The sequence below is a fragment of the Cololabis saira genome, chromosome 15, assembly GCF_033807715.1.
Source record: "Cololabis saira isolate AMF1-May2022 chromosome 15, fColSai1.1, whole genome shotgun sequence".
Taxonomy (NCBI): domain Eukaryota; kingdom Metazoa; phylum Chordata; class Actinopteri; order Beloniformes; family Belonidae; genus Cololabis; species Cololabis saira.
Window position 1 is genome coordinate 27,143,672 of NC_084601.1, and position 143,826 is coordinate 27,287,497.

Genomic DNA, 143,826 nt, shown 5'->3' on the forward strand with positions numbered 1-143,826 from the left:
ATCTATGACGACATAGCTGGGAGGATATGGTTCAAGAAACACAAGATATTTTCACACATGAATATAGAATATTTAAGATCTTGTCAAAAAAGACGACAAACTGTTGGATATAAATGACATATAAAATGAGGTTATTGGAAAAAATACCACAGGATAAAAACTAAACTTCTCCCAACAAAAGATTGAAAAGTGTGACTGTTTTTTGAATTTTGAAAGAAAGAAGCAAGAGACAAACTTTCTTCCAAATCCCACATGTAATGTCAAATCTGCTTCCTTCCAGATCAATCACTCCTCAGACTCAGATCTGATAGATCCTTCAGAGTCCTCTTTTCTGTAGAGAAACAAAGGAATCCTGCTGGAGAAACTGGGATCCAGTATCTCCATGTACAAATAAACACTTCTGAAGTTAACAGGAAAAACACAGATCTCCAGGAAAGAATGTGTGATACGCGTGCAATTTTCACCGATAAAGGTCAAGGACTCAAAACCATGTCTGATGACACCACCCACGAGTCTTTATGTCAAACCATTCAAAAGTTATCTAGTTACCAAAATTGCGCCAAAATTAGAATCAGAATCAGAATCATCTTTATTAGCCAGGTTCGAACATTGTCCAACAAGGAATTTGACTCCGGTAATTTCGCTCTTTAGGCAGTAAATAAACAAATGTGGTATTTCTTGACATATATACAGATAAACAAATAAGGTGCAGCAGTTTGAGGTAGAGAAAAAAAAGACAGCTTTGAATAAAATAAAATAAAATAAAATAACCTATTTACAATTATACAAAACAAATTATACAAAAAATACAAAAAGTGAGAGGTGCAGCAGAGTGAGGCAGACATGATTATTACCGAAGGTGCTAAATGATTATTATTGCATGTGATTGGTTACTCTGAGACTGTTAGTCGTGGGAGTTCATCAGAGCAACAGCTTGGGGGAAGAAACTGTCCTTGTGTCTGGAAGTTTTAGCGTACAGTGCTCTGTAGCGCCGTCCAGAGGGGAGGAGTTGGAACAGACTGTGTCCTGGGTGTGAGGGGTCTGCAGAGATGTTACCTGCCCGTTTCCTGGTCCTGGACCGGTACAGGTCCTGGATAGATGGGAGGTTAGTCCCAATTATCCTCTCTGCAGACCTGATTGTCCGTTGCAGTCTGTGCGTGTCCAGTTTGGTGGCTGATCCAAACCAGACAGTGATGGAAGTGCAGAGGACGGACTGGATGATGGCAGTGTAGAATGTGACCAGCAGTTCCTGTGGCAGGTTAAACTTCCAGGATTACACTATTAATTGAAAATGGCCAACTTCGTGTTCGGTTTCGGCCATGGCGCCAAGAGACTTTTCTTTAAGTTGCGACATGATACAGGTGTGTACCGATTTTCGTCCATGTACGTCAAACCGTATTGTGGGGCTTGAGGCACAACGTTTTCTAGGGGGCGCTGTTGAGCCATTAGGCCACACCCATTAATGCAAACCATTAAATATCAAATTTTTCGCCAGGCCTGGCTTGCGTGCGAAATTTGGTGACTTTTGGGGCACGTTTAGGGGGGCAAAAAGGCCCTCATTTCGTCTGAAGAAAAACGAGGAAAATAATAAAAATTCCTACAGATACCTGAGAGGGCCTTCGCACTCTCAGTGCTCAGGCCCTAATAATTAAAAGACAATGTATGAAGGCTCTTACATCACAGATAAATATGTTTGGCATTATGGAAGAATAATTGTATTTAACAAAGACTGTATTCCAGCATTAGGACAGCAGAACAACGGTGGGGCTACGAAATGTCTTACAGTGGAACACAAGCTCCTTTTACACACAGAGAATATGAGCATATATTTTATTAGAATACTCTGAAAGGTGCCTGACGCCATGACCTGCTAAGGGGCAGGACAGACCCTTAAACCTTTAATATGTAATCAGTGTAGTGTAATCAGTGTAATCTGGTGTAAAAGTTGGCTTTATTACAATATCCTCTAGCAATATCCTCTGTGCACCTCAACCAAACCTATGGGAGACAGAAGAGTGAGAAAAAGTAATCTAGCTTCCGAGCATTCACTAAATTCACTATCTTAACGTCTATATATTCATCAATGGCAACAAAATAAAAGTGTCAATTAAATATACACACCACTACAAAGTATTCATCTACACTGTGTGCACAATTTATTAGGCAAGTTGTATTTTTGAGGTTTAATTTTATTATTTAACAACTGCAGTGCTCTCAGTCAATCCGAAATGTAATAATCAAGGTGAGGTTTGACACGCTTTTTTTTTTTTACATTTATTATTGTATGTAGAACAGTGGTATGATGATGAGTAGTTGTGTTAGTGGAGCAGGAAAATAAATTATATTTCTATTTAAGATCAAGGATGAGGGGGAGCAGGATCCTCGTCTTTCCAAGGAGTATCTGCGGAAACTGACATTTAAATAATCCGTTGATTTTTTTTTTGTCTGTTCAAATAAATTGAATTGAATTGAAATGACTAGAAATCTTGGGCCGGAGAACCTGGGACCTGTGAGGGAGAAATACACATTCAAATACATCCACTGTACTCTGATAAAAGAAAAGCAGGACAAGCAGATGATGACATAAGCTTTTAAATCAAAAAGTGACTCAGAAAAGGGTGGTCACATAGCTTTAGGAACAGCAAACCCTGCAAGAAGAAAACATGACTCACATACACAACTAAAAAAAAAGAACAGCCACAAAATAATTTTGCTACCCCACCTGTGGAGTCTATTGACAGCAGAAACTTCACAAGGCTCTCTCAGGATTACCTTTAAAATAATTAAACTCAACATCCCATATAAACATGTATTTTTTTTTTTAAATCAGAGGTTATTTTATGGAACTATAGAGGGCTCCATAACCAGGAAGTGCGGTCCACCATGATTTACAACGGAGTCCTATGGAAGTGTCGCCACTCTGTTTTATCCACTGCTCTGCGGGGGATGTGAGCATGAGAGCAGCTGCAGACACGTACTGGGCCAAACTCAGGGTCAATCAATCTGGATTAGAGTCACTTCCACAGCAACCAGCAGTTCGGGATTGTAACATCATCTCAGGACAGAGTAGTAGCTGACGATTTCTTTTAAGAAGTCCTTCTGGAGAGAATAATATTTTGGTAAGCTGTGCTCGAGCGGTTAGTTTACAAACATTGTTAAGTTACAGAGAAAAAGTGTTCAACTTCCGGTCATAACGAGTCAAATTTAATTTATTTAGAGAAACAAACGTTGCAATGCAACCGTGAAAGTAGGGAATGGGAGATAACTTTACTTTTACAAACTGTCTTGTATCATTAAAGATAATTTCTGTTATAGCTGATCACCATCTATGAACCAGATTCTTATATTTAATGTCATAATGAAAGTCGTCTTTTCTTTTATTTGAAAGGGTTTTGTTTTTAGTAACACGATAACTAACTTGCTGAAAAAATGTACCATTAGCAACCCTTTGTATTCAAAAACAATATCACAAACCTTTGGACCATGTATGATGTGTCAGTTTCCCAGTCCAAAGGCTTGTTTTATGGTTCAAATATATTGTAATGAGTCACAGACCAGGCAGAGAAGGCTCGTAGTTTCTACTGGCCAGTTTATTGCCGGGCAGGAAACGAGCAGGTTCTCGGAAAAACACAACGCAGACTCCCACTCCAACGTCTCGGGCAGAACTTCACCACCAACACCAAAAAACCTGAAGAAGAAACCCGGGGTTCAGCCCCCCCCCCCCCCCCACAACTTAACACCTCCAGTTAACACTGATAACTTCACTGTGCCCCCAGCGAGACTGGGGCGCATTCTTTCCCTCTTCTGGAACATATGGTCTCACTACAACCCCCCTTCAAAATTAACAAAGTCCATGAAGCGGCTTGGCGGCCTCCTCTGCCGTTGCGGAAGCGCCGCTTGGGTGTCTGACAACCCAGGGAACGGGACCAGGGACGCAGCCTCGGGTCGGTGGGCCGGGGAGGGAGGGACAGGTGAATCAGTCACTGATGGGCAGCTGACACCCGGTGAATCTGGGGTCCCGGGCGGGGGGTCTGGAAGAACGGGGTGGAGTGCTGTGGACACTGACTCTGGAGCCCACCGTGCTCCCGCCGGGGAACTCTCCCGTGGGTGAGACAGAGGTGAGAGGGAATGGGGGTGCTGGGCTGCCAGTGCTCTCGGCCCCGGAGGTGATGCATCCCCTCGGTACGGGGCCAGTGTGTCTCGGTGGAGCGCCACCTTCCTCCTGGTGTGTGGCAGCTGCACTCGGTAAACCACTTCTCCCAGCCTTTCCAGTATTCTGCCAGGGCCCGCCCACTGGCTGTCTAGTTTAGGGCAACGGCCCTTTTTCCTCTGAGGGAGGTAGACCCACACCAGCTCCCCGGCCCGAAAGTGCCTCCTATATGCCCTCACATCATAATTCCGTTTTTGATGCACCCCTGCTCTCTGCTGTTGCAATGTATGTCATGAGCCACTGAAGGGCTGAGTGGTCAGTTCTCACAGTGCAAAGAGGGCCACACAGATAGTACTTGAAGTGTCTGATCGACAACACCACTGCCAAAAGCTCCCGGCGGGTGACGCAGTAGCGCCGTTCTGCCTTGTTGAATGCCTGGTTGAAGTACTTCACCACTCTCTCCCCTTCGGGACCCACCTGAGACAGTACACCCCCCACCCCACGCTGCTAGCGTCTGTGTCAAGGGTGAAGGGCAAGGTGGGGTCAGCTGGGGCGACCACTGGGGCCTGGCTCAGGGCTTGTTGAAGGCAGGTGAATGCCTCCTGACACTGCTTCGTCCACACATATTCCCTGTCCTTCTGAAGCAGCTGAAACAGGGGGGCCGCGATGCAGGAAAAACCCCTCACAAACCTCCGGTAGTAGGAGCCCAGCCCCAGGAAGCTCTTCAGCTGCTTCTGGTTGGTGGGAGCTGGCCAGCCTGTGACTGCCTGCACCTTCTCCTCCAAAGTGCTGATGCCCTCCCCCCCACTTGGTGTCCCAAAAAGGTTACCTCTCTCCGTGTAAAGTGGCACTTGTCGGGGTGTAGTTTCAGGCCCGCTGCTCGGATCCATTCCAATACCAGCCGCAGGGCTGACCGGGTGGCCTCGAAGGAGTTGCCATGCGCCAGTATGTCATCCAGGTAAACCAGGCACTGTTGACGGGGGACCCCAGCCAGCACCTTGTCCATCAGCCTCACAAAGGTAGCAGGGGCATTACAAAGTCCGAAGCTGAGGACCTTGAACTGCCACAACCCCCGCCCTGTGCAGAAGGCTGTCTTGGGTCTGGCCTCGGGAGCTAGTGGGACCTGGTAGTAGCCACTGCGGAGGTCAAGGGAGGAGAACCAGGAGGACCCTGAGACCAGGTCTAGCAACTCCTCTATGCGAAGTAGGGGGTATGAATCTTTTGTGGTTACTCCATTCACCGGCCTGTAGTCTGGGCAGAGCCGCCAGCCGCCCATCTTCTTAGGCACCATGACGATGGCTGCTGCCCAGGGACTGTCAGATGGCTCAATGATACCCCCCTGCAGCAGGCTCTGCACAGTTTCATCACAAGCCTTTTGTCTAGCCAGGGGGAGGCGGCGTGGTCGACACTTAATAGGACGATGGTCCCCCGTATCAATATCATGTTGCATAAGCTGAGTCCACCCCACCTCCTCCTCGCTCCATGCAAAACTGTCCTGGAATTCCAGCGGCAGCTGCCATAGCTGATCCTGCTGCTGGGGGTCGAGGCCACCACTGTTCTTTCTCCACACCTCTCTTACCGCAGGCAGTACCCCCTGCTCTCCCGACAAGGGCCCCAGGGGCAGGGCTAAGGATGAGTGCCATCTGTGACTGGCCGGGTCAGCTGGGGAATCACTCCAGATAGGACTAGTGGGGAGGGCGAAAGAGGATGGGAGGCAGCTCCCTCCCATCTCTACTGCACCATCAGCTGGCAGGAACAGCCTAACTAGAGGCCTAGTGGTGGGGTCATAGGGAGTCAGAGTGATAGCTGGCCCCCCTTGGAAGCGTATGATGCCCCTCCCCAGGTCCATGTGACAGCGCGTGGCCTTCAGGAAGTCCAAACCTAGGATGCACTGGTTCTGCACTGCATCTATCCACATCGGGTGACGCACTGCCCTTTTTCCAACTTCCGCAGTCAATCGGCATTTGCCTAATAGCTGGGCCATCTCACCCGTGACCGTGCACAGCCGTACTATGGTGGACTCCAACTGAGTCCCCGCTGGCATGAAGTCCGGCCTCACCAGGGTTACTGTCGATCCCGTGTCAACTAGGGCCGAGCAGGGCACCCCCTACACTGAGGCCAGGACATAGCATGAGTCCCCCACACCGGTGTGACCCACGGCTACGACAGGCTCCAAGGATGTGACGTCCTCTGTTTCCATGGGGGGTGGAGACCGGCTCTGGCTGCTGTCAGACGGTGCTCCTCCCCCCACCGAGGGAGAGGTAGGAACAGCTGAGGGTGGGGTGGGGGCCAGGGTCCGTATATCCCTCTCTATGCGTGCTACGAGCCGTTTCCCTGCCTTGTGTGTGACTGGGGGAACTCCCTCACTAAGTGCCCTGGCTGGCCACAGCCCCAGCAGACCCTAGGGCCCGGGCGTGGTCTGTGTGGCGTCTTCAGTGAGACCGCACGTATCAGTTCCGTTATTTCAGCCACCCAGGCCAGTCTCTCCTCCGTTGGGGAGCTCCCTACTGCAGCTCGGGCCGAAGGTGAAGTCATCCTCTGCTCGCTCCCAGCGGCTCCGCCCCACACCTGCTCTCTCTCTATGGCCAGCCGCAAGGCCGACTGCAAGGTCTGAGGATGCTGCAGCTGGACCTGCACACGCAAGTCCCACTCTGACCTATCGGAGTATTTGGGTGTTTTCACAGCGGAGGCTGAAGCAGGGCGATGGGCGCCGCCAAATTTGTTTACCTCTCGAGCCTCACTACCGGTGGGACGTGGAACGGTGCAAAATGAGGGGGAAGGCGTCATGCCAGTGTCACTAGCCATCCTCACCGCCGACTCTCTCAGGCGGTCCTTTGCCTCCTGTGAAGCTCTCTCCATCTCTGAAAAATCTGCCGACCAACCGCCTGCACCTTCCTCCTCTCCGTCCCTCCTCTCCCCCTTCTTTGGTCTCGACCCGTAATCCATACTCCGAATTTTCACTTCTGACACCAATGTAATGAGTCACAGACCAGGCGGAGACGGCTCGTAGTTTCTACTGGCCAGTTTATTGCCGGGCAGGAAACGAGCAGGTTCTCGGAAAAACACAACGCAGACTCCCACTCCAACGTCTCGGGCAGAACTTCACCAACACCACCAAAAAAACCTGAAGAAGAAACCCGGGGTTCAGCCGTCAAGATCTACTTTTTGATTTTCTCACATGGTTTTTTGACGCATCTTCTGTTTTCCTTCAGGTCAGCAAGTGAAAATTGGTCAGATCAAAGATAACTGTGATCACTGTCTTTGGAGGTGATATAGATGTTTCTGCCGCCATTCAGCGAAGACGTGAGTTTTAAACTCTTACTTGTTTACTTGATTCAGCTGTGTTTTTCTGTGTATGTTTGGTATTTTAACTGAAACTAATGCTGAAAGCAAATGTCTCGAGTAAATCACAGAATTCACAAAATCCTGAATATAAAACTGTACTATCTGATGAAAATGATTTACTCATTTTGAATTTGATGACAGCAACAAAAGTGTTACTAAAAACAAACACTTAGAGGAACAACTAACCGATGTCACTGTTTATTAAAAGAGAACATGACGTAGTCAGAAGTAAAAATGGTCAGAGGGTAAACAGTTATTTAAACATGATGTTATTAGCCTGTCCCAGCTCTCTTTGGGGTATGTCCTGGACACGTCGCCAGTCCATTGAAAACTTGTATCATCTAAAGAAAAAGCTGTATGTGCACATGGAACAGAAAGGCCTTCGTTTTCTCTGAGCCAAAGCTCTTCTGAAATGGACAGAAAAAAAGTGGAATTCTGTCCCAAGATCAGACAAATAAAAACATGTCAGTTTAATTCAACTTTATGAATAGAGTCGGAGTAGACGCGAGGTGCATCATGGGAGATCTCCCAGCGGTCTAGGCCTATAGCATCATAAGCATAGACATCTGTAGATGCTGCGTACAACGCTGCTGGCTGCTAGAGCAACATGGCGATTGGGCAGGCATCATGGTATTGTGCTGCTCCTTATTCCACTCCGTGTGAGGGACAAGGTCCTGGACTCTTAAAGTCACACATCAATGGCCACGGTTACACGATGTTTTTTGATTCGGAATTAATTATTTCCGAATCAAATAATTCAGAATTAAACAATTTTCCTTGGAGTTTACATGGAAATAGTAATTCCGAATTGAGGTTTACATGGAAAAAACGTTTGAAAAAACGTTTAAAAACGTTTTTAATTCTGCATTAAAGAGGAATTAAACTTCCCATGTAAACGCACTGATTCAATTAACTTATTCTTTGAAGCCCCCCTCTGTTAAGGGCTGTCCGGTCTCTGTATGATCGGAGCAGGAGTTTGGTTCGCATTGCCGGCAGTAGGTCAGACTTGTTTCTGTTGGACTCCGGCAGGGCTGCCCTTTGTCACCGGTCCTGTTCATAATTTTTATGGGCAGGATTTCTAGGCGCAGCCAGGGGCCGGAGGGGATCCGGTTCGGGAACCTCAGTATTTCATCTCTGCTTTTTGCGGATGATGTTGTCCTGTTGGCTTCATTGGACCGGAACCTCCAGCATGTGCTGGGGCGGTTTGAGGCCGAGTGCAACGCGGCAGGGATGAGAATCAGCACCTCCAAAACCGAGGCCATGGTTCTCCACCGGGAAAGGGTGGCGTGCCTTCTCCGGGTGGGTGGAGAAGTCCTGCCTCAGGTGGAGGAGTTCAAGTATCTCGGAGTCTTGTTTATGAGTGAGGGAACGATGGAGCGTGAGATTGACAGACGGATCGGTGCAGCGTCCGCAGTTATGCGGTCGGTGTACCGGACCGTCGTGGTGAAGAAGGAGCTGAGTCGAAAGGCGAAGCTCTTGATTTACCGGTCAATCTACGCACCTACCCTCACCTATGGTCATGAACTTTGGGTATTGACCGAAAGGGCAAGATCGCGTATACAAGAGGCCGAGATGAGTTTCCTACGCAGGGTGGCTGGACGCTCCCTTAGAGATAGGGTGAGGAGGTCAGTCACTCGGGAGGAGCTCGGTGTCGAGCTGCTCTTCACATTGAGAGGAGTCAGCTGAGGTGGCTTGGGCATCTGTATCGGATTCCTCCTGGACGCCTCCCTAGGGAGGTGTTCCAGGCATGTCCCTCCGGGAGGAGACCCCGGGGAAGACCCAGGACACACTGGAGAGACTATGTCTCTCGGCTGGCCTGGGAAAGTCTCGGACTCCCCTCGGAAGAGCTGGAGGAAGTGTCTGGAGGAAGTCTGGGCATCTCTGCTGAGACTGCTGCCCCCGCGACCCGGTTCCGGATAAGTGGCGGAAAATGGATGGATGGATGGATGGATTTATAAATTGAAGGGTAAATGCAGTATTTTAAAATACTATATACGTTTATTGTTATTTATGAAAATATAAAATATCTTTAATTTCATAAACTTCTGCAATTATTAAGTGGGACATAATGACATTTCCATGGCGACCTGTCCAGGGTGTCCCCTGCCTCCAGTCTGCTAATAGCTGGGATAGGCTTCATCCCCCCGCCACCCTCAATTTCACTGAGCAGTATAGAACATGAATGAAATGCCAAGCTGGCGTAAATGACAATATTGACATAACACAAGACATGAAACATGAAACCTTAAATAGAAAAGATGTTTAACATACCGACTGTTTACTTGACCACAGCAAATGGACACTATGGCCCGGTTTCACAGACAAGGCTTAAGCCTAGTCTCAGACTAAAATGCTGTTTGAGCTGGCTTAACTTTAAGTCACTTCCACAGACATATCTTAAAATAGTCATAGATTTAGTCTGTTCTGGATTTAACAAAGCCAATTGCAAGAGGGTGGATTAGAGCTACTCTAGGACTAAATTTAAGTTTATATTAATCCTGCAAAGAGGCAGGTTTAACTTCGGCTTAGTACTGTTTGTGAAAGGGAGCACATATGGTTTGGGAGCATGGAGTATTTGGAATATCTAAATGAAGACCAATATTCGCTACAGAGGCCAGCCAGACAAATACTTGTGGATAGGAGTAATCCATTGAATCAGTTTGATGAAATAACTTTACGAGACCGCTTTCGTATGTACAAAGAAGATGTACTGGAGATAATTACTTTGCTTGAGCCTAGACTTTCCTCCATGTCTCAAAGAGGAAGGCCTGTACCCAGTTCTCTCCAAGTTCTGATCACTTTGAGATTCTTGGCATCTGGAACCTTTCATCGTGAAACTGGTGATTTGTGTGGTGTCAGCAAAGCAACAGTGTGTAGAATAGTTCACAATGTCTGCAGTGCCATTTGTGAACTGAGAAATCTGTACATTAAGTTCCCTGATGCTGCTGAGCAAGACAACTATAAATCACGATTCTACGAATATGGGAACTTCCCAGGAGTGATTGGCTGTATAGATTGATGTCATGTTGAAATCAAGTGTCCATCAACTCCTGATGCTGAGGAGTACAGGAACCATAAGAACTGGTTTTCCATCAATGTTCAGGCTGTTTGCACTCCAGATTTAGAGTTTTCAAACATTGTTGCCCGTTGGAAAGGAGCAATACATGATTCAAGGATTTTTCACAACTCTTCATTGTGTGCTCAGTTTGAGAGAGGGCAACATAGTGGAATACTACTTGGTGACAGTGGATATGCTCCTATTTATTCACGCCTTGCCCACATCCTACAACAACTGAGCAGCAAAGATACAACAGAGCTCATATTCGCACTAGAGGGATGGTCGAGCGTATGTTTGGAGTGTGGAAAAATCGATTCCAGTGTTTACGCAATACACTTCATTTTGAGCCAAGAAGATGCTGCAAGGTGATCATTGCTACAACTGTTCTGCACAACTACCTGAAGCAGCATAATTGTCCTGACCCTCCAATGGAAGACCAGATGGATCCAGATGTGCCCATGCCGGTGGCAGAAAATAACCAACGAGGACTTGCACTCAGAGCTGCTTTCACATTGCAGCACTTCAGTTAGAAAAAAGATACATTTAACCATGGAATGTATTGATTATGGCTTGTTTTTGCCTTAATAGTGTTTGTTGTGTACAACATATATAAATAGTGTGCTGAAAAATTAAATGAGAAACTCAACCAAGGCTGTTCTAAAATGTAGGTTGTGGTGACTACAATACTCACACTCTTGTAAAATGAGAAAACATTTATTTTCATAACATATTTCATTACATTACATAGCTATCTCTTGCATCTTTCTTTGAACAGCTCTCTCTTCTAATTTCATTAGATTTTCATTTTCATTTGAGTGGAATTCACTGCAAATGGCAGCCCAAGCATTGTTCTTCTTATGTTCAACAGCAGCACTATGACCTTTACTTTCAATAACAGCATGATTTCCCACAATTTGTTTAAGTAGAGTTTTTTCATACTCAGTATAGTTCTTTGAGCGTGTTCTTTGAGCTTCAACCATGTTTGGTGTCAAAATTCCCTCCAGCAAAACTGTCCTCAACTCCATTCCAGGTTTTTGTGAGCACCATTAGGCTACCAGACTGTGCTCCCACTTAAGCTAATGAGGTGTTCTCATTTAAGCTTACTCCAGGACTCCACAGTCTGGGACTAACTAAGACAAATGTAAGCCACGCTCAGGCAAGCCACTTAAATGACCTAGCTTTACTAGTCTGACTTAGGCCTACTCCTGGCTTGATATAAGCCTTGTCTGTGAAACCGGGCCTATATCTACTTGTCACACAATGCACACGCCAGAATGTAAAAGGGTTGGTAACCCTTTCTTTTACAGTACAGTAAAAACCAGGTAATACCATGGTAATTACACTGTAATTACCTAGTAGTACCTTGTATTTACAAGGTAATTACATGGTAACTACCGGGTAATTTACCCAGTAAGTACTAGGCAATTATTACATATTTTCTTGTACCATGTAATTATGTGTATTTACCATGTAATAACATGGTAAATACCTGGTTGTTTAAACTAAACATTACTAGGTAATTACAAAGACATTAGATGGGAACTATGAGGGAAATTACAGGTAGGCTATTTACTAGGTTAATATTGGTAAGTAAGTACCAGGTAATTACTAAGTATTTTTCTGTAAACTACCAAGAAATTATAACCTATATTTGAGGTAGTTACCAGCTAATTACACTTCAATGACCATGTAAAAAACAAAGAAATTTACATTTTACGGGATCAATAAAGTTCTTATTTTTGCCGTCTGAGAAAATTAAATATATTATATTTGGTGCCCAACTGTTTCCCAAGTATATTAGTGTGTGTGTGAATGAATAAATGAGACGTAAAACGTAAATTTCTTTGTAGAAAGGTGCTTTATGAAAATAAGTTAATTTACTTGTATTAGTTTGCAGCCCAGTCTTGCCACATCCAATATGGCGACGTCAGTAGGCGATGCAATGTGCTGATTGGCTCTCCAGAAACGCTTTGAAACCCGTGCCAAAGATCGCTGATTGACTCTTAGTTTTGGCAGGTCAAAACAGTGCCATAACTCGTAGTTGTAAAAAAAAGTTTGTAGCTTTTGAAAAAAAGTTTGTAGCTTTTGTAAAAAAAGTTTGTAGCTTTGTAAAAAAAAGTTTGTAGCTTTGTAAAAAGTTTGTAGCTTTTTATCTAGAAGTACAAATATGTTTTGCAAGTACAAATATTTTTTGCAAATACAAATATTTTTTGAACACGCACAAAATATTTCTACAAGTACAAATATTTTTTGCAAGTACAAATATTTTTTGCACATGCACAAAATATTTCTACAAGTACAAAGTTTATTTACAGATACAAAATACTTATGGCATTAATTTGAGCCCATAAAAGTAAGGTGTTTTTTTTTTACTTTCTACTGAATTACAAATGACTTAACTTTGACATAGTAACACACATCTTGATTCTGACAGTTCTTTAGTTATTGCAGTAACCATTCTGCTTCATTAATCAAATCAAATCAAACGTTTATAATATATAAATGAATAATGTTTCATTATTTGTAGGAAAAGTGCTATATAAATAAAGTTTGATTTGATATAACAGCTTTTAAATGTGATTAGTGTTTTCTGTTCTACTGTTTGATTATGATGTACGATCTTTTTTCAGATAAATGACTAGTAGAATGATGAAATACGTCTTGGTGACGGGTGGAGTCATCTCTGGCATCGGCAAAGGCATCATCGCCAGCAGTGTGGCCACAATCCTCAAGTCATGTGGTTTGCATGTAACAGCAATCAAGATCGACCCGTACATCAACATAGACGCAGGCACCTTTTCACCTTATGAGCACGGTATGTCAGAGCACTTGGTCAACATGGGATACAGCTTTTGAGTAAAGCCTGTTCAGGTAGGGCTGTGATTCGTCTGTCCGACAGGGGAAGTGTTTGTGCTCGATGACGGGGGTGAGGTGGACTTGGATTTGGGGAACTACGAACGCTTCCTTGACATCCGACTGACGAAGGATAATAACATGACCACCGGGAAGATCTACCAATCAGTCATCACCAAGGAGCGGAGAGGAGATTACCTGGGCAAGACTGTTCAGGGTAAACGCTCTCTGGTGCTGTGAATGTCGGAGTAATGATTAAGATGTGCTGTTGACTACAAAGGATTTTGTTCTTTATTGTTTTTCAGTGGTGCCACACATTACAGATGAAATCCAGGAGTGGGTTGTGAAACAGGCCAAAGTGCCAGTAGATGATGATCAAGTAGAACCTCAAGTGTGTGTTATAGAGGTAAGTTGGGCCAACGCCCCTCGCTGACAGTTTAGACGCGAGCCAAAATACAATCTATTACACATGCACTCAGCTGAATGATAAAAAAGCAGGGTTACAGGAGTTTATATAGCCGACTAAACAGCTTTGAATATCTGTTCTGCCTCCAGCGACAGTGGTTGGTTACATTGTTGTGACGTAAGGTATGGGATTGAGATTTTTGAATTATGCAATGTTGAAAAAATTGGCAAAATAAATGAAAAACTGCAAAGAACCATTGTTTTGTATGTTGTTCGGTATTCGGCGTGTAAGTAAGTGTTTATTGTTATTTTCGGTTTCGGCCACAAATTTTCATTTGTTTAGAGTTTAGAGTTTTTCTGTACAGACTCCATAAAGAAGAGAGAAAAACTTTAAAGACAAACAGACAAACCTACGTTTCTGAAGAGTAGCATTTGAACCCTTTATTTAGACCTTTTGGGGGTCTGCCATCTTTGTCTCCACCCAGCTCCAATTAATCCTAAAATGAGCAAATAGATGGAATGAAGAAGCTTGCCACTCAGATGGGACACGGCCCCCTTAACTCAGTCAGCACAAGCCAGCTACGAAGCTTATCTTAGCTAATTTTAACTAACTAATATTACCTTACACTCATTCTGATTAAATGTGTCAGGATGAGGACTGCTGGCTCCGCAAGAATAACCACAGCCACGTATAGATTTAAATCAGAATTGTCCAGGACATTTCTCTTGCGGGACGGGAGAAGACACTACATTAATGCATCTCTATTATTGTGCGGGCATGAATTCTGTTTTGCGGGAGCAGGTGGGAGTGGATATAAACACTGGGGGAGCGGGCAGGAATGTAACACACATGTTGTGGACGGTAATGGTCAGAAATTCAGCGGGAGCAGAATGAAGAAAACAGTCCCACGCAGGGCTCTAACCGCATCGGTAGTACGGGCCCTTTTCTCTGCTCTCTCCTCGATCTCCTGCGCTGTGCGTCCCGTGACCGTCAGGTCAATAGGCAGTTCTTGTGCGTGACTTCCTGCCAGCTCACACTGTTGTTTTTTACAAACCATGGCATTAACACGTAGCCCATGCGTGGCTGAAAGCTGACACTGTATAAGTGACACAAGAATGGCATAGAGAACCCAATTGATTTTCAAAATAAAACGTGAAGAGCAGACTCCAACTGGTGCATCAACATTATGTCGTAAACAAGTCTACCTTTCCTTTTTTGAAGTCCTGCGTCAGTACTAAATTTTGACACCCCAAAACTCAACTGGATGATGCCAAAACTTTACAGACTTCACTTATTTCCCCAAATGCTTCAACTATATACAAATATTACTGCTATTAAGGCAAAGCATAACTCCAATTTCACAGTGGTAATGTTTTACACGTTTCCAGCTTGAAGGAACAGTTGGAGACATCGAGAGTATGCCTTTCATCGAGGCCTTCAGGCAGTTCCAGTTTAAAGTGAAGAAAGAAAACTTCTGCAACATCCATGTCAGTCTGATCCCACAGGTTAGTCTGTGCTACTTTACATCTCAGCAGCTTCAACACAAACACTTCTGCTTTTTCACCACATTCAGAACTGAAGCTGTGTCTGTGTGTTTACAGCCCAGTGCGACGGGAGAACAGAAGACCAAACCCACTCAGAACAGTGTGAGGGAGCTCCGAGGGCTGGGCCTTTCTCCTGACCTGGTGAGTCCGATGCTCCTGCAGCCCACGGATCCACTAGGAGTCCCACACGTCAACTTTCCTGTTCGACTTTTTGGCCACGTCGAGGGATGCCTCGATATCGGGGCCGATACTGATCTCATATACTCGTACTCGTAAAAATTCTCCAATACCACGCACCGATACCACTTCATTGTTGTTACTGATTAGTGACTCTAGGGGGAGATGTTGAGCTGCAGTATCAGATAGTGATACCCATGAGTGAGACTGGCAGCGCCGTTTCAGGCAAGATAGCGACAATTAATGCAGCGGGATGTCAGCAGTGTGGACATATTTCAAAATAAGGGACGACGACCGAAGCAAGACAGACTGCAAGCTACGTCCTGCTAAGGTGTCAAGAGGAGGAAAGGAGAATACATTGTTTAATACAGGCAACTTGATAAAACATCTCAAGACGCATCATAAAGCTGAGAATACGGAGTTTGCTAATGCTACTGCAAGACCACAACATCCAACATTAGCTCAGGTTCTGCAAAAGCGAGAGACAGCAAGAGACGACCCACGGGCCGTTAAAATAACGGAGGCTCTAACCCTTTATATAGCGCTGGATGAGCAGCCACTGTCAGTTGGAGAAGACGAAGGATTTCGCCGTCTTCTCGACGCACTCGAGCTGCAATATGATGTTTCATTGATATGTTATATGTTTGATATTTTCTTAAATGTGAAGACAGTGCCAGTGTGGAGACTTTTTATTTACACAGAAAGATTTTTTTTTTAAATAGTTATTCTACTTATTTTATTTATTTTTATTGAATTTATCCGTTGCAAATAAAACCTGTCTTCCAATTCATTGCATTTTTTAGCCTAGTTATTTTTGTGTTAGTGTAATGTCTGTAGAACTATGAAATAATAGTAGTCAGACTCAGTGGGTTCTTTTTGCATCCCGTAGAAGAACATGGTTTGCCCCTGTATATCATCAGAGCTAGGAGGGGGTCCTCCTGCTTCAGTATCCCTTTTGCCACCTGGACCGCTCTCTACGCGTGACCATTACTCTGGGGAAAGTGTGGGCTAGATGTGACGTGGACAAAATCATAATCCTCACTAAACTTCCTCATCTCAGCAGAGACTAGGTTTGCTGCGTTATCAGTCACCATAATTTCGGGAACGCCGTGCCAGGAAAATATAGCCTTCAGTTTAGCAACAAAGTGACTGCTAGTAGTAGTAGTCATATTCAGAATCTCTAAATATCTTGAGTAGTAATCAGACACTACTCGGTAGTTCTGCTTTTTAAACTCACATAGGTCTATGGCAATTTTCTCCCAAGGCCTGGATGGGAATTCACTTGGCATCAAAGGGCTCCTTCCTCTGTGTTTTTCTATTTTCCCTACAGAACCCACACTGCTGTACTTTTGTCATTATGTCACCAGACATCTTGGGCCAACAAACAGATTGGTAAGCTCTGTCCCTGCACTTAACCAGGCCTTGGTGTCCGTCATGGAACCTCTCTAAGATGAGCTTTCTCATCTCTGTGGGGATAACGATTCGCCTCCCCCTAATGACCAAGCCATCCAGCTCCGATAATTCCCCCCTCACCTGGTAAAAGGCCCTGGCTGACAATGGCACGCTCCCTATGTACTCAGGCCACCCTTTTCTGATGAAGCCTAACACAATCTGGAGCTGCTGGTCATTTTCTGTGTGCTGCTTGATTTCCTTTACCCTCTGGGGGGTAGCTGGCACCTGACTCACTACAGCATCAATGTGTGCAGCCACATCCTCATGTGAAGCCCCGTCCCCGTAACACTGCTCCGAACCTCTGGATAGTACATCAGCCATGGCCAGAGTCTTGCCTGGCGCATACTCAGCTATAGCATTGAAACGCATGAGTCTCATCAGTAACCTCTGGCACCTCAGGGGCACATTGTCCAAGTCCTTACTGTTCATGAGAGGCACCAGGGGTTTGTGATCAGTGATCAGCCTAAAGCTGCCTAGCCCAAACAGGTATTTGTCGAACCGTTCACAGGCCCACATGCTGGCTAGACACTCTTTTTCAATGTGGGCGTACCTTTTTTCTGCGTCAGTGAGTCGTCTGGAACAGTAGGCCACGGGCTTCCAGGCCTCTCCGTGCTGCTGGAGCAGGACGGCTCCCAATCCGTAGCTGCTGGCGTCAGCTGACACGACCGTAGGCTTGTTGGCGTCGTAGAAGGTGAGCACCGGAGCAGTTGCCAGTGCAGTTTTTAGCTTGTTGAACGCTGTGACTTGCGCAGGTCTCCACAGCCACTCTGACTTTGTCTTTAGCAGCTCGTAAAGCGGCTGGCCCACCGTGGATAGCTCCGGCACGAACTTTGCGAGATAGTTGACCATTCCTAAATATCTTTTTAGTTCGGTCACATTTTGTGGCTGGGGAAAATTCTCTGTCCCGGTGACTTTGCTTGGGTCGGGTATGACACCTGTCTCGTCGATGATGTGTCCCAGGAAGCGGACCTGTCGCTGTTTGAACTTGCACTTTGCTCTGTTCAGTTTGAGGCCCGCCCCTTCAATGACCTTTAATGCTTCGGCCAGGCGCTGGTCATGTATTTCCTCCGTCTCTCCGTGAATCAAAAGGTCATCCATGTAGATTTCCACCCCTTCAAGTCCCGTCAAAGTCTCTGTCATTTTCCTTTGGAAAATTTCTGGGGCGCTTGATATCCCAAATGGGAGGCGGCAGAAGGCGTACCTCCAAAATGGAGTGATGAACGTGGTGAGCTTTATACTGTCTTCATGTAGTGGAATTTGGTAGAACCCGCTTGCGGTGTCCAGTGATGTGAACAACTTGGACCCGGCGAGTCGTGGCATAATTTCTTCCACAGTTGGCAGTACATACTTTTCCTGTTTCACTGCACGGTTCAGCCTCCTGAGGTGTGCACAGCAGCGGACCTCACTCACTCTTGTTGGGTTTGAGCACCGGCACCATAGCAGCACACCACTCTGTTGGCTGTGTGACCTTTTCAATTATGCCTTCCTGTTCCATGCGTTGCAATTCTCTCTTAAACAGTGGAACCAGCGGCAGTGGTATCTGCCTGGCCACATGCACTGCGTATGGCTGGGGATCCTCTTGTAGGATTATTTTCACAGGTTCTGTTTTCACCAATCCACTTGATCCAAAGAGGCTGCTGACCTCATCCACGCGCCTCACCAGGCCCATTCCTACAGCCTCGGAGCGGCCTAACAAACAGTTGCATGTCACCGGAAAGGTGTACTGTCTCTCCTTGTAACTGGTGGTGGCCTCGAAACAGCCCATGCAGCTCAGGCTGCCTCCTGGACTTACGAAGTGTGTGTCTGAAGGTCCAAGCTTTATTTTTGGTCTCATCAGCTTGAATGTGTCCTGATCAATGACTGTAGCATCAGCCCCGGTGTCTATTTTGAAGGTTACTGGCATGTTATTTATAACCAGACTAACAGTCCAATCATCCTGCTTAGATCCAATGCCTACTTCTCCTAGAAAGTAAAGCTGCTACTCTTCAACCTCTCTCACTCCCTTTGAAAGGCATGCCCGTTCCCAATGTCCCCGTTTGTGACATTTATTGCACTTACTCTTTAATGCAGGGCAGTGTCTCTCATCAGAGTGTTGGGGCTTTCCACATCTCCCACATTGCTCCCTTCTGTGGGCTGTATGGCTGCTGGTTTCACGTCGTTGCCATTCATTACGTCTCTGTTGTCCCTCCTGTCGTCCTACTGCATCGACGTTAGCCAGCGGTGCCTCCGGCCGGTTAGCCTGGAGATTAACCTGTCTCGTTACCTCCTCCACCTGGCGCGCCTCCACAATGACCGTCGCCAGGGTTAAGTCCGCTGTGAGTTGAAACCGGCGGGAAAGCTCTTTGTCCCACAAACCCACGACAAGGCGATCTCTGATATGCTCTTCCCGCTTGTCGCCAAAATCACAGTGTCCAGCCAACTCGTACAACCGTCTGATATACATCTCCGCTGTTTCACCTTGTTGCTGGTCCCGTTGGTAAAAACAGGCTCTCTTGTGAATAAGGTTGCGCCGGGAACAAAGTAGTCATCAAACTTTCGCCGTACTGCATCATACTTCGTCTCGTCCCCTTCCTCGGCAAACACAAATTAACTGAATATCCTTTCAGCCTCGCTGCCCATCGCATAGATGAGAGAACTCACTTGAACGTCGCCGTCATCCTTATTCAGTTTTGTAGCCAACCTGAAGCGAGAAAATCTCTGTTCCACTCCGGCCATTCACCTGGGCTGTCAAACTTGAATTCACTCGGTGGATTAAACTTTTTTTTTCTTTCTCTGCGCCGACACCCACGTTTTTGACCCCATGTAAAGTCTGTAGAACTATGAAATAATAGTAGTCAGTGGGTTCTTTTTGCATCAAATCAACTCGTAGTCTTTATTCTGAATTTCTCCAAGCGCGCTCAACCACAACTGACGTGAGGACGTGGATGCATGCCCCCGTCACCCCGGGCACACACAACTCTTAAAGGGAACCCCGGCTATTAAGACATGTAGGTCTACTGCTAGGGTGAGGCAAAAATCTTATAGGGAGCGATCAGACCTTGCCCGCCAAATTAAAGAGGTCGATGAAGAATATTCTCGGACTAAATCCCCAGATCTTTACAAAAAGCGGCTAGAACTTAAAACTAAATTTGACCTGCTTACCACTCACCCAATTGAACAGTCACTTCTGAAAAGTAAAACCAGGTTTTATGTTTATGGAGACAAATCTGACAAATTATTAGCCAACCAACTTAAAGGCTCTAAGGCTAAACAAAATATTTCTAAGATTCGATTACCAAATGGCCATGTAACTACAGACCACTTACTCATAAATGAAGCATTCAGGGACTTTTATACCCAGCTATACACCTCGGAATCTCAGACTGATCGAGATGAGATTGCGGACTTTTTAAATAGTCTTAGTATTCCCAGTCTTTCACCAGATCTAAGGAAGACATTAGAAGAACCGATATCCCTGATGGAAATTACTCGAGCCATTTCTTCACTGCAGTCGGGTAAATGTCCTGGCCCTGATGGCTTCCCGGCGGAATTTCTAAAGAAATTTTCTACTTTGCTTTCCCCATTGCTATCTTCAGTTCTTTCAGAATCCTTCAGCCACGGTTCCCTCCCTCCTTCTTTTTCGGAGGCCTGCATCACCCTCATAGCTAAAAAAGGGAAGGATCCTACTGAATGCGCCTCCTACAGGCCCATCTCCCTCTTAAACACAGATGCTAAAATCCTAGCTAAAGTCCTAGCCCATAGGCTGGAGAATGCCCTCCCCACAATTATATCTGAAGACCAAACTGGCTTCATTAAAGGTAGGCAGTCTTACTTCAACACAAGGCGACTGTTCAATATTATCTACTCTGCCTCTGAGGCTATCCCTGAATGCGTTGTCTCTCTGGATGCGGAGAAAGCATTTGATCGCGTCCAATGGGATTATCTCTTTGCTGTGCTGGACAGGTTTGGTTTTGGTCCGAACTTTGCTCTGTGGATTAAACTTCTCTATTTACACCCAACAGCCTCAATTCGTACTAACTCTCAACGGTCAAAACCATTTAATCTGCATCGTGGAACCCGTCAGGGGTGCCCCCTTAGTCCCATGCTTTTTGACATGGCTATCGAACCGCTTGCCACAGCGCTCCGATCTTGTGAGGACGTGTCCGGTATCTGGAGAGGTGGCAGGGAACATAAGGTCTCGCTTTATGCCGATGACCTCTTGCTTTTCATCTCTCACCCTCTGGCCTCATTACCCCCTGCGCTGTCACTTCTCAGTCAGTTTGGGAAACTCTCAGGCTATAAACTGAATCTCAGCAAAAGTGAGCTTTTCCCTACCAATCTCGAATCGCATGCTTTAGACCTTTCCAATTTTCCCTTTAAAATCGCAAATGACAAATTCTCCTATTTAGGCATATCTGTGACAAGGAAACACAAAGACCTGCTCCAAGAGAATCTTATCTCATTGTTAAATGAGACCAAACAAACCCTTACACAATGGTCACCCCTGTCAATGTCTCTTGTGGGTCGCATCAATTCAGTCAAAATGACCATTTTACCTAAATTTTTGTACCTTTTCCAGACCTTACCACTCTTTATTCCTGGTTCTTTTTTTCAGTCCCTTGACTCAGTTATATCTTCATACCTATGGCGAGGTAAACGGCCACGTTTGAACAAAACTCACCTTCAAAAAATTAAGTCTGCAGGTGGTCTGGCCCTCCCAAACTTTCGTTATTATTATTGGGCTGCTAACCTGCGCTGCCTTGCATTCTGGTCCTTCTACTGCGACGGCGCTGACCGCCCTGACTGGGTGGCGATGGAGTTACATCCAACTGATGACCTGTCAATTCCTGCCCTACTCGGCTCCTCACTTCCACTTCCTTCACTTAAATCAATCAAAAACCCAGTGGTTAAACATTCTCTTAGAATTTGGGCCCAATTTAGGAAGTTTTTTGGTTTTCACAGCTTCTCTCTTCTTAGCCCCATTGCATCAAATCACTCTTTCAAACCATCCCTTGAGGACCCCACCTTCCAGGAATGGCACAGGAGGGGTATGATTCGTTTTAGAGATATGTTCATAGACGGCACCGTGGCATCTTTTGAGCAGTTAAGTAGTAAATTCAGCCTTCCAAAATCACATTTCTTTAGGTATCTTCAGGCTAGACATTTTGTTCTTTCCCAGACACCCAGCCCTGGTGCATCGATAGGCTTGACCACAGTTGACAAAGTTCTTGCCACAGACCCATTCAAAAAGGGGCTCATTTCGTCTTTCTATGGCATGTTGCTGGATCTTAGGAGTGCCCCTACAGATAAACTCAAAGCAGCATGGGAGCAGGACTTGGGGCTTCCCTTATCAGAGGATACCTGGGAGTCTATACTCAAACTGGTTAATACAACCTCCCTGTGCGCACGTCACTGCTTAATTCAGTTTAAAGTGGTACACAGGGCTCATATTTCCAAAGCAAAGTTATCCTCCATGTACCCAGATATTAGTCCATACTGTGTAAGATGTAAAGTAGCAGAAGCCTCTCTCATCCATATGTACTGGTCCTGCCCATGTCTAAATAAGTACTGGATGGAAGTATTTCATACTCTCTCTCTGGTGCTTAAAATCAGATTAGAACCAAACCCACTGACTGCCCTGTTTGGGGTCATGGAGGGAGGAAGGAAGTTAACCACTGCACAGGGGCACACTTTGTCTTTTGCCTCCCTTTTGGCTCGTCGGGCAATTCTGTTCAGGTGGAAGGATCCCTTCCCTCCTACTCGTGCACAATGGCTGGAAGACATCATGTCCTGCTTAAAACTGGAGAAAATTAGATACTCGCTTCAGAAATCAAATAAGTTCCAGAAAGTGTGGGGACCTTTTCTAGAAGCATTCCAGACCCTGTGAACTATACTTCATATTTCTTTTGTATTCCTAGTGCAGGCTTTTGATGATAGAGTGACCTCATATTGTGATTAGTAATCTGGCAGTGACATGGGAGGGATTAGTTTGGTCTGTAGTTTGTTTTTGTTACTATTTTATATTTTTTCATACTGTTTTAATTGTTTTTTATATTTTGTACACTGGTGTATGCTATGATTAACATGCCCATGCCTACTCAAAATATTTGTAATCGACATGCAGCATTTCACCTTTTTTACTTTGTGAAAATTCCAATAAAAAGATCTTGAATTAAAGACATGTAGGTCTTAAAAGATAAATGTTGGTATCAATTATAACAATGTGATATAAAAAACCTTTTTGATATCTTCGTTTTTATAAAATTTGAAAATATAATTTAACTCGTAGGTCGCCATTGTTGTTTACACCGCAATGCACTCTGGGCAGTGACGTCACACGGTGGCACCTGCTGGCCCCCGAACACTGTTGTGACTGTTCAACCAGATAATCCAGACGCTAAACATGTCATCTGTTCAGCCGTTATAATTTGAACCCGAGCGCAGGGTCGAGGAGGAGGACAACATTGAAAACCCATCTCAAAACGAGCCAAATGAAGACCAAGAAAGACGGGATGAGGCGAGAGTGGGACAAAATCAATGGTGTCTGTGCAGCAAATGCGTCTCGATGCCAACAGAAAAAGAGAGCGTTTGCTGTCAAGAGCTCGTGTTTTTGTCAGCACCTGTTCACGGTAAACTATTGTGTGATAAAACGTATTCCAATATCAATAATTTTGGAGATTATTAGCATCCACCGCTGTCCCTTTATAAATCATTAGGACAGTGGCGCCGCCAGGATTCAATTTCGTAATAGGCACAGAAACAGTCCGTCCACTGCTCTATACGGCTAATTTCGGAGGCTCTAACCCTTTATATAGCGCTGGATGACCAACCACTGTCAGTTGGAGAAGACGAAGGATTTCACCGTCTTCTCGACGCACTCGAGCCGCGATATGATGTTTCATTGATATGTTATATGTCTGATATTTTCTTAAATGTGAAGACAGTGCCAGTGTGGAGACTAGATTATTTTTTGTTTAAAAGTTATTCTACTCATTTTATTTATTTTTATTGAATTTATCTGTTGCAAATAAAACCTTTTTATTACTTACTTTACTTTACTTTCAATTCATTGCATTTATCATTGCATTTTTAGCCTAGTTATTTTTGTGGTAGAAGTATCGTATCTGTACTCGGTATCGGCAAGTACACAAATTAAAATACTCATACTCGTTGGTAAAAAAATGGTATCGGGGCATCCCTAATAACAATGATCACCATCTGAATTTGTCAGTGTTTAACAAGTTCAGCTGTGAAACTGTTAGAAAAGGGTCATTGTCATGTGTAATACTGACCGCATGGACGAGGCTGAACACAGTCAGGCAGTGACATGAAGTTTTATTTGGATTAGAGGGATCTCAGATGGAAAATGGTCCAAAATTGCTGATAATTGACAATCCAGTTGCTAGTACATGCAGTACGTCTCAAATGATCAGTGTTTTGGTTATGAATGCTTCCAGTCTTGTAATTAGTCCTCTGTTCTGTTTCACTTGTCTGTCTCATTTTGAAGAGCCATTCTCCCACGAGAGCTCATTAAAGTGTAATTTGCTCGTCTTTGTCTACAGATTATGTGCCGCTGCTTTTCTGCTCTGGAGAATTCTGTCAAAGAAAAGATCTCCATGTACTGCCATGTAGAACCTGAACAGGTGAGGTAAAGTACGTGAGCTCTGATGAAGCAGAACCCTGGCCAACCCTAAACCCACTGACCTGTCTCTCGCTCCAGGTCATCTGTGTGCACGACGTCTCGTCCATCTACAGAGTTCCTCTGCTGCTGGAGGACCAGGGCGTGGTGAGCTACCTGAGCAGGAGACTCAACATGCCCATCGATGCCAAACCCGGGAAAATGCTGACAAAGTGGAAGGAAATGTCAGACAGGTGAGTCATCACGAGGGGTCAAAGATACATTTACAAAATCTGGCTGGAGCCAAAACGCCCCTGTGGGTTTTTTTTCTTGTCATGCTGTGTTTTTGCACCCTGGAGAAGGTCAGATGTTGATTGCCGTGTTGTCCTCAAAGGTCAGACCGGCTGCTGGAGCCCTGCTCTATAGCTCTGGTGGGGAAGTACACCAAGTTCTCCTACGCCTCGGTTATAAAGGCTTTGGAGCACTCTGCGCTGGCCATCAATCACAAGCTGGAGGTTAAGGTATGTACGCTGAGGCTGCTTTCAAAGCTGTATAATGCACTTATATTATTTTTCTTTATTTTTCCGAGTCATGTATGTGGATGTGTGTTTGTGTGCGGCTGCTGCAGCTGCTGGTGTGTGTGTGTGTGTGTGTGTGTGTGTGTGTGTGTGTGTGTGTGTGTGTGTGTGTGTGTGTGTGTGTGTGTGTGTGTGTGTGTGTGTGTGTGTGTGTGTGTGTGTGTGTGTGTGTGTGTGAGTCTCGCGTGATTCAAAATGGCAGACGAGATTAGAGATAAGAGTGCGTGTGTGTGGGGGGGTTAGTAGGAGAGAATGAGAGGAGAAAAGTAAAACCCAAGACACTAGAATAACTTCTCACCTCCAGAAAACCAAGTTATTCTGATGTTCCCCACACAGGGACGCACCAATGTGAAACTAACTTTACATGTGAAGGTCATTCAACTGAGAAATGAGGAAGGGCTTTGTTTTCTCTTGTGGAAAAACATGTCATCAAGATCCAGCAAAATGGATGCAGCAGTAGACAAACAATGAAAAAAACATACATACTTAAACTAATAACACAGTTGTGACGGGATCAGCGGTCCGGCAAAACTAAGCTAGTTAAACGTGTTAACTCTAACTCAGGGCCGCTACCACCAGCCCCGCGGTTGGCTGTGCTACCGCCCTGCGGCTGCTACCGCCGGCCCTGCGGCTGCTTCCGAGGGCACTTTTTCTTTAATTTAATTGTTTAATTGATTTTTTTTTTTTTTATCCTTGAGCGCTTGCAACATTAATCCCAATAAACAATACACCCAAAAAAATAAAATCTGCAGTGAAACCACACCACTTGGACTAAAGAGAGAGGCATACTCCATCACCTCTGCATTACCGTCGGTTACTGTTCATGTTGAATTATATATTTAGTAACACAATACTAAACATGCCCTGCGATGAACTGCCGAGCTGTCCGAGTGTTGCCCTGTCGATCATCAGTCTATGGCCTGGAATAGCTGGGACAGACTCCAGCAGACCCCCGGGAGATCGAACAGGGGGAAGCAGGTAGAGAAGAAACACCAATTCTCTCACTATTCCAACAGTCTCCGTTTTATTTATGTGTTTGCATTTTGTGACGAACACAAATACCATCTATACTAGGGATGGGCAAAGCAAGAAAAGCTGATACACATATTTCTTAAACACACAGACCCAGACGAAACAGAACTTCTATGTGAGACCACAAAGAGACACTTTCCTCATGTATTCATTTCTCAAGAGGAGCAAAAGGCTCAGTGAATTTTTCAAGTCAAGTACGTCATGTGTGCCATCATTTTGCCATAACCCTTTATCTCAGTACATAGATTCAACGCATCTGGAGGAGCTGGAGGAGCCGGTGAAATACCACGAGGCGTGGCAGAAACTCTGCAGCTCCCAGTGAGTTCTGCACACAAGGAGGATGTTTTAGTGAGCAGTCCTATGTGGGCGTTAACAGAGCCACTTTCATCACCTTCTGTCCACAGCGGCGTCCTGGTTCCAGGAGGTTTTGGTGTGAGAGGAACTGAGGGAAAGATTCTTGCCATCAACTGGGCCAGAAAACAGAAGAAGCCTTTCTTAGGTAGAGGAGCTCTTCCTGGCCCGTTGTTGGTTTTAATGCTGCTGTACACCAGCCGTAGCTGAGGTTAACATGACGGGCTTGTGTTTCCACAGGGGTCGGTCTGGGGATGCAACTGGCGGTGTGTGAGTTTGCCAGGAACGAGCTTGGCTGGACAGGTAACACTTATGCTCCTGAGCTGAGCTACGTTCACTAATAGCGCTTTTATACTAGTACCTACTCAGCCCGAGTCGACTCGCCTTGGTTTGGTTATTTTCCACTAGTGGTCTAATGTGCCGATTAGATACTTTTTCTGTAACTACTCTGCCGAGGTTCTAAGCGGCTGAGTCGGGCTACATCTGACGTCATGACACTACAGGCCACCGATTGGTCGGGGGGTTGGAGTCAGACGTGTGAGTCAGGAGGCGGAAATCAGCAAAAGAGACACTCGCGGCTTCTTGTTCATTTTATTCAACAGGCAATGGCAGCAAAAGTCTGTTTGGTGATCCAACTCTGAGGTGCAGATGTTCATAAACCTAGTGGCTGAGGAGAGAATTAAAAAGGGATCTAGACGGGCGATAAGGAACGACCAGATCTACCAGGAGCTCTGTCACTTCATAGCTGCTCCCAGCTGATTTTTCAGCAGCGCAGAGACAAACGAACAAAAAGAAAAAGCGATGCCGCTTGAAGCTTCTTTCACTCTAATTTTTTAACTTGATATTGAACACAAGTCAGAGACCCAGGTCCTCCAGGTTCTACATCTTGTTGTTGACTTCTTCGTTTAGATCACACAATCAAATACGTCACAGCAGCTTCACTCCAACCTCCTACTTCTGATCTGGGTGTTGAAAAGAAACGAGGGCGAGTCGAGTCGGGCTGAGTAGGTACTAGTGGAAAAGTGCCATAAGATCACCGTATTTTCGCGACCATTCGGCGCACCGTGTGAAAAGGCGCACCCTCATTTTTGTGTGTCATTTTTGGATTTAAAACACACATACGGCGCACCGACCCAAAAGGCACAGTCTACAGACACGGAGCTGCACACACACGTGCCGCAAAACACACACACCCCCTGCAGAACACACACACAAGCACACAAGAGTGCTTATTTAAAAATAGAGCGGAGCAAAACTTAGTTTGATTGTATTTTATTTCAGTTTTTACATTAATCAAACCCTTCAAAGTCCCGTCTCTCCCCGGCGCGGATCCCGTCTTTCCCCGGAGCGGACCCTGTCTTTCCCCGGAGCGGACTCCGTCTTTCCCCGGAGCGCATCCTGTCTTTCCCCGGAGCGCATCCTGTCTTTTCCCGGAGCGGAACCCGTCTTTCCCCGGAGCGGACCCCGTCTTTCCCCGGAGCGCATCCTGTCTTTCCCCGGAACGGACCCTGTCTTTCCCCGGAGCGCATCCTGTCTTTCCCCGGAGCGGAACCCGTCTTTCCCCGGAGCGCATCCTGTCTTTCCCCGGAGCGGACCCCGTCTTTCCCCGGAGCGCATCCTGTCTTTCCCCGGAGCGGACCCCGTCTTTCCCCGGAGCGCATCCTGTCTTTCCCCGGAGCGGACTCCGTCTTTCCCCGGAGCGCATCCTGTCTTTCCCCGGAGCGCATCCTGTCTTTTCCCGGAGCGGAACCCGTCTTTCCCCGGAGCGGACCCCGTCTTTCCCCGGAGCGCATCCTGTCTTTCCCCGGAACGGACCCTGTCTTTCCCCGGAGCGCATCCTGTCTTTCCCCGGAGCGGAACCCGTCTTTCCCCGGAGCGCATCCTGTCTTTCCCCGGAGCGGACCCCGTCTTTCCCCGGAGCGCATCCTGTCTTTCCCCGGAGCGGACCCCGTCTTTCCCCGGAGCGCATCCTGTCTTTCCCCGGAGCGGACCCCGCCTTTCCCCGGAGCGGACCCTGTCTTTCCCCGGAGCGGACCCTGTCTTTCCCCGGAGCGGACCCTGTCTTTCCCCGGCGCGGATCCCGTCTTTCCCCGGAGCGGAACCCGTCTCTCCCCGGAGCGCATCCTGTCTTTCCCCGGCGCAGTCCGAATTTCCAGACCTGTCTCAGCCACTTGATCATCATCCTTTCATCCAGCCACCCCTTTTCATTCGCCGTTATAATGACTCCGACTGGAAACGTCTTATGCAAAGTTTTTCTTTTAAAAATCAGTCTCTGTCCATCAGCGAGGCAGGCAAGCGCAATATAAATGAGCCGCGAAACACACACACGCGCATGTCGGGGATCCGGTACCGGGGAAAGTAGCAGTAGCATTTCAGCCGGATCTGCCCCCAGGGATGCGGCGATCGGACCCCGCAAACCCACGGCAGGTTCATCCTCGGTTCCCGACATGCAAAACACACACGCGCTGCAGAAAACACACACACAAGTGTGCTTATTTAAATAGAGTGGGAGCAAAACTTAGTTTGATTGTATTTTATTTCACTTTACACATCAAGCAAATCCTTAAAAGTCTTCATCATCTGTTCCCGCATTAAAAAGCTCAGTGGATGGTCTCATTCACGTCCGCAACTCACGGGGGCTTCACCCGACCCCTTCTCTTTTTACCGTTCTCATGGTGGCCAGCCTTACATTACCGTAATTCAGGTAATAGACACGGCGCACCGTTTCATAAGGCGCCCGGCACATTTAAAAAAAAATAAAAAAAATGTATGTGCGCCTTATGGTCGCGAAAATACGGTACGAGTAAACCTGCACCCTGAGAGCGGAGAGCTCTGCCAGGAACATAAGGCACTATCAGGTCTTGTAAATACTGCGGAGCTAAGCCGTTTTGGGCTTTATATGCAAGTAATACAATTTTAAATTGGATTCTGAATTTTAGTTTATAGTTTTTGTTTGGATCCCCATTAGCTTCAGAAAAACTGCAGCTGTTCTTCCTGGGGTCAGACACATAATATACAGTACATTACAACAGAAATTAAAGAGGTAGCATATAAAAAAAGAAAGGAAAAACAGAAAATTAAGTCATTCCGTTTAACATTTAGATATAAATAAAATCAATACATATTCATACATTTTACAACATCAAAAAATTCAAACCATGTATAGTTCATCATAGTTTGCACCAATAACCATTTTAATAAATATTCATTTATTTATATTATATATCTGTGTGTGTGTGTATGTATGTATGTGTAAGTATGTATGTATGTATGTATGTATGTGTGTGTGTGTGTGTGTGTGTGTGTGTGTGTGTGTGTGTGTGTGTGTGTGTGTGTGTGTGTGTGTGTGTATGTATATATATATATATATATATATATATATATATATATATATATATATATATACATACACATGTATAACAATATCATTTGATTTCTTTTATGTTAATAGTTTGCTTAAAGTGTTTGGGAAGTGGGTTCCATGCAAACGTAGCTCTGTACATCACCGTTCTTTTCCCATAGTTTGTTTTTATTTTTGGCAGTGAAAAGTTACCTCTGAGAGCATGTCTTGTGCTGTAGGGTGTCCGTTGTAGGTAAATGGTCTGACGTCGTTATCATTGTTTTTGTATAGTTTAAATGTCATGAATGAGCCGTGATCAATCCTGGGGTGACTTGTGTGCGTTTCCCTCCTAGATGCCAACTCCACTGAGTTCAACCCAGAGACGAAGCATCCTGTGGTACGTTTCCAAACATGATGCTATTATTCCTGCATATCGTGCATAGCCTGCACAATTGTTGATTCATACTTTCTGATTTCACGATCCCAGGTGATTGAAATGCCAGAACACAACCCCGGTCAGATGGGTGGCACCATGAGGCTGGGGAAGAGACGGACCCTGTTTAAAAGCAGCAGCAGCGTCCTGCGTAAGACCGTGATTCAGGTTACCGTATTTTGACGACCATACGGCGCGCCATGTGGAAAGGCGCACACTCAGTTTTTTGTGTAATTTCTGTATTTGAAACACACACGGAGCACCGACCGAAAAGGCGCCGTCTACACACACATGGAGCGCCGCCTTACAACAACACACACATGCGCGCCGCACAACACACACACACACAAGCATACAAGTGTGCGTATTTAAAAATAGAGCGGGAGCAAAACTTAGTTTGATTGTACTTTATTTAAAGGGATTGTGACATGAAAAACACATTTTTCTTGATTTTTTGTGTTTTGTTGGGTGTCTTGACATCAATTACACCCAAAAAACAACGAACTTTTAACATTCAGTGTATTGTGTGCTTTCTGGGATTTTCCGCATAACTATGCAAAAACGGCGCATGTGGTTTGGTGGCGGGCCGTGACATAAAGGGCCGCTAAATCACCGCCCCCTCCACCCAGCTCCCTGCCTCCTCTCCTCTTCAGCGCACCATAAAGGCTGATTTATGGTTCCGCGTTACACCGACGCAGAGCCTACGGCGTAGGGTTACGCGGCGACGCGCACCATACGCTGAACCCTACGGCGTAGGCTCTGCGTCGATTTAACGCAGAACCATAAATCAGGCTTAACACGGAGCTGTTTAGAGCCTCTTCTGTTGTCATCACCGGAGGACAACTGCTAAGAAGACCCGCGGCCACTGACTGGACTTAAGATAAGGGGACACTGCTGCTTGCATGCCTTTATTTTTATGATTGTTTGCGGTGGACTACTTCGCCCTGCTGCTTTTCCGTGCATGCTTCGCCTGTCGCTCCCGGCTTAACTCTCCGACGCCGCTGTTAGAAGTCCGGTTCGGTGTGCGCATGGACTTCATCCCCGGGCTGTAGTCGCCCTGTCTGGGCTGTGTGTGTGGGTGTTTGTGGTTCGGTGTGCGCGCGTGTGTGTGGAGACGCCGGCAGAAGTGTGTAGCAGTTGGGTTGGAGGAGGTTTGGAGGAGGAGCGGGACAATGATTGACAGGAAAGGGGGAAGAGGAAGCGTTTTTCACGGCGCAAAAAAACACCGTCATAAAAAGCCAGGAATGGAAGTTTTTCTTGTTAAAACCTTTTAGACACATTTGAGGGATGTTGGCCAAGACTTTTAATAGTGTTAAAAGCATTTTAAAAATGATGTCACAATACCTTTAAGTTATTACATTAATCAAACCCATTGAAATCTTCATCCTCCGTTTCTGCAGGTGCGCTAAATCAAATATGCAACAGTTGTCAGAACTCAGCATGTTGGGCTTCATCCGAGCTTGATCGCGCTGAGACCGGGAGAACTGCTCAGCGCTGCGACGGGCACGAGCCAGGCGCGCAGCTCTGGCCATGCTGAGCAGCCGAGTCACTTTCCGTGCCGTGCGGCACCTCGGAAATGATGCCGGCTTTTGCGAAAGCTCGAACAACCGTCCAGCCCAGCAGACACGTCAGCCCACGCAATCAATCAACAGTAAACGACGGTGCCCGCCGCTCGAGCAGCAGCCGACCTCCCAGCCCGCGTGGACGCGCCGGCTGACCCTCGGTCGGGCAGTTCCTCCGGCCCCGCCTCTGCGGCGCAGCTCCCCCGGGAGCCGCGTCTCCTTCTCGGTAGCGAGCCCGAGTCGCCCCATCCGCCCCAGGTGTCCCGCCACGGAGTCGCCGCCGGGCAATCACAGGCAATTCACGCGCCCCCCTTCCCCCTTTAGCGTTCTCATGGTGTCCTCAATTACGTCCGCCTTACAATAATACAATGGCCGCATTGCTTCATTGGGCACGCGGTACATTAAAAAAAAAAAAAAGAAAAGGCTTTTATATGTGTTTATATGTGCCTAATGGTTGCAAAAATACGGTAGCTGGGAGCAGCAGTGGATGTGGGTGTCCTGCTCTCACAGATGTTCTGTGTTCCAGGGAAACTTTACAGAGATGCAGAGTATGTGGAAGAGAGGCACAGACATCGCTTTGAGGTAATGTTGACTTCTCAGGCCGTCATTGAGCTTTCTTTATTCGGATTTTTCTAAATAATTCTGCATATCTTTACAAAGGTCAATGCCGAGCTGAAAAGCCCCTTTGAAGACAAAGGCTTTCACTTCGTAGGTCAGGATGTGGAAGGAGAGAGGATGGAGGTGATAGAGCTGGATGGTAAAGAAACCTACACCTGAACTACATTTACTGTTTGAACCTCCAGAGACCCAGTGCCATTTTTTTCTTTTGTTGTTTTGGATCCCAGTTAAGTAATTAAATATTCTGAAAAAGACAACACGACGTGTGACGTCCACGTACGTGTATGCCGGATCTTGGGAGGTTAAATATCATCAGGTCCTTTACACTCTCCATAAATCTTGTTTTCAGATCACCCGTACTTTGTGGGAGTGCAGTACCACCCTGAGTTCACCTCTCGTCCCATCAAGCCTTCGCCTCCTTATCTCGGTTTGCTCCTGGCTGCTGCAGGGAAGCTGCAGAGCTACTTACTGAAGGGATGCCGCTTGTCTACACGGTAACTGGATGGCCTTTTCTCAGGCCTCATTAGTCCATTTACTTTTTGAAAGGTAAAACCTTCTCCCAGCGATGCCTGGCCTCCACAGTACCTGGCCAGTCTGACCCTGGAGACTGAAGATTTCTGATGTGCTGCACACTCCAGTTTCTAAATGCAGCTGTTGTAGGTCAATGTAAATAAACAAAAAGTATTTGGAAACCGAAACGTAGTTCCAGATTCGCTTCATGAGTTGTAGGTCTCTATGTAGCTGTTCTGAATTTAGAAAGCCAGAGACATACTGGCCGGTTGCATGTTTTTAAATTCTGAATTAATTATTTTGAATTAAATAATTCAGAATGAAACTATTTTCCTTGGAGTTTACATGGAAATAGTAATTCCGAATTGAGGTTTACATGGAAAACACGTCTGATCGGCTTTATCCAATTCCGCTTAAAGGTATTGTGACATCATTTTTAACATGCTTTTAACACTATTAAAAGTCTTGGCCAACATCCCTCAAATGTGTCTAAAAGAGTGTAACAAGAAAAACTTCACTCTTAGTACTCTTTTCCTGGCTTTTTATTACAGTGTTTTTTTGCGCCGTGAAAAATGCTTCCTTTCCCCCCTTTCCTGTCAATCATTGCTCCGCTCCTCCTCCAAACCTCCTCCAGCCCAACCATACGCTCACAGCGGCGTCGGAGCGACAGGCGAAGCATGCACGGAAGAGCAGCAGGGAGAACCACAGCAAACAATCATAAAAATAAAGGCATGCAAGCAGCACTGTCCCCTTATCTTAAGTCCAGTCAGTGGCCGCGGGTCTTCTTAGCAGTTTTCCTCCGGTGATTAGAACAAAAGACGCTCTAAACAGCTCCGTGTTAAGCCTCATTTATGGTTCCGCGTTAAATCGACGCAGAGCCTACGCCGTAGGGTTCAGCGTATGGTGCGCGTCGCAGCGTAACCCTACGCCGTAGGTTCTGCGTCGGTGTAACGCGGAACCATAAATCAGCCTTTATGGTGCGCTGGAGAGGAGGCAGGGAGCTGGGTGGAGGGGGCGGTGATTTAGCGGGCCGTTACGTAACGGCCCGCCACCAAACCACATGCGCCGTTTTTGCACAGTTATGCGGAAAATCCCAGAAAGCACACAATACACTGAATGTTAAAAGTTCGTTGTTTTTTGGGTGTAATTGATGTCAAGACACCCAACAAAACACAAAAAATCAAGAAAAATTTGTTTTTCATGTCACAATCCCTTTAAGGTCTGGGGGTTGGGAAGGGTTCTGATTGGATAGTGGGGCCGACCGGAAGTTACGCCTACCAGAAGAAAAACAAACTTAGCCGCTACAACTTTGAAAAGCTCACAATTTTTATATTTCCTGCCATCTGTTCTTTTAATTATTTCCAGGTATTCCAAGCTATTTATTAAATAAATCGTCTCTGCTCTTGACCAGCGTTTACTGCGTGCTGCCATCTTGAAACTTTGTTTGGAGAACAAGCCCGGTGCGGAATATAAGCGTCATGGTGACAGACGGGCGAGGGAACGAGCAGCGCAGAAAGACCGGAATTAATTTAAAGCAGAATGAGTGTATACATGATCGTGGAATTATTCTATTCGGATTTAAAATCGGAATAAACCACCCACTTACTTCGGAACTAAGTTTAATTCGGAATGGCCATTTACATTCGGAATTATGTGTTTACATGGTAATTTTTAATCATTTAAAATCAGATTTCATTTTAATTAGGGCCCGAGCACTTGCAGTGCGAAGGCCCTATTGTAATTGCAGGAATTCTTCTTCTTCTTCTTCTTCTTCTTCTTCTTCTTCTTCTTCTTCTTATTGTTCTGACAAAAGGAAGGCCTTTTTGCCCCCCTAAACGTGCCCAAAAAGTCACCAAATTTTGCATGCAAGCCAGGTCTGGCGAAAAATTTGATATTTAATGGTGTACATTAATGGGCGTGGCAAAATGGCTCAACAGCGCCCCCTTGAAAACTTTGTGCCTCAAGCCCCACAATGTGGTTTGTCGTACATGCACGAAAATCGGTACACACCTGTATCATGGCACAACTTAAAGAAAAGTCTCTGGGCGTCATGTCGAGAAACCGAACAGGAAGTCGGCCATTTTGAATTAATCGTGTCATTTTGGCGAAATTTATGCCTTCCTTCGGCAGTTAATACGGCCCGAACCGTAACGTGCCCCCAAGTGTGTTATACATCAAAATGTGCGTCTCCATCCTCCGACACCACGCATTACTTTTCTCTTTCAAAAGCGTTACCGTCGCAACGCTAGACGCCAAAAAGTGTGCCCACCCTTCATCTGATTGGTTCAGACAGAAAAAACTTTTGCGCCTCAAGCCCCATAATACGGTTTGACGTACATGAACGAAAATCGGTACACACCTGTATCATGTCGCAACTTAAAGAAAAGTCTCTTGGCGCCGTGGCCGAAACCGAACAGGAAGTCGGCCATTTTGAACATTCTGAATTAATCGCGTAATTTTGGAGCAATATATGCCATTCCTTCGAGAATTAATACGGCCCGAACCGTATCGTGAACCCAGATGTGTTATACATCAAAATGTGCGTCTCCATCCTGCGACTACACGCATTACTTTTCTCTTTCAAAAGTGTTACCGTGGCAACGCTAGACGCCAACAAGCGCACCCCCCCTTCATCTGATTGGTCCATATTTGATAGTTCCCCAAAAGGCACCAAATTTGGCACGCAAGCCAGGCCTGGCGATAAATTTAATATTTCATGGTTTGCATTAATGGGCGTGGCAAAATGGCTCAACAGCGCCCCCCGGAAAACTTTGTGCCTCAAGCCCCACAATACGGTTTGATGTACATGCACGAAAATCGCTACACACCTGTATCATTTCACCACTTAAAGAAAAGTCTCTTGGAGCCATGGCCGAAACCGAACAGGAAGTCGGCCATTTTGAAATCTGATTGGTCCATATTTGATAGTTCACCAAAAGTCACCAAATTTGGCATGCAAGACAGACTTGGCGATAAATTTGATATTTCATGGTTTGCATTAATGGGCGTGGCCTAACGGCTCAACAGCGCCCCCTAGAATACTTTTCTCTGCCATAACTTTTGAATGGTTTGACATAGGAAGTTGTGGGTGGTGTCATGGGACTCTGTAATGAGTTCTTAAGCTTCGTTGGCCTTAATTAGCCCCGCCCCTTCTTCTGATTGGTTGTCCCGATTTTCTGCTATAACTTTTGAATGGTTTGACATAGAGAGTCGTGGGTGGTATCATCAGATTCGTTATGGAGTCCTTGAGCTTCGTTGGCCTTAATTAGCCCCGCCCCTTCTTCTGATTGGTTGTCCCGATTTTCTGCTATAACTTTTGAATGGTTTGACATAGAGAGTCGTGGGTGGTATCATCAGATTCGTTATGGAGTCCTTGAGCTTCGTTGGCCTTAATTAGCCCCGCTCCTTGTTCTGATTGGTTGTCCCTTTTTTCTGCTATAACTTTGGAATGGTTTGACATAGGAAGTCGTGGGTGGTGTCATGGGACTCTGTAATGAGTTCTTAAGCTTCGTTGGCCTTAATTAGCCCCGCCCCTTCTTCTGATTGGTTGTCCCGATTTTCTGCTATAACTTTGGAATGGTTTGACATAGAGAGTCGTGGGTGGTGTCATCAGATTCTGTATGGAGTCCTTGACCTTCATTGGCCTGAATTAGCCCCGCCCCTTCTTCTGATTGGTTGTCCCTTTTTTCTGCTATAACTTTTGAATGGTTTGCCATAGGAAGTCGTGGGTGGTGTCATTTCTGATATGCTTATGGGGGGCGGTGGCCGTGAGTGCGAGGGCCCGTTCATCGCTGCTTGCAGCTTTAATTCTGAATTAAACTTCCCATGTAAACGCACTGATAGAAACAGCATGGAGGAGCAGCAGGAATGTGTGTGTAAATATAGTTATTCATGCTGTGTTTTTTCTATCACAAAAAAATGAGTATACGTTGTTTTTTTTTCCCAATTTAAAAAAAAATAAAATCCCCATCCCTGCACTTACTGCACATCCACCTACAATAGACCTGCTGCAAAAGCCCTTCTCTACAATCCAAGTTTTCAGAACTGATTTTTTTAATGTTTTATTAAAATGATCATACCAACTCATAGTAATAAATAAATGGTACTAGTAACAATAGAGGACGAGCCGTGCCGAGTCGGGGCGCGCTGAGTAGGTACTAGTGGATAAGCGCCATAAGCTGAACGCATTGTTTTTCCACTCCAATTTGGAAATACAAGTTTACCAGTTATGTTTTCTTTGATGGAGTTCTGGGAGAAGTAACATTTAAGGGTTTAAATGGCCCCTTTAATGGAAACCCCCCCCCCCCAGCAATGTCACATCTGAACTGTGATCTAAAGGTTTTGAAGACCATGCTGGTCACAGGAGGACATTCTGCTGCTCTTAGCCAGGTGAAGTGAAGCTCTGTGCTGCTTTTATCCAGTTCAAAATTAGACCTCAAATGGCTTCTTGCTTTTGTCATAGTTGCATTCATGCAATTTCAACATCCAATGTGGTCTAGCCAGTAAAAGTCTGCAAACCTTCAAGTGTTCTCATGCAGTAAGAGGATGGTACTATCCGCACACTAAAACATGTTTTCTACAGGGACATGTACATCGGCAGCAGCACCTCGGACTCCGAGTCATCCAACTAGACCATTGCAAGCGACCTGGAAGTCCCTTCTGCAGTCTCCTGAGGACATCTTTAGCGTTGCAAATCGAGACTATTGCCTTGCTAAAGTCGTGTTATCTTTTTATGTAAACAATATGTAAAATGTAAACATGACGCTCTGCACCCAACTCAACCCTCCCCCTCTCTCACAAACACCTGCGGATCTCCCTCCCAGAACTGTACCGCTGCTCGATAACATCAAGGATGTTTGGCTGCACTCTGGGCGAAGGTTCTCGGACTTATCACGCCACAGACTCTCACACACACACTGACACACCCCCTCTCCCCATATTCAACGCCTTCCTGGCACCCCCCTCTTATCAGCAGCCCCTCCTGACACAGCCCCCGGGTTGGAGCGCCAGCTGGCAATGGCCGCGGCCCTCACTTGGAGGACCTGTGCCTCCAAGTGCCCCCCCCCCCCGACCTGCCCATATCGTATACCCATAAGCTTATGATGTTGTATTGTTTGTTGCTTTTCTGTGCTGAGGTGTTTTTTTGCACCTTGAGACTAGGTATTAATACACAGTGTGAAGATGCCTTTTTTTTCCCTCCCCCCCCCCATCCCAGTGTCATCCTTCCTCTAAAAATGGTGTCCATATTAATGGTGCCTGTGAGATTAATCTGAGTTTTTGAACAAGTTTGTCCTTATGAAAATATGAAACTATCAGAATATGCTTAACTAGGTCAGCTCAGAGAAGCTGACTGCTGCGTTTTTCACATCCTTACCATTGTTAACAGAAGTCACAGGACAGGCCACTCCCTGAGGGTATTTAGGGGGGTTGTCTGCTCTGTTAACAGTTGACCAGTGTCTTTAGACACATCTGTGCAAAACCTCAGAGTTCTTTTGTCCAGAAGGGGCCCATTTATTGACCCTTTGTGTTTCTTAAAGACTTTACCCTGACTGCTGGTTATCACATGTTAACAGATGACAGGGCAGCCCTTCCTGAGTTTAGGCTGTCCAACAACTATCCCATTGTTAGTTGACCATCTGCTGACAACAAAAACCCCTTGACCATTTAAGGTTTCTTAAAAGGATGTCTGTTGCTCTGCACACCACAAGATAAGTTGCTTATTAACTGAAAAGTCATGGGTGTGACTTTTCAACCATCATCTGATACAATGTCTGTTTTCTCCATCTGATTCTTCTAATTGTTCATTGTCCACCAAATATGGTCATTTTCACATTTCAGGGAAAACCGAAGCACTAATCAGCAGCATTCACAAGAGAGCCTCCGTTGCTCTGAAGGCTCTGGCTTTGCTTCCCCTCTTGCAAGAGCGGATTTAAAAACTCATTTCCAAGTCTTTGGTGTTTTTCTTTGTTAAAAGCTGGGTTTGATGGGGGCACGGTGGCGTAGCTGGTAGTGCAGCCGTCTCACAGCAAGAAGGTCCTGGGTTCGATTCCCGCCGGGGGACGCTGTGGGTGCTGAAGTGTGTGTTAGTTCCCCCATGACTTCAGCGCCCACACCATGGGTGGGGTTGGCGAAAGGGCCTTTCTGTGTGGAGTTTGCATGTTCTCCCCGTGTTCCCTTGGGTAGCTAATGGGAGCTACCCTCACAAAAAACATGCACACAGTCCTGGGCTATACATGCCCCCTCTGGCCAACCGGGGCAGCAGATGGGGTGGGGAGGATCTGGCCGGAATAACGTGATCCTTCCACGCGCTACGTCCGGCCGGAGAAACCCCATCCTGTCTGGTGAAAAGATGCGGCCTGCTCACTCCTCAGGTTAAGGAGGAGACCTGAGCTCAGGGGTTGGTAGAGGATGGCAATGCCCAGGACTGTCACTTAGGTAGGAGCACGGGGTGGTAAAAATGGGAAAAAACCGGGATAAAAATATATTTAAAAAAAAAGCTGGGTTTGATGTTGATTAAAACCTAACAGTGCCATCGGTGTAAACCGAGTCAAGTTCTCTCGTCTGATTTATGTCAATAAAGCTTTTTCTGATTCTGATTACAGATGTCAGCATGTTTAAAGTATTGTAAATGAATAAAGTGAGAAAGTTGAGTGTTTATTACATTCAGAACAGAGCTCTGCCCAGTTAAAGGAGACCTATTATGAAAAACACTTTTCTTGCTTTAACATATATACACAGGACTGTCTCAGAAAATTAGAATATTGTGATTTTCTGTAATGCAATTACAAAAACGTTATACATTCTGGATTCATTACAAATCAACTGAAATATTGCAAGCCTTTTATTATTTTAATATTGCTGATCATGGCTTACCGCTTAAGAAAACTCAAATATCCCATCTCAAAAAATTTGAATATTCTGGGAATCTTAATCTTAAACTGTAAACCATAAATCAGCAATATTAAAATAAAAGGCTTGCAATATTTCAGTTGATTTGTAATGAATCCAGAATGTATGACATTGTTTTTTGTGTTTGCATTACAGAAAAGAACTTTATCACAATATTAAAATTTTCTGAGACAGTCCTGTAAAGTGGTCTCCCCTCAGCCTGACATTGTTTTTTGTGTTTGCATTACAGAAAAGAACTTTATCACAATATTAAAATTTTCTGAGACAGTCCTGTAAAGTGGTCTCCCCTCAGCCTGCCAACTCAGAGGAGGAGGAAAGCAACCAAATTCTATGAGGTGCCGTGAGGGACATAATTCTGAATTAGTGTTCATAAACATATGAAATCCAAAACCTTTTATACACACACACACACAGGTGAAATGCTCTTACACATACAACTGGAAATGTTCATAAACACATATGAAATCCAACTCTTTTACACACTATACTGAAAACCTCTCACACTCACTTGTGAAATCTCTCATACACACAGGTGAAATGCTCTTATACATACAACTGAAAATCTTCTCACAGACACAACTGAAAATTTCAGTAGAAACGGACGTCATTTCAGTAGAAACGGAAGTGGGTTGTTTAGCGCGATTTTTTTTTTTTTCTGGCAGTTATTTTGACTGATTGATATAGCAATATCTTCTCAGCAGCAAACAACTCTGACTGAAGCAACAGCTTTACTGAATAATATATTAGTTTCAGCAGAGACTATAAGGACCCTGTCAGGTGTTCCCCCGCCCCGGTGACTGCGAGTGCGGATCGGTGCAGGTGTGCTGGATGAGCCGCACATCACTTTTCCCATCACGGCAGCCGCGTCATAGCATCCCGCAACGGCAACAACTACAGTTTTGAGAGGATGCACACCACGTTATCAAACCCAAAAGTGCTTTCGCACATGGAATACTGGCAGAAAGCTGCCGCTGCCGCTGTTCGATTTTTGCTACCATATCAAAAAATGCTACCTAATGGTTTTCTACCTTTGTAGAGCTACAATTTTACTGTTTTACTCCCTAGCCCACGTCCTTTTTCCCCAAGTGGTCCTTGTCTCTTGCCAGGCCGTCATTGTAAATAAAAATGTGTTCTTAATGACCTGCCTGGTTAAATAAAGGCCAATAACGGAATGAATAGCAAATAAAGCGATAACATAGTTTTTTATTTTTCCATTTATCATATAATGTTCACAAAGTGTAATGCAATTCATGTCATGGGTAGTGTATTTTGAAGGATCAAATACTCAACATCCCATATCATCCATGTTAAATCTATTTAATGGTAGCACAATTTGATAGTCCAGTAACATCCTATCAAATAATGCTCCCGTCACTTAATGCATTCAGGTAAGATACTAATCACCTCACTGCCACTGCAGGATGAATTTCCAATTTATTTCACAAAAACAATCAAAAGCTTGTTTTTAACACATTCAAGGCCTGTTTAAAATAGGTATAGATGCCATAATAGGTCCCCTTTAAGGGAAATTTATAAAAAAAAACGAACTACAACTCAGTCTTATATACCAGAACTTAGCAGTCTGATATGGCTTCACTGGACACTGGTCTAGTGCCAGTTGTTAGTATATTATGGGATGCTGTGCTGCCAGATTTGAGGCTTGCCCACTGAAGTTATGCCAAGAACTCCTGAAGATGGCCTGGACCATCAAAGTCCTTCACAGGTTGGAGTGGAGGACGCTTCTTTCACCGTCGTGCTGGACCTGATGGGAAAAATAGAAAAAAAGTTAGCCACAAGCAGCAGATACTCTGAGAAAATGCCTAAGACAGCCTGATCTCAGTCCCATATCCGCAAGCTTCATCCAACAGTCCTCTCGGTTTAAGAGTCATCACAGATCAGATCATCTGCAGGAGTTCTGCATGTGAACCTACCTCCCAAGAGCCTGTAGCAGTAGCATCCACACGCTCAGTCACTGCCGAGGTCAGGTGAGGGTTGATCCCTAGAACAAACAGACCATTAAACATGGTGTTTTAGATGTGTACAACTTTCCATCTAACAGATCACTTGTTGGACAGTTGAGTGGCTGCTGGTGGTAAATACAGACCACAGCAGTCAAAGACCACCCCATGTTCTTGCATGCACTTGGAGAACCGTGAGCTACACAGAAGCCCGGGTCCTTAGGATAGCATGCTGTAAAGGTACTCCAGATCTGGCCAAGAGGAAAGTTACCTTCAGAGCAGGATTCATCCAGCGGCCATCAGCTCAGCTTTATCACCTAAACAGAGAGGCTTTGTTAACATTTGTAAACAAGTTATAAAATCCAAAAAGTACTAGTTAACATGGCTCAGGTGTACAAAATGTATCAATCAAGCCTAAACTCAGTGAGGGCAAGTTTTGTCATCACAGCCGTAACTGGAAAGTCTGCACATATTGTTAAAATATTTACCTGTTTGTGTTACTTTTATAATCCACTTCAGCATGTGTCACATTACGGAAAACCTACAGGAAGACAAAACATGCAAATGTCACACACTGCAATAAAGAATAGATGATTATAGATAGAAGTGTCCTTCCCCTAAATGTTGCTGTAGCAGTTATTTGGAACTGAACAGCGACCGTCGGTGAAAGTTTTAATCTCGGCTTCCTGTTGACCACCCAGAGCTACACGAGAGCATGGGTGGCTTCGATGGGAGCCTGCTCGTCACAGCAAGGGTTCACACGTACCTGCATCCTGTGCAGATGTTGGCTGCTGAGGCTGGATCTGGTCGTCCTCTCCAGCCGACCCTGTAGATGATCAGTAAACACCAGTGTAGCTGAGGAGAAAAGACTCTGGCTGAAGATAAAGCTAAAAAGATTGAGGAGCAGAACGCTGTCATAGCTGTTGAGAAAAAAAAAGCTGCGAGTTCCCTGGCTGAAGCTTTGCCAGCATTAGAAACTGCCTGCAATGCCTGTGTTGTAATGGTGATACGCAGAGCGTAGGAACCAAGGGTGGTTGTGTAGAGATGGACCCTTTAGACCGTAACGCCAGCGCGCGATATAGCAGTCCGTCATCCGAGTGTTAAATTGTTATGAAGTGTTAATAAAGTGGACCAAAGATAAGTAAAGAGTGACTCGCAATCCTTTATATAACACCACATGGTGTCAGAAGTTGTCGGGCGATGGCTAAGTTCCCACCTCCCGAATGGCGCCAGGTTTCATCGGTACAGGATAGCTACGAAGCTAAACAAAGAAGATGGAGGCACAGGTCTGTACACTGCTCTACTCGCTGGGGAAAGAAGTGGAACAAGTTTTTAAAACTGTCACATTTTCGGAAGAGGAAGATCCGGATGATTATGAGACTGTTATGGCGAAATTGGACAATTACTTCGTGCGAAAGGTGAATACAATTCACAAAAGAGCCCGCTTCCATCAACGCTCCCAGAAGCCAGGGGAGACCGTGGAGGAATACATCAGGAGCTTGCATGATCTCACCGACACCTGTGCATTTGCTGATTCTAAGAATGAAAATATCTGTGACAGGTTAGTCATTGGGATATTGGATTGAAAGAACTGTCAGAAGTTACTGTTAATGCCTGACTTGAAAACAAAGCGGTAGAGCTTGTGAGGCAGTCAGAGCAAGTGAAACAGCATGTTAGGGAGCAAGGCGCTTACAATACTGTATGTGCACAAGTCAGTGAAGTTGCACCCAAACAGGCACCAAACAGGGGCAAGCAGAGAAACACAAATGGACACGGGCACAACAAATGGGGCAGAGAGAGACAAGGAAATAAATGTTCCCGATGTGGACGGGCGCATAAGAAGACACGTGTCCAACACGGAACGCTGAATGCCGCAAGTGCAAGAAACTGGGATATTTTGTGGTTGTGTGTCGCTCCCGTGTGGTCAACGAGATTACTGCACCCTATAAGGACGGAGAAAGGAGTCAAGCACATTTCCTAGGACAAATAACAGACGTAGGAGATTCAAATGATGCATGGACTGTGAAACTGCCTATACAAGGTATTGTAATAAACTTTAAGATTGACTCTGGAGCAGATACAAGTGTCATATCTGAAAAGACTTTTAATAAGCTAAGGCACAAACCACAACTTAGCAAACAAGCAAAAAAAACTAGAGAGCCCAGTGGGTACACTGGACTGTATGGGCCACTTTATAGCCACCACAGTTTGGAAAGAGAAAAGGTTCAGCTTTAAAGTGAATGTGTTAAAAGGCTCACATAGCAGCCACCTCCTGAGCCGTAATGTAGCTGCTGCCATGGGCTTGATAAAGCGGAGATCAAAAGTGCAGAACCGCTGAAAGACCCCTATCCAGCAGAGGTTGGAAAACTGAACATAAAGCCAATCAAAATCATTCTAAAAGAAGATGCCATACCTTATAGTGTGACCACTGCCCGGCGTGTCAGTACCCATGCTCACAAAAGCAAAAGTGGAGTGATACAGCCAATCAAAGAGCCGACGGAGTGGTGTGCTCCGATGGTTGCTGTACCAAAGAAGAACAAAGAACAGCCAAGAATATGTGTTGATTTAAAAATGTTAAATAAGGCTGTTAAGAGAAAAATATGTTTTACCCACCATAGACGATATTCTACCCAAACTCACAGGTGCCAAGGTGTTTTCTCCTTTGGATGCAGCCAGTGGTTTCTGGCAGATGCCACTAGACACTGAAAGCGCCAAACTGACAACATTCATAACCCCCTTTGGGAGATATTACTTTAACAGACTGCCTTTTGGGATCACAAGTGCGCCTGAAATCTTTCAGCGCAAAATGACTGAACTCCTGAAAGATCACAAAGGTGTTGCCATTTACATGGATGATATTCTCATATATTCAAACACACCAGAGGAACATGAAGAGAGGCTACAGAAAGCCCTGGACACACTCAAGAATACAGGTTTAAAGTTGAACAATGACAAACAACTCAACTATCTTGGACATTGCATTAATGAGCATGGCATTAGGCCAGATGAGGCCAAGGTCAGAGCTATTACTGGCCTTGAGCCACCAAGCAACGTCTCTGGTCTAAGACGAGTCCTGGGCATGATTCACTACTTAGGCAGGTATTTGCCAAACCTGTCTGAGGTCACCAAGCCCTTCAATGACCTTCTCAAAAATGATGCTGCATGGTCCTGGAGTTCGGCACAGGAGGAAGCCTTCAGGAAAGTGAAAGAGCTCATCACACAATCACCTGTCCTAGCATTCTATGATGTGAATAAGCCTACCATTGTTAGTGCTGATGCTAGCAGTTATGGCTTAGGAGGAGTCCTGTAATGGACTTGACTCAAGGAGGACTCAAATGCACGACTCCAGGAACAAAAAGAGCTCTCAGGAAGGATCAATCTTTCACAAACTTCAGGTACAAACTAACTCTGGCGACTTGATCACACTTGACATGAGGCAACAAACTGGCAACAAGACAAGGGAAGACACAGACTATTTATACATGAGGTAGGGGAACACAGGTGGAGCCAATCAGGGGCGGGGTTGACAATCACAGTGGAGGGAAAATCACACAAAGGGGGGAAGTCAGGATCTGAAACGAGAGGGAGAAGGTGAGTATCAAAATAAAACAGGAAGTGCATGAAATGAACACAGACATGACATGAAACACTAAACTTGAACATGACTGACATTAACACCTTTGACGAGACACAACAAGTCCTATTACAAAAAAACGATGGACAGTTGAAACCTGTCAGTTTTTGTTCCAGAACACTCACTGAGGCTGAACAGCGCTACACGCAAATCGAAAAAGATTGTCTCGCTGCAGTCTGGGCTTGTGAGAAGTTTTCCAGATATCTGTATAGTTTAGACATCTTTATCCTGCAGAGTGATCACAAACCTCTCATCCCATTAATAAACTGTAAAGATCTCGACTCTGTGCCTATGAGATGTCAAAGACTTGTTACAAATGATGCGCTATAACCCTACAGCTGAATATGTTCCAGGGAAAGAACTGGTTATAGCTGATACCCTTTCCAGACATCCTCAGGCAGCCGAAACAGAAGAAGTTGCAGAGCTGACAAGCGAAATCCTGGCCTACGAGGAAGCGGTACAGAAAGCGTGGCCCATCTCACCAACCAAGCTTGACCTGATCAAGCAGCAGACCCTGCAAGATATCAATAAGGAATTGCAGTAGTTCCAATTTTGAAGTAATAAATGCATGGACATTTTCATGCAACTGTTAGGATTTTATGAAATTGTTTAAGAGTTTGAAGGGTTTTTGTATAAGATTCTACACTGGTAGTTTTTCTCTAATGAAAATAAACAAATGTTTTAACGCTGATGGGTCTTATCCGTTATCTGGGTTGACATCTTAAGTAGGAGCAATAAACAGGGACATACGGCTGAAGGTCATGACGGGCTGCAGGTGGTTTAAGGCTGATTTATGGTTCCGCATTGTCATTACCCAATGTGAGTCGTTACCCGATTTGAGTCACACATGCGCAGTCGCGTCCAACATCATCGGCCATCTTGGAAAGCAACATACGGCAACACCACTTGAACAAACTGTCATTACCCCATGTGAGCCGCTACCGCGCATGCGCCACTTTTCGCTGTGCATTTCAGCAGGAAATCAGTCAGTCAGTGGAGAAGTAGAGAGTGTTGTCATTACCCGATTATTGATTAAAATGAGCGACTTAAATTTTTTCCATCAGCTCCATGCCTACATGGAATCCGGAAAGTTTCATCCCAGTTTGGGAAAAGTAATATCAAAGGGAACTTTTACTTATTTCATTAAAATTCAGACCAAATAGGAAAAGCAATCATGTAAATAATAATATCCCTAACTTATTGTGAGTAGTATATATCAAAACAAGTGTGTGTTTAGATCTTGTCTATCAAGTCTGGCGACTTAACTGTAGTTTGTCCAAGTTGTGTTGCCGTATGTTGCTTTCCAAGATGGCCGAAAATGTTGGATGCGACTGCGCATGTGTGACTCAAATCGGGTAGCGACTCACATCGGGTAATGACACGCGTTACACCAACGCAGAGCCCATGCCGTAGGGTACGCGGTACGCACACAGTACAGCGCGCGTCGCCGCGTAACCTACGCCGTAGGCTCTGCGTCGATTTAACGTGGAACCATAAATCAGGCTTGACAGCGTGACTCCACTGTCCGCCGGCGCCCGGCTCGCGCAGCTCCTCGCCCAGCCGACTCCGCGCTCATATATTTAATACATTTATAAAGCCCATAAATGTATAAAGCCCCGCCTGACCGAGCCCTAAAACTGAGGCCATGGTAGATACAGTAAACCTACTGTACACTGTTGACTTTTTTTCCCTGCTGGTAACGTGACCAGATCACATGACTGGTCAAATCGCAGCCTTTGCGGTTAGAAAATCTCGTTTTATCACATCGCGATATTATCGCAAATGCAATTAATCATTCAGCCCTATGAGTCGCATTGCTTATTTTTGGAGTAAGAATATTGGTTTCGTGATTGTCTTAAATGTGTGTCCCCATACTTCTATACAATATGTTATATATGGTTTTATAAAGATTGATACAGGAGTTTTAGTGAGTTTAATGTTAGAATATTTTGACATTTAGGCCTATATAAAATTGCAATGGTTTTTGATATTTAGTTTTTTAAGAAGTTGACGTGAGGCTTCCAGCACAGCTTATGGTCAATAACCACTCCAAGAAACTTGTTAACAAAAACTCTTTCTACTTCCACATTATCAATAGTGTTAATAGTATCAAACGTGGTTTTCCAGGCCGCCGTGAAGGCAGCACGGTGCCATGTGGGGCCATGAAGGCAGCACGGTGCCATGGGGGATGTGAGCGTGAGTGCAGCTCATGGATGTATTATATAACTGGATACCGGATCGAAAATGGCCGCCCATTCATTTCAATGGAGTTTGCTCACCCAGCGCATCCGCCGAAAAAATTTCTGACTTCCTGGTTTACTTCCTGGTACACGGGCCCATAGAGCATGCGCAGTTGAGTCACCTCCCATGATGCTCTGGGGCCTCCCATCATGCCCCGGGGCAATGTGAACGAGCGCTGCGCGCTCTGGACAAGCGCTGCGCGCTCATGAGTCCTTCAGACCGGTAATGATAGATGTACACAATGAAATTAGGGATTTATAGGGCAAATCAACCGATGCTGTTCTCAAAGTCATGGTTATAGACTATACATGGTTCATTTGTGTGTTTTTTTTAATTAAAGATAAAACGAGTCATTTTTATTTAAGATGAGACACCCCAGGTTAATAGGCTAAAATAGGGTAAAAATGTAAATAGCAGGTATCACCATGAAACTTCCCAAGTTTATTACTTACATTAAGACAAATATTTTTTGTATTACAAGTTTTGTCAAGTATTATGTTTAAATATGTCAAATATTATGTTTAAATGTGGTTAATTTACTGCGTTACACAGAGGCTACGCCGTAGGCTCCGCGGCTCCGCGCACCCTACGGCGTAGGAGCCGCGGAGCCGCGGACTGCCCACTGCCCACTGCCCTGCGGGCACTGCCCGGCTTCGCAGTGCCCGCGGAGCTGCGGAGGTGCAGCTTCCCCGGGAGCACTGTCATAAAATAAGCTGAGGATTAAGGGTTAAGATGATGTTAAACACATGACATCTAAAACTCCACGGCACCGTCGCAACAACTACGACACATCTCTCTCCCTGCACGTTTGCTCAAACCTGATGGAGGTCAGTTTTATTGTGAGGTGGGGATCTCACGCCACAAGCTCATTTTGTTAATATTGACCCTCATTTAGTCCCGTGCAGGGCGCTGCCTCCAAATGAAAGAGCAACAGAAGAATACATATTTGAAGTGCGTTAGGTGTGTGTGTGCAGGAGGATCTCAGTGGAAACACCCACACCTGCGCCTCCGCGGAGCCGCAGATGATCTACAGGATCATTAGAATGCTTATGAATGTGGTCGAAAACGCAGATCTTCGGTTATGTGTGGATGCAAATGTTTTTATAAACGGAGGGGGGGAAATATTCGTTTTTAAAAATACCCGGCTACGTGTGGACAGGGTCTTAGACTTGTGTTATTCCTGCCTGATATCTTATTTTCACAAACCATACACCGTTGGCTACAACGGAAATGTTTAAGTACAAGAATGACAAACCATTATTATTCTTGCTATTAAACATTTCTGTTTGGTGCAAATTGGCAATGCAATGTGTTTCTGAGTGATTATTCCGCCGAACGGCTTAGTTTCAGCCATCCTCGTTCCCGAGACACACACGACCGCGCTTTGCGAGTGCACGGCACAGCCGTGACGTCACGCCCAGAAAGAGACTTTTCTTTGACTTTTCTGGCCGTTATAAAACATTTTTGACGGATATAAAGTCCATGACTTAAAAATATAGAATACAAAGATTAGTAATTGGTGGTGATTACAGCTGGAGGTTTCCTGTGAACAGTTTTAGAGGCTTCTCTTTTACTATTGCGGTCTATGGGAAAAAAGCTTTCTGGGCCCCATGGGATTTTTTGTTGCAGTACCGCGGCTGGCCACTGGAAAAAATCGGCGTGCCTGCTGAGCGCGAGACTGGGGGCCTGGTGCAGCTGCAGACACGTGCTGGGACAAACTCAGGGTCGATCAATCTCTATGAGAGTCACTTCCACAGCAACCAGCAGTCTGGGATTGTAACATCTTCTCTGTGGACAGAGTAGTAGCTGACTATTTCTTTTAAGAAGTCCTTCTGGAGTGAATAATATTTTGGTAAGGTGTTCGAGCGGTTAGCTTACAAACATTGTTAAGTTACAGAGGTTACATGTTCAACTTCCGGTCATGACGAGTCAAATTAAAGTAATTTAGAGAAACAAACGTTGCAATGCATTCGTGAAAGTATGGAATGGGAGATAACTTCACTTCTACAAACTGTCTTGTATCATTAAAGCTAATTTATGTTATAGCTGATCACCATCTATGAACCAGATTCTTATTTTTTAATGTCATAATTAAAGTCATCTTTTATTTTGAAAATTTTTTAGTAACACGTTCACTAACTTGCTGAAAAGATGTACCATTAGCAGCCCTTTGTATTCAAAAAAAAAAAATATCACGAACATTTTGACCATGTATTATGTGTCGGTTTCCCACTCCAGGTTCAAATATATCTTTTGTACCGATATTAACTCTCAGACAAGAGGAAAGTGTGGGTGCTACTTTGTGGTTATGCGCATGCGCGCAGTGGACTTTCAAAGTTTCATTGGCACGTCCATAATTTCTTGCACGATGTAAAATTGATAATATGGGATGTTGAGTATTTGATCCTTCAAAATACTATACCCATGACATGAATTGCATTACACTTTGTGAACATTAACAGTTAGGTTGGCAAAGTGGTTATGTTGGTTATGTCTACTGCAGTGTTTCTCAATCCTGGTCCTCGTGGGCCCCTGTACTGCATGTTTTAGATGTTTCCCTGCTTCAACACACCGTGATAAAAGTACCTGTGTCATCAACAGAGCTGTGCAGACCTTGGTGAGAAGCTAATGAGGACCTTTAATTAGAATCAGGTGTGTTGGTACAGGGAAACATCTAAAACATGCAGGACAGGGGCCCACGAGGACCAGGATTGAGAAACACTGGTCTACTGTCATAAAGGTGTTGACGGGGACGGGCGGTGCTCTGCCGCCTTGCTCCAGGAACGTTCACTGTCCCCGCCCGCTTGGGCTAGACGGTCAACATAAACAAACGTCATATATGCCGACTGTGTCCAGACCTATCCTCAAACCTTTTTAATTTAATTCAATTTTTATCCTGTCTTTGTTTTCATTTAAATTGTTCGAATGCAAGACATTTTTCCCTTACACAGGTCTCCCTAAATCTTACCTCAGTGGGTTTGAGACTCCGCATTGGTTGTTTAGCTTTCTCAAAACAGCTTAAACCAGGGATCACTTTACACTGACACATTTAAAATCTACAATAATGTATAACCTAGTACGGTTATGCAGGAAAATAAAGAAATTGTGTGGATTAAACACTCAAGATTTAGTTTTTAATTTTCTCACATGGTTTTTTGACGCGTCTTCTGTTTTCCTTCAGGTCAACCAGTGAAGTTTGGTCAGATCACAGATAATCACTTTCTTTGGAGGTGATATAGATGTTTCTGCCGCCACTCAGCGAGGACGTGAGTTTTAGGTCAAACTCTGACTTGTTTACTCGAATTCACCTGTGTTTTTCTGTGTATGTTTGGTATTTTAACTGAGGCTAATGCCCGAAAGGAAATGTCTCAAGTTGGAACACCAACAATAAACTCTCTCATAAACCCATATTTTATTCGGAGTAAATCACAGAATTCACCAAATCCTGAATGTGAAACTGTACTATCTGATGAAAATGATTTACTCATTTTGAATTTGATGACGGCAACAAAAGTGTTACTAAAAACAAACACTTAGAGGAACAACTAACCCATGTGACTGTTTATAAAAAGAGAACGTGACGTAGTCAGAAGCAAACATGGTCAGAGGGTTAACAGTTATTTAAACATGATATTATTAGCCTATCCCAGCTCTCTTTGGGGTACGTCCTGGACAGGTCGCCAGCCTGTTGAAAACTTGTATCATCTAAAGACAAAGCTGTATGTGCACATGGAACAGAAAGGCCTTCGTTTTCTCTGAGCTAAAGCTCTTCTGAAATGGACAGAAAAAAAGTGGAATGCTGTCCCAAGATCAGACAAATGAAAAAATGTCAGTTCAATTCAACTTTATTGATATAGCTCCAAATAATGACAAATGTCATCTCAAGGCACCTTTACAGTACAGTTCAACTCGTTCCAGAGTCGCTGAATTAATACAAAGCCAATAAAATATCAAGAATAATTATTGCTTTGCTAAGAAAACCAACAGATTGCATCAAAAGTTTTCTTGGATACAATCCCCCGTCCTGATCAAGCACATGCGAAAAAAAGTCCCCTTTAAAACAGGGCTGGGGATTGATTCAAATGCCAAGAATCAATTCAATTCCGATTCTTAAGATTCAGAATCGATTATCATGATTTGATTTGATCCGATTTGATTCCGATATCGATTTGGGTTAGTGTTATTAAAACTGTTTTTTGAGCTGTTGCATGAATTATATGACTGTAGTTCTGCAACATATTAATACTAGTATTACATTGAGATTCAACAGCAAGTATTGGCAGCTAATGATGCTGTAAGGACCAATCACCTCCCAGAATGCTGATAGAACTGCTTTCAGAAACATCGTGTGGGTCAGAATTACCAAACAGATCCAGGGCAGCAAACAGAGGACGTATGAAATCGCTTTTATTTTTTTCCCACATTTTGTTTTTATTTTTTTAATTTTCGGTCTTTTTCAGTTTTAAATTTTTGTTTTTTAGCATTTTATGCAAATGTGCCCCAAGACAGTATATAAAATAATGAAATATAGACAATTTATGCAATTATAAGTGAAAACTAATGTTTTCATACCTTTAAACATATTTAAAGGCAAAAACATGGCACAAGTTATTTTCGTGTCCAACAAAACATCCTTTTTTGGGCATAAACAAAAAAATACCAAAAGTTGTAATTCAATGATGAAAAAATATCAATCTTTAGACATACAAATCAATTTTTAGGAATTAATATGAGAATCGATTTAGAATCGGAAAATTTTTTTTTTTTTCAACACAGGCCTACTTTAAAAGGAAGAAACCTCTAGCAGAACGAGACTCAGGAAGGGCAGCCATCTGCCTCTGCAGGTTGGGGGTTGAGAGGACAAGAAAGAGGAGAGAGCAACAACAGATCAGGGACATCTGCTGGGAAGAAGGAACACAGGTTAATAACAACAACAATGATGTCATTATAGAGTCGAAGTAGACGCCAGGTGCATCATGGGAGATCTCCTGGCGGTCTAGGCCTATAGCATCATAAGCATAGACATCCGTAGATGCTGCATACAATGCTCCTGGCTGCTAAAGCCACATGCCCATTGGGCAGCCATCATGGTATTGTGCTGCTCCTCCATTTATTCCACTCCGTGTGTGAGGGACAAGGTCCTGGACTCTTAAAGTTATCACACATCATTCAATTGTTAACTTATTCTTTAAAGATTTATGAATTGAAAGGTAAATGTAGTATTTTAAAATACTATATATACGTTTAATGACTACGTTTCCATGCAGTCAATAACCCTTTTATGACCGGAATATTAGCAATAACCCCGTTGCGCACGGCCATATAAACACCAATAACCCTTTTGAATAACTGGAATTTGCTCATATTCCGGTTTTTAAAAACCCGAATGTGACCCCTGGGTTACTCCTTTCATAACCCGAATATTTGGTCATGTATTCGCCGGGAACGGGATATCCCCATCTAAAGGAACAGGAATTTGTTTTCTGCACATGTTCTTTTCGCAAGGAATCTTGGTCTTTTGAGTCCAGGAAGTTCTTATAAACATGGCAAAACGCAAGACCAGGAGGAGACTAATCACTTCATAAATGTAATGAAAGATATGAACATTCTGCCATTTGTAGATGGTAGAAAGTACCGGGATAGCGAGATTTACAAAAAGGTGAGCGAAAAGTTGCGTCAAGCAGGATTTGTACGAACGCCAGACCAGATCAATCACCGCTGGAAGACGGTGAAAAAGGCGAACAACAGGGACAAGAAACAAAATGATACCAGCGTGTCCGATTATCCGCCGTGCTGCTGTTATTGTTGTTGTTTTGAATTTGGCTACAGGAAGAAAAAGCGAAAATGACGGGAATTGCGTCATGACGTTCTCCGTGCGTCGCTGGTTTGATCCAGATATCCCAAATGATTAATTACCATGTATACAGGGATAACCCTGTTTGCTCATGCATGGAAACAGATTATTCCTAATGTTTCAGTAACCGGAATATTGACCTTAACCCGAATTTTGACTGCATGTAAACGTAGTCACTGTTATTTATGAAAGGTATAGAAGGTAGGTATAGAATATGAATGAAATGCAAAGCTGGCGTAAATGACAATATTGACATAACACAAGACATGAAACATGAAACCTTAAATAGAAAAGATGTTTAACATACCGACTGTTTACTTGACCACAGCAACTGGACACTATATCTGCTTGTCACACAATGCACACACCAGAATGTAAAATGGTTTTATCAGCAGCTGGGCAACAGGTAACAGTGAAATGTTGGCTATATTTAAAGCAAACGGGTAGGTCTTCAATACAAGCTCAATATGTATATTCTCAAAAATAACTATTTATCTTATTAAACATTCAAAACAGATTCATAAAGTAGGGCTGGGGGTAATTGATTATTTTATCAATTAGTCGACTAATCTAATAGGTAATTGGACGATTATTATAATATTATTTTTCTGTGCGATAAAAACCATATTGTATCAAATAAATATCAAAAATCCTTAATAATATAGTTTATTAAACACTGTTTTCCCAGGATAAATGGGAAAGAGCGGAGCGGTGCGCTGCTACTGCTGCTGTGACAGAACTTGTTACCATGGTAACAACTCCCCCTCCCAACGGCAGGAAGTGCCGTGTTCGCTCCGAGTAGTACGTCCGAATGAATGCATACTACTGATATTTACTCAAAAGTTTGCCGAACTTAAGTATACTTTTTGAGTATATACTATTTAGTATGACATTTTGGGCGCACCGCTATAAAACAAATAAATGCCAGGGAACGGAGTTATGACCAGAAAACATCAGATGTAGGAGCTGATGCCAGTGTTGTGCATGAACGCGTTCAAATTAACGCGTTCATTGAACACGTTCATTTCTGTGAGAACGTTGAACTGAACGCAACATGTTTGCACATAAAGAACTAGAACGTGAACTTGTTCATTCTGCAGATCATGAACTGGAATTTGAACTGTTCAGATTATGTGAGTTGCAGCTTCACTGTTTAGGTCCAATTATTACGGAATAATCCTTCTTATTTGACCAGCGGGCGGCGCACACATTTAAAATGCTCGACGAGCCCGGTGCAGTCTTTAGGAATGTAGTCTGATTTATGGTTCCGCGTTACACCAACGCGGAACTACGGCGTATGGTACGCGGCGTGCGGACCGTATGGTTCTCGTCGCCGCGTACCTTACGCCGTAGATTCGCCGTCGATTTAACGCAGAACCATAAATCAGCCTTGACGGGTGAAGAGAGACGTTGCAGACGCAGCGTCAGCGAGTCGTCAGATGATGATCCGCTTATCATTATCTGCAGGAATTTTACACATCGTCTCCCAAAGAGTCCGACGGTAGAAATCTTACCTTTTCTGTGCAAATTATGTCCACCTGCGCTGAGAAAACAAGTCTGAACGTCTGCCTCGTCAACTTCACATTTAAAACGTCATGTGGAGTTTAGGGATGCAAATTATCGATTATTTCATTAATTGATAGTTGATAACCTTATCGATCGATCATCGATTAGTTGATAAGCGGCGTTTTTCCCCCATCTGAGATAGAAACATAATTTTTTTTGCTTATATAAAATACAAAGGACATTTTAATGTATTCCTTAATCAAATATGTATTTGATACAAAAGTAACAAAGACATTTTTGTACCACAAGGAATATAATATAAAGTGCACTTCAAGGCTATTAGTAGCAGCAGCCATAATAGTGTCATTTGTGTCAAGCAAATTTTAAGTTCTAGTTACGTTTTAAGTTAGAGTTTTGGCAGTGTTCAAAATAAAATGATGAGACCTGCTGTATTGGAGCACATTTTCTTTTAGTTAAAACTGTAGCGGGGACAGATGTTTAGAGAAACCTGTACGTACCGGGTGAAGGCTGATTTATGGTTCCGCGTTACAACAACGCAGAGCCTACGCCGTAGGCTACGGCGGCGGCGGCTCTGCGTCGATTTAAGGCGGAACCTTCAGGCTTTAGGGGAACATATTGGAGAACAACCAGAAGAATATAGAGTGGATTAAAAATAAAAGTTAGGCACTGAGCTACATGTGTCTCCCGTCTGGGCCATTGCAGACTCATTGCCTGAGCATGATATTACTAAAACCAAACATATCCGCCGTCTCTTTCTTACTTTATGTGCGCGGCGCAGCGAGTTGTGTCGCATTAAATGTGGTCCGGGCGTAATACCAGCTGGTGAAAAAAAAATAAAAATAAATAAATAAATAGATTAATTGTAATCGTTAATTTTAATCGGGTAATTTCATAACGGCAATTAATCGAAAATCAATTAATTTTTAACATCCCTAGGGGAGTTAAAGCATCCGTCCAGGGGGATAAAATATCTGCGAGTCCTTAACAATCAAAAAAGTTCCCAGAAACACCCAGAAGAGGTCTGATTTCCCAGTAACAGGTAGACAAATTGATAATGCACTACAATGTTGGAGATTTACAGCCACTGAATAAAGTTGAAACGCCACTAGGACAATACATGATTGTATTCAGCAGGGTCTCCAACCCTGTCCTGCATGTTTTACATGTTTCCTTCATCACACCTGATTCTAATTAATGGCCGTCATCAGCTTGTCATCCAGGTCTGCACAAGTCTGTTAATGACAGTCATTTATATCAGGGTTCTGAGGGGAAATATCTAAAACATGCAGGACAGAGGGTCGATCCTGAGGACCAGGGCTGAAGAACACTGGTATACGGTGAACACTTTTAGGATGGTGGCCGGGGGTGTTTCATTCGTAGCCTACTTATCACCTAAAAATATTGAAATGAACTGAATTTGAACTAGTTCAAAATGAAAATGGTGAACTATGAACGTGAACTGTTCATTTTTAAACTATGTGAACTGAACTTTGAACTAGTTCATGAGAAGTAGGAACTTGCACAACACTGGCTGATGCATACCATAATTAGATCATGTGACGTTCATTTTGGCAGTTATTTTGCTTATTATTATTGTCCCATCCACAAGAGACAAGCCTCCGCTTTAGATACTCCAAAATTGCTGTAGTGCTGGTCTGGTGTGCCAATTCCAAAAAGTGTTTGGTACTAAATTTAAAGTATTCCCATACTTTTGATGACTTAGGGCTATTTTTGGGGCCTTATTGCAGGACTTTGTTGGGCATGCTGTGAGGAGGTCGCAGTTCAGCCTCCATTCTGCAAAGTGCTAACTGTTTTGGGTGACCCACGTGTGCGTGGCGATACGATGACAAAATATGACGTCGACAATGACATCGACAATATCTTGAAGTCGACGTCATCAACGCATCGCTGCAGGCTGTCATAAAGTTAATAAACTCTTGAATTTATTCATGAATTAAACATGTAATTCAGGCACATAAATCATTTTAAGGTGGGCATCTTCACGTAGATTAACAAGAAGGGCAGCTTGGCTGTCGACGTCTAAAACATTTGGTTTGATCATTCTGGTCACCTAAAAAACTAATTTTAAAACTTAGAAAAAACCTGGTGTTCAATGAGCCTACTACAAACATGGAGGTGTAAAAATGTTAAGTCAACATGCTAAACGGTATATTCTGCTGTAAATGTCTGACGGCAGCTCTATAGATATCTGGGAGGGGTTCGTCTGAAGGATTCGGGCGCTAGGAACCATAAGTAAATCAGTCTGAGAGCGAAGTGCTATCCTTGTGTAATATTAAGCTTGGATGGAGTTGGTCATTAAGAGCTGTACATGTGAGCAGAATTTGAAATTTAGCAGGGGAAAGTTTTGAGTCATCTAGGTCTCTATGTCTTTAAGACATGTTTGTAGCCTGACCAACTGGTTAGTTTACTCTGATTTCATGGACGGCTACATCTGATTGCCATGAGAACAAATATTGGTACAAGCACCTAACACTGCAGAACTCTGTGGCTAAGTCTGGTGCGTGAGCAAGACTTCATTTACAGACAACTTTGACTTAAACCAACCTAATGCAGTTCCTTTTAATCACAAGTTCAAGTGTCTAGTAAAATATATTACAGGACAAACACAGATAGAAGTCCACTGTCAGAGGCCAAGAGGAAACCACTGGTGGTTTTCACCAGAGCAGTTTGTTTTGGATGTAAAGGGAGATAAGATATAGATCTTGAAAGATCCTGCATTTTCGTTTATCTGGTGCACCATAAGAAAAACCAGTGAACAGAATCAAAGTTATTACAAACTTTATTATATCATGCACAATGTTTTCCGGCCGGAGATACACTTTTCTCAAACCACAAAGGTAGGAGAGAAATGCACACGGTATTTTAACAGCCTAGTCATAAAACATGAGTTAACCCTGCAACTAGAGAAAAGAGCTGAACTATAGCTGAACTCCTGAACAGGAGGTGAGCCTGCAAATACAGAAAAACCACCAGTGTAGAATCTTATAGAAAAACCCTTCAAACTCTTAAACAATGTCATAAAATCCTAACAATCTGTAATACACTACACGACCACCCCAGGAAGCACCAATACTAATATGTAACATCGTCACACTAACAAAACATAACTCAAACCCAAAGCAATTATATGGATATACATCAAAAACCTGAAACAGTCGTATCCACTTCTACAACTTTCACTACTTCACACAAACCTTGAAGTAATGAAGAACTGTACATAGTTATTTGAAATAGTTGTTTTGTTTCTCTTTTTTGATTGTACATGTTATCTGTATATATTAGACATTTAATTCTGTTAGTAATATAGCTGCTTCAGTTGGGATCAAACTAGTTTCTGTTGCATGGTCTTGTTTTTATGGGAAAAATCGATAAGAAAAATGTATATAAGTGTAAGTACATTTTCAAAATAAGTCAAAAACAGTTGTATTTGGATGGAATTATAGTAATTAATAGTTTTGCACATTTATATTTGTTTCTATATGATATCGTTATTCGGAAACTAAATTTGCCTTTATCATATTCTATCAAAGGTGGTTTTAGCTCAAAGTAAGGTGTTTTTTTTACTTACTACTGAATTACAAATGACTTAACTTTGACATAGTAACACACATCTTGATTCTGACAGTTCTGTAGTTATTGCAGTAACCATTCTGCTTCATTAACTGTGAACTGTGTCCCAAGTCTGGTGTTGTACAAGATTCAATTCAATTAAATTTTATTTATATAGCGTCTAATTCAACAAAAGTTGTCTCTAGGCGCTTTCCAGAGACTCAGAACATGACCCCGAATAATTATTACATAAACAATGGCAGGTAAAAACTCACCTAGTGGGAGAAAAGCCTTAAAGGTATTGTAACATCATTTTTAACATGCTTTTAACACTATTAAAAGTGTTGGCCAACATCCCTCAAATGTGTCTAAAAGGGTGTAACAAGAAAAACTTCACTCCAGTACTCCATTCCTGGCTTTTTATGACGGTGTTTTTTTGCGCCGTGAAAAACGCGTCCTTTTCCCCCTTTCCTGTCAATCATTGCGCCGCTCCTCCTCCAAACCTCCTCCAACCAACCGCTACACACTTCTGCCAGCGTCTCCACACACACGCGCGCACACCGAACCACAAACACCCACACACACAGCCCAAACAGGGCGTCTACAGCCCGGGGATGAAGTCCAACCGGGACCAGAGGACCGTAGCTCCCCGCGAGCAATACACTCACAGCGGCGTCGGAGAGTTAAGCCGGGAGCGACAGGCGAAGCATGCATGCACGGAAAAGCAGCAGGGCGAAGTAGTCCACCGCAAACAATCATAAAAATAAAGGCATGCAAGCAACAGTGTCCCCTTATCTTAAGTCCAGTCAGTGGCCGCGGGTCTTCTTAGCAGTTTTCCTCCGGTGATTAGAACAAAAGAGGCTCTAAACAGCTCCGTGTTAAGCCTGATTTATGGTTCCGCGTTAAATCGACGCAGAGCCTACGCCGTAGGGTTCAGCGTACGGTGCACGTCGCCACGTAACCCTACGCCGTAGGCTCTGCGTCGGTGTAACGCGGAACCATAAATCAGCCTTTATGGTGCGCTGAAGAGGAGAGGAGACAGGGAGCTGGGTGGAGGGGGCGGTGATTTAGCGGGTCTATATGTAACGGCCCGCCACCAAACCAGATGCGCCGTTTTTGCATAGTTATGCGGAAAATCCCAGAAAGCACACAATACACTGAATGTTAAAAGTTTGTTGTTTTTTGGGTGTAATTGATGTCAAGACACCCAACAAAACACAAAAAATCAAGAAAAATTTGTTTTTCATGTCACAATACCTTTTAAGCCAAACAGTGGCAAGGAAAAATGAATGAAATAACGGCTTTTAAATGTGATTAGTGTTTTCTGTTCTACTGTTTGATTATGATGTACGATCTTTCTCCAGATAAATGACTAGTAGAATGATGAAATACGTTTTGGTAACGGGTGGAGTCATCTCTGGCGTGGGCAAAGGCATCATCGCCAGCAGTGTGGGCACAATCCTCAAGTCATGTGGTTTGCATGTAACAGCAATCAAGATCGACCCGTACATCAACATAGACGCAGGCACCTTTTCACCTTATGAGCACGGTATGTCAGAGCACTGGGTCAACATGGGGTACAGCTTTTGAGTAAAGCCTGTTCAGGTGGGGTTATCATTCGTCTGTCCGACAGGGGAAGTGTTTGTGCTCGATGACGGGGGTGAAGTGGACTTGGATTTGGGGAACTACGAACGCTTCCTTGACATCCGACTGACGAAGGATAATAACCTGACCACCGGGAAGATCTACCAATCGGTCATCAACAAGGAGCGGAGAGGAGATTACCTGGGCAAGACTGTTCAGGGTAAACGCTCTCTGCTGCTGTGAATGTTGGAGTAATGATTAAGATGTGCTGTTGACTACAAAGGATTTTGTTCTTTATTGTTTTTCAGTGGTGCCACACATTACAGATGCAATCCAGGAGTGGGTTGTGAAACAGGCCAAAGTGCCAGTAGATGATGATCAAGTAGAACCTCAAGTGTGTGTTATAGAGGTAAGTTGGGCCAATGCCCCTCGCTGACAGTTTAGACGCGAGCCAAAATACAATCTATTACACATGCACTTAGCTGAATGATAAAAAAGCAGGGTTACAGGAGTTTATAGGGGTAAGGTTTTTAAATAGCCGACTAAACAGCTTTGAATATCTGTTCTGCCTCCAGCGACAGTGGTTGGTTACATTATTGTGAAGTAAGCCCTGAAAGAGTCGATAGAAGATTAGTTATCATCGAAATAGGTTACGACTGGCAAAAGACATCAATATGACATGCCGCACCCGAGATAGGGGGGGGGGGCAATTCCAGCTAGAGCCCGCTCAATTTCTGACCATTACCACCCGCCCCCGCAACGTGTGTGTTACACTCCCGCCCGCATTAATAAATAACATAAAATAAACTATATTAACCAATGGAACGAATTAATTTAACAAATGAATCACTTGACCATTACATTGCTGTGGAGGAAGAGAATGTTGCTGACAGACTGCGGTCCCAATCCCTGCGTCTCTGTCTTCCAAGATGCTCCACAGACACTAAACGCAGTTTCTCCAAATATCTGACTTGCCTTGCTTCGTCTTTGTTTTGTAAAGACCTTGTTTGAGGTTCTTTTCCACGTCATTGATTTCCATCTTGTCGCTAGACTACATCCCGATCCTGCAGTGTTTTTTTTAGCCGTCCGCTCAAACCGCCCGCAGAAAAGTTCAAACTGCCCGCTCCCGCCAGATTTGCGTTGGGTCCCGCGGGACCCGGCGGGACCCAATCCCATTGGAGCCCTCTAGTGCCAGCTAAGGCATAGAGACACGGGACTGTCTTTGTCTTTAGCCATCCTGTGATGATGCGTCAGGTGTCGTTGGGGGCTGTGTCCACCAGTTTGGTGTAGCAGTTGCGGCTCCAGCTTGAGCATATCGGGCTGTGGAGAAGCACAGGGCTAGGGCAGTTGCACGGATGGCTGATGGATTAGCGCTCCACTTTGAGTTTACCAGTTTGCGCAGGATGTTGTTGCGACTGTTGACTTTGGCTTTGGTGTTCTGAAGATGGGTTTGAAAGAGAGTGTCCTGTCGAGGGTGACTCCGAGGTTCACAGGGTGGGGGTGGTTGGATAGTTTGTGGCCATCCCATGAGACGCTCAGTTCTTTTCCTGCGTCTCGATTTTTAAGATGGAAACTGCATAGTTGGGTTTTTGGTGGATTGGTTGGTTGTAGGCAGGGTGTGCGAACCGTGCGGCCGCACGGGGCCTCGCGCTATGGGCCGTTTTTTTTTTTTTTTCTCCCCGTTTTTTCCCTTATAAATATCAACAGTATTTTGTGTACTAGTCTGTGCATATCAATAAATATATGTGCAATGATGCGCATGTCTGTTGTTCAATACAACTGCGTCAGACCAAGCGCAATGACACAAGGTGCTCTGATCCAGACGGGTGGAGTTTGAACAAACTGTCACACAATGTCGAGAGAACGAGACAGTATCAGGAAATTTTCATCAGGGGATGAAAAAAGAAAAAAAAATAAAGAAAATGGAAGAGTTTAATGCCTCTCTGAAAGGCACGTTTGATAAATTTGTTACAAAAATCACCGATCCGACCGGGTCTCAAGCAGCCGTGGGGCCCCGCGTCGAGGCAAGCCAAATGATGATGAGGCAGGGTAAGGTATCCAGTATTTTGCTAATTGGAAAGTTAAAATTGCGCATACAGACACCCGATCCGACCCGAAAAACCCCAAAAATGTTGCGCGCGTGAGCGTAGCGAGTGCGCGAGGGCCCCCCCCAAGCCATTTCGCACAGGGCCTCGCAAATCTCCCAGGCGGCTCTGGTTGTAGGTAGTAGGTTGTCATCTCTTGGAAGAGTCTTTCCAGGACAGACTTAATCTTCTGAAAGTTCTGCTGTTGGGTGGTGATGCAGAGGTCATCAGCATAGATGAAGCACCGGCATTGTGGGGGAAATGGTTGGTCGTTGGTATAGATGTTGAAGAGGATTGGGAATTGCAACAGTCTTGGCATTTCTCCATACAGCTGGGATTGTTTTCTATGACATGCATGAGTTCAGCATTGCTAGCAGCCAGGTCTTTGCTCTAGGTCCTGCTTTGCACCCTGTGGTTTTAACGGCCAGCTCTCGTCATTTTAGCTTCTTAGCTCTAAGCATTTGAAGTGACTTTGACATCTGAGCAGAGATTAAGAACCATGACAACCTAATAACTCTTATTTCAAAGATTATATGACTCGTACTGAACAGGGAGTTGAGGGCCTCCCAATGGTCCGCTGCCTTTGACTGAGTGCTGAGCTGGTACTAATGTTGGCCTTGTGGCTGGGGGCCGATTCAGCAGCCCTGGGTCCAGCTGATTTCTGCTTTGTCCGTCTGCTTTGTCCTTTCAAAGCCAACCTGGGGGAGTCCAGTGGCTGTGGTCGGCTGCTCTGCCTCAGCCGCCTCGCAGGACGGAGGTTCGGTTATCTATACGTGGCTGTGGTTACTTTGGCGGAGCTTGGCCGCAGCCAGCAGTCCTCATCCTGACACATTGAATCAGAATGAGTGTAAGGTAACATTAGTTAGTTAAAATGAGCTAAGATAAGCTTCGTAGCTGGCTTGTGCTGACTGAGTTAAGGTGGCCGTGTCCCATCTGAGTGGCAGGCTTCTTCATTCCACCTATTTGCTCATTTTAGGATTAATTGGAGCTGGGTGGAGTCAAAGATGGCAGACCCCCAAAAGGTCTTAATAAAAGGTTCAAATGCTACTCTTCAGAAACGTAGGTTTGTCTGTTTGTCTTTAAACTTTTTCTTTATTCTTTATGGAGTCTGTACAGAAAAACTCAAATTGTCTCCTGCTGTGTCATGTTCTTTCTGCTGTTACCCTCTTAAACGGATGGTTGTTGTAAATATTAGTGATGCACCCAAATGAAAATTTGTGGCCGAAACCGAAAATAATAATAAACACTTGGCCGAATACCGAATAACATACCAAACGATGGTTCTTCGTAGTTTTTCATTTATTTTGCGAATTTTTTCACCATTGCATAAATCAAAAATCTCAATCCCTTTCCCATACAAGTAGCTTACTTAATTATTATTTATATTATTGTATCATATCTCCATTTCTCTTATGCACTCTTCAGTGCTTTGATCTGTTTTATTGCTTTTATGTTAAATACAGCTTATTATTATTATTATTATTATTATTACCTGCATGCCATCTGGGCCTTGATTGGTCCTCCAATATTTGAGAGGGTTATCGCTCCTGGGGATGGGGACTTCTGACTGATAACCATCTAACTGTTGACCAGTTGTGCTTGTCGTCTGCATCTGGGTTATTTTCTTGGAGGATCTCGTCAAACATATCAGACAGTGAGGGGACGCGCACTAGAGGGCTGCATTGGGATTGGGCCCCGCTGGGTGCCGCGGGACCCAACGCAAATCTGGCGGGAGCGGGCTGTTTGAACTTTGCTGCGGGCGGTTTGAGCGGACGGCTAAAAAAACCACTGCAGGATCGGGATGTAGTCTAGCGACAAGATGGAAATCAATGACGTGGAAAAGAACCTCAAACAAGGTCTTTACAAAACAAAGACAAAGCAAGGCAAGTCAGATATTTGGAGAAACTGCATTTAGTGTCTGTGGAGCATCTTGGAAGAGAGACGCAGGGATTGGGACGCAGTCGGTCAGCAGCATTCTCTGCCTCCACAGCAATGTAATGGCCAAGTGATTCATTTGTTAAATTAATTTGTTTCCTTCGTTAACTTTGTTTATTCTATGCTATTTATTAGTGTTATTTGAGCCAGTCCCAGCTACTCTTGTTGCCATAACCTCAATCCCATAATTGATGCGTGTGCGAAAGGTGAAAAAGCTTGTGTGATGATGACAACGATGCATCTAAATTTCGGTCAGGTGGCCTATGAACCGTCAATCATCTATCAAGCTCCACAATTACCATGTTAACATTAAATCACATACCGTATTTTCACGACCATATGGCGCACTGTGTGGAAAGGCGCACCCTCAGTTTTGTGTGTCATTTTTGGTTTTAAAACACACATACGGCGCACCGACCCAAAAGGCGCTGTCTACAGAGACGGAGCTGCACACACGTGCGCTGCAAAACACACACGCGCTAAAAATAGAGCCGAAGCAAAACTTAGTTTGATATTTTATTTCACTTTTCACATCAATCAAACCCTTCAAAGGTTCATATTCTGTTTCTGCATTAAATAATAAAAAAAAAACACTGGGGCGCCGCACATAAACCTGTCTCAGCCACTCGATCATCTCTTCATCCATCCAGCCCTTTTCATTTCACTCTGGCTGGAAAAGTCTGTTTAGGCAACGCTTTTCTTTTAAAAATCACCATAGCCGGCAGTTTCTGTCCATCAGCGTGGCAGGCAAGCACTAGAGTAAATACACTTCATACCCCTTTGTGCTGCGGATCCCGACCGCAGCGGTCCCGGGTCCCGCTCCCGCTCCCCTGCGCTGGTACCGGGTTGTATCCGACAGGAGCTCCGCTCCGCTAATTCAGCTGCGCCAGGCAAGCGCCACATAAATGAGAATGTGTGTGTTTCGCGCCGCGAATACACACCCGCGCATGTCGGGACCCGGTACCGGGTTTGTAACCGACAGATTTGGCTGGAAATCTCGGAGGGTGAAGCTGATCAGACCTGAGACATACCCCAGAAATATCTGCTCGCAAATCGGCCGGGAACCAGGTCGATCGGACCGCTTTGGGAACCAGGAAGTCGGGCTTGACCAGCGCGCATCACCGCGCTGCTCCAGCCGCTGCTTTAACCGGGGAAAGTGACCGGTTCCGACCGGCCGGGACCGGAGGAGCCCACATGGACTTGTAGCAGGGGCTCCCGGGGAAAGAGCACCGGCATTTCAGCCAGATCTGCCCGCGGGGATGCGGCGATCGGACCCCGCAAACCCACGGCAGGTGCATCCTCTTTACCGACATGCAAAACACACGCGCGCTGCAGAACACACACACCCAAGTGTGCTTATTTAAATAGAGCGGAGCAAAACTTAGTTGTATTGTATTTTATTTCACTTTACACATCAAGCAAATCCTTAAAAGTCTTCATCTTCTGTTTCGCTTTAAACAGCTCAGTGGATGGTCTCATTCAGCTTCACCCGCCCCCTTCTCTTTTTACCGTTCTCATGGTGGCCGGCCTCACATTACCGTAATTCAGGTAATAGACACGGCGCACCGTTTCTTAAGGAGCCCGGCACATTAAAAAAAAAAAAAAAAAATGTGCGCCTTATGGTCGCGAAAATACGGTAGATATGTCCAGGACATTTCTCTTGTGGGACGGGAGAAGACACTAAATGAATGCATCTCTATTATTGTGCGGGCATGAATTCTCAGAGTTTTGCGGGAGCGGGTGGGAGTGGATATAAACACTGCGAGAGCGGGCGGGAGTGTAGCACACATGTTGTGGGCGGTAATGGTCAGAAATTCAGCGGGAGCGTAATGAAGAAAACAGTCCTGCGCAGGGCTCTAACGCGCACCGCATCGGTAGTACGGGCCCTTTTCTCTGCTCTCTCCTCTATCTCCTGCGTTGTGCGTCCCGTGACCGTCTCCATCACCAAGCGGCGTTCATATCCAACTCAGCCTGGATCATTTCTCGTTCTCATTTTCCCCACATCCAAGTAATGATCTGACATGTTGCATTTAACACCACATGCCCCTCACTCCACGCTGTTCGCTGTTTGATCGCGTCATCTAAACACGCTGTTATTAATTGTTCGTTTTTTTTCCCCACTTATTCCACCGAACACCGGAAGTGTTTTTTTGCTATTTTTGGCCGAACAATTTCGGTTACCGAACATTCGGTGCATCACTAGTAAATATGATGATATGGCTTTTTGTTTTATTCAAAAAATCTGCAAGGTTCAATAGGCGGTTCTTGTGCGTGACTTCCTGCCAGCTCACACTGTTGTTTTTTACAAACCATGGCATTAACGCGTAACCAGTGTTGGGGTAGTTACTCAAAAAAAGTAATCTATTACATATTACTAGTTGCTGAAAGTAACTAGTTACATTACTAGTTACATTACTTTTGGATTACTCCGCAATATCACCTGAGCTGCACCATAACTCGATTGCCAATGAACAACATATACAGGACTGTCTCAGAAAATTAGAATATTGTGATTTTCTGTAATGCAATTACAAAAACAAAAATGTTATACATTCTGGATTCATTACAAATCAACTGAAATATTGCAAGCCTTTTATTATTTTAATATTGCTGATCATGGCTTACAGCTTAAGAAAACTCAAATATCCTATCTCAAAAAATTAGAATATTCTGGGAATCTTAATCTTAAAATGTAAGCCATAATCAGCAATATTAAAATAATAAAAGGCTTGCAATATTTCAGTTGATTTTTAATGAGTCCAGAATGTATGACATTTTTGTTTTTTTTAATTGCATAACAGAAAATAAAGAACTTTGTCACAATATTCTAATTTTCTGAGACAGTCCTGTAGTTGGAACCTTATTACTGCAGTGCCCAGATCCTTACAAATGTGTATTTGTAAAGTCCCGTAAAATCACGTAAAATCACGTAAAATCACGTTAAAGGCTGATTTATGGTTCTGCGTTACACCAACGCAGAACTTACGGCGTAGGGTACGCGGCGACGCGCACCGTACGGTGTGCGTCGCCGCGTACCCTACGCCGTAGACACTGCGTCGATTTAACGCGGAACCATAAATCAGCCTTAAGAACAAGTGTTGCCCAACGCTTGAAGATGCATGAAAGGCAAGTTTGATTTTCTTTTCTGTTCGCCCGTTCTACATGTAGCTGAAAAGCTTAAAGTAACAAAAGTAACGTAATTTTTTTTGTCTTAGAGTAACTATAACGGGATTACCCAAATTACAACTGTAACGCGGTACATTCCTGCGTTACTGGCGAATGTAATCTCGTTACAGTAACGCTTTACACCCAACACTGCACATAGCCCATGCGTGGCTGAAAGCTGACACTGTATAAGTGACACAAGAATGGCATATTGATTTAATAATTATAAATAATTAAAATAATTGATTTTCAAAATAAAACGTGAAGAGCAGACTCCAACTGGTGCATGAACATTATGTCGTAAACAAGTCTACCTTTCCTTTTTTGAAGTCCTGCGTCAGTACTAAATTTTGACACCCCATGTCTCAACTGGATGGTGCCAAAACTTTACAGACTTCACTTATTTCCCCAAATGCTTCAACTATATACAAATATTACTGCTATTAAGGCAAAGCATAACTCCAATTTCACAGTGGTAATGTTTTACACATGTTTGCAGCTTGGAGGAACAGTTGGAGACATCGAGAGTATGCCTTTCATCGAGGCCTTCAGGCAGTTCCAGTTTAAAGTGAAGAGAGAGAACTTCTGCAACATCCATGTCAGTCTGATCCCACAGGTTAGTCTGTGCTACTTTACACCTCAGCAGCTTCAACACAAACACTTCTGCTGTTTCACCACATTCAGAATGTGTGTGTGTGTGTGTTTACAGCCCAGTGCGACGGGAGAACAGAAGACCAAACCCACTCAGAACAGTGTGAGGGAGCTCCGAGGGCTGGGCCTTTCTCCTGACCTGGTGAGTCCGATGCTCCTGCAGCCCACGGATCTACTAGGAGTCCCACACGTCAACTTTCCTGTTTGACTTTTTGGCCACGTCGAGGGATGCCTCGATACTGGTATCGGTATCGGGGCCGATACTGCTCTCATATACTCGTACTCACAAAAATTCTCCGATACCACGCACCGATACCACTTCATTGTTGTTACTGATTAGTGACTCTAGGGGGAGATGTTGAGCTGTAGTCAGCGTGGTGATGAGAAGAGAGTGATACCCGTGAGTGAGACTGGCAGCGCCGTTTCAGGAAAGATAGCGACAATTAATGCAGGGGGATGTCAGCAGTGTGGACATATTTCAAAATAAGGGACGACGACAGAAGCAAGACAGACTGCAAGCTACGTGCTGCTAAGGTGTCAAGAGGAGGAAAGGAGAATACGTCGTTTAATACCAGCAACTTGATAAAACGCCTCAAGACGCATCATAAAGCTGAGAATACGGAGTTTGCTAATGCTACTGCAAGACCACAACATCCAACATTAGCTCAGGTTCTGCAAAAGGGACAGACAATGGCAAGAGATGACTCACGTGCCATTAAAATAACGGAGGCTCTAACGCGTTATATAGCGCTGGATGACCAGCTACTGTCTGCTGGAGAAGACGAAGGATTTCACCGTCTTCTGGACACACTTGAGCTGCGATATAATGTTTCATTGATATGTTAATATGTCTGATATTTTCTTAAATGTGAAAACAGTGCCAGTGTGGAGACTAGATTATTTTTTGTTTAAGTTATTCTACTCTTCCAATTCTTTGCATTTTTCATTGCATTTTTAGCCTAGTTATTTTTGTGGTAGAAGTATCGTATCTGTACTCTGTATCGGCAAGTACACAATTTAAAATACTCAAAGTACTCGTGAAAAAAATGTGTAGCAAGGCTAGTGCTACGGGGGTCACCCGACAGGACAGAGGACACAGGGTTTAGTGCAGGAACTCCTTTATTCTTCCACCCATACCCCTTTTACACCAAGCTGGTTCCAGGGCTGGTGCTAGTGCTGGTGCTAGAGCTGGTTCGCGGTTGGTTCTAAGTAAGAACTGTTTGCTTCTACACAGCTGGTGCTGGCCAGGAGCTGGCCAGAGAGCCACGTCATCACGTCACCACTCCCCCTCGTTTTCATCCCCACCCTGATCAGGAAGCTGAGAGCCAAAAGCTGTTTTAATTTCAGCTGTAGCACTGTTAATATGGCACTTTATTAAGTTTTAATATTTTTTCAGGTAAAGTAACCCTTTAAGATCCCCAACCTGGGCTCAGTTTATCCAAATAACGCCTGTTAAGAAATTTGCTCTGAAAATTTCGGAATTTCTGGCTGACTGCGGGCTCCGGAGCTGATTTATGGTTCCGCGTTAAATCGACGCAGAGCCTACGGCATAGGGTACGGCGTACGGCGCCCGTCGCCGCGTAACCTACGCCGTAGGCTCTGCGTCGATCGTCACACCATGTGAGGAAGCCGACAGTTAAAAGCTGTTTTAATTCCTGCTGTAGCGCTAGCCTGTTAATATGGCACTTTATTAAGTTTTAATATTTTTTTCAGGTAAAGTAACCCTTTAAGATCCCCAACCTGGGCTCAGTTTATCCAAATAAGGCCTGTTAACAAATTTGACTCGAAAGCCAGCAGCCCCGGGGGACAGGATCTCCTCTCCTCACGAGCTCCGCCGTAGGCTCTGCGTTGGTGTAAAGGTGCGGGTATGGTTCTGCGTCACACACACGCAGAGCACACGGCGCACCCGTGACGCCGTCACGAATCGTTCAGAGTTCTCCGTCTCTCCATTTGGTCGCGGTGCAGTACCCCCCGCGGCCACTAGTTAGCGATCTTTTTCTGAATGGTTTATCCGACTTTTTCCGGTCACAGTAAATCAAAGAAATAAGGACAACTATTGTGCAAAAAACAAAAACAAAAAAAATCACATATAAACGAAGAAAAAAGCCCTGGAAGTTCACTACTGATTCAAACCGGAAACCGGAAATGCTTCGCTTTCAAACGAACCAATCACAGCCCTCTCGGTCTGCATGTGGTCGGCGTCTCCTCGACGCGTAGTTACAATTTTCGGGAGGTGCACGTCACTGACGGCGCATGTGACGGCGTGTCCTCTGCGTGTACAAAAACCACACGCCGTAGACACGGCGTCGTTTTGACGCAGAAGCATAATTCAGCCTTAACGCGGCGGAACCAGAACGGCGGGCTGGGAGGCGTCCCCGCGGGCCGGGAATTTTTATGAAATAAATGGATGGAGCTGCGCTGCATCGGCGGGCTCCGCAGCCTCGCGTCCAAGCGTCCCGGGGCTGGAACGCTCCCCCGCGGGCTCGGACGCGAGGCTGCGCCGCTGCATCGGCGGCACGGAGCCCGCAGACGTTACTGTTGGTGGATTGTACCGTAGACCACTGCTGCTTCTGTTTTACATCCATTATTAAATAAATGGATGTAATAATAAAAGAGTCTACTAACTTAACCACCGTCTTCAACGCTACGTTGTTTAAAAACGGCGCTCTTCCGGGTTTACTCTGCTCTGGTTGTTCAGTAACCCCGCCCCCAGCCCCCAGCGTAACTGGTTCTTTGAGCTGGCCCAGCAGCTCAAAGGGGCTGGCGTAGCACCCGTTTTGAGAGCCAGGAGCCGGCGCTTAGGCTGTGTAAAACCAAAGAACTGGTGCTAAGTCTGGCTCTAGCCCAGAACCAGCCCTGGAACCAGCTTGGTGTAAAAGGGGTACCAGACACACGTGCACCAGCAGAACCTTCAGCAGAGCCCTCTTGCTGGTGTGCAGCCGCTCTTTATGAAGCCAGGCAGGGTGGAGAGGCTGATTGGGCACACCTGTGCCCAATCAGCTGAGTGGCTGCTCCTCCACCCTGCCACAAAATGGTATCGGGGCATCCCTAATAACAGTGATCACCATCTGAATTTTTCAGTGTTCAACAAGTTTAGCTGTGAAACTGTTAGAAAACAGTCAAGCAGTGACATGAAGTTTTCTTTGGATTGCAGGGAAATCAGCTGGATAATAGTCCAAAATTGCTGAAAATTGACAAGCCAGTTGCTAGTACATGCAGTACGTCTCCAATGATTTCCAGTCTTGTAATTAGTCCTCTGTTCTGTTTCACTTGTCTGTCTCATTTTGAAGAGCCATTCTCCCACAAGAGCTCATTAAAGTGTAATTTGCTCGTCTTTGTCTACAGATTATGTGCCGCTGCGCTTCTGCTCTGGAGAATTCTGTCAAAGAAAAGATCTCCATGTTCTGCCATGTAGAACCTGAACAGGTGAGGTAAAGTACGTGAGCTCTGATGAAGCAGAACCCTGGCCAACCCTTAACCTGCTGACCTGTCTCTCGCTCCAGGTCATCTGTGTGCACGACGTCTCGTCCATCTACAGAGTCCCTCTGCTGCTGGAGGACCAGGGCGTGGTGAGCTACCTGAGCAGGAGACTCAACATGCCCATCGACGCCAAACCCGGGAAAATGCTGACAAAGTGGAAGGAAATGTCAGACAGGTGAGTCATCACGAGGGGTCAAAGATACATTTACAAAATCTGACTGGAGCCAAAACGCCCCTGTGGGGTTTTTTTCTTGTCATGCTGTGTTTTTGCACCCTGGAGAAGGTCAGATGTTGATTGCCGTGTTGTCCTCAAAGGTCAGACCGGCTGCTGGAGCACTGCTCTATAGCTCTGGTGGGGAAGTACACCAAGTTCTCCGACTCCTACGCCTCGGTTATAAAGGCTCTGGAGCACTCTGCGCTGGCCATCAGTCACAAGCTGGAGGTCAAGGTATGTACGCTGAGGCTGCTTTCAAAGCTGTATAATGCACTTATATTATTTTTCCTAAATGTAACATGTAGGGGTGTAACAATATATCGTGCCACGAAATTTTGCGATACAAAAACGTCACGATACGTGTCGTGGAGGTGACAAACTGCAGTGCGATATTGGATGAATATGAATATATTGTGTTTACTAGTAAGGCGCATTCTATTGGTGCAGCGGGATCACGTGACAACCGCGCCTCGACCCGCGGACCAAAATCTTACTACACTCAGAAGAAACTAGTACCGTTTTGCGGTCTCAATCACGGGACTCTTGGGGGGTGTTGAGCTCTGAACTTTTACTTATAAGGTGAGCACAAGTCAATCTTTTTTAGGATGTAAAGATTGTGTCGTCCCCAAAGGTGGGAGCGGGATGAAACGATAACGGGGTTCACCTTACGGCCTCAGGCTGGGAGCATGTGGCTGAAGCTCTTAGCTCTGGCAGAAGATAAATAACAGTCATGTTGCATTTTGAGTTGGGGACTTTTCATAGTTTATTTATTTACTTGTATTTATTTATTTAATTTTAGTTGTTACATTTCTGGAAAAGAGAAACTATTCAGTTTGTGGCAAAATATTTTGACTGGCCTGGCTTGCTCTTTAAAACTTAAACAGTTATAAAGCATTACAAACTGTAACAATAGGGCAAACGTACAGCATTGTTTTGTATTTTGTGTCTTTCAAATAAAAGACAATTTTTTCCAGTCATATGTTCTCATTCCAGGTTGTTAAAAAAAATACTGCTATAATATCGTATCGTACTGTATCGTGAGATTAGTGTATCGTTACACCCCTAGTAACATGTACATCATGCATAGAGCGACCATGAGGCAGTTTTGACCATGTGATGAAAAATCGGCAGAATGCAACTGACCGGTCTACTTTGCATACTGGATCCCATGATGCAATGGGCCAGGACACCACAGGTCGGTCCCAGCAGCCATGTGGCCCACATCCACTTTCCTAAACTGACTGAATGCTGCAGCGTCCATGAATGGTTCTTTCGGTGGACTAGTGAGTACTAACGATGACTGGAATACCAGTATGGAGCGATTTAGTGTGTACTGCTCACTGTACTCCAGACGTTGTATGGACAGTCTCAAGTTAACTGTTATTCCCTATGTGCCAGCTTGTTGCCGGGTGGGGGGGGCGTTACAGAATAACAGTGAAGGAAGCCACACTTGGACTAGAGAGAGAGGCATGCTCCATAACTCCTCTGCATCACCGTCGGTTACTGTTCACGTTGAATTATTTATTTAGTAACATAATACTAAACATGCCCTGGGATGAACTGCCGAGCTGTCCCGGTGTTGCCCTGTCGATCATCAGTCTATGGCCTGGAATAGCTGGGACAGACTCCAGCAGACCCCCGGGAGCCGGAACAGGGGGAAGCAGGTAGAGAAGAAACGAAAGTTAAGCCTGTAACTACGGTTCTATGAGTCCCGGATGACCGCCAGGCGGTGCTGTAAGCACTGGATATCTTCCCTCGCGCATGCGCATGTCGAGTACAATACCAACAATGTCACGTCACCCGTGACCCCTGCATGACCCCCGGAAGGGTATATCTTCCGGAGTCAGCATGGGATCGACTCCTAGAATCTTCTCGCGAGAGCACGAGGATTCGGAGTGACCGGCAGGCCTGGCGGTCATCCGGGACTCATAGAACCGTAGTTACAGGCGTAACTTTCGTTCTATTTCGTCCCTACTGACCGCCAGGCGGTGCTGTAAGCACTGGATGACGAATACCAACAATGTCACGTAGGATCCCGGTCACTTACCTCACTGACCAGGGGCAGAAGGACCCGGGAGTAGAACCACGCCCAATGGTTGGGGAGTGGCAACATTGATCCGGTAAAATCTGGAGAACGTGTCTGGCGACGTCCATGAAGTCGCGGTGCAGATGTCCTCCAGAGGCACCCCCTGCAGGGCAGCCAAGAAGCTGCAACGCTTCTGGTCGAGTGGCACCTCACCCCCACTGGTAAGGGGCGGCCACTGGCCCTGTGGGCGCGCTCGACGGTGTCCACCACCCAGTGGGACGGCGCTGTCCAGAAACAGCACGCCCCCTGTTGGGGCCACCATGGCAGAGAACAAGCTGCTCCGACCGTCGCACAGGCGCGGTAACATAAGCAGCAAGGGCCCGTACGGGGCACAAAGGGCTTGGCCCACTCTCTGCAGGACCTAGGGCAGGAACGCCACGTTCGGCCACAACGTAGCCCCTGAGCTGACTGACAGGGCATGTAACTCATCGACTCGCCGATGTCATGGCGAGGAGAAAAGCTATCTCCATAGAGAGCCACTTCAGGCCCACCCGGGCCAAGGGCCCAAAAGGGTGGAGAAGAGAGGGCACCTAGCACCATGGGCAGGTCCCACACTGCTCGGGGGTTTATATTCATGTTTATGTTCTGGTTCTCTGGAAAGCGTCTAGAGACAACATCTGTTGTATTAGACGCTATATAAATAAAATCGAATGGAATCGAAAACTGGGGCCTTTGGGCTCCTCGGGGGGGGCGCAGCCTCAGACCCCCCCCTGAGAGAGAGAAACCAGCCGGTGGCACCCCACAGTGGCTTTCTCAACCAGGGCATGTTGCGACGAAATGACCGCCACATACACCCTTAAAGTGGACTGAGCATGGCCACCATCCAGGAGGGACCGAAAGGAACCCCAGGATCGTGGCCACGGGGCAAAGAACAGGGTCCTCTGCCCCGTCTGCACACCAGGCAGAGAATCTCCCCCACTCGCACTCATACCAGAGGCGGGTGGGAGGCACATGGGCATTCGAGATGCCAGCCCTGACGTGTTCAGGACAGCTTGACAACAATGGATCGGGCGCCGCAGTGCAAAACCTGAATCCCCGGCTGGAAAAGACGGTCCCTCTGGGGGGCGTCATGTTGTGTCGCAGCAGAGCCTCCGCAGCAGTAGAAACTATGTTTCCCCGGTCGGAAGGGGGCCACCAAGAGGAGCCCGTGAGCCCTCTGGAGGACCCTCTGCAAAGGCGGCTTGCGCCGGGAGAGGAAGTCCGTCACCCGGTTCCTGTCTCCAGGCAGGAACATCGCCCGAAGGCCGTGCCCCTTGGCATCCAGGCGAGGCTGTCCAGCCACATTGCAGGGGGCGTAGCGACAGCAGGCCCAAATGTATAAGAGGGGCAAGGGTTGCCACCATGCACCTGGTGAAAAAAATCCTCGGTGACAGGGAGAGCCCGCACAGGAGCACCCTGAACCGACAACGGTGGCCCCGGTAGGCGAGCCCCCGGAACCACCGGTGACGTGCCGCGACCGGCACGTGAAACAAGCGCCCTGTAGGTCCACAGTTGCAAACCACTTCCTCCTGACCAACGCAGAGCATCTGCTGTGGTCAAGCCTCCGGAAGGGCAGGACCTTCATGTATTCGTCGAGGTCCCTCAAGTCCAAGATGGGACGACGTCCGTCGTCTCTCTTGCTGACGAGAAAGTAGCTCAAGTAGAACCCCCAGGCCGCGGCGGGGGATCCACCGGCATGATGGCGCTCTTGGCCAGTAGGGCGGGCAACACCTGAGCCCGAGCCAGAATGTTTGCCGGGTCTCTGACGATGGTCATCTCAACCCGGCCGGAGGTAGGAGGCCGGTGTCGGAACTGCAATACGTACCCCTGGGCTAGGGTGGAAACCACCCGGGCCCCAATGAGCAGGCAGCCCAGTAACCGAGCTGCTGCCGGAAAAGTAGCTGACGACCGGCTCCGTGGCCTTAGCGCCGTCTCCCCCGGGCTCTGGACGTCCCGGGGGGCGACGGTCGGGATCAACGCCCCGACGCTGGTGGGACGGTCCGCGCACAGGGGGGCGAAAGTCACCAGCAGGCTGACTCACAGACCGCTGAAAGCCGCGCCGGCCGCCGTGGGCAGGCGGCCGGGGGCGAGGCCCGGGGGCCGGTGAAGGGCCTCCCGGTGTACAGGAAGCGGCCGCACCCCTGTGAAGGTACACCAGCCGCTGCCTGGTCTCATCGGCCAGGGCGGTGCGGTTCAGAGCTTCCAGGGCAGTTGCCCCAAAAAGCTCCCCCGGTTCTGCCGGTGCCTGACGAAGAACCCTACGAGCAGTCTCCATCAGGGGTGACTGCGCCAGTCAGACATGACGGCGCGTGTGCACCAGGGTGGACATCAGCCGCCCCAGTTCCCTCGTTTGGGAGGCAAAAGCCTGTAGGGATATGTCACACATGTCCTGTGTGGAATCATCCACCTGTGCATCCTGCAGGGAGGTGGAGAGAGCCAGTAGCAGATGAAAAAGGGTGTTCCCCAGCCGGCCGATGCGTGCCGCTGTTTCATAAGCCTTACAAATATGCCCATCAGTAACCCTACTCTGGGTAGAGGGGCACTTGGGATCTGGCTTCAGAGCCTCATCAGGAGCCACTATCAGTGCTGCAATGGAGGGCTCGATGGGGGGGGCATGTGGTGGAGACCAGCCACAGCAGCGTCCTCCATCGCCGTCAGAGCACGGTCATCAGCCGGCTGTGACATCTCTCCAGCATGAGTGCAGCTCCCTCAAAAAAATCAGACGAAGACGGAATGTGAATTCCACCGGAGAAGGATTGCGCCTGTGGAAGGCGCTAGAGGCCACCTCCGCACGCGGTGCATCCGGCTGCAAGTGTGCCAGGGCAGTGCGGATAATGCTCTGCACGGAGGAACAAACCGTCCCCTCCCGAGAGCTCTGGGCAGATGAGTGCGAGGAGAACCCCGAGCGCTGTGAGGCCGGGTCCCCTGATGACACGTTGAAGTGGCTCGCCGAGGCTGCAATGGAGATGGCGTCCTCCGGCAGCGGCGGTGGCGACCCCAGAGCAAACTCTGGCATGGCAGGTTCCACCTGGCCAGTACCAGGTTGCAGATTGAGGAGGGGCGCCTTCATCTGCTCCATGTCGGCAGCCAAGCGATCTACCTTCGAGAAGAGCTGGCTCGTCATCCGCCGTCGTTTGGGGGCCCCCACCACTCTCTTTGCCGATCGCTTCAGAGAAGACCCCGGCTGAGATGAGGGGAGGCTGGCCGACGGCCCCGGCTGCTCAGGGCCGAGGCACGACACGCAGAGGTCCTGGTCATCGGCAGGGTCCAGGGCGGCCATGCACCCTGGGCATGAACGCTCCATCACAGCGACCGGTGGGAGAGGGAGCGGACACGCTGCCGTCGCCACGGATGTGCTGGCAGGAGAGAGGAGCGGACACGCTGCCGTTCACACGAATGTGTCGGTGGGAGCGGTCACGCTGCCGTCACCACGGATGTGCCGGTGGGAGAGGGGAGCGGAAACGCTGCCGTCACCACAGCGAGCACGCTGCCATCACCGCCAATATGCAGGCGGGAGAGGGGAGGGCCACGCTTCCGTCAGCACAGATGTGCTGGTAGGAGAGACGAGCGGACACGCTGGCGTCCACACGAATGTGTCGGTGGGAGCGGTCACGCTGCCGTCCACACAAATGTGTCGGTGGGAGAGGGGAGCGGTCACGCTGCCGTCACCACGGATGTGCCGGTGGGAGAGGGGAACGGACGCGCCGCCATCACCACGTAGGTGTCAGTGGGAGAGGGGAGCGGAAACGCTGCCGTCACCACAGCGAGCACGCTGCCGTCACCGCCAATATGCAGGCGGGAGAGGGGAGGGCCACGCTACCGTCAACACGGGTGTGTCAGTGGGAGAGGGGAGCGGAAACTCTGCCGTCACCACAGCGAGCACGCTGCCGTCACCGCCAATATGCCGGCGGGAGAGGGGAGGGCCACGCTGCCGTCACCACGGCTATGAGAAAAGGCAGAAAAAGGCGTCTTTACTCAAAAGAAGAGAACAATCCTCTCTTGTTTCTTTCCTTTTTTCAAAGAAAAAAATAACTGCAAGGAAAAATAATGTCACATCAATAAGAGGGAGAGGGAGCGAATGCTGCCGTCACCATGAACGAGCCGGTGGGAGAGGGAGCGGACACGCTGCCGTCACCACGGCCGCAAAACAGGCCAAAAAGGCGCTCTTCTTTTCCTGTCTTCTTTTTTTCCTTTTTTTTTTTTTTTTTCAAAAGAAAAAAATAATCTGCAAGGAAAAAATAATGTTGTCACATTAATAAAGTGGGAGAGGAAGCGAAACGCTGTCTCCCTGCGCAGATTGTGATCAGGTGTCAGGTGCAGCTGACAGCTTACCTTCTGTCAGCCGCGCAGGGGGGCGGGGCGGGGAGACGCCGCCGCAACCCGACACCATCAATACCGTGCCGGCCACAGCCTCTCGGAGGACGAAAAAAAATCGTTACTCCTACCTGAATGGCACGAAGCTGCACCGAGGCCGGCGGTTTTTTAGGGAGGAAAGGAAGAAGCTTCACAAAGCTCCTATTTCCGTCCTGTACTTCAGACGCGCGATGCGAGAAGAATAAGGAGTCGATCCCATGCTGACGCCGGAAGATATACCCTTCCGGGGGTCATGCAGGGGTCACGGGTGACGTGACATTGTTGGTATTGTACTCGACATGCGCATGCGCGAGGGAAGATATCCAGTGCTTACAGCACCGCCTGGCGGTCAGTAGGGACGAAATAGAACACCAATTCTCTCACTATTCCAACAGTCTCGGTTTTATTTATGTGTTTGCATTTTGTGACAAACACAAATACTATCTATACTAGGGATCGGCATTCGATGACATTTCCTTCATCAACGATGAAGACCAGACTTTGATCGATAAGAAATTCACGTGATTGAAAAATTCAGGGGGGGGCGTCATTATTATCATTATTATTATTATTATTCCTATTTAATAGGCTTTGCTATTCAGTTAAATTAATGTGGGCTCATTATCTTCATATTAACACATGATACCAACTAGTTTTAAGAATAGTGGAAGTTAATTTTTTTCTTCCCCCATTTGTGGCGCCCCCTGGATGGCCTTAGCATTTGCCTATACCGCCTATGCCACGGTCCGGCTCTGTGCCCATCCCTAATCTATATCCTGAACTATTTTTCACAAGTCCTGCTTCTGCTGTCCTCTAGTGACCGCACTGTGCTTTACAACACCCTTCACAACGCATCATCCAAACCCACCAAAACGGGGAACAAACCACTTGATTTTACTGGTTAGTTTCAGCTCAGACATCCTGAAGAGCTGTTGTAATGTGGTCACAGCACAGACCCAGACGAAACCGAACCTCTGTGTCAGACCACAAAGATACACTTTCCTGATGTATTCATTTCTCAAGAAGAGCAAAAGGTTCAGTGAATGTTTTCAAGTCAAGTACGTCATGTATGCCATCATTTTGCCATAACTCCACCGTCTTCACAAAGCCTTTCTCTCAGTACATAGATTCAACGCATCTGGAGGGGAGCGCTGAGCTGGAGGAGCCGGTGAAATACCACGAGGCGTGGCAGAAACTCTGCAGCTCCCAGTGAGTTCTGCACACAAGGAGGATGTTTTAGTGAGCAGTCCTATGTGGGCGCTAACAGAGCCACTTTCATCACCTTCTGTCCACAGCGGCGTCCTGGTTCCAGGAGGTTTTGGTGTGAGAGGAACTGAGGGAAAGATTCTTGCCATCAACTGGGCCAGAAAACAGAACAAGCCTTTCTTAGGTAGAGGAGCTCTTCCTGACCCGTTGTTGGTTTTTATGCTGCTGTACACCAGCCGTAGCTGAGGTTAACATGACGGGCTTGTATTTCCACAGGGGTGTGTCTGGGGATGCAGCTGGCGGTGTGTGAGTTTGCCAGGAACGAGCTCGGCTGGACAGGTAACGCTTATGCTCCTGAGCTGAGCTACATTCACTAATGGCGCTTTTATACTAGTACCTACTCAGCCCGACTCGACTTGCCTCGGCTTTGCGCTTTTCCACTAGGGGTCTAACATGCCAAGTAGATACTTTTTCTGCATCTACTCTGCCGAGGTTCTAAGCGGCTGCGTCCGTGCGTGCGTCTGTGCGTGCGCGCGTCCGTGCGTGCGCGTGATGAAACAAGTTTTATATGTATCTATTCAAGAGATGTTTTTTTACTAACAATTTTAATTTTCTTTTATGTTAATAGTTTGCATGTCTTGTGCTGTAGGGTGTCGGTTGTAGGTAAATGGTAAATCTGACGTTGTTATCATTGTTTTTGTACAGTTTAACTGTCATGAATGAGCCGTGATCAATCCCGGGGTAACTTGTGTACGTTTTCCCTCCTAGATGCCAACTCCACTGAGTTCAACCCAGAGACGAAGCATCCTGTGGTACGTTTCCAAACATGATGCTATTATTCCTGCATAGCCTGCACAATTGTTGATTCATACCTTCTGATTTCACGATCCCAGGTGATTGACATGCCAGAACACAACCCCGGTCAGATGGGTGGCACCATGAGGCTGGGGAAGAGACGGACCCTGTTTAAAAGCAGCAGCAGTGTCCTGCGTAAGACCGTGATTCAGGTTAGCTGGGAGCAGCGGTGGATGTTGTGTCCTGCTCTCACAGATGTTCTGTGTTCCAGGCAAACTTTATGGAGATGCAGAGTATGTGGAAGAGAGGCACAGACATCGCTTTGAGGTAATGTTGACTTCTCATGCCATCATTGAGCTTTCTTTATTCAGATTTTTCTAAATAATTCTGCATATCTTTACAAAGGTCAATCCTGAGCTGAGGAGCCCCTTTGAAGACAAAGGCTTTCACTTCGTAGGTCAGGATGTGGAAGGAGAGAGGATGGAGGTTATAGAGCTGGATGGTAAAGAAACCTACACCTGAACTACATTTACTGTTTGAACCTCCTGAGACCCAGTGCCATTTTTTTTTTTCCTTTTGTTGCTTTGGATCCCAGTTAAAGGAGCTTGAGGCAAGAATAAGAAATGAGACTCATTAGCGCCAAGACGACCGTCGGGGGTACTGCAGCCAACTGCGAAGCCGGCACGGGAGAACGGGGAAAACGCGCATGCAGCGTCATTTGACGTCACATCCGTAGGACAGCGCGGAAAATTCGGGCCCAGAATTGCAGCACATTTTGCAGCACACAGCCTGTTCAAGGCAAAGGAGAGATACGCTAGAGCAGTGGTCCTCAACCTTTTTTCAGTGATGTACGCCCTGTGAAATATTTTTTCAGCCAAGTACCCCCTAACCAGCGCAAAGCACTTTTGGTTGTAAAAAAAAGACCTAAAACAGAGCACTCTGCCATCAGTAACTGATTTATTAAACATAAAAATATTGCTGCTATGCTTCAACCACGACTCCATCGTTGGCCCAAGTGATTGACAGGTGAAGCCAGGTGGCATTTGACAGGTTAGGTGGAACCATCCTGGTGTGGGGGATACTAAGTTTTAGGATAATAAGTTGAATAGCCTACTCCTGAAGATAGAATTCATTTTATGAATTTAGACTTATATTTTCCTCAATTATTTATGAAATATTTATTTTTAAAGGATTTTTGCATGGATGCTACTTTTTAAATATATGTATATTTTAAAATTTCACGTACCCCCTGGGGTGCCTTCACGTACCCCGAGGGGTACGCGTACCCCCTTTTGAGAACCACTGCGCTAGAGGGCTCATTCTTTTTGGTTTGGAATGCTTCATCTGACATTATTACTAGAAGAAAACTTAAAACGTATACATTTTTTTCATAAATCCTGCCTCAATCTCCTTTTAAGGAATTAAATATTCTAACGAAGACAACACATTGTGTGATATCGTACGTGTATGCCGGATCTTGGGAGGTTAAATATCATCAGGTCCTTTACACTCTCCATAAATCTTGTTTTCAGATCACCAGTACTTTGTGGGAGTGCAGTACCACCCTGAGTTCACCTCTCGTCCCATCAAGCCTTCGCCTCCTTATCTCGGTTTGCTCCTGGCTGCTGCAGGGAAGCTGCAGAGCTACTTACTGAAGGGATGCCGCTTGTCTTCACGGTAACTGGATGGCCTTTTCTCAGGCCTCATTAGTCCATTTACTTTTTGAAAGGTAAAACCTTCTCCCAGCGATGCCTGGCCTCCACAGTACCTGGCCAGTCTGACCCTGGAGACTGAAGACTTCTGATGTGCTGCACACTCCGGTTTCTAAATGCAGCTGTTGCAGGTCAATGTAAATAAACAAAGTATTTGGAAAAACCACAACGTAGTTCCAGATTTGCTTCATGAGTTGTAGGTCTCTATGTAGCTGTTCTGGATTTAGAAAGCCAGTGACACACTGGCCACGGTTGCATGTTTTTTAATTCCGGAATTAATTTAAAGTGGAATGTGTGTCTACATGATCGCGGAATTATCCTATTCGGATTTAAATTTAATTCGGAATTAGGTGTTTACATGGTAATTTTTACTCATTGTGAATAAGAATTAAACTTCCCATGTAAACGCACTGATAGAAACAGCATGGAGGAGCAGCAGGAATGTGTGTAGTTATTCATACTGTGGTTTTTCTATCACAAAGTGTTTTTCCATTAAAAAAAAAAAAATGCCCATCCACCTGCAAAAGCCCTTCTCTACAATCCAAGTTTTCAGAACTGATTTTTTTTAAATCATACCAACTCATAATACATGGTACTAGTAACAATGGAGAAGTGTCCATAAAACAGCCCTCAGCTTTCATGGTACCAACCCAAACAGGTACAACTGCCCATGAGCCTTTGCAGCTGCTTCCAACTGAAATGCTATATAAAAAAAAAATTACATAGCAAAAGAATGTTTCAAAACCCAATTTCAAATGAGTTTGTTTAAATTAGTTTTTGAAATACACTCTTAAACTGGTGATCATGTTATAAACTTTTTGGTTGGGAGCAAACAGGTTTCCCTACCGAGGACTAAACTAGGTTAACCCACTATTAGTGTTCAGTCTAAGCTGAACGCATTGTTTTTCCACTCCAATTTGGAAATACAAGTTTACCAGTTATGTTTTCTTTGACGGAATTCTGGGAGAACATTTAAGGGTTTAAATGGCCCCTTTAATGGAAAACCCCCCAGCAATATCACATCTGAACTGATCTAAAGGTTTTGAAAACCATGCTGGTCACAGGACATTCTGCTGCTCTTAGCCAGGTGAAATGAAGCTCTGTGCTGCTTTTATCCAGTTCAAAATTTAGATCTCATGGCTTCTTGCTCTAGTCATAGTTGCATTCATGCAAGTTCAACATCCAATGCGGTCTAGCCAGTACAAGTGTTTTCATGCAGTAACAGCATGGTACTAGTGCATGTACACTAAAACATGTTTTCTACAGGGACATGTACAGCGAGCGCAGCGGCAGCAGCACCCCGGACTCCGAAGTATCCAACTAGAACAGAGTTCCACTGCAAACGACCCGGAAGTCCCTTCCGCAGTCTCCCGAGAACATCTTTAGTGTTGCAGTTACTTTTATAGACGTGAGCATGTGTAAACTGTTTTAAAGTATTGTAAATGAATAAAGTGCAAAAGTGATTGTTGAGTGTTTATTACATTCAGAAAAGGACTCTGCCCAGTAAAGGGAAATTATCAGAAAAAAAAAAAAAATTTAACAGATTCTCTTAGACCATTTATGCCAAAATGTGAATTCAGCTTTTCAGTTTCAACTACAACTCAGTCTTATGGACACCAGCCAGGTATGGCTTTACTGGACACTGCCAATTGTTAAGATCATGCATTAGTACATTATGGGATGCAGTGCTGCCAGATTTGAGGCTTGCCCACTGAAGTTATGCCAAGAATTCCTGAAGATGGCCTGGACCATCATTTTGACTTCCACAAGTCCTTCACAGGTTGGAGTGGAGGACGCTTCTTTCACCATCGTGCTGGACCTGGTGGGAAAAATAGAAAAAAAGTTAGCCAAAAGCAGCAGATACTCTTGAGAACATTCCTAAGACAGCCTGATCTCAGTCCCATATCCGCAAGCTTCATCCAACAGTCCTCTTGTTTTATGAATCATCACAGATCAGAGCAAGTAATCTGCAGGAGTTCTGCATGTGAACCTACCTCCAAGAGCCTGTAGCAGTAGCATCCACACGCTCAGCCACAGCCGAGGTCAGGTGAGGGTTGATCCCTAGAACAAAACAGACTACATTAAACATGGTGTTTTAGATGTGTACAACTTTCCATCTAACAGATCACTTGTTGGACAGTTGAGTGGCTGCTGGTGGTAAATACAGACCACAGCAGTCAAAGACCACCCCATGTTCTTGCATGCACTTGGAGAACCGTGAGCTACACAGAAGCCCGGGTCCTTAGGATAGCATGCTGTAAAGGTACTCCAGATCTGGCCAAGAGGAAAGTTACCTTCAGAGCAGGATTCATCCAGCGGGCCATCAGCTCAGCTTTATCACCTAAACAGAGAGGCTTTGTTAACGTTTGTAAACAAGTTAAAATCTAAAAAGTACTAGTTAACATGGCTCAGGTGTACAAAATGAATCAATCAAGCCTAAACTCAGTGAGGGCAAGTTCTGTCATCACAGCCGTAACTGGAAAGTCTGCCCATATTGTTAAAATATTTACCTGTTTGTGTTACTTTTATAATCCACTTCAGCATGTGTCACATTACGGAAAACCTACAGGAAGACAAAACATGCAAATGTCACACACTGCAATAAAGAATAGATTCAAAAAGTACTAGTTAACATGGCTCAGGTGTACAAATTGTATCAATCAAGCCTAAACTCAGTGAGGGCAAGTTTTGTCATCACAGCCGTAACTGGAAAGTCTGCACATAGTTAAAATATTTACCTGTTTGTGTTACTTTTATAATCCACTTCAGCATGTGTCACATTACGGAAAACCTACAGGAAGACAAAACATGCAAATGTCACACACTGCAATAAAGAATAGATGATTATAGATAGAAGTGTCCTTCCCCAAAATGTTGCTGTAGCAGTTATTTGGAACTGAACAGCGACCGTCGGTGAAAGTTTTAATCTCGGCTTCCTGTTGACCACCCGGAGCTACACGAGAGCATGGGTGGCTTCGATGGGAGCCTGATCGTCACAGCAAGGGTTCACACGTACCTGCATCCTGTGCAGATGTTGGCTGCTGAGGCTGGATCTGTTAGTCATCTCCAGCTGACCCTGGAGAGGACACAAGTATGATCAGTAAACATCAGTGTAGCTGAGGAGAAAAAGACTCTGGCTGAAGATAAAGCTAAAGAGATTGAGGAGCAGAATGCTGTTGTAGCTGTTGAGAAAAAAACACCGAGTTCCCTGGCTGAAGCTTTGCCAACATTAGAAACTGCCCGCAATGCCCTGCAAAACTTTGAAAAATCTAATATCCGGTAACATATTTTCCTCCCTCAAAACATTTTAATATTTTGTTGCTGAAATAGGTGATGGGCTTCCACACTTCAAATAAAAAAAAACTAATCTTTTCAGGCTTTGCTTCATCTGATAGGCGGAAAGCCCATTTGTCCCTGCATTAAAGTATAGTCATTGTTTCTGCTTTTAATTTATCTTCATCATATCATTTTCGTACCCGATTTAACCTGTACATTGACCTTGAGTGTCAGAAAGGCACATAAATAAAGGATATTATCTGTAGAAGCTCTAATCCCAAACCAATTAAGGATTCCTTAGCACCAAAAATGTAATCTAAAGAGTAATTAATTCACAGCAGCATGAATTAGTATTTCTGTGGTAATACTAAGATAATGTTAATAACGGTGGGACAGTTTCATCGTCTCAATAGTCCCATTTTCATTAAGGTTATTTAATGTAATAGGATTTAAGAGGGAAAGGGGGTCCCCTACAGCTTTCACGGGTATAATTCATTTAGATTCTTTAACTCAGATCCGGTTTCTAGCAAGTTATTTGGAGGAGCTTCCACTCTCCCAAATCAGAAGCCAACTTCACTGGAATCATAAGCTAACTTCAGCGTCGTCCACGTGGGTCAGATGCATTAGCATCGTAGCTACCGTCGCGCCGTACTTTAACTGGGCTTTTATTTCGTTTAACCCCGATTTTAAAATTAAATAACATCCGCAATGGCTGGCTACGCGTAAAGCAAGTGATTCAATTGCCGCAGGAGCATGCAGGCAACATTAAACGACTATATTAGCCACCCTGGCGTGGCCTGGTATGTCCTTTGAATAGCCACGATTGAATTACAAATAACATCCATAAACATCAACCTCTTTAGCGTTGAAAGTACTAAAGTTCTTCTTAATATCTAAGTTAAATCGGTCTACACAATTCCAAGCCCTAAATACTCACCGTGTCTTTGGTGAAGCTTGGAAGATGTTCTCGTGTGGGAGAGCTGCAGTGGAAGAGGCAGGGCGAGGCTGCGCCAGCGCTTTTATACCAGCGAGGTCTCTCAGCCGCTCGCTCATTGGTCCGAGCAGCCCACGTGGTCTACCCGCTTGCATGATGGGATATATGCATGAATGAATACTTTATTACAGACTCAAAAGGTCCCATATAAAATACATAAAAATTACAGGTCACGCATTAAAATACATGCAAACATCTATTCCAATGTTTCCATAGTCCAGATGTGTACCTTGTATCCAGTACTCGAGTTGAGGGTGTATGAGGGGGGATGGCATCCCCCCTGAAATAAAAACGGTCAAAATCATCCCCTCCTGTTACAGAAATTTTGGAGTGACTATTCTGTGATCATGTCTAAAGTTCTGGTGAAAAATGTTGTTATGGCCCCTCTCTTAGCAATATTCGGACTCTCGGTTGACTCCTCACATATCAGCTCCGTACAGTCAGAAGTTTTGGCTTTCACGTCTCTTTTAGCTAGACGTCGTATCCTACTCTCATGGAAATCCCCCAAGTCGCTGTCTCTTTGGCTTAGTGATGTTATGTTTTTTCTAAAATTTGAAAAGGTGATATATTCAGTAAAGGGCAACTCAGCTAAATTTGTTCGTAAATGGCATTCTTTCGTGGATTACTTTAACTCGTTGAAGACTCTACCCACCGACTGATCCCTCCCCCTTACCTTAATTTTCTTTTCATTTCTTTCATTTATTTATTTGTTTTGATTATTGTTATTTATGTTGCATTTTGTGTTTTATTTATTATTTCCATTTAATGAGATATTAGTGATGGGCATTTGCATTTACCACTGCATTTGTTTTTGTGTGCCGCATTTGCTCATCCATTGCTCTCCTCCATCGATCATTTGTTGCTCATCTGTTTATTTTTTGTTTAACTCTACAGAGACTCTGTTCTTGGTTGGGTTCTGTGTGTTTAAAAAGAAAAAAAAGAGGGGATAATGTACGATGCATAGTTCGTGTCTTTGATTGTATGTGTCCATGTTGTCATTGTATGTTGTTTTTTCCTAAAAAGATCAATAAAAAAAAAAACAATCATGCCCCTCTGTAAAACCATAGACATACAGCATTGACTGCCTGAGAACGTTCGGCGTGGCCGCCATCTTGGATCGGTCTCGCTTTGACTCCAGTGCGTTCACTTCTATGGAGGAAGGAGGTGTCTGCATAAGTAAAATAACTATAACTCACCTAATTTTCAACCGATTGTCACGCGGTTTGCTTTGTTACAAACGGCAGACATGTAGTTATGATACAGGATGCTTGATGTACGTTAAAAATGCAGGCTTTCATGCTAAAATACGTTCTGCAGGTAGTCACACTACTGGTTATGCTATTCAGGAATACACACATACAGTCAGTCGGGAAAGTATTCAGAACGCTTCACTTTTCCCACATTCTTTTATGTTACAGCCCTATTGATAATAGGAATACATTCATTTTTTTTCTCAGAATTCTACACAAAACACCCCATAATGACAACATGAAAGAAGTTTTGATGAGACTTTTGTACATTTATTAAAAATAAAAACAACAAGAAATCATATGAGCATAAGTATTCATAACGTTTGCTTAATACTTTGTAGAAGCTCCTCTGGCAGCAATTACAGCCTCAAGTCTTTTTGAATAGGTTGCTACAAGTTTGGCACACCTATTCTTGGGCAGTTTTGCCCATTCTTCCTTACAGATCCTCTCAAGCTCCATCAGGTTGGATGGGGAGCGTCGGTGTACAGCCATTTTCAGATCTCTCCAGAGATGTTGGATGGGATTCAGGTCTGGGCTCTAGCTGGGCCACTCAAGGACATTGACATGGTTGTTCTGAAGCCACTCCTTTGATATTTTGGCTGTGTGCTTTGGGTCGTTGTCCTGCTGAAAGATGAAGCGTCGTCCTAGTCTGAGGTCAACAGCACTCTGGATCAGGTTTTCATCCAAGATGTCTCTGTACATGGCTGCATTCATCTTTCCCTCAATCCTGACTAGTCGCCCAGGTCCTGCTGATGAAAAACACCCCCACAGCATGATGCTGCCACCACCATGCTTCACTGTAGGGATGGTGTATATATATATATATATATATATATATATATATATATATATATATATATATATATATATATATATATACATATATACATATATATATATATATATCTATATATATATATATATATATATATATATATATATATATATATATATATATATATAAAAATAAATAAATAAATATTTATTTATTTATTTAGGGCTCTGGCTGGGCCACTCAAGGACATTGACATGGTTGTTCTGAAGCCACTCCTTTGATATTTTGGCTGTGTGCTTTGGGTCGTTGTCCTGCCACCACCATGCTTCACTGTAGGGATGGTATATATATATATATACTGTATAAATAAAAATAAATATTTATTTATTTATATATATATATATATATATATATATATATATATATATATATATATATATATATATATATATATATATATATATATATATATATATATATATATATATATATGTATACATACATGTATGTATGTATACATGTATGTATGTATGTAAAGGCTGATTTATGGTTCCGCGTTACACCAACGCAGAGCTTATGGTGTAGGTTACGCGGCGACGCGTACGGCGTAGGGTCTGCGTTGGTTTTGGTTCTGGCCGGTTCAGCACCGCGGACAGCTCCAGCAGGAGAGGCGGACGGCTGCGGGGCTTCATCAGCACCGACTACATTAATGATTACTTAAACATATTGCCATAGTAGACGCATACGTGCACATATATTGCTAGTAAAAGACACCCAGCCCCGGCAGAGGCAGGTTTATGGGGTGATATCCGAGCAGCTATAAGCAGAGCAGAGGTAAGTGCATCACATGACCGCAGCAGAGCCTGCAGCAGCAGCAGCAGCAGCTCCGTGTAAACACGGCTTTGTCTCTCACACATACAGGCTTCCCCGCACCGCACCGGCTTCCCCGTCTCTAGTCATGCTATGGATACTTTGTGGCAATATCAGTTCCGAATCATCCTCCTGGGGGACTCCACGGTGGGCAAGTCGTCGCTGCTGAAGCGCTTCACGGACGGGATGTACAGCGACGTGGCGGACCCCACGGTGGGGGTGGACTTCTACGCCCGAGCCCTGGACATCGAGGCCGGGGTGAAGATCAAGCTGCAGCTCTGGGACACGGCGGGCCAGGAGCGCTTCAGGTACACGGGGGTTTCTGCTGCTGGCCTTCTGGAGGCTGCTTTATCTCACATACTAATCCCTTCTCGATTTGAACTGCAGAGAAGGCCTTGATCACGTCGTTTCAAATCACACACTTCAATGAAAATGAGGGACATGTTCGGTTTCTGTGTGGGATATTGTCCCGTGGCTGTGTGGAAACGGGCCAGGACCAGATTATGGTGCTCTGGTCTATTCTAACAGCACATATCATTCACGGATGATGGGCAGGATCCTCACATTTAAGCGTGACATTATGGTTCTGCGTTAATCGACGCAGAGCCTACGCCGTAGGGTACGGCGTAACCTACGGCGTAGTGTACGCGGCGACGTGCACCCTACGCCGTAGGTTTATGTTTATGTTTATGTTTATTAAGGATCCCCATTAGCCGACGCACAAACGCCAGGCTAGTCTTCCTGGGGTCCTATTTAAAAAGTACAATATAAACAACAATACACAATAACATACAATTCCAGTTACAAAACATACACAGATCCAATTGCAATTAAAAAGAGAAGAAAAGAAGAAAAAGAAAAGAATAAATCACAGTTCCCAAAATGATAACATAACACTATTTACTCTCCAATCTAAAAAATGACTTAACATGTTTTTTAAATGATTTCTTGTTTGGAATGCTCCTAATATTTAAAGGAAGAGTGTTCCATGATGAAATTGCTCTATATACAACAGTGTTTTTCATTGAATTAGTTCTTGGTCTTGGTAATGTAAGTTGACGCTGAGTTGAACCTCTGGTACTGTAATGATGAACATCTGCACTATAACTAATCTGATTTAGGAAGGCAGTGGGATGCCTGCTATGAATAATGTTTCGAATAAATAATAATAAACTGGTAGATAACCTATGATTCACCTTCAGCCAACTGAGACAAAAATGCATTCGGTCAACACTAGATCTATAAGAACAATTAAGAGTAAGTCTAGCTGCCCTATTTTGAGCTGTTTGTAACTTTGTAAGCTCAGACTTAGGTGCAGATGCCCAGATAACTGAACAATAATCAAGATAACACCAATGTTTGTACTACCTGTCTGCGAATTTCAGGAATTAGATAGTTAGCACATTTCCTAACAGCAGCAATGCTTCAAGGTTGAAGCATTGCTGCTGTTAGGAAATGTGCTGAGCAGCAAGGTTCTGCGTTGGTGTAACGCAGAACCATAAATCAGCCTTTAGGCCTCATGTTCTGGCTCTACCGTCTCCAAGGCAACGCAGAAACGACAAGTGAAAAGCAAACCTTCATTGTTAAATAATGTATTTATTTATTTTTCCATCGTCTGTCCTGTTGCTTTCTTTGGTTTTCAGTGGGTCCTTGCTGTCAGAAAGAATTTCTTTGAAGGGGCTTTCATGTCTTCAGAAGGAGCTCTGCTCTAGATCTCCTTTCTGTTTTTGAAACCTGAGCATCTGAGGGTGTTTTCTTGTCAGGCTTTACCAGCTCAAGGCTTTCACTTTTACTTAACAGGTCTGGCTTTGAGAAATGTTTGTGAAATCAATCAGCAGTTTTTAAACCTCCATTTGCAGGGATTAGGACCTGTATGGTGTATGTGCTCTTTTGTGCAGCGAATGGACACCGTTGCTTGCATTTTTGTGCATTTTTTTGTTTCTATCACCAATGCACACATTGTATCAACAAAAATGAACCATTGCTAAATGCATAAGTAACACATACATTTATTCAAGATACATACAATCATACATGTCTGCACTTTATAATCCACCAACAACACATTTAATGGGACAGAGGTATTGAGGAGTTTGGGTGAGTGTTGTACATTAAAACATCTATACTTGGCAGTAACATGTAACATCTACAGTCATGTTCAAAAATGTAGTACCCTCTCTTTAAATCCTACTCTTGTTTGTGTTTATGTGTGCGCATAAAAGTCCCATAAGAATCATCTGATGGAAGGGGGTTTTAGTACTAGTTGATCACAACCTCAGACGAACAAGATCAACATATAGAGGGTATGCATTGACGTAACTTCCCCACTGGACCACGCCCCCTTACTCACACTGAGTGGCAAAAATGGCTGCAACTAGTGGAGAAGACGGATAACAGCCGATTATCGGCTTAAATTAAAGGCAGCTGGACTTGACAGTGACCCGTACAGTTACCCCAAGAATCAGTGGTTCATGGACATTAATATTTGGCCACGAATCGAGTTTCCTGATATTTATATGTACTTAATTTCTACGCCGGGGAAATACACAAAGCAAAGCTTGAAGGCATACAAAAGTCTTGACGCTTGGTCCTACTTCAAGGCAGGATTTGTTGGCGAAATTAAAGTGATGAGGACACCGAACTTTATGATTTGACCGTTTAACGTTAGCTACCCAAAAATCCAACATTACCTGATACAAAATGGGAATGCAAATCCACGTTTCGGTGCCTGGAATCCAGTCTCTTAAGCGTATTTTTCGGCAGTCTGTAAAATGATAACTCCGATTTCTTGCTAAAGTTTACGCTGCCACTCAGTCTTTCTGCCACTCATTGGCTGAACCTGCTGTGAAGTCGCATCTGGGATGTCATGCGTCATTCCCTCTATCGCTTTTTTTATTTAACAAAAAGGAAATCATAAAGAGAACAGTAATGTCGGCAGTACCCCCTGACTGCTTTCATAGGATTTAAAAGGATAGCTCCTAAGTTGCTGCCAGGTGTTCATCATCAACCCCTGATGAAATGATCCTCAGGAGACTTTAAAACCGCAGTAAAAGCAGACACCTTTGTAGTTTGAGAGTCTGGAATACTCAGATGGGTGTTAACACACTGCCAACTGGGAAAAACTTAACCAATGGTCTAAGAGAAAAGGTTGTAGCTGCAGATCCGTCTGGTCAGGGTTATCAAGCCATTAACAAATACATTGGAGTTTAGTGTTTTACAGTACTAAAGATTATTTAAAAGCCTAAAGCATTCAAAAACAGTGTCAATCTTCCCAGGAGTGGAGAGTGTCCCTGAAGGTCAGACCATGCAATGCTTCAACCTACTTGGGCACCTTGCAGTCATTAAATGGACTCCTCTATACACCAGGCTGTTGTAGAGGGAAATGTAAAGCCATCTAAGCTTAATTGAAAATGGTTCATGCAACTAAACAATGGTCCGATGCACGCCTGCATTCTACACCTGAATGACAAAAATAAAACATGGAGTGTCCTTGTTGAAGTCCAGAATCCAGTCCGGTAATATTGTTGTGATGTGACCTTAAGAAAGCCAGCCATAGTAGAATTCCTTCAAAACCTCAGTGAACCGAAACAACATTTTAGAGAACAATGAACTTAAATTGTTCCACAGTCATGTGAGACTGATGAAGTCATGCAGGAAATGACTACTTCAGATTACTCCTGCTAAATGTGGATCTACAAGCTATTTAATCATGGAGTACTTAGTATTGCCCACATGTTTTTTTCTCTTCCCCTTTCTTTTTCCCCTGTTCAAGACCCATGATGACCATATAAATTATTATTGTTTTTACACACACCATACTATATCTTTTTTAGGTTTTTGTTTCTTTTAAGCAGGCGTACGTCAGGTTCAGGGACGCATCTTGACGTAAATTGATCTTATCCAGGTTTAAATGCAGTCTGTATAACCAAACCCCACTCACACAAGTGTGTCTGGACTCATGGCAGCACACGTGCGCGTTTGGTGCCACTTTTAGCCTCATCCTCACAGGGGACCAATTGTTATGCAACACAACACAGACACACAAAACAGAGGCTTCCAAAATGCTAATAGCACATAGCTTTTGTATGTATCGTCAGAGATGATGCTATGTGCAGGTTTAATAGATTCCATAACAAATAATGTATTTAAATGAAGATGAATACATAAAAATAAACACAAATAAGCACTTATTTGTTCATTATAACCATTGTTTCTCTTGTTGCAGAGTAAGTCTACGATAAAAAACAAAAGGTGTATTGAAAAATTGGCAATATACAATACAATACAATACAATACATGACCCTGTTATCTACCCTCGCCCCAATCCCACCAAGATGGTAAAGTCATTAAGTAGAGATACACTTATAAAGTGCTTACACATGCTTAAACACCTAAGCACTGTCTATAATTTTGAAAGTTATTCCACAAGAATGCTCAACGATAATGTGGTAAAAATAATATATAACAGGTCCTTTAAAACGTGCAAGGAGCAGTGCACTTACATAGGTTATAGTAATGAATAAATGAATCTCTTATTTTGTAAACAAGCTGATAAAAGCTTCCAATGACATCACCAACGTTCATGAAGCTATTTCTTCTTCACCGTAAGCATGTACGCCTTCAAATGACCCGGAGAAGATCTGCTCTGGAACTCCAGTACAAACTCTGCAGTGTCCACATCGTCGAGCTGACAGCGCTGTCAGCAATGGCACGTTGCAGGAATGATTTTCATGTTTTTGCTCGTTCTTTACCCTTGGCCAGTAGAGCATCTTTTGTCTCATGTTTTCCTTGCCTCAACCTGTTTGTTTTGTTCCAAGACTCATAGTCTCTTATCTTTTTAAGCAAGGATGCTGGATTTTTTGCTGCATATCTTTGTGCTATCCTTGTATGAGATAGCCGGAGAAGCTCCAGTGGGCTAAGCAGCTCCCATGCATAATATATATATATACAGTATGTATGTTATAATTAAAATCAACGGAAGCAATCAAGAGAATAGAAATTAAACAAAATCAAATGAAGCATCACCATCTGCCTACAAGATGGCGTCCCTTCTGTCCTGAATGCCAGATGGTCAGTCTGTCACTAAGCAACCGCACAAGCAAGAATGAGCCTATAATTCCACTTTTTGTCCCACATATTTTGAGATTTCCTTGTAGTCACAGCAGAATATTATAATAGTTAGAACATGCGCCTGTACGTACAGTAGCATCAATTAAAGGGGAAAGCAGAAGTGTACCTTAAGCGCTGACCTAGCTGGAAAACTTGCTAAGATCCATCTTTATAGTGAAATGCCACCTACAGGCACCCACATTTTGCTTAAGAACCCTTGTGACATGGCTTTTAACTTTTCTTGAAAGATTCAAAAACGGACATGAAACCTAGACCAGGGACCCCTTGGAAGAGAGAAAAACAGAGCAGGGACCCCCACTTGTAATTCTTATTTTTTCCGTTTTTTTTTACATGTCAAGTTTTAAGCCTGGCTTATAATAACTTGAATGTGTTTTATTCTGCTTATATCGGCTTATTAACCAATTCCTGACTGGGTTATTAGCCTACATGTGTTTATGGTTGATGAAACTTTGGCCTCGTCAGACGTGGAAGGAGTAACGTTGGGCCGAGCTGTAACTCCAGCTTTAGGCTTCATTATTCTCACAAATGTATCCATCAGGTCTAACTAGCCTTAAATATGAAAACGCCAAGTCCATTTTGCGACAAATTTTCTTTTCTTAAACAGCTAGCTAGCTTGTTTTTCCGCTCTAAAGTTGACATTAGTCACATGACTCACGTCATGGGTATCATTTATGTAGAGTTGTAGACTAAATAGTTATTGTCAAAGTATATATAAGTATATATAAATACTATATATATATATAGTATATATATATATATAGGTCCCCGGGCTATATATATATATATATATATATATATATATATATATATATATATATATATATATATATATATAAGGGATAATGTCCGACGAGGTGTACATTATCATAAATATATGGACGATGCAGGGGCGTGAACGGTTTGCCTCCGCGAAGTCCATATATTTCTGTTAATGGACACCTCGATGGGCATTATCCCGCTTATACCAAGGTCATTTACCAAAAAACATAAATTCAGTTATTCACGCTTTAATGTGTTTTCAGTTGAAATCATTAGTTTTATAACAAGCCACAGCTGAGCGGACTATTTAGTCGCTCGTCTGCAGCCGCTTGTTTGTTTAAAGTTTGTGGCTCTCGATCCTCGCCACTGTTGCCGGAGCATTGGGAGATGATAAAATGTTGCTCTATTTTCGTCTCCCCTGTATTGCTGGAGCCCAGTAAACCTGCAGGCTGCTCTCACAGCGATGACCCGTCACCGACATGATCTGGCGGGTTTCCAGTCCAGCATCAGAGAGATGGCAGACAGCCGTGCTCCGGAGACTACGTCACCTCCCTGTGCTGTTTCTCCAGTTTCTTTTCATCTTCTTTTCTCTCCTCTTCTGCATCCCAGTCATCAAAATTGTTAAATTCACCAAATAAATTAAAATTCTTCTCTGAATCTCTGTTGCCGTGGTTACCACCTGGCAGTTGATCCAGCGCAATGATATTAAAGATATCAAGCAATTTGACCGAACTTATTTTGGTTAAAATTGCCTTTATTTCTTTTTAAGTTAGAGGACCACCTGCAGTACCTCCGTGGCCCCCCGGTTGAAGACCCCTGACCTAGACTATGGTTGTGAGAACAGTGAGAACCTACTTCATTTTAAAGGAAGGCGTCTGTGACTTGAGGTCAGCTGGTTTCACCTCTGGCTGACTACTCACTGAACCTGGATTTGCTGATTTAAAGCTGGAGTTGAGGCTTTAGTCAGCCAGTGAAACTTACGTCAGGGTTGTTTGGAAATTAAACATGGAGATTACTGAAGAAATGACTGACTTGGTTTGCCTCCACTGATGTGTTCATCACCTGATTCTTTATTTAAAACTTGCCATGAGACTTGGTTTTTGACTTGAAGTGATCTTTGACAGAATGATGTACATGATTGAATAAAGTTAATTTTGTCTCATGTATTTCTTTGTCTGAAAAAAAGAACTAGCAAATGAAGAATGATGTACAGTAAAGTCATTTTTGAATTGATGGTGATTTTCGGGTAGAGACCTCCTTTGCCAGCTCTCTTGCTCCGATGAAATGCCATTTCTAGATCACTTTGCCTTGAGTTGCTAACATGTCACTCATGTGTCTACCCACCAGGTCCATCACGACTTCATACTACCGCAACTCCGTTGGGGGGCTGCTAGTCTTCGACCTCACAAACCGCAAGACCTTTGAGCACGTGAGAGAGTGGCACAAGGAAGTGAGTGAGCACATCCTTCCTCACCACATGGTTTACATCCTCATCGGCCACAAGAGTGACCTCAACAAAGACCGCAAGGTGAGCCGGGACGAGGCGGAGCAGCTGGCGGCCGACCTGGGCATCCGCTACATCGAGACGTCGGCCAAGTGCAACAGCAACGTGGACCGGGCCTTTGAGCTGCTCACCAGAGACATCTACGAGCTCATGAAGATGGGGGAGATTGTCACCCGTGACGGGTGGGACGGCGTGAAAAGCGGCCTGACGGCCAAAGTCCTGTACCGGGGGGAGGACGAGGAGGATGTAGGTGCCACATCTTCTGAGAAGGGATGCCACTGCTGACTGAGAGCGCCTGGCGTCCCAACCCGGTGCCACCACTGGAAGCTCACCTCGTCCACAGCTTTCCATCCAAACCAAACCACTCAGGGCCAGCACCCTGTGAAATCACCATGCATCACCTCCTCACATTGTGATTTGTGCCCTTTCTTTGTGTGAGTCGCTGAGACTGGGGGATTGTGGGGATGCTGTACATCCAGTCTGCTTGGCAAGTTGTATCTTGTAAGCCATGTGGTGTACCAGAAGACAAGTTGTTTGGAACCTGGTTTGGTTCAAACAAAAACACAGAAACGTGGCAGTTTGATGACACCATGGTGATGTGAAGTGTTTCTCAGGACTTGAGCGTGTTCACTTCTGAGGATAAGAAGATACAGGTGGACTCTGACTGTGGTCTGCGTCACCTCCATGCCATGGCGCCATTGTGGGTTTTAACCTGCCAAAGTTTGTGTGATGCTTTGCCTGCAATCTATTGTGAGTGTGATATTGTAAATACTATTGAAAACTATGGAGCTGATAGCTAAAAGGTTACTGTAAGCTGTTTAAATAGTAGTGTAAACAGTCTCAGCACTCTGCAATAGTTGTCACTGTAGTCAATGTGCAACTCCTGTTATTGTAAGCTCTGCGCACATTCGCCAAATGACCAAACGCTGATCATTTTGTGAAAAGAAGAGTCATTTCTATAATCATAAGGATGGATTGTAGTTAAGGTATATACATTAAGATAAACTGATTTAAGTAGGGTAGGTGGTTCCATTAAGGTATCTGTAAATAGCATCAACATCAGCAGGAAGTGTGGCAGGTGTCATCTATCAGGCACTGGACCTTCAATAAGGATGGAAAAGGGAGACTGACTTCAACCTGCGACTGATGGCTGCTTCATTAAACCTTTATTAATCATTTACAAAGCTCAGATCTAAAAAATAACACCACACAGGCTTGGGGATTTAAAAAGTAAAAAAATCATGAAATCGACTTTCATACGAGGCCGATATGAAGTGTTCAAGAAGTATACCAGAGCAGCCAGAAGAGAACATGCGTTTTGTGGGAAACACTTTGAGAAATAGGATGATAGTGAGCAGCTTTTACAGTTCTTACCATTGTACGTTTAATGTTTGTTAAATCATCTTTCCTGAAAATACACCAAACCATTAGACTCTCGCTGGGGTTTGCCTTTCTCACCTCTCATTTCTTGTGTGCAAATATACCACATGAACAACCCAGATTCAATCAAAAATCCTTGTAGGTCCTTAAAATTATGACTGAATACATTTAGGAAACAAGAATAATCACATTTTTTCAAGGAGTTTGCTGAGAAAACTGACCTGTCTCACGTGTCTGTGCTGTATTTTTGTATGTGGTTTGGAGTCTGGACACAATCATCTCGTCTGGTTCTTTCTGTAGTTTGAAAATACCCAGAAAGGCAGCTCACAAATACATTTTATGTCTTGAATAAAAGATGTGTTGAAGCTGTGCCTGTAAAGACACTAAAAGTGATTGTTGACATCTTTCTCTGCTGTTCTGGAGACACAAAAGTGAAGCACCATGTTTAAAAGTGTCAAAAATCACAACCACAGCAACGGCTCTGCTGCTGTGTACGTACAGTATTATTTATGCAGTATTATTAACTAGCTCCGCCTTATTTTACCCACAATGCTATTCAAGTGTTTAAATCCTAACATTCAACGATAAAAAAATCAATAGAGTAATATCTAAATAGTTAAAACCCTGCTGCGTTACAGTTTTATATAATAAATATCATAAATAGTTATCAAAGAGGGAGATGGAAAATATTATGAAATTGAAACCATGAGCGAAGAGGACGGTGCCTGTGGTCATAGACAGGAGGCGCCAGCTGAAGCGTTAAAAAGGGCTTCTGTCGTGATTGACACAGGGGAGGTGAGGGGTTCTTACCTTCCCTGCGGAATCGCTATCAAGAGATTTCGGAAGCATAATTTTTACTCCTCGAGGCTGCTAGTGATCAATGTCCTGGCGCCTCTAATTTAACTGTACAAAAATAAAAACCTCTAATCAAGAAACTGGGAAATGATATGATCGGGCTGTTTACGCGGCTAAATGATACGTCCTTTCTCAGCGTATTGCAGTTTTTTTGTAGAGGAAGTCGTATCTACATTTGGGAATTGTTACATAAAATCACCATTTACGTTTCTCTACTAAAAAAATCTCTGAATATTGGTTAAAACTTCATATATATACAAATCTAAGTGAATGGGTTCAAAGTCAGTTTTCAATGAGGTCATCCAGTGTTTTGCAGTTCTGCTCATGGGCACAACACACTTCACAGACATGCTTTATTTGTATTTATTTCACCTTTATTTAACCAGATAAAAAACCCATTGAGATCAAGACCTCTTTTACAAGGGTGACCTGGCCAAGGAAGGCAGCAGCACACGTCCCTAAATAACACACAAGGTGAACACATAAACAAGCCAAGGCCGTGTAACAGCCCCGTTGAGAGCAGCTGGTTCATCATCTGTGTCCTCACTGCCAGAGCTGCAAACTTGTCCATATCCATCCGTGTCGTGCGCTGGATGGCTGAAACACTCCAAATATTCTTCTGCTTTCAAATTCCTCTCTCAGTTAGTGTTCTACATGTGAGAATGAGCAAAATCACACAAAAGATATCTTCTTCAACTTATGCAGGTGCTAGTCTTGTTACGAAGCCACGAGCCTGAGGGACACAGCACCAGATCTGCTCTTCCAAGTTACTCCAACGGGCCACTTTTCAGTCCCAATTTCAGATTTCTTTACAGTATATGGGAACACAAAGAGCATGAGAGAAGAAAACAGGATGAAAAAAAAAGTACACTCAACTGACGAGGAACAAGTTGAATAGTTTATGCCTTGAATCCAGTTGTTTTCGCGAATTGCAGCGATCCATTTGTCTCTCTTAAGCTTATTTTTCGGCAGTCTGTAAAATGATAACTCCGATTTCTTGCTAAATCTATGAGTACAGTCGATCGCACAACAGCTCTTTCCCATTTTAGATGTTTTCCAGTGCTCAAACTAAAAGTTTACGCTGCCACTCAGTCTTTCTCCCACTCAGTGGGCGTAACCTGCTGTGAAGTCGCATCTGTGACATCATGCGCATTCCCTCTATACGATGGAGTTCAGGGTGTGTCTGAATAAATAAAAGCCTAATCATCAGCCTTCCATGGCGGTGCCAGACAGCTATAATGCTATTTTAGCTTGACACCAAACATGGCGCAGGCATTATGGTCAAACAACTTCCCGTTGGTTTCATTCCTCCACAGCAACTTTGTTTCAGGAGTCTTAAGGTTTGTTCAAATGCAGTTTTTCACAGCAGTGCTTCCCTGTTCTTTCTAGACAGAAGAAACGTCTTCCTGTAAATCTTAACGTCTAATCACACGGTTGAAAATCCGTATGACGAGGTTCTGGCGCCTGGGAAATGTTCCTGCAGCCACATCCTGGGGAAAAACACAACACTGCATTCCCCATCCTCCCGCTGTCTCCACATCAGTGTCTGCTTTAGTCCCAATGGCCAACCGGAGCACCTTCTGGGAAGAAGTTTGCAAGATTATGAAAACCTTTTCCTTCTTGGTCACCATATCTCCTTGACCTCTCCTTTTTTTTTTTTACTTGCCAGGATTTGGGGTCTTGCTCCAAGCGTTGATCATTAGAAGGTTGAATTATCCCTCCTCTTCCCAATAACTTCATGTTGTTATGGCTGCTCACCACAACCAAGAATAAACAATTTAAAAAGTGCCTGAATTACAAGTTAAGTCATTCAAGCAGGAAGGGGGAAAAACAATAGAAATGACACCAAAAAACCTCTAGAAAATGCTAAAAGAGATGCAGCATTATGATTGGACTGGCTGCCACAAGACCAGAGCCATTTTAGATTTGCTGATGTCTTTGCCTCTTGTTGTGTTAACATACACCTGAATCCTACAGAGCAGCAAACTGCCAAAACATGTACTTGAAGGTCTTCACAGCTGCTGATAGGGATTCAGAAGGAGCCGATGATTAGTAGGAGCTGGCTGCAGGAAAAAGGTAAACTTTTAAACCCTGGAAGCAGTAAACGGGGTATTTGGTATAGCTTCACACACACACACACACGTGTGCGCGCGCACACACACACAACATAGTATTAAGAGGGGATAGTAGCTGTTTGAGTTATAACACTTAAACTGTAACTTTGTAAGACTTTAAATCTGACAGTCACTTACTTTGCACAAAGCGACTGAATAATTGTCCTGTAATGTGCAAAGCAACAGTGCAGAATTTTTCACTTTAAATCATTGCTTCAGGATCCTGCTGATGTTTCAGTGATGTGTTGTAGCGTGAACGAAACCATCCTCAACCCCCGGCAGGCGGTAACAGCAGCTGTCCACGACGCCATTCAGTGTCTTTGAAGACAAAAACAAGACCAGAAAGGAGTCTCCTCTCGAGCCTGAATCAGTCAGTGCTATAGATTCAACTCAGTTATGTTCAATTTTATTTATATACCGTCTATTATGATGTCAGGTGGTAAAATAGTCTGACCAGAATTGTTTCATACTAGTTAGATGTTGATTAAAAACCCCCAGGGGAAGTATTGCTTACATGTCCAAATCTACAGCTGTCCACAACATCTATCCTCCAGTACGATACTGGTTTATAGTTTTATTTGGATCCCCATTAGCTACAGCAAAACTGCAGCTATTCTTCCTGGGGTCCGACACATAATATACAGTTATTACAACAAAAATGTAAAACTAACCTAAAGAGGTAGCATATAAAAAAGAAAGGAAAAACTGAAAATGAAGAAAAAATAAAAAGTCTTTCCGTTTAACATTTAGATATAAATAAAATCAATAATTATTTATACATTTAATAACATCAACAAATTCAAAACATGTATAGTTATCATAGTTTGCACTGGTGGCTTAGGAACGAACGGACCCATCAATGACCAGTCGGAACAGAACTCGTTCATCAAGACTAATGAGGATTATTACATTTTTCAACCAACTAACTGAATAAAAGCACCACAATGAATGAAATAAGAAAGAAAAAAAAGATGTTCACATTCCACACAATTGTTCTGGTGCGCTTTTGGCGCCATCCTTTGACGGATTCAGAAAGTACCGTGATAGAGTTAAATCCGTTTGATTTCATTATGTTCGTCAAAATAGATTCTATTCTCAATAGTCAAAATAGTACCTTTTTCTTACCATATTTTGTTCATTTACTTGCATTTGTATACATTCAACCGATCGATGTTCACCATCTTTGAGGAAACCAACAAAGTTATTTTTTTTGGAACTTAATTTTTATTTAGTTTTCAACAACAAAACACCATATACATTTTTCTTCTTTCTTTTTTCTTTTTCAGCTGCATAAAACATTTGTATACATTATACTTAAGTATTAAGCAAATAAAAGAAGAGAAAACAACAACATAATTATTCACTCCAAAATATACATATAATAACATAAATAAACATAAACATAAATAAATAATAAATAAAAAATAATAATAAAATCAATAATAATAATTGTCCACTCCAAAGGGTGTATAAAAATGCAGGCACAATATTTACCCTAGGAAAAATTGGCATGTGAAATGTGTATAAAATATGTGTACAGGGGGAATACAGTAAGAATTAGGCAGGTGGGCCGAGCAACATTGGGTAATAAACCTCATTGTATTTATAAAGCTATGACAGGGCTCCACCGCTTAATAAAGGTGGATTTTTGGAGCCTTAATGAGTAAGTGCAACAAAGTTATTTAACATACACAGAGGTGTCAAGTAACGAAGTACAAATACTTCGTTACCTTACTTAAGTAGAAATTTTGGTTACGGTATCTATACTTCACTGGAGTAAATATTTTTCAGACTACTTTTTACTTTTACTCCTTATATTTTCACACAATTATCTGTACTTTTTACTCCTTACATTTTAAAAACAGCCTTGTTACTCTATTCCATTTCAGCCTTTAAAAAAAACTATCCAGTTAAATTGCTCCATCCGGATAGAGTGAATTTGGTTGTGGCTCATATGTTCTTGTCCAGTTTTGTTCTTACATCCGTTGTCCTCAGATTCCTGCAACTAAACTTGAATGTACATTCCAATAAAGGTTAGGATAAATGATAACATGCCTCTAAAGTTTGCCTTTTTGCACCATTACAATACTTATAGGCAACTAGTCATCATGTCTCCTGCTCTCTGAAACACATGTTAATGCTCAATAGTACACATATATGGTTCTTTAATATATTTGCATTATACTAAGATGCATTCATTTTCAATGGCTTTTGTCCTTAATGGCTTTTTTCCCCCTTACATTACTTTTACTTTTATACTTTAATTGGTTTTGAAACCAGTACTTTTATACTTTTACTTGAGTAAAACACTTGAGTTGATACTTCAACTTCTACGGGAGTATTTTTAAACTCTAGTATCTATACTTCTACCTGAGTAATGAATGTGAATACTTTTGACACCTCTGAACATACATACATGATTTATAGAAAATATGACATTCGCCGTCGTTTATTCTTTTGTGATTACTTTAGCGCATATAAGCAAGACAGAAATAATGCAGAGACACATTATAGCATTATAACATTAACATGGCTGTGAGTGACATTTTAATTTTTACTCTCTTCCGCCTTCACGCAGCAACACGGAAAGCAGCCAATAGCAGCAAACTAATTTAACTAGCTCCGCCTTATTTTACCCACAATGCTATTCGAGTGTTTAAATCTTAACATTCAACGATAACAAAATCAATAAAGTAATATCTAAATAGTTAAAACCCAGCTGCGTTACAGTTTTATATTATAAATATCATAAATAGTTATCAAAGAGGGAGATGTAAAATATTATGAAGTTGAAACCGTGAGCGAAGAGGACGGTGCCTGTGGTCATAGACAGGAAGCGCCAGCTGAAGCGTTAAAAAGGGCTTCTGTCGTGATTGACACAGGGGAGGTGAGGGGTTCTTACCTTCCCTGCGGAATCGCTATCAAGAGATTTCGGAAGCATAATTTTTACTCCTCGAGGCTGCTAGTGATCAATGTCCTGGCGCCTCTACTTTAACTGTACAAAAATAAAAACCTTTAATCAAGAAACTCAGAGGGGAAATGATATGATCGGGCTGTTTACGCTGCTTAGCTGCATGATACGTCCTTTCTCAGCGTATCGCAGTTTTTTTGTATACAGGAAGTCGTATCTACATTTGGGAATTGTTACATAAAATCACCATTTACGTTTCACTACTAAAAAATATAAAAATATAAAAATATTGGTTAAAACTTCATATATAGTCATTGGGCATCATCAGCAAACGGCGAAATCTCGTTAATATTTCTTGCTTATTAACTCTAACTATGATTTATCCTTATTTGATTTATGGTAATATTGTTTGGGCAAATACATACCCCTTCCAGTCTTCATCAACTTTATTTAATGCAAAAACGATTTGTAAGACTGGCAACTTTTTCTAACTCTACGGAACCCTCTACTCCTTTGTTCAGAAAACTCAAACTTCTTTCAGTATATGACATAAATATTCATCAGATATGTGTGTTTTTATACAAACATATGTTTTGGCCTTTTTCTTTACCACTATCGTTTAGTAATTTTTTCACTTATAATTCTCAAATACATTCATATAATACTAGACAGGTTAATCATTTTCATCTTCCTTCTTATAAAACTAAACACGGCCAGTTTTCCCTCAGATATCGCGGTGTACAGATATGGAACTCCAAATCTCACATTATCAAAAGCTCTACTTCTCTACTGATTTTTTAAAGAAATGTATCATCTCATTTAATTCACATTTAAAAAATGTCGTTTTCTTTGTTTTTGTTTTTTTTTGTGTTGATGATCTGTAACTATGTAGTCAAACCTTCTTTGTTTTTGTTTATAGTCTTCGTCTTGTTGTTTTTGTTTTTTGATTTTTTGTAATTACTGTTTTACTTCCTAAATTGAGGGGAGGTCCGTTGCATAAGCCTGTTGGCTTTTTGACCTCTCCTGTCACATTTGTTTTACTATTTTGATTGCAAGTGTTAATTTTATTGTGTGCAAACTAATAAATAAACAAATAAATAAATAAATAAATAAATAAATAAATAAATAAATAAATAAATAAATAAAATAAAAATATACAAATCTAAGTGAGTTTTCAATGAGGTCATCCAGTGTTTTGCAGTTCTGCTCATGGGCACAACACACTTCACAGACACGCTTTATTTTTATGTATTTCACCTTTATTTAACCAAATAAAAGACCCATTGAGATCAAGACCTCTTTTACAAGACACAAGTAAAGAGCAATCACAAAATAAACATTAAAAATGAGAGTGCAAACTGTTTTAGCAAATAAAGTGCAGTAGTGGTGACTTCAGTAACATGTAGGAAAAACAACTTCAGTAATCATTTAAAAACACGGGCACAGGTAGTTTAAAAACACAGGCATTGCCGAAAGGATTCTCGCTGTCTGTCTTTTACTAAAAGCAACCAAAGGTCTTTTAAGAACCAACCACATTAAACTAAGCAGCATATTTTCCTATTTGTGTTGGCAATTCTTTTGGTTCCTCATTTCTGGTTAAGAAATATTGTTCACACCATAATGTAGTTTAGCGTTGTTATTAACATGAATACAAGATTATTATCACAGCTATGTACGGAACCTTTTGTCTTCTACATGCTTATATTGTCTCATTAATTAATTTACTCACTCTTCCATTACTCAGGTGCTGTATTGACTAAAATAAATTATATTTGCTGTTACCACATGCCTGAAAAAAGGAAGCATTCAGTGTTGAACATAGAACTATTTATTTAAACATTATAACCTGAACTTTGTGGAAAAAAAAATGGGAGAACAATTTTTATAAACAAAACAAAACAAAAAAAAAACATTAGCCCTGCAGCTCTTTTGCCTGTTGGCAGGTTTCTTCCTCCATCATCACATCTTCCAAATCAGCGACCAACACTTACAACAAAAAACATAACAGCTAAAGGATGGACAGTGGTGGACAGTAACGGAGTAAATTTACTTGAGTACTGTACTTAAGTACATATCCAGAGGATTTGTACTTTACTTGAGTATTAGATTTCTTTGGTACGTATTACTCTTACTTGAATACATTTCCAAGACAAATATTTTTACTTTTACTCGAGTAAATTTCTAGGAAGGCTGAAAAGTACTCGTTACTTTCAGGTCTGCTCTTTTTTCTTCTTCCCTAAAATCCTATTGGACACAAGCTGTTTTTGTCAAAGGAGGAGACCTATCACAGTGCACGCTCTCCACTGGGATGTACGTAAAGCGGAAATACGTCAAGCCTCCTCAAAACGATACCGCCAAAGTAGCCTGCGTTTGTCAAGACAGAGCCGCAACAATGGCTAAGCCTGCGTCAGGAGAAGAAAGACAATCCGCTGATTCGTCTGAGTCTGATAATGAGCCGGACTCGGAGCAGGGACTTTCACAAAATCCTTGGCCGTATCTTAACTCAATGTTTGAGTTCGACCGAGTAAAAAACGAGGGCACAGACAAACCACAGACATTTATTTTCAAATGTTTATTGTGTCTGCCGAAGCAGAACTACCTCTTTGCTTTCAACAACTCAGCATCGAATTCTCAGAAGCAAGAGTTAAAAGATCCTTAAATTAATTTAGAAAAAATATAGTAATTTACTGATGTGGAAAATAAGAAATCTACTCTTACTCTTACTTAAAGTAAATTTAAAAGCATTTACTTTTGGAAACTTAAGTACCTTTAAACGCAAGTACTTTTCTACTCTTACTCGAGTAATATTTTGACTGAGCTACTTTTACTTGTAACGGAGTAAATTTTGACCAGTAGTATGTACTCTTACTCAAGTACTGGGGTCGAGTACTCTGTCCACCTCTGAGGATGGAGCATATGAAATCTTGACAAATAAATCTATTTTTGTCAAAATTCTTGTTACGATTTTCATTTCTAATTTCTGGTTAATTAAGATTAGCATTAGGAGGCCACAGTGCACGGGGAGCAGCTGGCATGGAGGTGAGGACATCAGTCTTGGTTGTTGTTAAAACGGGCCAAATCGATGTTGAAAAAAAAAGGCCAATTTTTTTTTTCCACCGCGGCCGAACGCATCATGACACTAAAGTCTCACTCATGGGTGCAAATCCCGGGGGGGACATGTCCCCCCCAATTTCTGAAAAACATGAATTGTCCCCTCCAATAAAAATACCCTAAATTATTCAAAATTGAATGAATGTATTTTCAGACTTAAAGGTTGAATATGTAGAATATTTATTAAAAATATATTTCTAAAAAAATAATACATCCGCAGTGCGTTCTGAGGTGTACAGAATGAAAGCACTGTTTCCCACCGTAACTGTGTTAAAACATGATCAGTTAGTTTAAACAACTTGTTTAGGGCTCTATATTTCATCCATATATCAATTGATCGTGCATAAAGTAGTCCCATAGGATAAAAGGAAGATGGTGAGAACAATTAAAGATTAGTAGACATGCCCAAAACCCTTAAAATTATGATTTACGAATATAACAGTTAAGTAAGCAGTGACACTGTTGGCTGTTTAGGACAAATAAACAAGAAAGGTAAGCACAATAAATGATTCCCTGTCCAGTATTTTTTGGCGAGCCTTTACCAATTTATGGCATGGTATGAGTTGCATATTGGCAAAAAATTAAAATCACGTTGGTGTCCCCCCTAATCCTGACATCGGATCTGCACCCCTGGTCTCACTCTTGTCATTTTCTGAAACTTGGCAGCCCTGCTTTTAGAAAAGAGCGAAAGGCTTCAAGTGAAATAAGTTCAGGCATTTTCATTTCAAATTGGAGGATATTCCAAGCAGAGGGTGCAGAACTAAAAGCTTTTTTTCCCCCAAGTTAGTCCGAACACGAGGAACAGCCAGGTGCAAAATGCCATTCGATCTTAAAGCATAAAGGCTTTACTCTATAACCTCAAAACAAAGCAATTGGGTGTAAATAGATAAAAAAACGCCGAGGGGTAGTTGTAACAAAAGTTATTTTGTGTTTTCAAGAAGATTTGTTGTATTTCGGAGCAGCGGCTGGAGCTGCAGGAAGTCATGCTATATCACTCGAGTACGCATGCGCTAAAGCTTTCCACAATCTAGGGATGCGTTTGTCTTCATAAAACGGTAAGGAGTCGTGTTTTCTGCTCTTAGAAATGTTATTTTAATAATGCGTGCGCGTAAAATTGCGGCCGTTTTCACGGCACGGGGGTCTAGTTTTGCGTCTCCGTGTGTAATAGCGGGAGGGGTGACTCAAAACGTACAGAATGGAGGCAGCGCCGGCGCCGCGCCGCTGTTTGCCGTACGTGCCGCCGCACAGGGAGACGTCATTTTGAGGGAGAGGTAAAATGCAGAGTTACGAAGGGACGTACGATTACCAGCGGCACGTAGCCGTCACACTTCGAAATGCACAGCTTTTCTTTTTTTTACCCCCGCTCGCTCGGGCAGTATATGGTTCCCGACATTGTCCACGGCTGGCGTTTTCGCCTCGCTACGCCCTTGTGTGAGCTGGAGTGGCTGTAATGGCTTCCATGCAGCTCAGTCTGCGACTCAAATACAGCAAGTTGAGCTCAGAGAGGAGTCTGTCAGAGAGGAAAGCAGCCGAGCGTCTAGAGCTGGCGGCTCCATTCATTTATGCAGCAGCGGTCCGCAGCTGAAATAATAGGAAAGTTTTTAAGTATGGTTCATTCACTTCTGGTGAATTTGCGTCGCTCTAATTTAATTTGTGCAGAGCCCCAGTTTGAAAATACAGTCGTGCAAGAGTTGGTGACCCCCCGTTTAATCCTCTCCTCTCTCTCCCTTCATCCATATATATATATATATATATATATATATATATATATATATATATATATATATATATATGGATGTCTATACAGTATATATGTATATATATATATATGTGTGTGTGTGTGTATGTGTATATATATATATATATAATATATATATATATATATATATATATATATATATATATGGATGTCTATACAGTATGTATGTATATATGTGTGTGTGTGTGTGTATGTATGTATGTATGTATATATGTATATATATATATATATATATGTATGTATATGTATGTATGTATATATATATATATATATATATATATATATATATATATATATATATATATATGGATGTCTATACAGTATGTATGTGTGTGTGTGTATATATATATATATGTGTGTATATATATATATATGTATATGTGTGTGTGTGTATATATATATATGTATGATGTGTGTGTGTGTGTATGTATGTATATATATATATATATATATATATACACGATTCATTTTTTTAATCGCATGTTGTCCATAACTCGCGATTAATCGGATATTAATCGCACATTTGTACAATGTACAACATCACGTATTTTTGCACATGTAAATATTATCCGTTTTTTTGTGTTTACTTTTTTTTTCCTCTTGTACATTGCTCATTTTTCTACGTTTTATATTGCTTTTTTTAAAATTATTTAGCTATTTATTGGTTGGTTATTGGTTATTTTTTGTATAAACCGTTGAGCGTGTGTGTGTTTGGCTGCTGCACGATTGAATTTCTCCTCTAGGAGATCAATAAAGTCTTCTATTCTATTCATTTATTCACACATTTTTTGCTGTTCTAAATTACCTTTAGGTATTTTTTTTTAATGTTTTTAATACTGTTAACAACATAAGAAAGGGCAAATATGCATGCAAGTACATGCAAATAACTAGTCCTGTCCAGCGAACCATCTGGCATCTTTTTGAAAGTGAACTAGCCGCTCAAAAGTCCCTTTTCATTCTCCATCTTTCAATTCACCATACTTTTCCGACAGCTACGGGTGCTGTTGAGCGCCAGAAATTATATAATGTGCGTTTTTTTTTTTTAATCCTGCACGTTAATCGTGCGTTTAAAAAAAGCCCTAATAAATGTATATGTGTATGTATGTATGTATGTATGTATATATATATATATATGTATATATATATATATATATGTATATATATATATATATATATATATATATATATATATATTAGGGGTGGGGGCGGGACGATACGGGTAACTCACGATTCAATACTGTGGCAACATGTGGCCCACGATAACGATAATATGATACACGATATCTACGATATTCGATATATTGTAAGAAATTTCATCAACGATATATCACGATATGTGTGACTGAAAAAGAAAAAATAGCCATAAAAAGGAAAACGTCTGAAGTTATGCATTTATTCAATGTCAAAACTTCATACAATGTACAAAGAAAGTGCATTTGCCTCACTGCCTCCTAGGCTTGTAAATGTAAACACTGTACAACTGGAAAAATTAAAGTGCATGAACAATAGTGTGGCGAAAACTGCGTAAATCCATTATGTGTGTTGTAATAAAATATCGATATTTGCCGTCAGTTTATCGATTATTTATTGCGACAGAGAGCGAATATTTCAGTGATCGTTTATTCTATGACATATGCCAGCGATTAATCGGATAAAACTTACTTTTGCTTTATTAAAGCCCAATTATAATTATACAATAGAAAACAAGACAGATTGCTTGATTAAAAACAACCAATTTGTTTCTTTTATGAGAATAATTTACATTTATTTACATATTATCCAAACTAGTAAACTGTTAAACTGCATTTTCCAATAAAAATAAACTTAACATTTCCTGAGACATTAAAAAAAACATATTTTTTCCAAGTTTCAAAAATAAAAAATATTCTTAAACACTGCTTTTAAATTGTGCAACTTCACATTCAGAAGCAACACGTTTAAACAGAAATTCTTGGCTGTGGACCGGGACTCGGAACAAGAGTCTGACACAATGTGGACTGGGGCCTTTTTTATTATTTTTATATACCGTATTTTTTATTAATTTTTAATTTAAAATAATCCTACACCTTCGACATCTTCTGTCTCTTCCTCTTATTATTTTTGCTTTGCTGCGTTTTCTCATTGATTTATTTATATGTATATATATATATATATATGCTTTCCCTGGTCTTTTATAGATGTCTTTATTGTCTCTGCTTTTATGCTTTTATATTATTTTACAGTAATAAAGAAAAAAATCATGTGGGCAACACTAAGTACTCAATTTTGGTTTCAATAGGATGTAAGAGGTTGCAAAGTGGTGTGCTCATCGTCAAACTTTGATGAAATGATCATCAGCACATGTTTGCAACTTTGGATTTTTCAGATGTGTGTTTAATTTTATATCATAAGCGAGAACGTCTATGACATCACAAGAGGAAGACTGAAAAGATCTGTTTTTTGTTTTTTTTAAAGCTTTACCATGAAAAGCCTCTTTTATCTATGAGGAACACGGGAAAACATCTGTACTGGACACAGTTCATGACGGATGAGTTTATCAGACATCCTGTGAAAGCTAGAGCCCTTACATAAATGTAAGAACAGTTTATTAACAATCACTTTTTCACATTAACCCAGTGCATGTTGCAATTTTATTTGTGACATATATTTGGAGTTTGAGTATAGAAAGTATTTGATATGTGATCATAAAATATCTTTGGTATATTTTGCAATACACGTCCGCTTATTCCACCACGTCTTAATCATTATGCTCATAGGAGCTGGGTTAAAGGAGAGGAGTCAGTCAGCACACACACTCACATCCACACTCAGCCATATCTCAATTCCAACTATTCCAACACATTTTGGACTTGTGCACTTGTGGACCAGGGACACGCAGACTCTGGACCACTGTTACACAGTAATTAAGGACGCATACCTCTGAGCCATGTCTTTAGCATCCCATTCTCTAACCTCATCATCTATGCGGGATTCTGAGTGGGTGGGGAGGCTATGGTAATGAGGCACTGTGTTGATTGGCTGCCTGAATGACGTGTTACACCACTACGAAAAAATGGCAGAAGCTCTGGCCGGCGGAGTTAGTTGTAGGCGTGGTTTCACGCATCGGAGGCCAACCTATGGAAATCGCATTTTCTTTTACGTAACCAAAGGGAGCAGAATCTGAACGGCTCGTAGAAGCCACAACAGACTGGATGGCTCATCCGGGCGGCTGTACAGACACTGCAGAATTTGGTTGCTTTCCTCCTTCTTTGAGTTGGCAGGCTGAGGGGAGACCACTTTATATATGTTAAAACAAGAGAAAACGTGTTTTTCATAATAGGTCCCCTTTAAAGTCAAGCTGATGAAGAGACTACATTAGAATCAGGTGTGTGGAAACGGAAACATCTAAAACATGCAGGACAGCCCTGACCTAGAGACAATTGGTATTGTAATAGATGCTGTAATGACTAAAATCTAATTGGTACATGCTTTTGGATGTGTCTGTAATTGCCCTGCAAAACATTTGTTTTTGTTTTGTCAGAATATTCCCTTTAAGATGTTTTTGTGTCTTTAGATGACCAACCTGCTTTCTAGCTGTGACATGTCGTAAGTGTGATGGCGACCACCGACGAGGTCACGCTGTCCGTCGGGGACATGGTGATGGTGAAGGCCGAAGGGGACTGTGACTCCGACGACCCTAACAAGACCCAGGTCATCCTGCAGCTCCAGCCAATCACTGTTGGGTATGTACATGGAACCGGCGCATCGTTGGGATGGAATGTCCACTTCAACACTATATAGCACACAAAATCAACTTTAGGGATGCTAAGAGGGCAAGAATCAATTTGATTCCGATTCTTAAGATTCAGAATCGATTATCAAGATTCGATTCCGATATCGTTTTGAGTTAGTGTTATTAAAACAGTTTTTTGAGCTGTTGCATGAATTATATGACTGTAGTTATGCAACATACATACTGCTGAGACGACACATGGAAATCCCAACTTGTTTTACTTTTCAGTGATGAATCAGCTGAAACTGATGCAGCTGTCATGGCCGTTGAAGATCATCCCGGTAAGAAGCTTTTACAGCGATGACCCAAATATCATGAAAGATGAAATAGTTTGGTACATGTTGCATGTTTCTTTTCGTTTCCATAGAGCAAATGGAGGGAGACGATGTTGAAATCGGCTGTCCCATAACATGTGGAGAATGTAAAGCTATGCTGCTAGTGAAGAAGTTTGTGTGCCCAGGAATCAATGTGAAATGTGTGAAGGTTTGTATCCATAATCTTTCTCAAGTTCACATGGAGGATAAGTGACAAAATGCATGAAAACCATTATCATACTACAAAACACCTTTTCATTCAACTACTAGATCACACCGGGGGTCATAACCAATTATGCTGACTGATTATTGGAATTAGAAACAACGTCATCATGGTGACTCTAGCAGCGTTGGATAAGAGTGACGGGCTAACAGCTAGCTGCTCATTTATGCTAAAGCCACGTTTTCCATTCAGTGGTACAGTACTGATCAGTAAAGTACAGTACGCAATTATTTTTTTACATCATGAAAAAGTTGAAAACCCTTCCAAAATAAATGTCCATACCACACTGTTTTTTTTGGCATTCTTCTACTGGGGTTCCAAAACCAGTGTAACAGCGTAGTTAAGGTGTAGCCTCAACTTAGGATCAACTCATCCATCTTGACGTGGAGATAATCCCAACATGCCCCTTTTTGAAGTCTAGTCTCAGACACAACTCAGCTTCTTCTTACAATAATACAATGGCAGATGTCCTCCACTGTTGTGCTCTCCTTAGTGAGTTGTCTTCTTCTTTCTTGAAGTTAATGAGTGGAGACGCTGTTGCACAGATATTATGATACGTTGCTACATAGGCAGCATCAAGCAACATATGTAGAAGAAGAAACCTGCTTTAACAGACCTTCCCACCAAAGTGGTTCCCTTGCTGGTTCAGAGCCAGTGTCTAACTTTGAACCAGTTTTTTTGACTGCAAATGGTGAAGAAACCAGCTTTTTAGAGTCAGGAAAAGGGGTCCTATTTTGAACCCAAAACTCCAGAGCTGGTTATTTCAGTGGCGAGACAATTGAATAAATGTTCTCATGTTAAGACAAACGTATTTCCCTGTGGCAGCGACAGGGCACCGTCATCGACTGTTGGCTTGTCTGCATGTCTGGAGCGTAGTTGCCAAATGTTGCTTATTATAATTTTTTTTTTTTAAGTTCAAGATTCAAGAGTCTTTATTTATCATTGTTCATATTTCATAACAACGGAATTACAGTTACAAGTAGGGATGTCCCAATCAGGTGTTTTTGGCCCCGATCATTTGATTTTGAGTATCTGCCGATACAGAGTCCCGATCTGATACTTTCGGAACACATTCAAAAGATGATCAAATGCAAAACAAACTGATCCAGGTTGTCCCTCATTTTATCATTTAGCACTTAAACAGTGCAGTTCTCTTCCTAGGTAGCTTGAACAATCAAGTAATAATAGTGCAACTATTAACTAGAAAAAAATAGTAAAAAATAGTCAATTTAAACATAAATATGAATTAAATAAAAACAGCAGCTTAACTTAAAATACCCAGCAGGCATGTAAACAAATAAGAAAATAAAAGCGCAACAGTGTTGTAAAGTAAAACAGTAATGTGCTTTTTAGACTGTGCTCTTACTTCTTACTGTCCTTTTCTGGCTTAAAGAATAAAATGTTTGTATTTGAAGTGACCTACGATCTTCCTCGCGGTAGCAGGGTGTCCATCACACTCGTGCACGCAAAGTCGGCAAGAATGCGCAACGCAGCCAGTATTTTTCTGAACGCTCAGCTGAAATAGTCGACACAGACACTTCGTTCAGTTTTCAGTCACTGTTGTAACTTAACTTTTATTTATTTGCCTCCGCTGTAACACTGCTGTGAGCAGATCACCAAAAACAAACAACTTTATTGAACTCACTTTACGTGACACAGCCCACACTCCGCGCCCTCACCTCCCCCATAGCTTTCTTCATACTAGCAGCGTTGTCGCGCAACATCACGTGGACCTGTTGCTTGCTAATACACCGTTTGTTTAACATTTTTTCCATCATCTGTTCGCTGATCAAAATAATGAGAATAAAATATATATCCAATCCCTGATTGGGATGCAACGTCCGATTTCGCGTCTGAAACAACGTGATCAGATTGGGATATCCCTAGTTACAATTACAGTTGTGGCCTATTTTGGTCTGGGACATATCTGCTGTCTGTCCTTGGGTCTGTGTAGTGTGTACATCTTTTACATCTTTACTCCTCTCCGACACTGCACCCCCGCCGGTCGTCACTGACTTGCATTGCGCGACCACCTTCGAAACGTGACCAAAGTTTTGGAGCAGGAAGTGTACATGTTACTGCAGTGCCAGATACGCACACACAATCTCTCTCTCTCCTTTCACCTCCTACGCTAACGCCTGGTACTGTACAGTCGTGGTCTGCTCGAAGCCAGGCATCCAGGTAGACGTTTTCTCTCTCAGGTGCAGGCATCATGTGTGGAGTTTATGGATCTCAATCAAAACAGCAGCTACTATTGTTATAAGGGCCTTCATGAATACTGGGCAGCTGACTTGGGCAGCAAAGAGTGTTCACATTTACTGTTATTTATCACAACAAACACAGTGGCAAGATTATCAACTCTGATCGGTGTCCTTTGTGCACTGTGGTCCTAGAAGAAACTCATACTTCACTACAGAGAGCTTCAGTTCATATTAAAGAGATATACTGAATTAATGACATGGCTTTTTGTCTATGGATAGGCAAACCAGTGCTTTACGTCTTCTGAAGATGCAACATCTCTGAACTGATAATAATAATAATAATAATAATAATAGTAATAATAATAATACATTTTATTTTTAAGGCGCCTTTCAGGGCACTCAAGGTCAGTGTTAGGGCTGCAACAAACGACTATTTTAATAGTCGACTAGTCACCGACTATTGAAACGATTAGTCGACTAATCAGATAATTAGTAATTTTTTCTTAAATTTAGTATGAGGTTGCTTTAATTATGTGGCAAATGATAATAAACACGAGAAAGATGGGTACTTAAATGAAAAATAGATATTTTATTCAACTTTGCCGCTGTTCATACAAAAAGTAGATAAAATTTCCTTTCTAAAACCAAGGACAGGCACAGTGATCAATCAATATAGACGTACATAAATAAACCTCTGTCCATTACTTTTCATTTTCTAAGGACAGGCAATTGTGTTACATGAAAAATAAATTATAAAATAAAACATCTCGTATTTTTTTCTGCATCAAGTGGGTGAAATGGGTTGTGGATGGCAGGACGTACTCTGGGTTGAACTGGTGTATCATTTGTTGAAACCCGTCAGCATTAACCATGGAGAGCGGCCTCATATCACCGATCAGTGAGGGCAGTCGCCTGTTGCGGGGAACACGTCTGCTTCTTTTGCAGAAAGGGCTCCAAGGGTGGATCTCTTCTTCGGACTGCATGCAATTAATTTAAAATACTTTTCAGGCATAACGTTAAAGCTCTCTTTTAAAGCCAAAATACGCTTAATATCTTACCAAGGCGAGTCCGTTTCGTTCAACTATCCAATGTGCTTTCTCTTCAAATGCTCGTGCATTACCGATGTGCTCCCATGATAAGCAAGGTCCGCTTTGCAAACATTGCAAGTAATCTTTTTATTTGCCGTATCAAGGCTAAAATGCTCCCAAACTTTGGAAGTTTTGTTACATGCAGCTGCTGTACAGGACGCCGTCATTTTTGTTTAACCGCTACCCGCTTGGCTGAGACACAGAGATTGTGAGAGGCCTCACTCCATTGGAAAAACACATCTGGCGACAATTGTCGACAATGGAATGTCGACAATTTTGATTATCGATTTTTGTCGAAAACATTGACGAATCATTGCAGCCCTAGTCAGCATACAACAAACAAAACATAAAAACACAAGTAAAACAGCGTTTGCAGCAGAACATTAAAGGCAGACATTATAATGCAAATGTCTGTCTGAATAGGTAGGTTTTGAGATCTGACTTAAAAACTGAAACTTAAAAACTGGGAAACCCAGACCCCGTCTGGCCCACTCGGATTCCCCGAATCCAGAGCCCTCAAGTTCCCTGACTTGAAGTAGTCTCCACTCTCAAACCACGGCTACAGGAGCACTCGTGACCCGTCACGTCTGGCGACCTACAGCCGATGTCGTACCGAAGGGCGGGTGTTTTTCTCTCAAACAAAATTCCTTCATCCCCTAGAATTGAAAGGCATTCTACGATGCCCCCAGACCTCGTCTGGCCCCTCGATCACTAACTCCTAGGTCAGTAATAAACAGCCCAGGTCCTCCGACCCTAGCTGGACCAGCCCTCCCCGGTTCCAAATACTTGGACTACCGGCAACATCAGCTGAATAGGCAGAGAGGAGACGTTAGCGCGCAGCTTATTTCGGCCGTTTTCTTTCCAAAACTCACCCAAAAGAACAGCGAGGCGTTTCTGAAGCCACCGGGTTCGTTCGACCCCAGTCGGTGCGGGGACCTTCCCAACCCCCCTCCGGGAGCTGGAAAAGACAAAACATCACCCATCACCCTGGCAACCGTGCCAGGCTCTGTGTCAAAGGAACATGACCTCGGCATAGGAATGAAAACAGGCAACAGACAGTGTTATACCAAAATTTTCCATTACAGTGGACAGTCAAGCTGATGGAGGAGGCAGATCTAAGAGACCGGGTGGGAATATTGCTGCATAGGAGGGCTGCCCGAACTCCTTGAACTGCCACCTTATTGTGGTGGAGGGTTTGTGTGCCCGAGTGATCCTAGGAGCTATGTTGTCAGGGGCATCACGCCCCTGGTAGGGTCACCCATGGCAAACAGGTCCTGGGTGACGGGCCAGACTAAGAGCGGTTCACAAGCTAATCATAGCAAAAAAAAGATCAAGGAACATTACGTCTCCTGGATCGGCGTCACCGGGGCCCCTCCCTGGAGCCAGGCCTGGGGTTGGGGCTCAAAGGCGAGTGCCTGGTGGCCAGGTCTTTGCCCATGGGATCTGGCCGGGCTCAGCCCGAAACAGCGACGTGGGCCCGCCTTCCTGTAGGCCCACCACCCGCAGGAAGGACCATGATAGGCTGGTGAGCTGTGGTCTGCGTAGCAGTCGTGGCGGGGCCTCGGCCACCCAACCCCTGGACCAAAACCAGAAAGTAGGGACATGGAATGTCACCTCGCCAATCAGACTTGTTCCCGGTGCATGTTGGACTCCGGCAGGGCTGCCCTTTGTCACCGGTTCTGTTCATAATTTTTATGGATTTCTAGGCGTAACCAGGGGCCGGAGGGGATCCGGTTTGGGAACCACGGGAGGTTGTCTCTGCTTTTTGCGGACAACGTTGTCCTGTTGGCTTCATCAGATCGGGACCTCCAGCATGTGCTGGGGCGGTTTGAGGCCAAGTGCAACGCGGCAGGGATGAGAATCAGCATCTCCAAAACCGAGGCCATGATTCTCCACCGGGAAAGGGTGGCGTGCCTTCTCCGGGTGGGTGGAGAAGTCCTGCCTCAGGATACAAGCGGCCGAGATGAGTTTCCTCCGCAGGGTGGCTGGACGCTCCCTTAGAGATAGGGTGAGGAGTTCGGTCACCCGGGAGAAGCTCGAGCCGCTGCTCCTTCACATTGAGAGGAGTCAGCTGAGGTGGCTTGGGCATCTGTACCGGATCCTCCTGGACGGCTCCCTAGGGAGGTGTTCCAGGCATGTCCCTCCGGGAGGAGACCCCGGGGAAGACCCAGGACACGCTGGAGAGACTATGTCTCTCGGCTGGCCTGGGAACGTCTCGGACTCCCCTGGAAGAGCTGGAGGAAGTGTCTGGGTTGAGGGAAGTCTGGGCATCTCTGTTGAGGCTGCTGCCACTGCGACCTGTTTCTGGATAAGCAGTGGAAAATTGAAGGATGGATGGAAGAGGGCAGAGAGGTATGGGGGAGCGAGTTTATGGATGGCCTTAAACGTCAAGAGGAGGATTTTGTTCAGTACCATGTTCTGGTGATGATCCGGGTAGCAGTGAGGGGGAGTGGGTGGGGTCTGTATGATTTCAACTGGATGAACTGAATACGGCCAGAGAGATATGAGTTAAACCAGTCTCGGGGTGTGGCAGTTATAGGATGAGGATGGATAATAGTCCGGAGTCAGCTGCCATTAGGAGGTCATTAGTAATTTTAAGGAGGGCCGTTTCTATGCTGTGGTGGGGTAGAAAACCGGACTGGAATTGTTCATAGAGCTTATTATTTGAGAGATAAGGATGAACCTGTGATGCCACTGCCATTTCCAGTATTTTTGAGAAAAATGGCTGGCTGGAGATGGGATGAAGGCTATAGTAGTTGCTGTATGAACCAGGTTTTTTCAGTATTCGCGTCACTGCAGCAGATTTGACATACTGTATGGTGTGATCTGACACTGATGTACGCTGACCTTGGAGTTCACCTTGGATCTCTTTAGAAGTTGTTGAAAGAAAGTTTTACTTTTTTATTATAGAAGACAAAATGAACCTGATCAACCAAACTGACTGCAGATGTGATTGTCATCTTCAGAACAGACTGATATTTAACATGTTGCTGCAAACGCTGAAGGACTTAAGCTTCCTCAAGAAGTGAAGTCTCCTCTGTTCTTTCTAAACAGCATCAGTGTTGTATCTTCAGTCCAGTCTGCTGTCCAGGTGAACACCAAGGTATTTATACTCCTCCACCACCTCCACTTCTTCTTCCATGATGGAAAAACTCTTCCACTTAATCCTGGCTCTGCTAAAATCCACAATCATCTCCTTTGTATTGTTAACATTCAAGATGAGATGATTGTTCTCACACCATTCCACAAAACGGTCCACCAGTCCTCTGTACTCAGTCTCTTGTCCATCACTGATTCACCGCACACCTGCAGAGTAATCTGAGTATTTCTGCAGATGACAGGACTCCCCCTTGTACTGGAGGTCTGAGGTGTACGGTATGAAGAGGAGTGGTGAGAGTACAGTCCCCTGTGGTGCTCCTGTGCTGCTGACCACCTGCTCACACAACCATTCAGTCTCACAAACTGTGGTGTGATTGTCAGGTCGTCAGTAATCCAGGTGATTGTGGAGGCTTCCACCTGTGTCTCCTGGAGTTTCTTATGTCGTAATGCAGCCTGGATGGTGTTAAATGAACTGGAGAAATCAAAGAACACGATCTTCAACGTGCTGCCTGCCTCAAAATGTGTATATACACTCACCAACCACTTTATTAGGTACACCTGCTGAACCTAATGAAGTGGCCACTGTACTGTTTATTATTTATGGTTCTTTTAATTTCCTCTTTGTAACACAAGATTTGGAATAAACAGTCTCTGCTAACTGTCTGCAAAGGCAAGTGCTGGTTTTATAAACGCCCGACATAAACCTGACAATGACTTATTTTCTAATGGTATAACCTTTCGTATAAATCTGCATGTCTTAATTAATTTGGCTTTATCATTAAGAATTACTGTTGTGTAGTGATGGGAAGTCCTTTCTGTACTGGCTGATTTAGAAAAACACTGAGTAAATTATTCTTATGACACCATGTCTTTACCTGTCTTTCAATCCATAGAAGCCATCTCTGAAAGCAAGGTTTAAAAAAGGAAACAATACAAGAAAATTATGGGATAATTGTCATTTATTATTGATTGTAAATAATTTTTTTTTACTAAAAGTTTTTAAATACCTATATTGTTTAGAACTGATAATAATTGGCTTTGTGGATTTAGTATGGTATAGAAGAATTGTGCTTCTGTTTAGCAACACGTTCATCGTGTATCATATCCATGCCACATAACATGATCTGACTCATCCTCTCCTTCTAGTATAAAGACCAGCTGATCAGTCCCAAGCAGTTTGTCCACATTTCTGGAAAAGCCACTCTGAAAGACTGGAAGAGAGCCATCAGGATGGGGGGAGTCATGCTACGGTAGGGGATTTACCTTACAAACAGGAAACCAAAATCAGTGTTGTTTCTAAGTTCTGGTACAAACACTCGGTGTCACTCAAGCTGAGATCTGACATAAATATGCAATCAAATGTCCAAATTCATGACAGTTTGGAGAGGATTTAAAAAAAAAAAATCTTGCGTATCTATTGTGTACAGGAAAATGATGGATTCGGGTCAGCTGGACTTCTACCAACACAGCACACTGTGCACCAACACATGCCGGAGCACCAAGTTTGACATTTTAATCAACAACACTCGCTTCCCTCCAGATGGCAGTGGGCTCACAACACCCACATCCTCTCAGGGTGAGAATACTAAAAAAATGTAATATTAAAGACAGAAGTCAATCTAGTTTATTGGTTAATCTGGCCTCGTATATACGTGGAGCAGTGTATCATGAACATTGCAATGAAAATTGATGCCATGCTGCCTGGTAATATCTAATGGAAGCATGTATGGAGTGAAGATGATGGGTCTGAGGACAGGGCCTTGTGGAACACCAAGACTCGACATTAACATGAACAACCTGGAATCGGTCAGATACGCATATAATTTATATCAAACTAATGTGGCCCCTCTAATTCCAATAAGGAGTGTCTGTAATAGAATTTTGTGGTCAGATCATATGTAGCTCTAACTGGTAGGTGTAGACACAAGTCTCCTGTCTGCTGCCATGAAGATGTTATTGGTAACGTTCATCACCGCTGTGTTTTACTATCATGAGTTCTACATCCTAAAACTTCAACTCCTCAAACTAATAAGTTCTTTGCACATGGTCAATTAATTGATTTATTTGTATTTTTTTTTTAAGAATCCCAAAATTTAGAAATAAAGACTTGATAAAGATTTGAGATTTGATAAAAATCTCTGATTAGCCAACAATTCTCCATCAAAACTAGGTTTAAAGCAAATATAACATCAGATGACCAACAATAAACATTTTCACTGTACAAGCCAAATTGTCCGTTTCAGAGACAGTTCTGATCGAGTGAAGATGTGATTTAACTGTTCAAATTCATACATATAAGTATCTTCTACCAGACTTTCATGCTAACCGCTGTCTTTCTGAGTCTTTATATACATTATATACATAATATATATTACACCAAACCACAACAAATGTCATTTAAAGGCACTTCAACATTACAGTTCAACTTGTTCCAAACCAAAGTAGTCCAAATAATACAAAGCCAATAACCCGACCTGATACCTGGCAGTATGTGCTATATATATATATATATATATATATATATATATATATATATATATATATATATATATATATATATATACATATGTATATGTGTGTGTAACCTGTTAAATGTCTCATGACTGCCGAGAGAGACACAACCCTCCTGGAACTCGCAGAGCAACAATGAAGTCCACTGATCATTAGAACGTCATTGCATAAATGTGTAACAACTGTCTGAAATGCTCTAAAACTCATGAAGAACATAAGCCTTCATTATCTTAAAATCTCTAAACACCTGTGCAGATAGATGATGACAACGCTTAGTTGATGGATAAAGGCAAACATTCTCAGATACATGAATTTAGATATTTTATTTTGGTTCATCTTGCATGACCACGTGGCACAATCTCTATAGCAGATTTGTCTTTCAAAGAGCACTGAAAATCAAAAACAGATATGACTCGCATCAGTCAGTGGAAGAAGTCTATGGCCAGGTAGTGGGAACTTACTTAGAAACCTAGCTTTCTCAAGCCGCCAGTTCAATGACCATGGAGCACACTTGTTGAGCTAATTGTTCTGAACAGGATCCAATGAACACTACATGTTATGTATATGATCATTACGTCAATAATCAGTAGTGCAAAGTTCTAATCTTCCTGTAAAGGGATGTTTCTTTTTTTATTTATTAGTTTTGTCCATGTAACTTGCGTAATGCGTATTCTCTTGTGGAAACTGCAGCCCAGGTGGTTCTTGGAAATGGCGGGGCAGCAAGTGAGGATAAAGGCGAGATCCAGAGTGGGAAGTTGGACTGGAGCTTGAGTTCACTGGAGTCTGCAGACAAGAAGGACTCCAATGAGATTTCAGGTCCCAGAGAGAGCACGCACCCCTGTATAAATCCAAACTAAAAATGCCTTTCCCACGTGGCTTACACTTCTGTATGTTTGTTTGTCTGCAGAGGACACACTGAATTTCTGGAAGGGCATTGCAGATGTGGGGTTACTGGAGGAAGTGGTGACAAACATCAACACAGAGCTGATGCACATGCTGAACGGGGTGCTGCAGCGCAAAGAGCAGACCACATTACAAGACACAGGTATGAAAGCAGCAAACATCCAGTCCTCATCATGCAGGGTTTGAGACTCTGTACTCACCGCATGAATGTGAACGAAAACATTCAGCTGTTATTGGGAGATGTTTGAGAAAAACAACTTTGTGAGCTGTTAAATTGACGATTTGATTGTTTGGCACACTGATCCCAGATTCCTGTCTGGCAGATGTGGCGGTGCTCAGTAACCTCGCTCAAGTCTTTAGCCTGCTGGACTCGGTCAAGAAGATTCTGGAGAAGAGGAAGCAGGAGACAGATCCCAGCCAGGAGCAGATACTCAACATGCTTGCAAGTGAGTGCAGAACTAAGCTAGGATCCCTCAGATCCAGCAATGCATCTGATACAGAGACTGCTAATGCTACTACTACTGCTACTGCTACTACTGCTACTGCTACTGCTACTACTACTACTGCTGCTGCTACTACTACTGCTACTGCTACTACTACTGCTACTATTACTACTGCTACTACTACTACTGCTGCTGCTACTACTACTGCTACTGCTACTACTACTGCTACTACTACTGCTACTATTACTACTGCTACTGCTGCTGCTGCTGCTGCTGCTACTATTACTACTGCTACTACTACTACTGCTGCTGCTACTACTACTGCTACCGCTACTACTACTGCTACTACTACTGCTACTATTACTACTGCTACTATTACTACTGCTACTATTGCTATTGCTACTACTGCTACTATAGCTACTGCTATTGCTACTACTGCTACTGCCACTACTGCCACTACTACTACTGCTACTACTACTGCTACTACTGCTATTACTGCTACTACTACTGCTGCTACTACTGCTACTGCTGCTACTGCTACTACTGCTACTGCTGCTACTACTGTTACTGCTACTACTACTATTACTAGTACTACTACTACTACTACTACTACTACTACTGCTACTACTACTGTCATTTAGCAGATACTTTTACATCTGAGAGAACACAAGCATCACATGGAGGGTCCAGCTGGATCAGTGCAGTTGGACACAGGTGCTGCTATGCTAGCGCTAGAGGATGTTTTTATGTTCCCTTCCCACCCAAAACAACAGTCCCTTTATTTAGCAAACCTAGGTCTTAAATTCACCATCATAATATCATGTTATGTTATCAGATTTTCCTGTGGTGCACCGGTCTTAAAAATATTCAACATGTTGAAAGTTTCTGATCCCAAATCCCCGTGTGGATGGACTCTCCTTCCCACCAGAAATGCTCACATTCTCCCTGGATTTTTATGTGGAAGGTAACTGTCCAATCTGAAAGCCAGAAGTTGAAACAATTACCTAAAAAATCATTCAAGGTTTATGTAACAAAGCAGACTGAAAGAGATCAACATCGGCAAATAAGTCTCTAGCTGGTAATTGTGACTAAATTAGTTATTAATTATTAATTATTTGAATGAATTAGTAAAATTGGGACTATGACATTACAAAACTATCAAAATCCCATAAACAAATTCATAAATTTTGACATATTTATACAAAATTTCAATCCTTTTGGTGACATCTTGTGGAATAATCAAACCATTACAGTTGGTAAGAAATCTTCACTTTTTGCAATCATAGCAGCTGCCAGAAAATCCACGAGACCACGATTTCCCAACTATAGAGAGATTTTGTCCCGGGGACTTAAGTTCTTCACTTCCCATCTTTCTTCAGTATACGGCCGACTGAAAGGAACTAAAGTTGCTCTGATCAGAATCCATGTTGACTCTGGGAGTGACAGCATCACTGCTCTGCTGGTCCAGTGTTGTGTACGACAGGGATGGGAGTCCTCCCAGAATCTAGAGAGAAGAAGAAATACTCATATAGTATATGAATGAATCAGTGCGTTTACATGGGAAGTTTAATTCCTCTTTAATTCAGAGTTAAAAATTAAATCTGATTTAAAACGAGTAAAAATTACCATGTAAACACCTAATTCCGAATGAAAATGACCATTCCGAATTAAACTTTATTCCGAAGTAAGTGGCTGGTTTATTCCGATTTTAAATCCGAATAGAATAATTCCGCGACCATGTATACACTCATTCCGCTTTAAATTAATTCCGGTCTTTCTGCGCTACTTGTTCCTTCGCCCGTCTGTCGCCATGACGTTTATATTCCGCACTGGCCTTGTTTTCCAAACAAAGTTTCAAGATGGCAGCACGCAGTAAACGGTGGTCAAGAGCAGAGACGATTTATTTAATAAATAGCTTGGAGGACCTGGAAATAATTAAAAGAACAGATGGCAAGAAACATAAAAATTGTGAGCTTTTCAAAGTTGTAGCGGCTAAGTGGCTAAGTTTGTTTTCTTCCGGTAGATGTAAATACATAAACGTCCGCCCCCCTATCCAATCAGAACCTTCCCAACCCCCAGACCTTAAGCGGAATTGGATAAAGCCGATCAAACATGTTTTCCATGTAAACCTTAATTCGGAATTACTATTTCCATGTAAACTCGAAGGAAAATAGTTTAATTCTGAATTATTTAATTCGGAATAATTAATTCCGAATTAAAAAACATAATTTAACCGTGGCCACTGTTGTGTTTCTGCAGACCTGGAGGTTCAGCTGGAGGAGCAGAGGAAGCAGCAGGAGGTGCGAGCTCTGGTCTCCTGCCCGCAGACACCCAAAAACAAGACGCCTACCAAACGTCCCAGCAAGCGGCCCCGCCTGCAGCGGCCCGCCTCCACCACCACCCTGCTGGCCTCCCCCCTCACCCAGCAGGCCCTGCAGCCCCAGCAGTTCACCGTTCTGTCCCCCATCTCCCTGTCCTCCATGGGGCAGCCCTTCACCGTAGCGGGGCTCCCCATGGCCTCCCTGGCCCAGTCGCCCAACACCGTCACCCTGCTGCCCGCCGGCTCGCAGCTCTTCACGCGCTACATGGTGGCCGGAGACGGGAAGGCAGAAACCATCACGCTGCACCCTTCCTCAGGGATCACGCTGCTGGGCACCACCGCTATGCAGGACTCCACCCAGGTGGGCACGGTGGTGAGCCCCATGGAACTGGTGCAGCTGAGCCAGCAGGCCGGCGGCACCGAGGTGCTGCCCATCGAGGGCCAGATGGTGGACGGCACCATGCTGGTGCAGCAGGAGGTGGTGCAGGCCGAGGTGGAGCCGGGCCAGGAGCACACCGTCATCGAGATCAACCCGGCCCCCGTGGAGCAGGCCATGGGCATCATGGAGCTGCAGCTGGGCGGGGAGTCGGCCCAGGAGGAGGCCGCCATGCTGGTCCAGGGGGGCATGGAGGTGGGCGTGGCGGCAGAAACGGAGGAAACACAATGCCAAATGCAGGAGGCGCAGACTGAAGGGGTTCCGGGGCTGCAGCTGGACGCCAGCGGACAGCTGTCAGGGGTTCAGATAGTTGTGATCGAAGAAAATACTCAGGATGAAAACAAGCTCAAATGAGGCCCGCTCTCTTTGTTGCTTTCAAGCACAGCAGGTATAGACTCGTGGATTGTGATGCAACACACATCCAAAACTGTAAATACACAGAATGTACAAATCCACAGCGAGTTTTGATCTAAGATCAAGTGCTCGGTGTTACAAACAGGGAGGCATGGAAGGAAAGGAAACTGTTGATGCTTGTCTTAGTTTTTTTATTTGAAGGGTAGTTCTGGCCTTTTACAATTTGGTTCTTAGTTTTTTTTAGTTTGGAATACCCTGAAAATCAGAGTACAGGGTTATTACATTTCTGCAGATACATCTCCAAATGTAAAGAAATGTATGTCTTTCCATTGTTTTAAGTTTGAGTGGTCATCAGTGAACATACATCGATGCAAAAAGGAAACGCCTCTATACGGGGTTGTTTTCTATTCCCAAAGTTCTCAAAAAAAGAGCAATAACAATGTTTACATTCTGCAATAACGGATTTTCTTTTTTGCCCATAAAATATTATGTGATTAGAGCTTCCTTGCAGAGAAACATCGAATAAAGTCGTTAGAAAGTTTTTATGACAAGGAATTTGAAATTTTACAAGAAAAAAAGTTTTAAACAAGACTAAAGTCATACTTTACAGAAAGGTTTGTAATGAATTATGGAAAATAATGCTGTCAAATTGTACTTTAGGATTTACAAATACTTGACATCTTAAGTATCAGCGCTTTGAAATGAATTACGACAAGTACTGAGCTTAACGGTGTTTCTGTGGGGCTACAACTTTAATTTCACACAATTACGTTATTGCAACTTTTCTCTTGTAAATTTGCAATTCGCAACTAATCTGGTTAAAAATACATTATCCTTTAAAATTAGAACTTAACAACATGCCATAACAACTTATTGCAATTTCCAAACTCCATTCATGTGAAGGAAATTTTATCACTTTCTTTTTCATTTCCATCTTTATTCTCACAAATGAAAAATCATTTTTTGTCCTCAAGTTGGCTCTTAAACTCCGTCATAAAACTGCAACAAAAATCAGGGGATGACAATAACAGAAAATATTTGAAATTTGGATCAAATGATTAATCAATGAACACGATTGGTGATCAGTTGTCTGTTGCTGGATTGATCCATGCAGCCCCGTCACTGATACGGCTGAGCGCTCAGGTGGAGCTGGGATCAAAGTTGTGATCAGCTGGAATTCTCCTTCAAGTCTTCCTGAACTTGTTTTTGCACTGTGGGATCTCCAGTCAGGACCACAGGAGGACATGAACATTTCTTCAGAACCGGGCCTCCCCATCAGTACACACCAAGTATCTGTTTGTTTGGGTTTTTTCTGTGCAGGTGAATGAAGACGGACTGAAAGCATCATTGGAGCTGTGTCGCCTCTGTATTTACTCTTTTGTTAGAAACATTTCTGATAGATTTTGCTCACCGTTCCTCCCCCAGTATTGCTTTTTCCCAGTGTCATAGCTGAGCTGATGGGCAGATCCTTTAAGTTAGGACATAACGCGCTTTCATGTCATATTTGCCTGTATTTTACATTTGTAAAGTTGTGACATATTTATTAGTTTCGGAGCTGTAGAGGTGAGCATGTGTGGGCACGGATACAGATGGATTAAAGCTCACACCAACAAAGACCTACTCAAGACTTGTGCTTTTGCAATAATTTAATTTAAGAAACGAGGATATTTACATACTGAATTTGTATGTGTTTTAATATTCGATTAAACAAACACAAACAAGGTCTTGTCTCAGTGTCTCCCCACCAGTGTTGTGTTCACTCCTGTCCGGATCAAGATGGAGATGCAGCTGGAAGAACAGAATCCTCTATGTATGCTTCGATGTTCGGTGTCAGCAGGACTGGATGATGAAGCTAAATCACCAGATTTATGTACGTAATGAAAGCACAAAGATGGCAAATACATAACCCAGAATTGAGGAACATACACCATTGTAGTGTGATTTTGAGTGTAAATGTGGTGCTTAAATGAGGACATCATCAACACCAGTGCGCTAATGAAGCTACCGGGAAGGGCAGATGAAGCAGGGGCGCCTCGAAAAATGTTTCGATAGGGGGGGCCAGATGAAGCCACTTAAATCTTTGGGTGGACACCAAAACTAAAAGCCATCATTACAGGATTTTATTATACTGTTGTAGTGTACAGGCTCAGAAATACTTAAAGAAACGCCTACTGATATGGCCCAAATGATTTGGGATGAAACGCATAACTGACGATACAATCTATGTGACAGGCGAGCGTTGTTTTTTTTTAATTTTTTTTGCATGTATAGCCTGCTGCATGTTTTTGTAAGGTTAACTCACATTAGCTACCAAGGGAACATGGGGAGAAGATGCAAACTCCACACAGAAAGGCCCTTTCCAACCCCACTCAGGGTGTGGGCGCTGAAGTCATGGGGGAACTTAGCACGCATTCACCTCCCCCTTTCATTAATTGGCAGGATCAATTTTGTTAAAATGAATATTTTACCAAAATGTATTTTCTTATTTCAGTCGATTCCCCTTTTTCTACCCAAACACTTTTTTGACTCTCTTGATAAGATAATTTCTTCTTTTATTCAGGCTGGGAAGTCACCAAGGGTTTGTAAATCTTTATTACAGAGATGCAAACTTAGTGGTGGACTTGCATTACCCAATTTTCAATTTTACTACTAGGCTGCTCACATCCATAAGCTTTGCTTCTGGTTACAATCTCCTGACACCTGCTGGTGTAAATTAGAACTACAGTATCGTCTTGTAGGGGGATCCTCTATAGCTGCTTTACTTTATTCTTCTTTACCTACAAAACTCTCTTCATACACTGATAACCAAGGGGTTCTTAATACATTAAAGATCTGGTATCAATTTAGACGACACTTTAAATTCGTAGCTATATCTTTTTTGGGTCCTTTAAACAACAACCACTTATTTCCTTCATCACTTTTTGACTCAACATTCTCAGTGTGGTATGACAAGGGTATCAAACAATTCAAACATTTATATGTAGATGGTGTCTTTGATAGTTTTGCCAACTTGTAATCTAATTATGGCCTCCCTGTTACTCATTTGTTTCGCTATTTTCAAATTCGTAATTTTGCCTCTAAGTCTTTCCCTAATTTTCCCTCTGTACCTCCAGAGCAACCTTGGGAAAGCTTGCTTTCACGTACTCCACATCAAAAAAGAATGATTTAAAATGTATATAACTTAATTCTGGCACTAAACAGTCAGTCAAATGAGAGGATTAAGAATGCGGGGGAAAGGGAACTGGGAATTCAATGAACGGAGGAGGTTTGGGAATGCGCTGTAGGTAGGATACAGTCTACAACTTCTTGTTGTAGACTGTGTACGGTCTTGGACTTATCCAATTTAAAGTTCTACACAGGGTCCATTTTTCCAAGTCGAGACTCTCTGAAACATATCCAGAAGTAGAAGTCACATGTGATAAGTGCCATGGGTCTCCCTGTCACCTCAGCCATATGTTTTTTCTTTGCCCTGAGCTGAATCGTTTTTGGACGGGCTATTTTTCCATTATGTCCACTGTTCTTCAAGTAAAGCAGCAGCCTTGCCCATTGATTGCTATTTTTGGAATTCCTGATGCCTCACTTGCACTAAATTCTTTAAAAAAGGACATTATAGTTATACATCCTTACTAGCAAGACGTTGTTTACTGTTGCATTGGAAATCTGCTAAATATCCTTCCATTTCACGGTGGCTTAAAGACACCATGTTTTTCTTAAAATTGGAGAAAATTAAGTATACATTGAGAGGATGTACGGAGAAGTTTTTTCACAAACGGCAACCCTTTATTTCTTATTTTACAAATTTAGAGGTACTGCCCAACTGAATGTGTGTCTGTTGTTGTTGTACTTTGGAATGCATGAGTAACCAGTATTATTTGTTGTCATGACGAGCCGTGGGAGTGGTGGGTGGACGGTAAGAAAGGTAGTTTGTTATTTCATTGTTCATTTTTTCACAATTTAAATGTATTATTTAGTATTCTATTTGCTTTTTTGTATTTGAAGTGTTGTATATGTTTAACAGGAAAAATGTAAACTGTGATTCAGTCACTACATTATCAATAAAAACATTATTAAAAAAAAAAGTATCCAAACAGTCTGAAGGCAATCACATTAAACCATCAGATCCCATCAGGCTCATGCAGCCTCCGATCTATCCCAGATCATCACCAGCAGCACCTTCAGGTCGAGTCCTGGGGGACCTCTGGTTATAAACGGATCACGTATTCATCAGGCTGACAGTGAAGGATTCTCTGCTAATCCACAACTCTTCTTACAGATTACCAACTTCTTTCCCTTTATTGTTTTCCTTTTTTTTAATGACGAGTGATAATCAGCCTTTTTAGAATGGGCTGAGTTTTTAATGTTGACATATTTGCTCTTATTCTATGATTATGATGTGACCCTGAATAGGAAAAAACACAGGGATGTGGATGGATGGATGGATGGATGGATGGATGGCTGGATGGATGGTCATGTTTCATAGTTATAGTACTGCACTGATATCCACCTACCTGTTTTCAGAAACTGCAAACAGAGCAGCAAGCAACGAGCGAGAGAGCAGCCTTTCTGTGCTTGGAAAGGCAGAGCCATTCGTAGAAATGTTCCTGTGAAGGAGTGTCTGTGCACCTCAGACACTGACCTGTTTCACAGTTTCTGTGTCAGTGTTTCTTTTTTGGTTGTCTAATGAGATTTCCCTTGTGTTACCAGCTGATGGTGTCTGTGATGTAATGAGCGCTGGTGTTGCCAGGCTTCAAACATAACACCCCAATGTATTTAAGGTTGTCTCTGTAGACTGTCTCTCTGTTCCAACAGTTTGATTACTGGTTGTGTGTTTTAATACAAGAGTCATCGGCTTCATTAAACTGAGTTTAGTTCAATTAACAATACAAAGCCTTTATCAACTCCCAGCCTGACTTGAATATTTTCTCCGTGACTTGGTTTAAAATAACAAAAACATCTTTAATGAGGGATTTTATGTGAGCACTTCAACACCAGCTGTTTTTTTCTCGCCCATTAAGAGGAGAAACCTGACCATTGTGGTTTAACCACTTTTTTTTTTTTTTTAAACCCTTATCTTATTAATATGACCCTACATGGAGATAAGGTGTGTTTATAAAAGTCTGAGTGGAAGTCTTAACCTGCTGTCGAGCAGGTTACACTCAAAGTTTCAGGTTATAGTGTATAAAATCCTTCAGACTGTTTTTGTGATTATATCTTAGTTCAAATCCTATCAATAATTATTTATTATATTTTTGTCAAAAATAAGGATGACATGGAATATATGGTCATGTGGGGGTAATAGGCTAAATGTTAATATCTCAAGTCAGAGATGAAATAATCCAACAGTCGTCTAAAAAGTCACATGAAATAAATGACATCTTACAAGATGAGGTTAAATGATGAAACATAATTACTTTTTTTTGTCTGCATATATATTAATGGTTAATACCATGTTGGTAAGGCAAAGGCAAAGGGAAATGTATTTATTTATAAAGCACATTTCACATGATGAGCATGGACTCAATGTGCTCAAATATATAAACAAACAAACAAGATTACAGGTTTACAATAACAGAAACAGACAAAAGGATGTCAAGAGAAAAATAAAAAACAACAATAACAACAATAATTCCATTAAAACAAAAGTGCGATCACTCAGCCAATCATGTAGAGCTTAGTCAAACGCCTGTGCAAAAAGTTTTTAGTCTGCTTTTGAGAGAGGACAGTGTTGGAGCAGAGCTTCGTTCCTGCGGGAAGGACTTCCAGAGAGTGTAGTGGTGACTGAAAGCACCATGAGCAGATCTAGTGTTAATTCTAGGTATGATGAGAAGACTCTTATTTGATGATCTAAGGGATCTGTCCAGTATTTATTCAGTGAGCATGTCAACCATGTAGGAGGGAGCTAAGCCATTCATAGATTTAAAAACAATAAGAAGTACTTTAAAATCTACTCTTTGTTTAACAGGGAGCCAGTGAAAACAGGAGTGATGTGTTCATACCTCTTGGTTTTTGTTAGAATTCTGGCTGCAGCATTTTATATGCAGACAAAAAAAAAGTAATTATCCTATGTTTCATCATTTAACCTCATCTTGTAAGATGTCATTTATTTCATGCGAGTTTATGTAACACTTGCTTTGTCAGTCCTGCAAAAAAGTGCATTGCAATAATCTAATCTACTGGAGATAAAGGCATGATTGAACCAGCTTTTCAGAGTCTGATTGTGACAGAAATCATCTTACTTTATTTCTGAGATGATAGAAGGCAGTCCTGGAGACATTAGCTATGTGTTTCTGGAAGTTAAGATCAGCATCTAAAATAACACCCAAGTTTTTGACAAGTTCACAAGGTTTTACTGTAAGAGCCTAACATCCGCTGGTTTAACCACTTATAAACCATTTTCTACCCATATCTAACCAAAGTTCATGTTTCTGTCCCAACCCGGTCACGTGGTCACCGCGGCTCGCCCCTTCAGCCCGGTAGAAGTGCGCATGCGCGTCCATTCATAATCCTCCTAACGAGTTAACGTGAAGCGCCTTTTAACAGGAAAGTCTTGACAACTAAGTTTAAAAATAACGCTTTTAACCACTTCACTGACACTCTGCTAAACATCGCGTAGGTAAAAGTATCGATCTCCCGTCATGTGAGCCGCTGTCGGACCTCAGAAGGAGTTTGTTGGAGCTAGTTCCGCCTCGCTCTGTGATGGACAGCAGCGACAAGTGTCAAAAGTGAGACGAGCTCCGGCAAAACACGGAGAAAAACACGTCTCCTGTCTCCGCGACACGCTTCCACTCGAGCACACTGCTCACTACGAAAGGTGGGTATCTTTTTTTTTACGACACAATTCTTGGGTAATGAGTGTTACGAGTCTGAACTCGTTTCCACAGCGGAGCTAATGCCGCGTTCCATTTACCTCGGAAATCGGAAGTGGGAACTGGGAATGGCAGCCATCTTGGAATGGTAACTCGGGGGTGGTGAAGGTTCTCCCACTTTCCCAGTAGGAAATCCCACTTCGAGGGGCGTTCCAGTTGAAAATTCCGACTAGGAACTGGGAAATTCCGACTTCATAGGACAAATGGAACGCGGCATAACGAAGCTACACCTGTTGCTGTCTGATTTAACTTCAGCAGATTACTCTGTTTTCTTTCCTGGACCATGTTTTGGTTGATAAAACTAGAAAAGGCTGAATTTATTGATGGGTGGGAACCGAAAACGGTTGATATAAGTGTATTTAAAAATATTCAAGCTGTTTTTTTTTTTGTTTTTTTTTTTCTCAAGCGTCTCTTCCTGTCTTCGCTCACCTGTGTGAACAACTAAAACACTCACACCTTTATATAGCTTTATGTAGCCTTTTGTTCGCACTTTACTTTAAAAAAAACAACTTAGAAACATAGGAACTGCAGGTTTCACCGAGACCTTCATGTGACATTTGAAATGCTTTATAAATATCCGGAAGAGGATCCAGGTGGATGTTATTCTTATTCCTCCTCCGGTGCATTCCGTCTACCTGTCCGGACAAGCAGCCCGAGTTCTCAGATCTAACTGGGACAAACCAACTCCCAGTCCTGGCACTTCCCAGTCCGGTGTCGTGCCAAAAAGTGATTGCCTGCCAGAATCTGATTTCTCCCCTGTAAATGGGTCTTTTTACCTGCCAAAAATTGATTGAAGGCCAAATACAGTTAATGAAAGGTTGTTTCTACCTAAATATGATTTGATCTCATTCTTGAGCTTCATAATGTAAACACTAGAGCTCACAGGATTGCTTTTAACTCTTTTAAAGGACCATTACGACACAAAATAGGCATTTTCACCTGCCAAAAATTGATTGAAGGCCAAATAAAATTAACGAAAGGTTGTTTCTACCTAAATATGATTTGATATCATTCTTGAGTTTCATGATATAAACACTAAAGCTCACATGATTGCTTTTAACTCTTTTAAAGGACCATAACCATTACAACACAAAATAGGCATTTTCACCTGCCAAAAATTGATTGAAGGCCAAATACAGTTAATGAAAAGTTGTTTCTGCCTAAATATGACTTGATTTCATTCTTGAGCTTCATAATCTAAAAATCTGACGTTTGAGCGCTATCTTTCAACGGGCTGCTGTGCGCGCTCCCGCGGCCAGAAATCAGAAGAAATCAGATTCTGGCAGGCAATCACTTTTTGGCACAACACCGGTCATGTTGGAAAAAGATCCTGTGCAGCCCCTTACAATCAAGGATCACACTGTAGAGGTAGTAGGAGACTTTAAATATGTAGGTACCTTTATTGACAGCAATCTTAACTTTAGTAACAACACTGACCACATCTTTAAATCTTGTAATCAACGGCTACATTTACTAAGCAAGCTCAACTCTTTAAGTGTGAGCAAGCAGATTATGGAGACTGTCTATAAGAACCTCATGGCAATGTGGTACGGCAACCTTAACACAAAAAATAGATGCAAGCTACAAAGAATAGTGAATCTAGCCTCAAAAATAATAGGGAAGACACAGAGAAACTTATGTGGTATTTATAAGGAAGTGATTGGGGAAAAAAGCTGCTAGGATAGCAAATGATTCTACTCACTCACTCTGCAGCAAGTTTAAATTACTTCCCTCAGGTAGACGGTACAGTGTACCAAAGGCTAACCGTAACATATTTAAAAACTCATTAAAGTGGAAATGAAACGTGCATGTTTTGGCACTGGTAGTGGTCAAATATATTTAAAAAACGACTTTGTCTAAAATCTGATTTTTATAAATTGTGAATCCCATAGAAATAACACATTTATTTTCGTAGTTTATATCAAGTTCTCTGGCTAGCGAGCCGCCATCTTGAAGTGACGTCGGTGCTTACGTCACGGGGTTGGTTGGTGCTTTGAACGCTCTATTGACAAGACAGGACAGCAAGTGGTTTTTGCGAAAGATCATGGATGAGGACGAGATTGAGAGGACTGTGGAGGTCAGCAACCCTATGGCCAGTGGTGAAACAAGTCAGCACCGGGCCCCGATGCAAGATCATTAAACCGAGCCCTGCCCATCACAATGCAAAACAGACACGCTGTGATTGACGCAATCTCACAGCACATGCATCACCATTCAAATGACAACGGGCACTACTGACAGCTTTAACTCTTAACACAACCACAGCGCAGATAGATATGTTTAAAAAAAAATCTCATATATATAGCACATATAACCAACAGCATAACGCACACAGTGCGCCGGTGTGCGACAGAACACCGGCAGTGCCAACAGCTGAGAATAAACCCACACAGCGCGCAGATTGAAATTTGGTGGCACGGCGGCACACCACAAATAAAAACATCATAAACACGCATAAACACAAACAAACTAATGATAGACTATCACTATAACAAATATTAATAATAATGGGTCATTACTTACAATTACAGTTTGACTTTCCGGGCCTTCCGCTGGGCAAAGTCATTAATTAATTCCTGACAACAGTTCAACTCTCAAGCCTGAATTATGGTTCCGCGTTAAATCGACGCCGTAGGGTACGGCGTAGGGGATGCGGCGACGCGCGCAGTACGGTGCGCGTCACCGCGTACCGTACGCCGTATTCTGCGTTGGTGTAACGCGGAACCATAAATCAGCCTTAACTCCTTTCCTCTCCTCACCATGGATCTATTATAAAACGCTCCTCCCTCGCCAACTCTTCCTCTACGCAAATATGGGTTACACATGCGCACTACACCGACATCATCCGAGATCATCTATAAATTAAAATTTTTATTTAAACTAGATATATCTTTATAACCAGCTCATAACATTGATGTAAACACAAAAAAAAAAAAAAAAAAGTCCAAGCCCGCACGTCCCCAGGTCCTGCGCGTGCGGGCCCTGGACAAGTACTGAGTACTGGAGTACTGGAAAAGTAAATTAATTTTATCACGGTGATGATTGCACACCATGTTGATGGACGCAGGTGTTGCTGCAGAGCAGATGTGAACTTTTTTGACCGTGCTGTGGAGTATAAAAGCCACGTTTTTTTTATTGTTATTTGAGTGGAAAATGGACGTAAAACCCAGAGGCAGTTGGATGCATTTCGTTGTATTGGAAAACACGATCTGTAAGTAAATCATCTTTATTGGAAAAAGCGGACATTTTCATCATCGTGTGCAATAATGATTCATCACAAATAAGTGAAGTTAGCAACCAGAGGTAGCCTTTTTAATAGGCAAAAGGGGACACAAGACTTAGTTTTTTTTATTTGGCGTGTTTGGTAATAGTTACCAGTAGGCTATTTGTGTCTAGAGACAGATATTTGACAGTATCTGTCATGAAGTAGTTGTTCAACGTTATTGCTGTCCAGATATTTGTGTGCATCAGCTGTTAGCTTCTCTTGTTTACGAAGCAGTATGGTGTGGAAAAACGTAGGTTTTGGCTGAATTGCTTTGTAGCCCGGATGTTTATAATAGATGTGGTTCATTTTTAATTTCTGACTGTCTTTTTGGCTGCTATATTGTATAGCTAAAACTCTTCTGCTGCAGAGATGATATGGAAATCTAGGGGGAGTGTCTGTGCTGTCAGCGACCGGTGTTATGAGTGCTGTTGTTTGGAATGAAAGATGTGTTCAATGCGGGAGATGTGAAACTTTATTTCAGTGATGATGATGTCAAACAGCTAGGTTTCTGTGACTGATGTTTGTGAATACTGCCTTTGCGTTAGGGGCTATTACCTGTCTCTTCCCTGCCTCTTTGGTGTGTCTCACTGCTCTTTCCTTGCGGCGGACTGATGACTGATGTCAGTGTGTACAGGGCGGTCTGTAGAGCACCAGTTATACTCAGAGCAAGTACCAACCAACCCCGTGACGTCACGGCCAAGATGGTGGCGTCCGTGCTATGAAAGCTATAACGGGAGTTCTTTTTATTTTTTATTGTATTACGTTTTTCATGTTTATTACATAATTGGTGAATAGAGTGGATATCCATTTAGCAAATAATGTATACTTGACTGACTGCTTCATTTCCACTTTAATTCCCAACACCATTAAGGCACTAAATGAGGGCACGTCTCGGTAGACCTGTCTTTTATGTACATGCCCTTGTTGTTCTTCCTTTTATGCCACTAAGATGTTTTGCGTGTAAATGTTAAGTGTTTGTTGCTGTGTCATGTTACTGTTGTTTTTGTATTATGAAACAAAAGACAAATCTCCACTTGTGGACAAATAAACTAAATAACTAACTGCCAGTTCCCATCCTGGCAGTTCCCAGTCCTGCCAGTCCTGGCAGTTCACAGATCTAACTGGGGACAAACCTCCTCCCAGTCCTGGCACTTCACAGTCCTGCCAGGGGGAAGACAAAGGGAGCTGCGGTTATTGTATTTGTTCTAGATAGCAGCTCTGTAATCAGGTCAGTCGTGGTATTTGCGCTCTGCGCGCAGATAGTGGCGGATTGTTGCCTCTGACAGGGATTGCTGCCCACTTATCAAGCAGAGGTCAGGAACGGCTGAAGGGATTCTCAGATTTAAATGATGGGAAAGGAACACCTTAGTTTACCACTGCAGATCATTCTTCGGCTGGTAACTTTAGGGTTTTATGTGCTTTCCTTTTGAATTTTAATGTTGAACTCTCAACAGCTGGTAGAGCTGAAGTAAGTGATAGGTGGGGATGGGATATGTTCAGATGAATTTAGTTGATTGCTTGAGTGTTTTCAGGCAGTAGTGGTTATATAATCAGATCTGTGTGCTGTTGACATTGGTTTGCTAAGATCCATGCAGCTCTGTGTCTCATGCAAACTGCAGCTCAGCACTTCATTCACTCCTGCCAGCTCTGCTGAACCAGTTCACCACAATGGAGGATTGTTCTCAACTCTGTCCTGCCACGACTGTTTGATTGGTGGGCCATTCTTAATGAACTGACTGGCATCTCAGCGTGAACAAATGAAGCTGTGACACAATGATGAACTTCTAGAAAAACCAATACATGCGTTGATTATGATTTATCATTGCTTTCAGCTACATTGAAATGCATTTTTTTTGCTGTTGAATAAATCGGCAACTTTTAATGGCATTAAGACTAAGGCTGGGGATCGATTCAAATGTAAAGAATCGATTCGATTCCAATTCTTAAGATTCAGAATCAATTATCAAGATTCGATCCGATATCGATTTGGGTTAGTGTTATTAAAACTGTGTTTTGAGCTCTTGCATGAATTATATGACTGTAGTTATGCAACATATTAATACTAGTATTATATTGACATTCAACAGCAAGTATTGGCAGCTAATGATGCTGTAAGGACCAATCAGAAACATTGTGTGGGTCAGAATTACCAAACAGATCCAGGGCAGCAAACAGAGATAGGGCCGTATGAAATTGGTTTTAGTTTTTCCCATTTAGGAGAATTTGGTTTTTAGCATTTTATGCAAATGGAACCCAAATGGAAAACATTTCTTTTTTGGGCATAAACAAAAAAAAAAAAAGTTGTAATGATGAAAAAAAAATTTAATAAAAAAAAAATCGATCTTTAGACATAAAAATCGATTTTTAGGAATTAATATGAGAATCGATTTAGAATCGGAAAGTCTATTTTTATTTTATTTTTATTTTTTTCAACACAGGCCTAATTAAGACAGCATAGTAGTTGGTCCGCATCACACACCCTCGCTTCATGCAGGTACATGTTTGACTTTGTTGTCCATTTCAGTAATATTTTACTATTCATTTCCCAATTCCACAAAAAGGTAGGACATTAATTTGCAAATATCACAGACACCGATATATTCACAATTGAAGACAGCAAACATATCAGAGGTTAAAAAAATTTAATTTTCAATTTGATGGCAGGAACAATATGCCTCAAAGTTAGGACACGGTGATGTTTACCACCGTGTAGCATCCCCCTCTTTTTTGAACAATATGAGGAGACCACTTCCTGGAGTTTTGGGAGAGCATCCCATTTTTGTTTCATGGAGCACCAAATGTTTTCAGTTGGTGAAAGTTCTGGTCTGCAGGAGGACAAAACTTAACCATGGCATAGTAGAAGCCATAAGCCATGCTTTTGTAGTAGATGCATTGTGTGGTTGAGCATCATCTTGCTGAAGGATACAAGGCCTTTACTGAAAAAATCCATTGTCTGAAAGAGACTATGTGTTTTCTCCCATCCTTTTGAGATGGAACTGAGTGCTGACAACAAACCAGGCGGCCCTTCAACTCTTCAGGCTGGAGGTTACAGTATCATTGGTTTCCAAAAAGATTTTCAAATTTGGATTCATCTTTCCGCGGGACAGTTTACCAGTTTGCCTTAGTCTATTTCAAATGAGCTTTGTTCCAGACGAGATGAGTGTTTGTTGATCATGTTCAGATATGGCTTCTTCTGGCTTCTGGCTTCTTAATCTGCTTTTGTGGTGTGATTTCTGGAAATGTTCCTGGATACATGCAGAGAGTCCTGTGCAGCCTTGCCCCATGCACACAGAGATTCATTCTCTTTTGGCTCTGTAATGTACAATACCTGATGTGATACTTAAAAGTTAAAATGTATTCACGCTAAAGAACATTATTCTAAATTTTTATCCATCATCTCATCTATTCCTATTCATAGTCACGGGGATCTGCTGTGAGCCTCACCTTGGACAAATATATCTGTCCATTGCAGTTTTTTATGAATGATTTTCTTAGTTTGGATATGCAGTTTTTCAGAGTGCTGAACCTCTGCCCATCTTTACTCCGGAGAGACCCTTCCTCCCCAACATGCTGACTTGTTGCCAGATGTTTCTTTTTAGTGTCAGTTACTTTTCCACACTTTTTATTGCCCCTGTCTCAACTTTTTTTCTTAGACTTGTTGCTACCGTCACATTTTTTCCAGTTGAAACATTTGATATGTTCTTTGTTTAATTGTGATAAAAATGGGCTTGTGTGGTTTTCAAATTGTCCGTTGCATTTTACACCATGTCCCAACTTTTTGGGATTGCATGCACTTTTTTTAATATCAACTGTTTTGTAAACTCTCACTTAAATTGTGAAGGATTGGTGATCGTCATTACACAAATATTGCACCTTTTGTGTGGACTTTAGTGGTTAATGTAGTACTAGTGCCAACATTGCATTGATTGTCACATTCTAATATTTATGTCGGGTTCCAGGCTAAAGGTAAAGCAGATTCAGAGATTTGAATGGAAGTATGACCAGATATTAAACAAAGCTCCCTTTAAAACATGTCAGGACTAGCAGGACTGGCAGCCTAGCGGTTACAGGGGAGGGCTGGAGTCTGGAGGACCCAGGTTTTGCAACCAAAAAGTCAACCACCTTGGGCCCCTGAGCAAGGCCCTTAACCCTTACTGCTCCCCTTTCTTTCTTATATATATATATATATATATATATATATATATATATATATATATATATATATATATATATATATATATATATATATATATATCAACTAAAAGAGGTGTTAACATCCCATGTTCAGTGTTCAAATACTGCTGATGGATTGTTTATATCTGCATTACTGATCCTGAAATCCTGTTTCCATTTTGAGCAGCACCCTCTTCTTGTTTTTTTTTTTTTTTTTTTAATGCAGATATAAACAATCATGGAGGCGATGGTTTGAAACCAGTGTAAATCAGAATGGAGGTTATCTCCTGCTCAGGCCCTGGTTGTCCTGTAAAAGAGTAACCGTGTGGGGTGTGAGCCAGCATGTCTGTTTGGACTTGGTTCCTGCGGCGTGGACCGAGTCCATCTGCTCTGGTTTTCCTGCTTGTCCTGTATGTACACAAACATTAACTCAGCTCAGTGTTTGCTCTGCAGACGGCCTGCATTTCCCCCGGGAGGATATTTGAGAGCACAACTGGACTAGATGAGAGCTGGACTTTATCTAGTGAATTATTTGTGAGTCTGCATTTCAACTCTGAGCTCACTGGAAATAATGATTAACAAATTGATGTTTTTCTCTTTTTCCTTTTTAATTAGGAAGAAAGCAAACAAGTGCTTCTCATTATTAACTCATCAAATTCCAATATTTGTAGTGTTTACTATTGGTTTGATCATAAATAAGGATAATGGTTTATTGGATGTGGTGAGGTTCAGGAATGGAGAACAGCCTGCAGCTGCAGAGCTTATATTGTTAGTATAGTTAACACGCTGGAGAGATTATGTCTCTTCGCTAGGGCTGGCGATCGATTCAATTGTCAAGAATCGATTCAATTTCGATTCTTAAGATTCAGAATTGATTATCACGCTTTGATCCGATTCGATTCCGATATTGATTTGGATTAGTGTTATTAAAAATGTCTTTTTAGCTGTTGCATGAATTATATGACTGTAGTTATGCAACATATGAATACTAGTATTATATTGAGATTTAACAGCAAGTTTTGGCAGCTAATGATTTTGTAAGGACCAATCACCTCCCAGAATGCTGATATTACTGCTTTCAGAAACATCGTGGGGCAGAATTATCAAACAGATCCAGGGCAGCAAACAGAGACGTATGAAATCGTTTTGATTTTTTTCCCACATTCCGTTTATATTTTTTCCATTTTCGGGCTTTTTTGGTTTTTAGTTTTTTAAAATTTTATGCAAATGTAACCCCAAGACAGAATATAAAGCAAAGAAATGTAGACAATTTATGCAATTATAACTGAAAACATTAATGTTTTCATAGCTTTAAATATATTTAAAGGCAAAAACATGGTACCAGTTATTTTTGTGTCCAACAAAACATTCCTTTTTTGGGCATAAACAAAAAAAAAATACCAAAGGTTGTAATGTAATGACGAGGGGAAAAAAAATTGATCTTTAGACATATGAATTGATTTTTAGGATTAATATGAGAATCGATCTGATCTCATCTTATCAGCATTAGTGGGACATTTATCCTCACTGTCCACTATGTTTACACAGTAATGTCATGATCTGGTAAAGTCCAGGTTGATTGAACATCACTGCACTGTCATGTTCCATGTCCAGAACTGTCCTGGCCTTTTTTAATGATGTCTTACTCAAAATCAGAGGGATGTTAACAAGAACCAATTCAACTGAAGATCAATGATCTTCAGTTGAAGTGAGTTGACTGACAGCACTTTGTAGACGAAGAACCAGCACTTTACGTATTTGTTTCAGCATAGCTGCAGCTGAAATTACAAATAACCTGCTGTACTTGCTTTGGTCTAATACTCGCTCACCATGTCACAGTTGCCCTTTTATCCAGGATTGTGCAGCCTGTTCACTCACACAGTTTGGGTTTTACCAGTTTGCTCTGGAGACTTGTGACGTTCCAAAGTGCAGTCTGATACCACTGCGAGGCCTGACCTCGCTTTATGGCGGTCGCACCTACTGATACTGACCTGTGGTGAGCAGGGCTGTCTTTTTTGCAGCTACTGTGGAATTCATTGGCAGAGAAACCAGGAATTATCAGATTGCCTGTATCTGCCGTTTGTTTGTCCTTGTCATCCTGATTTTACACCGAGTTCACACGCCCCCACCCAGCTGTTCACTCTTAAAGCTGCAGGACATTCAGATTTCTGTTTATTCACCACTATTTGCTGTTAGTATTTTATGCAATGAGTTTCTTTAAAGCAGTTTAATAGCTTTTTGGTTTTCGGCTGTTGCTTGCTGAACAAATGTCACTGCAACTACCAAAGTTTTACAGCTGGATAATGGCACTTTTGCACCGAGTGGGGTGACTAGGAAGACCCGCTATGCAACATGCAACTCTTGCAAAAAAACCTATTGCTGTTTATTCAGAAAAAAAATTGAATCATAAATGTTTGAATGGGCTGGAAAATATACATGAAATGGCTATTAACATGGCCGGTTTACTTGTGTAATAAAGAGGAAGAACTTTGCTGTGTTGCTTGACAGAAGCGTGTATTAACATCCACCGTCACCATTGCTGTCTGCTGACTGATCGGTGTGTAGGCAGCTTGCACTAGTATTCATTTAGTGTGTCCATGTGCACCACTGTCATCAGATGTACTCATGAACATCCAAATGAACTGATGTAAATGGCTTTTAGTTGCACATAAGTTACAACGGGTTACTTTGTGACCTCACTGATGTTTCTTAAGGCTGAATTATGGTTCTGCGTTAAATCAACGCAGAGCCTACGCCGTAGGGTACGCGGCTACGCGGGAGGCTCTCAGTAGCCTACGCCGTAGCCTGACGTGCACCTCCCAAAAAATTTAACTACGCGACGCAGGCCGAGAGGGCTGTGATTGGTTTGCTTGGTAGCAACGCATTTCCGGTTCCGGTTCGTGAAGCAGTAGTGAACTTTCAGCGCTCTTTTCTTCGTATGTGTGTGATTTTTTTTTTTTTTTTTCTTTTTTTTTTTTTTGGTTTGTTTTGTTTTTTTGCACAGTAGTTGTCCTTATCTCTTTGATTCACTGTGACCGGAAAAGCCGGAAGCTAAACAAAGTATCAACTATCGCTCTGGAGGGGTATTGCACCGCGGCGAAATGGAGTGACGGAGAAGTCCGAAGGATTCACGACGACGTCGTCACGGAAACGGTTTAACGCAGAACCCTAAATCAGGCTTTAGAGTGAGCTGGGTCACGTTTAGGCAGGATAAAGGTAATTAGTAA

At 43.2% G+C, this 143,826-nt stretch overlaps 4 protein-coding genes, 1 long non-coding RNA gene and 8 other non-coding genes across 18 annotated transcripts; 6 read left to right on the forward strand and 7 right to left on the reverse strand.

The window, feature by feature from the left end:
* The first annotated feature begins 2,906 nt into the window (after window positions 1-2,906).
* Window positions 2,907-37,832, forward strand: LOC133460571 (CTP synthase 1-like). Its single transcript, XM_061741211.1, has 19 exons — window positions 2,907-3,119; window positions 7,363-7,453; window positions 13,184-13,368; window positions 13,453-13,623; window positions 13,712-13,812; window positions 15,201-15,317; window positions 15,414-15,497; window positions 24,527-24,607; window positions 24,685-24,836; window positions 24,977-25,103; window positions 26,431-26,510; window positions 26,597-26,691; window positions 26,784-26,846; window positions 30,237-30,280; window positions 30,371-30,467; window positions 32,405-32,460; window positions 32,539-32,635; window positions 32,846-32,990; window positions 37,589-37,832. Exons 3-19 carry the CDS (start codon window positions 13,188-13,190, stop codon window positions 37,635-37,637), a joined length of 1,740 nt encoding a protein of 579 aa, XP_061597195.1. The 5' UTR covers window positions 2,907-3,119; window positions 7,363-7,453; window positions 13,184-13,187; the 3' UTR covers window positions 37,638-37,832.
* A 3,593-nt stretch (window positions 37,833-41,425) lies between these two features.
* LOC133460573 (uncharacterized) lies at window positions 41,426-85,125 on the reverse strand. 3 transcript variants are annotated; one of them, XR_009784133.1, is made up of 7 exons: window positions 84,960-85,119; window positions 84,682-84,734; window positions 84,454-84,506; window positions 42,362-42,414; window positions 42,145-42,190; window positions 41,847-41,914; window positions 41,426-41,677 (listed from the first exon to the last, which is right to left on the reverse strand). It is a non-coding gene; the product is annotated as an uncharacterized LOC133460573 (long non-coding RNA). The 3 variants fall into 3 exon arrangements; XR_009784134.1 differs by lacking the exons at window positions 41,426-41,677; window positions 41,847-41,914; window positions 42,145-42,190; window positions 42,362-42,414 and adding exons at window positions 83,404-83,762; window positions 83,938-84,004; window positions 84,238-84,284 and having other exon boundaries at window positions 84,960-85,115; XR_009784132.1 differs by lacking the exons at window positions 41,426-41,677; window positions 41,847-41,914; window positions 42,145-42,190; window positions 42,362-42,414 and adding exons at window positions 83,404-83,762; window positions 83,938-84,284 and having other exon boundaries at window positions 84,960-85,125.
* LOC133461671 (small nucleolar RNA SNORD99) lies at window positions 41,744-41,815 on the reverse strand. Its single transcript, XR_009784229.1, has one exon. It is a non-coding gene; the product is annotated as a small nucleolar RNA SNORD99 (small nucleolar RNA).
* LOC133461657 (small nucleolar RNA SNORA44) lies at window positions 41,978-42,108 on the reverse strand. Its single transcript, XR_009784215.1, has one exon. It is a non-coding gene; the product is annotated as a small nucleolar RNA SNORA44 (small nucleolar RNA).
* Window positions 42,478-42,613, reverse strand: LOC133461648 (small nucleolar RNA SNORA16B/SNORA16A family). Its single transcript, XR_009784206.1, has one exon. It is a non-coding gene; the product is annotated as a small nucleolar RNA SNORA16B/SNORA16A family (small nucleolar RNA).
* Window positions 49,444-83,406, forward strand: LOC133460563 (CTP synthase 1). Of its 3 annotated transcripts, XM_061741200.1 has the most exons (20): window positions 49,444-49,600; window positions 50,930-51,014; window positions 52,525-52,668; window positions 60,064-60,248; window positions 60,333-60,503; window positions 60,592-60,692; window positions 67,967-68,083; window positions 68,177-68,260; window positions 71,464-71,544; window positions 71,622-71,773; window positions 71,914-72,046; window positions 79,351-79,439; window positions 79,526-79,620; window positions 79,713-79,775; window positions 80,205-80,248; window positions 80,330-80,426; window positions 80,503-80,558; window positions 80,637-80,733; window positions 81,764-81,908; window positions 83,210-83,406. In XM_061741200.1, the coding sequence occupies exons 4-20, from the start codon at window positions 60,068-60,070 to the stop codon at window positions 83,265-83,267; spliced, it is 1,764 nt and encodes a 587-aa protein (XP_061597184.1). In that variant the 5' UTR covers window positions 49,444-49,600; window positions 50,930-51,014; window positions 52,525-52,668; window positions 60,064-60,067; the 3' UTR covers window positions 83,268-83,406. The 3 variants fall into 3 exon arrangements, with proteins under 3 accessions (XP_061597184.1, XP_061597183.1, XP_061597182.1); XM_061741199.1 differs by lacking the exon at window positions 52,525-52,668 and having other exon boundaries at window positions 50,930-51,025; XM_061741198.1 differs by lacking the exon at window positions 52,525-52,668.
* LOC133461673 (small nucleolar RNA SNORD99) lies at window positions 83,830-83,901 on the reverse strand. The gene has a single exon (XR_009784231.1). It is a non-coding gene; the product is annotated as a small nucleolar RNA SNORD99 (small nucleolar RNA).
* On the reverse strand, window positions 84,071-84,201 carry LOC133461658 (small nucleolar RNA SNORA44). Its single transcript, XR_009784216.1, has one exon. It is a non-coding gene; the product is annotated as a small nucleolar RNA SNORA44 (small nucleolar RNA).
* On the reverse strand, window positions 84,798-84,933 carry LOC133461649 (small nucleolar RNA SNORA16B/SNORA16A family). Its single transcript, XR_009784207.1, has one exon. It is a non-coding gene; the product is annotated as a small nucleolar RNA SNORA16B/SNORA16A family (small nucleolar RNA).
* Window positions 85,126-88,923: 3,798 nt separating the features above from the next.
* Window positions 88,924-97,938, forward strand: rab42a (RAB42, member RAS oncogene family a). Its single transcript, XM_061741202.1, has 3 exons — window positions 88,924-89,072; window positions 89,160-89,416; window positions 96,345-97,938. The coding sequence occupies exons 2-3, from the start codon at window positions 89,202-89,204 to the stop codon at window positions 96,784-96,786; spliced, it is 657 nt and encodes a 218-aa protein (XP_061597186.1). The 5' UTR covers window positions 88,924-89,072; window positions 89,160-89,201; the 3' UTR covers window positions 96,787-97,938.
* Window positions 97,939-98,642: 704 nt separating this feature from the next.
* On the forward strand, window positions 98,643-98,777 carry LOC133461667 (U11 spliceosomal RNA). Its single transcript, XR_009784225.1, has one exon. It is a non-coding gene; the product is annotated as a U11 spliceosomal RNA (small nuclear RNA).
* Window positions 98,778-103,703: 4,926 nt separating this feature from the next.
* LOC133461668 (U11 spliceosomal RNA) lies at window positions 103,704-103,838 on the forward strand. Its single transcript, XR_009784226.1, has one exon. It is a non-coding gene; the product is annotated as a U11 spliceosomal RNA (small nuclear RNA).
* A 3,995-nt stretch (window positions 103,839-107,833) lies between these two features.
* On the forward strand, window positions 107,834-127,290 carry gmeb1 (glucocorticoid modulatory element binding protein 1). 2 transcript variants are annotated; one of them, XM_061741196.1, is made up of 10 exons: window positions 107,834-107,927; window positions 112,185-112,353; window positions 112,632-112,684; window positions 112,771-112,886; window positions 120,475-120,578; window positions 120,756-120,904; window positions 122,530-122,655; window positions 122,747-122,884; window positions 123,051-123,188; window positions 125,445-127,290. In XM_061741196.1, exons 2-10 carry the CDS (start codon window positions 112,226-112,228, stop codon window positions 126,293-126,295), a joined length of 1,803 nt encoding a protein of 600 aa, XP_061597180.1. In that variant the 5' UTR covers window positions 107,834-107,927; window positions 112,185-112,225; the 3' UTR covers window positions 126,296-127,290. The 2 variants fall into 2 exon arrangements, with proteins under 2 accessions (XP_061597180.1, XP_061597181.1); XM_061741197.1 differs by having other exon boundaries at window positions 123,066-123,188.
* The last annotated feature ends 16,536 nt before the right edge of the window (window positions 127,291-143,826 follow it).

Coding starts and splice junctions, on each gene's coding strand:
- LOC133460571 (XM_061741211.1), top strand. CDS start 13,188: ATGACTAGTAGAATGATGAAATACGTCTTGGTGACGGGTGGAGTCATC. Junction 26,847..30,236: donor GAACGAGCTTGGCTGGACAG/GTAACACTTATG, acceptor TTTCCCTCCTAG/ATGCCAACTCCACTGAGTTC. Junction 30,281..30,370: donor CAGAGACGAAGCATCCTGTG/GTACGTTTCCAA, acceptor TCACGATCCCAG/GTGATTGAAATGCCAGAACA.
- LOC133460563 (XM_061741199.1), top strand. CDS start 60,068: ATGACTAGTAGAATGATGAAATACGTTTTGGTAACGGGTGGAGTCATC. Junction 60,504..60,591: donor CCTGGGCAAGACTGTTCAGG/GTAAACGCTCTC, acceptor ATTGTTTTTCAG/TGGTGCCACACATTACAGAT. Junction 68,084..68,176: donor ATGTCAGTCTGATCCCACAG/GTTAGTCTGTGC, acceptor GTGTGTTTACAG/CCCAGTGCGACGGGAGAACA.
- rab42a (XM_061741202.1), top strand. CDS start 89,202: ATGGATACTTTGTGGCAATATCAGTTCCGAATCATCCTCCTGGGGGAC. Junction 89,417..96,344: donor GCGGGCCAGGAGCGCTTCAG/GTACACGGGGGT, acceptor TCTACCCACCAG/GTCCATCACGACTTCATACT.
- gmeb1 (XM_061741196.1), top strand. CDS start 112,226: ATGGCGACCACCGACGAGGTCACGCTGTCCGTCGGGGACATGGTGATG. Junction 112,685..112,770: donor GGCCGTTGAAGATCATCCCG/GTAAGAAGCTTT, acceptor TCGTTTCCATAG/AGCAAATGGAGGGAGACGAT. Junction 122,656..122,746: donor GGACTCCAATGAGATTTCAG/GTCCCAGAGAGA, acceptor GTTTGTCTGCAG/AGGACACACTGAATTTCTGG.